The 125866-nt window shown below is 49.7% G+C and overlaps 4 protein-coding genes and 1 long non-coding RNA gene across 8 annotated transcripts; 2 read left to right on the forward strand and 3 right to left on the reverse strand.

Annotated features, from left to right (window-relative positions):
- Window positions 1-3193: 3193 nt before the first annotated feature.
- On the reverse strand, window positions 3194-5013 carry LOC141926036 (uncharacterized). The gene is made up of 2 exons (XR_012624015.1): window positions 4878-5013; window positions 3194-3958 (listed from the first exon to the last, which is right to left on the reverse strand). It is a non-coding gene; the product is annotated as an uncharacterized LOC141926036 (long non-coding RNA).
- On the forward strand, window positions 4661-67315 carry FBXW4 (F-box and WD repeat domain containing 4). The gene is made up of 9 exons (XM_074831131.1): window positions 4661-5011; window positions 15697-15792; window positions 18542-18727; window positions 20027-20159; window positions 22602-22696; window positions 52009-52074; window positions 65867-66007; window positions 66180-66321; window positions 66573-67315. The coding sequence occupies exons 1-9, from the start codon at window positions 4746-4748 to the stop codon at window positions 66687-66689; spliced, it is 1242 nt and encodes a 413-aa protein (XP_074687232.1). The 5' UTR covers window positions 4661-4745; the 3' UTR covers window positions 66690-67315.
- Window positions 67316-69150: 1835 nt separating this feature from the next.
- On the forward strand, window positions 69151-90313 carry POLL (DNA polymerase lambda). Of its 4 annotated transcripts, none has more exons than XM_074831132.1 (10): window positions 69151-69444; window positions 69529-69618; window positions 79028-79171; window positions 79441-79738; window positions 80405-80573; window positions 83654-83989; window positions 84591-84764; window positions 85711-85839; window positions 87870-88038; window positions 88408-90313. In XM_074831132.1, exons 1-10 carry the CDS (start codon window positions 69387-69389, stop codon window positions 88770-88772), a joined length of 1932 nt encoding a protein of 643 aa, XP_074687233.1. In that variant the 5' UTR covers window positions 69151-69386; the 3' UTR covers window positions 88773-90313. The 4 variants fall into 4 exon arrangements, with proteins under 4 accessions (XP_074687233.1, XP_074687234.1, XP_074687236.1 ...); XM_074831133.1 differs by having other exon boundaries at window positions 79444-79738; XM_074831135.1 differs by lacking the exons at window positions 69151-69444; window positions 69529-69618 and adding an exon at window positions 77646-77850.
- DPCD (deleted in primary ciliary dyskinesia homolog (mouse)) lies at window positions 69902-77440 on the reverse strand. The gene is made up of 6 exons (XM_074830069.1): window positions 77365-77440; window positions 77031-77111; window positions 76243-76367; window positions 75281-75414; window positions 71230-71332; window positions 69902-70104 (listed from the first exon to the last, which is right to left on the reverse strand). Exons 1-6 carry the CDS (start codon window positions 77426-77428, stop codon window positions 70000-70002), a joined length of 612 nt encoding a protein of 203 aa, XP_074686170.1. The 5' UTR covers window positions 77429-77440; the 3' UTR covers window positions 69902-69999.
- Window positions 90314-107929: 17616 nt separating the features above from the next.
- On the reverse strand, window positions 107930-115764 carry LOC141926217 (solute carrier family 2, facilitated glucose transporter member 5-like). Its single transcript, XM_074831642.1, has 13 exons — window positions 115734-115764; window positions 115445-115659; window positions 114282-114380; window positions 113637-113797; window positions 113432-113556; window positions 113021-113166; window positions 112808-112940; window positions 112289-112476; window positions 112050-112160; window positions 110719-110820; window positions 110076-110151; window positions 108404-108531; window positions 107930-108169 (listed from the first exon to the last, which is right to left on the reverse strand). Exons 1-13 carry the CDS (start codon window positions 115762-115764, stop codon window positions 107930-107932), a joined length of 1755 nt encoding a protein of 584 aa, XP_074687743.1.
- Window positions 115765-125866: the final 10102 nt, after the last annotated feature.

The raw sequence follows: 125866 nt of genomic DNA on the forward strand, positions 1-125866 counted from the left end.
TACGCTAAAATATTTGAGAATCTATTTTTATTGCTTTTTTTTCCAAACCATTCAAGCAGCTCAGTTGCTGATCAAAATACAAAAGCATTGCATGTGCCCAGCGAGTGGATAATGAAAGCGATCCCCTCAGTTTAGTATCTTTGTCAGCATAGTGAGAAAAGTAAACAAACAGCATCACTGATGACAAACTGATTTACGGAATTGTTTGTTTTAATAATTTTCAGTATAATTATGACTAAAGGTCCCGATCCTGTGGCTGCTGAGAACCTTGCTGGCTGGGTGCCCTTAGTACTCATTAAAAGCTCCTTGTAGATGTGGTTCGGAACCATGCAGAACAGGGTCTGTTGGGATTATTTTTAGGGGAAGTTTTTCCCTTGCCCTTTAACAGAACCCATACCAAATAGCTTCTAATCCTGATTTCTTCTGGCAGACCTTTTATAGGTAACACCAAATCAGTATGTATAATTTGGGATAAAAAGGAGAAAATTTACCCCCAAATTCAGCATAACCTTTTAATTTTATCCTCTTTAATCCTTTGATAATTTTTGTGCTTCTCCTGCAGAAAAGCAATTTTGCTAATCACCTTTGTGCCAATCCCTGCATTCCTGACAATAGCGTGAACAGCTTCCATCAAAGTCTTTGATGTGGGAAAGACACACACACACATATAATCTGAAAACAATTCAGCTCCTTGGTTCTCAATGGTGAGCACTCTGCTTTAATAGAGTGCAAGTTCCGTGGAGGTTTCTAATCCTTTCTGCCAAACAGAAGAGACACAGTCAGGTAGCACACCTTATTCAGAAGTTAAAATAACATGTTACTTGCTCTCAGAGAAAATCAAAACAGCTCAAGATCAAAAACAGATTCCGCCAACCCTAACAGGATAGACTTTCTACTCAGATAACTCTTGATCTAAGTGTGTAACAAGTAACCTGCTTTAATCCCTCAAAGCGATGGTGTTACAGATAAGTACTGTAGTAGCAGAGGAGGTGTCTTAAGTTTCAGAAATACACAAAAGCATTGGTTGGAAGGAAAAACAAAACAAAGAGCTGTCCACATGATTGTGTCTTTAGCTGGAAAGGTGTATTTGAGGGCACTGTAAATAATAAAACCCCTTGAAGACAGCAGAAAAAAAATTGACTGGCAAGTACTGAAATGGTGTTTCTTCCAAGCTGGATTTCATTAACTTATATAGTTAAAGCATAAGCTTTACAGGTGTAAGCCCCAGAATTTTTAGCTTATAAACCCTGCAAGCCATGATGCTGGAACGGTCTGCTACTTCAGCACAGAACCCTACCCCATTTTCTAGAGGTTCAGAGTGGTCATGGGCCATGAAAGGACTGGGAATCTTTGACAGTAAGATTTGGGAAGGGTACATCATTGACTTTATGATTATGCTGCACTGAGCACCTGCACTAAGTCCTTGATTAGAGTATGAACAATGTAATGGGAATAACTGTGCTACACATACAGTTTTAGTAAAGGTTCAGAATCTTCCTACGTTCTTACTCCTGCAGACACCTACTTGGGCGCTGCTGGGAAGACTAGTGCCATTGGGTTCTTAGCTGTGATGCACAGCTTTGACAGCTCCACAGCAGTCACAGTAGCTGAAATCATGCCTGAGAACAAGTGTATGCAGTTGCAGGCCCATTTTTCTTAAAAAAACCCAAAGAAAATAACAGATGATATCTAAGTTTTGGGCAAAGAATAATTATTGTTACTATGTTGTAAGGCAATTATGCATACTAGAAAACAATGCCACATTTAAGAGCAACATAGCGTAACTTTTTCTTCATATCATTCTGTGTCCCCTGTCTGAAGCATATTTGACCCTCTCCATGATTACTGCATACAAATGTATGTTTCATCTTAGCCAAATATTTCATAGTTGTTTATACCTTGGGTCGCAAATTGGAGAGCACTGAGGCCCCGCTTCTACAGATGCACTTGTCCATCCATACCTTGGTGCTGGTATCCCAGAGGGTCACATTGCACATGTTACTTGGCTCCCAGGTTCCTTCTGGACTGCACCAAGTCATTTCCTTGGTCAAGTGGCATGGCCACAGACTGGAGACTACTGTGCACTGGAATAGGGGTGTCACACAGTGCGGGGAGACAGGCTCCATGCAGATGTAGCCTCTGTAGAGTAACACAGTCTAAGACCAGAAGGGACCCCTCTGACTCTCTTAGTCTGATATCCCAAGTTAGGACTCACCAGGTCAATTCCTGGTTTAAGTTTCAGTAGTTGTGGTCTAGCCAGGCTCTCTCTCTAAGGGGAAGAAAACAACTGGTATTGTTTTTTTAGAAAATCCAGTAATGGTGTATCTACCATAAATCTTGCTAAGCTGTTTCAACAGTTAATTTTCTTCACTACAAAAGCATGCTTTATTTATGAATTTGTTTCCTATCACCTTCTGTCAAGAGATCTTATCTCTTTGTCTGCTAAATTGAAGATCCTGGTATTACCAGATTTTTCTTCCTGTTTCAGTGCTCATAAGGTATGATCACCGTGCACCTTAACCTTCTCTTTAGAAAGCTAAATAGACTGAGCACTTTGAGTCTCACTATAAAATGTGTTTGACAGTCCTGTAATCATTCTTACTACTCTTCTTTGAAACCACTCTAGTTTTTCAACATCCTTCTTGAAATGTTGGCTGGACAAATTATTTCCAAAGCAGTCACAACAGAGTCAAAAACAGAGGTAAAAGAACCTCCTGGCTCTTGTTTGTTTCCCAGGCCAGCACTAGCCCTTTGGTCACAGCACTGCAGAAGGAGCTCACGTTCAGCTGATTATTCATCTTAATGAAGTCTTTACGGAATTGCAGCTTTGCAGGATAGAGTTACATCCTTTCAGTGTGACCTACATTCTTTGTTCCTAGATGTGAGACTTTACATTTGGCTTGATTGGAATACATACAATTTGATGATGCCTAAACTTAACATAGGGTTATGCAGCCATAAGCATCCTTTGCCTCTTGCCCCATGCTTTGCACCTTCTACAAAACTTTGCTAATAATGATTTCAGAATTTTTTCAGGTCACTAGTAAAAATATTAAATAGTGTAGGATCCACAAGCTGTGTCTGTGGAATCCTACTAGAGAAAGACCAATTTATTAATAAATCTGTCTTTACAATAACAATTTAAGACGGAGATGTCATTCAGCTTTTAACAAATTTAATGTTTCAGACATGGTCAAAGTCTATTACAAAAGAGCTGTTTAATGTCATCAAAAAGATATTAAGTTGATATAAAACTGCATTCACACCAAGTTTCCATAATCTCATGTTAAGCAAAATTTGTTATATTACCTCCCTTTCAATTGGCTACTTAATTCCTGTACCAGATGTGCTGTTATTTCACCTGAGCTCAAACTTAGGTTGAAAGATTTTTAATTACTTGGGCCATCTGATTCACTCATTATAAATGCTGATAAAATACTTGCTGCCTTCTGGAACTTCCCTGACTTCCAGGGTGTATTGAAACTTGGTGTAAATGGACCAGACAGTTCCTCAGCCAGCAGTTTTGAACTTCTCAAATACAAGGTTTCCAGAGTTGGTGATTTAGTCATATGAATATTTGAGTGCTTGAGATTACACAGACAAGATGACCTTTTGGAACAGGATGCAAGTACTGTCTAAGGGCCCATATGCTATGGTAACCTCATTATATGCTGAAATTTATTTTCCTACTCCTTTGTGCAAAAGGAGATGTTGACTGTGGTGGGTAAGTGATACCTGTTCAAAGCATTCTAGGCAGATGATGAACTTCTTATAATTTATCTATTTTTTAATTTTGAGGGAGAAATTACCCCAAGCATTTCAGGCTTCTGTAGAGTAGAAAATACTATAAGAAAGAATAACACAACACTAGACTCATATTTTCCTTCTCCACTGTCTGCGGAGGGCTACTTTGCCATTTTGGACCAGGATCCTTCTGTGTTGTCAGTACTCCAGGCTCCTGTGGATGGCAACAATGACTCAGTTATTATGAACTGTTCTTTCGTGGCGGTGTGCTTGTATGTATGTACACACACGTGTGAAGTGCGAGCACTTTTCAGCGCCTGCTCTGTGGGAGCCCTGGAAGGGGGAATGGACTGCACCGAAGGGTCCCTGTGAAAAGCCAGCCTTAAATCCACCGTAGCAGGGCCAGCTCTCATGTGGGGAAGACCTTTCTTTTACGTGGCCCAGGAATTTGGGGCTGTTGAAAATTGCTGTGCATCACCAGATGACCCCTGCTGTCACTTCGTGGGTGACAGGCGCTCCTGACCCTGCTCGAGGATAATTAATGAGCATTAATCACCTTGCTGTTCACCTTCCTTTGCAGGGGTGCAGTGCCTAGCTAGGGTTGCTCCAGGTGGTGGAGCAGATGCTCTGGTTACCTGGGATCATCGTCCCCACTATTAATTATTCACGTTATTAATGAATACGTGGATCAGGTGATGTTACTAATCCCAGCTCGGAAGAACATGGAGCCGTGCGCCGAGACGCGGAGGGGAGGGCAGTTGCGCAGGGGGAGTCCCAGCGGCTTCCGTTAATGAATTAATTCGCTAACGAGGGTGGGCTCGGTGGCCCGGTGCCCCCTCCCGCCCCGGTAGCCGCCTCCTCCCCCGGAGAGGGGGGGGGAGTGACAGGCAGCGGCTCCTGCCCCATGTGACTGGGGAGCGGCTGCCCCCGTCCATGGCTTGGCCTCCCCCGGGCAGCAGCAGCTCCGGCTCCCGGGGAGGAGGGGCAGGAGCTGCTGCTCCATGGGGAGGAAGGGCAGCCCCCGATCCCCCCAGGCGGAGGGGGGATCCCGGGCCGCCTCCCCCCCCTCCTCCTCCCCCCCCTCCCCACTCTGGGCCTTACCCGAGGAGCTGCTGCTCCTCATCTGCTCCTACCTGGACGCGCAGGCCTTGGGCCGCCTGGGCCAGGTCTGCCGCCGCCTGCGCTTCCTCAGTAGCCGCGATCTCCTCTGGAGGCGCATAGCCCGTGGCTGCCTCAACTCCGGCTTCACCCAGCTCGGCACCGACCTGTAAGCGCGGCCTTCCCGGCGGAAGGGCGGGGGGGAGGCGGCCGCGGCGGCTGGGAAAGGCCGGGGATGCTGCGGCCTAGCTGGTTGCTAAGGGGCGTTCTGCGCTCCTGGCGTAGTCGCTAAGGGGGGCTCCCCGCTGCCGTGAGGGGGCGGAGGGAAGGGGGGGCTATTCTCGAAGCGCGACTGCGCCGTCTTTAGTCTGTGCCAAGAGGGGTGGCGAGGGCAGGGGAAGGGCCGTATCGCCGGGCCTGCAGTGGGGCCGCCCCTGGGAAGGGAGGGACCGCGTGTGGCGGCCCCGGGGTGGTGGGGCCTGACGCCGGCTCTGCTCGGGAGGGTTGGGGGATTGTGGGGAGGCGCCCACGAGGAAGGGGGCGAGTATGGCGGGGTGTTTCCCGGGCTCACTCAGGTGCCAGGCCCGGCGGGAGCACCCCTCAAGTGTTGGGGCCTGAGGCCCTCTCCAGATCAGATCGGTCTCCCAAACTTCTCCTAACAAAACATGTAGAGTTGGGGGCTTCAGGCTAGGGGAGGTGGGAGCACGAGGAAACGCACAGAGCTGCCATGTGCAGCTGGAGTGGCCCCTGCGTGCCCATGCTCCCTCCCTGCCTCTGAGCAGCAGCCCCTGCCATGGCCTCAAATACGCCCCAGAGAAGAACCTGCAAAGGAGCAAGGCCTGAGCTGGTGTCTTGGGTAAAGTCTGGAGAGTGGGCTTATGTACATTGTTAGGCGCAAGAGCCCTCGTGACAGGGAGCTCCAAGGATACATGTTTCTTAAATTGTCCTGCTCACGGAGCAGCTTGCTGGTATAGCTGGTGATGGCTGTCCCAGAGAAAATGACTCTTGGACTCTGTGGCTTCTGGGGTTTAAAGTTTTGTGGATAGGTTTTGTTTTTTGTTTTTTGTTTTTTTTTTTTTTTTTGGTGTGAGACCATTTGGCTTTGCTGTGTGTGACACCAGCAACTGTCTAGATTAAGTGCTTTTGGGGCTTGGGCCTTGTCAGGGGTTGGTAAGGACCCAAACATTGCCTTTCCTCTCAAATTTGCTAGTGTATGAAATGGCACTCAGAGGCAGCCACACAATGTGGGCTTTCCTTGCTACTCTAAGGATCCCAAGAGGAAGTTTATGTTCTTAGGATCTACGAATCCCTTCCTATGGTTTCCCTTTAGCTGCCAGCCCAGGATCTTGTTTGTCATCCAGTGACTCAGTATTGTTTCTGTAAACACTGTGTTGACTTGAATCACAAGAAGGGATGTCAGGTTTTGAGCCCTCTTTTGCTGTCTCATATAGCTATCTCATCAATAGCACAGACTTTAGAGAAACAATTGTGGCTCCTTCCAGCAGGAGCAGAACTTCAGTGGTGTTGAAAATTCTTGTCTTGGGTTTTCAGGCCAACACTTCAACCCCTTCAGTTTGTAAGTTAAGCAAAGTTCCCTTGGAAGTCAGCAGGAATAAGCACTGCAGAATGGCTGTGTGTTGGACTCTACTGTGATATATGATTCTGTCTCCTGAGGAAATGAAGTTCTGTATTTTTCATTAAGAATAAGGTGATACTATGCTCCTTCAGTTGCAGGAGGGATCAGGTGTACAGCAGAGCAGGTGCAGCATATGTAAGGACCACCACTTCCCCCTGCAGAGGAATGAGGGTCTATAAACAGCTACAGAAGAGGTTTGCTAGGTCAGAGGGTTTAAGTGAAGGGAAGGCTGCTTGAGTATCATAAGCTCCCAGGGATTTCAATGCTGTTAGGTTTGCTATGAACAGATTTTTTTTTTTTTAGTAATTCTAGGATGTGCTTTTGTGCTGAGTCCTATTTTCAAGTTTTCTTTAAACAACTAGTACCGAGTGCTGCTTTTAGCATTGGTCAGCACTGCCCTGGTCCTAGGGAGTTCAATCATGGGTAATACACCCAGTGACATTACAAGTTGGTTATGCAGGAACCTTGAGATATATCTGGAGTATGAATCCTTTAATTACTTTTAACTTCATGGAAGGCTCAGACAACCTTCAGTTCTTTGAAACAGCGCATCAGATCTTATGCAGAATACTTGAAAGTTGAGCACTTGTTTTCCCTGTGTGGAGATTCAACATCTGGGGGCAGTTGCAGAAGTTTTGCTCCAGTGGGGTAGACAGTTCTGGCAACAAGACAAGGGCATATCACAGTACCTAGTGGTCTGGGTACCTGTATGTCTCCAGAAGAACCAGCGTGACTGCATGTGTTGAGTTGTGGTACAGCTGTAAAGCTTGTACTTACCTGAAGAAGAGTTTAATAGTCTCTGTGGCAACTTGAGGGTTTTAAATAGCCATGTTTCTTCTGTACCACTTGCTCCTCATGCATGTCTCCAAGATCAAGAACAATCTCCAAGATCGCTGCTCGTGGAATTGAGGGAGTAAGACTTGCAGAGAGAGGTTATATTTTATTTGACTAATCAATACAAATTGGGGAGGTGGTTGAGGTAAGCTTCTGGGCACGCAGTCTTTCTTCCTGATAATAAATCTAAGTAGGAACCTGGTAGGTTGCTCATTGAAAGTTAAGTTTGAGCTGAGTAGGTATTTAAGCTAAAATGTCACTGGGTAAATAGAATGGTGATGCAGATGATGGATAGCTGGACCTTCTTGATAACTGTGCTTTTCTTAGTGATATGGAGTAAGTCTTGAGTTTGTCAGTGGAGTAAATCTTGAGTTTGTCAGGCTTGACTTTGACTCACTGAAGAGCTGAAGTTTCTGTTGCACATTCTGGATAACATTGCATGAGGTGAACACTTGTTTTTTCTTTTAAGAGGTTTTTGTGCAATACTGTCCACAATTGAGAAAGCAAAGGCTGGAACCGTTTATGGTAAATGTACTTAATGAAATAACGTGCATGGTTCTAACATTAGATCTCAAACTGATGGTCCCTGGGAGGCTGGCATAAGTTAAAAACTAGTCTAGGGAGTATTTACTGTTTAAAACAAAAAACCATCTCAGAATAGTTTGATCATTTCTGCTGTTAAATGGCTTTTGATAAGCCATCTGTTAATGCTTTGTAAATAGAGATAAATTTGAGCCTAGAGTGTAAGATAGCTGTGAAACTTATCCCCCTGCCCCCACTTCCCCATTTTTTAAAAGGGTGATTAACTTGAAAATGACACCATTTCTTTAAAATGTTGTTTCTGTTCGGTATATCTTCAGATAATTGTAACAAGAAGATCAGAGGGAACAGGCTTTAGCTTGTATGTGAAACAACTGTTCGTGCAGTCAGCTTGCTTGTACACCACCTTTATGCTGAAATAGGGAAGAGAGAAAATTTGTAAGAAACTGGTTGCAAAACCCAAGCTGTTAGCAGCACGGAAAAGAGAAATTGTAGTATACCTGAAACAATTTGATTAAATTTTTAAGATTATCGACTTCTCATCCTGACTATCTACCTTTAAAAAGTGCCGGCTATGGTTATCTTAGGACACAGGCTTAAAAAATATTAAATTGATTTGGTAATGATGTCAAAGGAAGATGTGGACTTAATCCCAGACAGTAGCTGTTACACTGAAATGCATATTCACAGCATTGACAATCTCATATTTGCCCTATCTGGTAGATTCAGCTAATCAGGAGCTGCAGGTGTAAGCGAAGTTAAGTATTCAAGGTATTGATTCAATTGTGCATTTGCAGAAGAAAAGTTTGCTTTGAGCGATGTTTCTGTACACTTCATTCCTTAGGAGAAGGGAAAAAATAAATCACTAGGTTTGCATCAGTGTGAATTACTGTATATTAGGGACAGCAGGGCCTGACTTGGAAGGGTTCTTAAAGCACATTCTTAGTATGAAAAATGTGCTGTGTCTTCTTTGAGTCAGCAGTAAGCAAATGCTTAATAGAATATTGTGTCAGTATTATGGAAGTGTAGAGTGGTTTTAGATGGATGTGGTTCTTGGCACCTGTCCTACAAGTCTTTCTATGTCAGGCTGCCACTTGTTCTCTATAGTCATGTTAATTTTATGTATAGACCTGTACTGCAACAAGACCTTGTCATGGGCATGATAAAAAGATAGTCCCTACACTGAGATTTTTGCTTCACTTAGTCATAGGAGCAGCTGAAGCAAGAGTCGAGCCCTGTCTTCATGACGTAAGGTGAATGGAGCATTTTTGTTCCAAAAATGCATGGCAGCATATCACAGAAAAGTTAAGGCTTAAGAATGCTTTCTGCAGCTAAACGGTAACTGAGCAGTAGCACAAAACCTTTGGGGTTTTTGGTGAGTACAGTGATATTACAGTTGTGTCTGGTAGCCTGTGTCTGTTTTGCCAGCTGTTGTACAGGCCCAGCAAGAGCAGTCTCTGCCCTGACGAGCTTGCTGCCTAAATAGCCAGGGTAAACAAGGGCTGGGAGGGGAAGCGGAGGCAGAGAGATGTCAACCAAGCTGCCCTCTGTGCAGCAGGTCAGTGTCAGAGCCAGGAATAGCAGAGGGTGCTTTAAGCCTTCATCCAGTGCCTGCCTGCTGGACCACCTTGGACTGGAGAAATTGGAGAGGGAAAGAGCTCATTGCAAGGTGGTTCTTTATTTAAAGCATGGAAGAAAGGAATAAAGTTGCAGCTGGGCTAAACTTATTTCCTCTTTGTTACAAAGGAATTTTAGAGGGCGAGTTGCAACCTAAATAGCTTGACAATGTGTTCTTTGTAATATATTAATAGCTGTTGTTAAAATATAGAAATGTTCCACTGCATGTTTTCTCTCTATCTCCTGTTTTGCCTTGCCTACTAGGATCATGGTATATTCTCTGGTTCAGAGAAACAGATTCATTAATGGATGAATTTATCACCTTTGAGTATTTAAGAGATTGTGTAAGGATTTCTGTGAGTTAATAAAAGCTGTGTTTTCTCCAGATTTTGGAAAAATATATACACCTGCAGGAGCAGGAAATAGCCAATCTATGCAAGTCAAATACAAATGCAAACTGCAGCAATCATAGGAGATCTCTGCCTTCAGTACTGGAGGGGGAGGGAGTGTGAATGCCTGTAAAGCTGCTTCAGTTTCCTTCATCTTTTAAAACTTGTTTTACCAAAGTTTCATTACTTTAAGTCAGAAATGAAGTAGGCAATGAACTGGCGCAGATGATGCAGAGGGGAATACTCTGGGGAGCATATTGCAATAACAGCAAAAGCCTGGAAGAGGGCACACAGCTATTGCTTTGTGCTGGAGGAGTCAGTGGTTTTTTTGAAATTCCTGTTAGATTCATTCTTATTTTATCTTAAACTGTTAGTTCTGGGTAGGATAGATCTGCCAGGACATTTCCACAATATCAAAACTGCTTCTTGTTCTTGGGATGTGAAATTGTTTGTAAGAGTTCTTTCAGGCCTGCCTACCCTTCTCTTAAAATCCTCACCAGTTCAAAGTGGAAGAGGAATTTTATCTATCTCAGGGCTTAAAAAATGTGTGCTGTACTTGTCGCTATTATCCCTGTAACCTGCATACATGAACTACCTATGGGTTACTTCACACTATCCAAATACTACCCTGACAGCCTACTCTTTCTAATCAGAATATACATGACAACTACTGAGCAGCTGCAGGTTTTCTCAGATCTTCCCAGGGTTATGCATTTTTTGAAGCAGCCCAGATTTCATCTCCAAAAAGCTGACAAAGACGTTGAGAGAGGCCAAACTCTGCCTGGAGTTTCTAGCCATGATCCCATTGCAATCACTCGTAAGGGAGAGGGCATCTGATGGCAGAATGGTCTGGCTCAGATGTTTTTTTGGGAAGCCTATTTGAAGGTGTGTGGTTTTGCTGCATGTACAGAAATTTGCTTGCAGCTGTGGTTCTTATTAAAGTCTCTGGCTTCTTCATGCATGGGAATCATTCATGAGAGCTGTGAAGTGGAGCAGTAAACCTGCATGGCCTGGTAACATCTAACTGAGATAGCATAGACACACCAGAGGAGGCAAGGAACATCGAGAGAACAGTGTGCAGAGCTCTCCTCCATCTTGGAGTTATGTGAACCCATGTCAGATAGGAAGGGGGGGGAGCATAGAAGACAGACTGGACCTGGCGGTAACCAAAATAAGGGTCATATGCTAAAGGAATTCAGGTGGAATTTTTGTCCTGGAAGAGACGTTTTGAAAGACGACCGACTTGTTGAGGACAGCAACAGCAGCTCCTGACATAAATAGCTTTTCCCTCTCGGCTGTCTGTTGGTGGCCCATGACTTGTAACTGCACTGAGACCCTGCCACTCAACAGGTGTCTCCTGATTACACAAATAAGTGCAGTTGGTCCCTGTGTTAGCCATCCCTGCCACAGGGCCAAGGTTGAAAGTGGGGCTTAGCCACTGTGACCTATTTGTTCCTCTGTGACCCTTCCAGTCAGGCCTGAGGCAGGCTGGTGACAGCTTTTATGCAGACAGCAGATTTTGTCCACAGAAGAGATTTGGTCTCAGCAGGTCTCTGCAGACTTGCATTTCCAGATGAGCTCTTCAGCACTTAAAATGTAGCAAAATATGTAAGACTTTGGGTTAGGATGCCCCATGCAGCTGGGAAAATATACTGTATGACATGTTGGTGCTATCTTCTGTAACATGGTATATGTTGTTGCAGGCACCATTGTTTTGGCACATGCTGAAATTGTAGATGGCCAGTAGAAATCTCCCCCGGGATGCAGTAAAGCACAGAAGCTCTTGCTGTTGCAGAAATACCATTTCTGGTAGCAAAGGACTTTGGGGAGGGGTTCACTGAAGGCAAAAACTGTTGGAGGTGAAGCTTTAGAAGGAGACGTGCTTAGTCTCTGGCTGAGTGATTCTTTCATTGCTTTCTTTTGGGGCCCAGGCCAGCAGCTCCCATGGTGGCTGAGGTCACCTGGGTCAGTGGTGCTGGGGGGGGGGATAGTCCTAGTCTCTCACTTCAGCAGCTGGGAAGTGGACTCCAGAAGGAATATTACATTTCTTTCGGTAACTCTGCCAAGAAAGGGAGGAAATCCATAATTTGAGCAAAATACTTTAATTTTTTTCTGTAGGGTGGGGTGAGGTAGGAAGGGGGAAATGAAAATCCTTTATAATCGGTTGCTTGGGATGGCTTTAATCCTGGAACTCTCTCTCAGGCTGTAAGAACTGTTCAGCTCCTCTTACTTAGTTTAACAAAGTCTTTACAAAGAGAGCTTCCATCAGGAGTGCACACAGGTCATATGTTGCACTGTATGGTTTGAGATCCTGATAGAGTGTGTTTTGGATTAATTAGCTAATAACAAAGATAGCCTTGCATGTCCTGGATCATGTAACTTAATCAGCTCTTGATGGTTGTGACGCCCCAGCAGAGGTGGTACAATGATGGACTCTGGGCTTTAAGAGCATTTTGCTTGAATTTCATTGAGTGTTCATATTCAGTGTTCCTTCATCCTGTGTTTCCTGTCATCCTTCTAGGAAGTTGGGCTGTACTTCAGTTACTTTCTGATGCAGGGCTGTATAGGTCCTGGTAAAAATATCAGTCCACCCTCAGTGAGTCAGCCTTCAGCAGTCTTTAAGTTCACTGTTGGGTGGCTTCTCTGAGAATGTGAATGCCAAGATCTTGATTTCACAGAACACTTAAGTATGTGCTGGATTTTAAGCATGTAGCTTAGTATTTTGCTGGACTGCATACTAAGAAAGGTCAGGGTGTTCACTGGCTCGTGGATAGTGGTCCCTCCACAGCATTTTACATGGCATTTGTCTTCATAAGGTTGTTTAGTCTCCTGAATCTTTGGATGTTCAATCCAGTTGCTGGAGTGAGAGGTACTTGGTTAAGTCAACCACTCCGTGCAGATGTGTGATGTAAGTTGATTGTCTTAGGCCATCATGGAACAATTCTTTAAGATTTGCATGTGTAGAGAGTGTGTTGATCATGATTGAAGCAAAATAGTCTGTGGGGGAGAAAAGGATCTTTTTTATCAAATGATTAAGTTTATATGGTGATGCTCTTTTTAACTTTCTAAGATTTGAGAACTGCTCTCCTGAATTGCAGTGATGCTCATCACCTTTTTTGATGTATTCTGGGAGTGGCTCTGGGGGGTGCTGTTGAGGAAGCAAATCAAATTATATGTCAGCACTTGATACCATCACTGGGCTTGATTTAAATCCCCTGGTATAGGGGATCAAATGTCTGACCAACACTTGAAAATCATTGCGGTTCAGTCTCTGCTGCCCTGCTATTGGCAAAGGCGAGGGACCTATCGGTCAAGTTTCCACATCCCCTTTCTCATGGCCTCCATATGTTCTGTGTTCTTTCTTGCCTCTATTTTGAATAAATAAAATCACTGGGAAATAAAAGGTGGATGCTTCTAAGACATGTTTAAATTAGCTGGGTCCAGAATTGCTATATGGAGGAGGCAGGTTGGGTGAATAATGTGTCTATTAACAGTAAAACAAAAAGACAAAACAACCCCCCCCCTCCCCCCATATAGTCCTCCCCACCCAACCCTCACCCCTTCCAGCCAGGAACTGTTGATTTGTGTGAAAGAACGAGGTGTCTGTTACAGGAGCGACTGCAGCAGTGAACTGGTCCTCTAGGCCAAACCAATGTGTGACTCTCTTCTGAAATGCCTCTTTCAGCAGCAGGAGGATCAAGGTCTGCTCCCCAGCTAGAAAAGTGACCAGCAGTGTAAGATGGAGGCTGCTTTTTTGACCTTGGATTCACCTTTTTTTGAGCCTTGGAAATTACATCTAGTCTTAGTAGGGTTTGTGCATTGAGCTCAGGATGTCTGGTTGGGCCAGTATGTGTTGGGAGGGGGTTGTGGTGTGAGTGCGTTTTCCATCACTGTTCAAGCTGGTGACTTAAAATCTGTACGTGGGGAGAACTTAACTGAGGGTTGAGTGTAGGGAGGAGAAGTGTTTTGGAGTAATGAATGGAATTGGATGTAGGCGGAAAGCCTGAATTCTGTCTGGGAGAGTAATAAGCAATGAGGAGGCTGCTGGACCTGACCTGACTTTTCAGTGCTGTGCATTCCTCATCTCAGATGCTATCTGGCCTCACGAGCTCCTGCAAGTGCTCTCTTTTAAAAAAGGAATTCATCTTCTTACAGCCTAGGCTAACTCTATAGTTTTTTCTTATTTTTTATTTTTTTAAATAGTTAGGAGAAATAAAGAGCTCATAGCTTCCTAGATTCAGTTTTATTTGGTGTAGCCCTACTGATCATAAACTTATAGTTGGCTTTCTAGGGGATGAAAAGCTTTTCTGTGTGTGGCTTCTGTTTTTGTTTAAAATGGGTCACATGCACAGGAATGCAGTCAAATTATAATGGTGACTAAGTGCCGGAAAGCATAGAAAAGGGGAGGGAAGGGTGAGCAGAAAAGAAGGAGCCTGAGGCTATGGAAGGAAGGCTGGGAAAATGAGAATCTGGCCAGGCCCCAGGGCCAGGTTAGAGATTCCTACACCCATTAACAACCACAGATGTTTATTTACACGGAGCTAATCTTTGTTTTAAAAATGACAGAGTAACCAAAAATCCCACTTTTGGGAAGTGGGTTGGGGGCATGGTAGGGATGGGAGGAGAGAGCTGGTTCTGATCGGGGAACGGTCCCCATCTCTCAAGGATCTTCCCTTCATCCTATGCATCTGGGAACATTGGCTGTTGAGAAATGCATGAAAGAGGGATAAGCTCTTGTAATCTAGTAAGTGGTTCACAACCCCTAGTTACAAAGGATCACTTCAAGACTTTCTTCTCGTTGGTACTTTTCTGATCTTTTCTACCTAAGCAACTCCACCAAGGATATTGAATAATGAAGTTTATAATACGAGAAAGATGAGAGCTAAAGCTGCCTTTCCCCCCCCTTCTTTAATCAACCCTGGATCATGAAAGCAAAACAGATGTTGAACATCTGCTTGAACTGTATATGTTCATGTAGACTCTAAAGACACCATGGTCCCAGGTCTCTGTGGCACCTACCTTTTGTCACCTCTTGAGCTGTGTTGATCTTGGCTTGTTTCGGCTCATCCCAAGAACTTTGATTTGTATTCCGGCAACTGCTTATGAACTACAATATCTCTTATAGTAACTTTGACTATAGAGAATTTTCCAGCGATGTGGAACTCTCTATCCTTTGGTGAGCTGCTGCAAAAGATAGTCTGTCTTGGGGTGTGTGTGCATTGGATGGTTATACAGGTGAATGAATTTTAGTTTGATCATATCTTGATTTCTAATTATTGTATCTGGTTATGTGATTGTCAGGCAAGTGAGGGTCTGGAGCAGTTTCTTTACTAGTCTTCTGGCTAGACGTGCTCTTCTGGCTTCTAGTTTCAGTGTTCTCCTGACTAGTATTTCCTCCTTCTGTTCTTGTATAGTGTTGTCCTCATCTTAACTGGCTTTCTTTAGTCTCTTTTAGAAGAGTGATGCCCTGTTTCTCTGGTTGTTTCAGTAGTTTATTTCTATGTCATCTTGTTTTGATTACATTTTGTCTGAATCTGTGTTGCATTCAGTATACTAGATCAGGTTGTGATTGGATTTAAGGCTTGTATAGTAGTACATTAGTACAGTTATTGGGGATGGCTTTCTATGCTGATAAGCACCCACTCTGCTCAATGTTCCTTTCTTGTCAGCTCTCATGAGTGTGCTTGCTTTTAATGTGGCTCAAGCACCATCGATGTTTGCCAGTTCATCATTTGTGGAACCAGAGTGAGAGCATACCTGTGACCAGCTTGAGTGTATTTGTTGTCCATGTAGCATCAGTCCTGGCTGCTAATCTCATCTCTCTTCCTCTGTCTGCAGAGCGCCTGGCATTCCAGTGAAGGAAAGGGTGAAAGTATCTCGGAACTGGAGGCACGGACGCTGCCGCAGGGAGACGGTCCTGAAATGGAAATGCAAGCAAGTGGCTCCTTTCTCTTCTACTTTGTTCTGTGTCAGCTGCTGCGGGGCCTTGGTTTTGTGTCTGTGCCCTGAAATGAGATGTTTCCTGCTCCTTGTGATCCATAGGGTCTTACAAGTGATGTCACTGACCTGTTTTGGGTGTTGCTGGCTAGCTGGACATGGGGTGACTGGAGCTGCTGTCTTGCTCTAGGGATTCATGCTGAGAGTCGAGAGTTCCTTTCTTAGTAAGGGCTTTAATTTGTCATTGTTCTGGTCTCTGCAGTTCTAGCTGGATTTAGCAATCTTTACTACAGACTTCAAACTGTTATGTTCCTATCTATTGCTGTATACCATGAGTGATTTTTCTGTCCTGCTCTCACAGTGAGCATACCTTGTCCCAGACATGGACTTATGTGTCCCCTCAAAATGCTTGGTTTGTGTCTCGTGCTTGGCCCCTGATTTGGATGTACAAACTTAAAATGCTAATTGTCATTCTTCTACCTTATGCTTCTTCATTATCCTACCTCATACTTCTCTCCTTCGCTATAAAAAAAAGTATATTTGACATTAATGAGAGGAGATTGTTAAATTCTTGCTTGCAAAGGTGTACTCAGCTTTCAAAGCGAAGCATAAGATAGGTCTTTTGTTTGAATAGCACATCTAAACTTTCTGCCTTCACATCATCAGACAGAAGGAAAAATGAGACTATGGTTTGTTAGCTGCTGAAGAACAGGGACCTGCTACTGAGCTTTCATGCCTTTTTGTGCTGTGTAGATTGAAGTGGTGGATAATGTGCCACTGCTTGTCTAAAGTCCTGGGAACAGCTGTAATGAGCAGTGGTTTTTGGTGCAGGTTGTATACCTGCCTTTGAAGTGCTTGCAACCATCTGTGAAGACAGGCTCTGTGGATATTAGAGATCATTACTAAACCAGCTTCCCAAGTGAAAAGGCAAAGACTGATTTAATGAGGCCACCGTCCAAACTGCATCCTCTGATTTTCATTTATTCTGCTTCAAATTTGTTACTTCTCCTTATGAAAAAGCCATAGAAAAAGGTAAAAAGCTGAACTGCAGCAGGAGGAGAGCCACAGAAACTGGCTGTAGTCTAGGTAAGCTGGATATTCACTTGCTTTTAGAGGACTGCGTAGGAGTGGAGGAAGGAAGGGGAAATCAAAGTCTGCCTAAAACCAAAGCTGCTGCTCCAAAGATGCTTCTTACTTTTTCCATGCATATGATCGAGTCCCAGATGAACATTATAACCTATACTCAACTGCTTTGTCTGTGTGACTAAAAGCCTGTTATTGGAGATGAATGCAGGCAAGCAGGAACCTTCTATCTAATAAGCAGTCTTGTCCTCTTGCTTGTTTCTGGTTCCTCGTCATGATGTTACAAGGTGCAGCTGTGCGTAATGGCTCTGCTGACACAGAAAATCATGACCTCTGAGGATGAATGATCTGCAAAAAAGAGGGAGACAGGTTTTTATGAGAAGCCTCCCTGCTTTCAAAACAGTTTGTTCATTAATAGTTTGAAAACTGAAAAGCTGCTCTATGGGAAGGCTCTGGGTTTGCTCAACATTTGCATGAGTATCGGAGCACTCAGCAACGACTGCGGAGTGGAGACAATTTCACGCATCCATGCTGCACAGGACACGAGCGCTGTATCTGGCCTTGCCATATCCAGAAGGCCTATTTGCTGATTCTTTGGTGGCTACGCAAAAGCAAAGAGCTCACTGCCTAAGTGTGCATTGTAGCCTGTTGCATCTTCTGTATTTTGGTTTTGTTTCAAGAATAAATAAACTTCTTGTCTGAATCAAGTCTGTCATCACATTGCTTGAATGTCTCCTCTTCTTGGTCTCCCTGGAAGTGAAGCATATTTTCCACTTGTACTTCAATCTTCAAAATATTTTGAAACAGCTCCTTTAGCAGTCCACTGCTTTTGGCCTGGAGCCTGTCTGTAGGAACCTGCTGCTGTCCCATAGATAGCAAGGGTCAGAAAGGGTGTATGGGCTCTTCTGAAAGACAGACAACGGAAATCAAGAGGTTGCTCTGCAGTTGCTCTTGGCTCAGCAGTGGAAGAGGTGTGAATGTAGAAAAATACCTCCTCTGTATGATGAACACAAAGTTCTTGGATAGCCTCAGGCTTACCCTGCTGTTTTACATATGAGCATACAGAGAATGCAGGAGGTGGAGGACTTTCTGTCTGTAGGAAGACCTTTGTTATTTGGTGTGACCTGCTCCCCAGCTCAGATGTGTGTGAAACAGTGGCAGCTTTGTGGTCTCTGCTGAACATCAGCAAATAACGTGCGCAATCAAGACTGACTGCACAAAGAGCTTCGTATTGAACGCTCCGTTAGAAGTGCTCAGCATAGCTTGCTGATAGTCTAGTTTCTTAAAAAGTACAGGGCTCATGAAGAGGGGTCAGGGAACCTTAAGTATTTCCTATCTAAACTCACTAGACTGTTGGCCATCTTCTCTTTAAGAGATTCCATGCTTCCTTTTCCTCATCTCTTGGTTAGAAAAATGCCAGCAATGTGATCTGCTTTTTATGTTGCTGGAGAAGCTTCACTTCCTAGCTGTGCTACTATATTATGCCTTGCTTTTGTATGTGACCAGCAGCTCCAACTGCTGCTCCAACAGTTTTCTTGAGTGGGCATTTACTTTTGTTGATATGTTTACATAAGCAATCTTTTTTTCTTTGTGTGTGAGGTTTTTTTATTTTGTTTTCTCCTCCCCACTCCCGCACCCCCCCCAACCTGCTGTCTGTTTGCAGTTTGATGCCCTGGATAGAGCTGGATGGTGAGTATCTCTACCTGTCTCAAGCGGAGAACATCCAGGCCTACCGGCTCTGCCCAGACGGTACAGGTTTGCAGCATCACCCTCAAGCTATCTTCTCTGGCCACCAGGAGGACGTATGTCGCTTTGTTCTTGTCAACTCCCACATCGTCAGTGGAGGGGGGTAAGTTCACAGAAGCACAGAATCACCTAGGTTGGAAAAGACCTTGAAGATCACCTAGTCCAACCATTAACCTAACACTGACCGTTCTCAACTACACCATATCCCTAAGTGCTATGTCAAAGTTGGGTGAATGAAGGAGCCCAAGGAGTGTGGCAGTGAAGTTGGAAATGTTTTGTGTAGCCAGCCCAGAGCAGAGGGCTCAATCTTGCTACACAGGATCCTCATGCTTGGCTGTGTTCAACTGCTGATGCTTCCTCTCTTACGATTTGGCTCTGTCCTGAAAAAGCTTCTACTACAGCAGTGGAGGAGCTGAGGCTTGTGCTGTTGACCTTATAAAGTGTCCTACTCTCTTTTTGAACTTGTGTAGCTGTCCACAGAATTGTTGAATCGGGATTGACTGCTCAAGCAATCCTGACTGATGTGCAGTTTTAACTTCTTTCCCTGTTAGAGTCAGGGTAGCTAGACTGGGTTCTAATATTCAGAACTGCTGGTTAACTGGGGCCACAGTGGTGCGTAAAGCTTTCTAGAGACAAGTATATGTTTATTAGACCTACTGATATAATTGTGGAGAGGGGGAAAACTGCCAAGAATTCCAGCACACAGACACTTCTCCAATTAATTTTGCATTTGACTGGCCTTTTTCAATTACAGCAAATGACAGAACTGTTATTTATAAGTTTTTAGCTATTAATATACACAACACTTAAGCACAGAATTGGGAGATGCAAATGTGGCTGTCTGCCCTGCATATCTTGAGACTCTTCCCTGTGAACTGTAGCCTAAAATTCAGGTGAAAATGAAGGCATGCATTTAAAATTCCAGTAACTGTGTTGGTTGAAGAAAGTCTAAATGTCTTTGTAGTTAATTCAAAGCACAATACCCTTCATGGGTGTTCTGAAATGAATGAAAAGCTGAGGCTTGGACGTGGGTGAGAATGACCTTACGCTTGTTCCCTTACTCCAGCCATTCAGCATCCAGCCAGGATTCTGGCATGCTCAAAGTAGTAGTAGTAGGAATGGCTGCTTTGCTTGTTTCTGCAGCTTAACGCAAAGTGGAGGGTGGAAAGATAGCCGGGAAAACGTTCATGTGTGGCAGATCAGACTTTGAGTGGCCAGATGTGGGATTGCAAGAGAACAGGTGATGGGTGAGGAGTGGAGGGTTAATAACACTGCATGAATTTCAGCTCCCATGAGGGATTAGTCCTGGTCTTTTTGTGGCACTCCTAAGCACTAATGGAAGGTGCGTGTCCAAGGGAGATGCAGCTGATACAGACTCCCTGCCTGGGAATTTGTTTTTCAGAGATGGAAACATTGTCCTTCACAAGATCCACGGCTCGTACAGTGTCAAATTCTCTGCACATGAACAGGAGGTGAACTGTGTGGACTTCCAAGGTGGCCTCATTGTCAGTGGCTCCCGGGACAGAACAGCGAAGGTGAGCCGTGATGTTCCAGCAGCTGCAGGTGTTGCTGCAGAGGTGACCTCAGGGATCTTGTGCCGTGAATGTTTGTCAGCAGAACTGTTGAGCCCTGTCTTGTCTGTCTGCAGGAGGAGTGCTGGGTATCTTGGTGTAGGCTCATGTCTCTGAAAAGACGCTTGCTGTGCCAAGCTTTTAAGACAGACATTTGGCAGTACTGTATGACATCAGCTGCTGGTTTAAACTAGGAAGTGCAGAAGGTGGCAGCTGATGTTTTGGTTCTTTCACTGCACATCTGTCTAATGCTATAGTGGAGATCCATGCCAGTTAGTCTGAAATTTGCCGTATGTATCTCAAGCACACCCTTGCTTAGTGATGAAGTGCTGCTTCACATGTTCTGTTGTAGATTCAGTCTCTTTAAAGGATAGCATGAATTCTTTTCCAAATCTGTGGGGTTGTGGTTTATTTGTGGTGTGGGGTTTTTTTATGGTTCTTGGTTTGTAAGCCAAGAGTGAAGTTAGACTATGAATACTGTTAGCTCACATTTTTCTTTTTCAGTTGGCATCATGAATCCTGTCACATAATCTTTTACTTTTTTTTTTGAGGCAGGACCTTGTTGATTTTTGTCCTTCTGGATCTGGTTGGCGTGTTCTATTCCTATGTGGACCTGGAGACTTGTTCTCCTGAGCTGTAACCAGCTCTGTTTTAGTATTTTAGGAAACTCCATGTAGGTGTTTCACTCTTATCCTGTAGCATCTTCACAACCACTTGTTTTGTTGTTGGAAGTGGTTGCTGCATGTTGAAAGCTTTGGCTGTTGCTCAGGGTAGGCTGACAGATACTTTTGGTCCCTGGTGCATATAGAGCATTAATGGAGGAAAGAGGAAAAACTGCAATTCCTGTTTTGCAAGAGGGGAAGTTGGGGCAAAGACAGACTTGAATGTTTCTTTCAAGGTTTTATAGGAAGTGTGTGGTAATGGGTAGCTGACAGGCTGCTGGGTAGCATTGCCCTATCTATTCTTGTTGGTCCCTCTGTATGGGTGTACTCCTGGGTAAAATCACTCCCAAGCAGAGCAGTGTTCAGATGTGAAGGGCACTGTTGCGGATGCTGCTTGCCTCCTGGGAGCAAGGCCTTGATGCTGCTTTGTCTCATACTTAAGCAGGGCTTCTCCTCTCTGTTCTGTGGATCCCCTTTGCTGGGAGAATGCCTGCTCGCCGCTTCCCTGGCAGCTGAAGGACAGACCTCCCCAACCTTGAAAACAAATTCCTGAAGGCTGGAGGGAATTTCAGGCTGTTTTTCTTGGAGCTAGTGTGAGATCTTGCCCACCCAGTGCTCCCTACAGCATAGGCTCTAGGGATGTTCACCTCTTATTTTTTATCATCTCTTTTGTAGGCTGCCTTGTTTGCCTGAATGAGACCCTTGGAGGGTGGAAGGGAATCCCTACCAGCCTTTTAAAGGGGCTCTAAGTGTCTAAGCTATTGAGGGCTCTGCTGAGTGTTGATTAGGACTAAGCCCTGAAGAGCTGCTAATGTACATTCCTGTGCGATAGGCACCAGATAGTGTGCTCTGAGCAATATTTTTAACCTGTAGGAGATAGGGATGCCTTAAAAGAGTTAAGCTTTTCTGCTGCTTTTGCTGACACTAGGTGCTAAATTCCCCGCTGACAAGAATAGCCTGCAATCCTGGGCATTATCAACAAACAAACAAATAGGGCACTCCCAGCTTTGAAGTCTTGAAGTGAAACATTGGGGGTTGGTTACAGAGAACTGGGGGGCTTGAGTCCTGTGGACCAAGAATGAAGGGAAGGTGGAGAAAATGAGGCCCCAGCAAGAATCTGGGGGACTTTATTAGGACCCAGCAAGAAAGGGGGTGTGTGTGGTGAACTGGTGGAAGGGGATGTGCATGTATGCACTGATGAGGGAGGGAAGAGATTTTCTCACATTGTCAGTGAGCAAGGGGCGCCTGTTTGAAAATAGCTTGGGGTGCACTTAAGAAACTTGGTCAAAAGGGGCAGGTTTATAAAAAACTATTTTATAGGATAGCGAACAATTAATTTTATAGATAATACGAATGGAATTTTTTCAGGGATGGTATGAAGTCCTCCACGCTATTCAAGAGAACAGCGGAGATTTGAACAAATCCTACTTCTTGTTTATTTAACTATAGAAGATGAGAAATCTGTGTTGAGTGCTGCCCTAGAGAGCATGTGGTGATGGGGGTACTTTCTCTCTTACCAGTGGGATGGAAGGTCATACTCATAAGCTGAATCTTTGGCAGAAATAAGCACTTAAAGTTACACAGTGATTGAAGGCTCTGTTCCTCAAAAATAAGTAATGGGAATTCAGGGAGAGAATCTCAGAGAAGGTGAGCATGGCAGTTTTGGCAGCTCTTCCAGCACAACATTAGCAGTGTGCATCCTACCTTCTGGGTGTTGTGGCATAACATGCATCTCTCTCTTCAGGTTTGGTCCCTGTCCACGGGCAGAGTTGGGCAGTGTCTACATACAGTGCAGACAGAGGATCGAGTGTGGTCCATTGCTATCAGCCCATTATTAAGGTAACTGAGATCTCTTTATTCCCAATTTCCACCAGAGAGAAGTAGAAGAGTTGGATAGGCTGTGTGTCTGCTAATCTCTCCGAGACACCGGTGTGGCACTTCAGGGACTTGATTTGGGTGGAGGCTGATGAGGTGCTTGTCCCTGCAGCAGGAGCTCAGGGAAGAGTGTGGTCTTTGTTCCCCATAACAGTGGAGTGATCTGCTCAAAAGGGGCTGTGAAAATGGCCCCTGTGTTCCTGTTACTGTCTCAGGTGGGACCTGTTTGCTCTTACTTACACAGTGAACTCTTTGACTTGCTAATTAGAAGCAATGAGCCAGATCCTCTTGAGGCTTTCTGTACTGAAAAGATGCCAACTTACATTCTCATTTTCTGGCAGAAGAGATGCTAAGCAAAAAGGTCCCTGCTTGGGACCTGTGTGCACTGCTCAGTTAGAGCTCAGTTTTCTTTGAGCATTCTGAACTGGGTAAGGTAGTGGTGGAGTTCAAGGATGAGGTTTTCCAGCCTCTATTGCCTGTAGCCCTGTGATTCTAGTGCGGGCGTAATGCTAGAACTACAGCTTCACCATGGGAGGCAAGAACAGTACCTACGCCAGTGTCTTCCAGGGTGTTTTTCATAGTGCTTCTGTTATTGAGAAAGTCAAAATCTGGGAAACTTAAATTCTCCTGTTAAAATCTTAGAGTGGCCAGCAATGGTCTGTGTCTTTAGCTCACTGTTAAGCTGGTCTTCTGCATGCAGGAGAGATTCTTGCTCAGCCTTTCTCAAGGAAGGAGGGAAGAGCTGTTGTTGCTGCCCATGTGACGTCTGCAACTAGTGAATTTTTCTGCAAAACCGAAATACATCCTACAACTGCTGTCCTCATTAGATTTCCGAGGTTGTTTTGCAAGCAGCAGAAACTTAGTGGAGCTAATGGCGTTATCAGGGAAATGACCCTGAAGGCCTGCTATGATTTTTGACGTTCCCTCATCCCATTGCTCCGAGTGTTTGAGACGGATAGTGTTTTTGAAGAAGTGCCATGTGCGTTAATGCTGCTGCAAGATGTTAGATAGAAGCCCTTTGCTGTCTTCTGTGCTGCAAGAGCCCCTTTTCTAGCAGACAGGCTCTGGCTCTAGCACCATGGCTGGTTAGAGCCCAGTGGCATGCTGCTTCCTACTCCTAAGTGATGACCTACTGAGGTGGCCTCTTGTCAGGACAGTGTTCCTCTCCCTGGTGTGCACGCTTGTGCACGCTCTCTGTCACAATATTTACCCACAGTCTCCCCAACCCCCCTTTCCTCCCTGCAGGGTGATAAATGGGAGGTGGTGGAACTGCTACCCCTTGAACAAGTAGGCTTAAATTGTGAATTCTCATTTTTTTTATGAGACTGTGGACTGTACCAGCCTCCCCCGCCAGCCCACCCTACTGCCCGCCCCTTACCTCTCCATATTTTGGGGAGGGGGGTGTGGAGAATTAGAGCCAATTAGCCACGTCATTAATTCTTCAATTTGACGGCTGATATAGCAGGGCCTGAAACACGCTGCTGACCTCATATAATGGGAACCCTGCTCCTTAACATATTGACGATGGGAGAAGTTAATTAAAATTCCACAGAGAGAAGGTGTCGGCTAACCTATAAACCTGTCGCTTCTCAGAACAAATCGCAGCCATCCTAGAAGAGAGAGCGGATCAGAGCAGGAGGGCATGTGGTGGGGGAGGGCCAGGGCAAGGGGCAGGGGAGATGAATTTTTCACTAATAGGTTTTATTGCTTGCTGTCTAATGAGGGTGAGTATCAAAAAGATAATATCTGGTTTCTGGGAAGGTCTGCTTTGGGAGCTCTGTGGTTTCTGTTTTATTTGCAAGAGCCCATATTTCACCCATATGCATTCCCTATGCACTTGTGTGTGAAGCTTTTCCTCCCTTGCAGTCCCCATCCTTCTTGCCAGAGCTTGGATGCATTTGTTCCTCAGTGAGGCTGAACATGGCCTTATAACCTCCACTTCCTCCTAAACATTTGACATGCCCTCCCAATTCTCCTTTCTCACTCGTGCTGCTGTAAACTGAGAGCTCCTCCATAGGAACAGATAGTTCCGCTGGTGTAGAAATGATGTAGAATCAGGCTCCAGCCACCTAAATATTTTGGCTCATCACCGCTGAGAATGCACCAGCTCTCTCTACAGTGGACACAGAGAGCTCAGGAACAGCTCAAAGCAGTTGTGTGCGGTGGGGTAGGAGCAGGGAGAGCTCCTGTAGCTTTAGCCATTCGAAAGTGCTTTGGGGAGGCTGCAGTTTCCTGACCTGGAGGTTTGCCAGGACTAAGACTCTCTAGAGTAGTCAGGTTTGTATTCTTACTGAACCTCAGCTGTCAGTGGGCAGGACTGAAACTTTTCTTCTCGCTTTTCAGTGATATCTGCCTCTGTGTGAAGCTTCCTTAGAAAGTATCCCATGTGCTTCTGACCCACAGCTGGGTTTTCTGCTGTAGTCCTGCTCTGCTGGACTGCTGCTCTAATGGATGGTGCCTGTACACTCAAACTAAACTTCAGAGACTTGTACTCTTAAAGTGCAGCTCCTCTGGCTTCAGGCGTCTTTCTTGGGTATTCTGCTTTGATTTGTCCACAGTTTCCCTGTGTCACTACAGAAATCCTCCTGCAGATGAGCTGAGCTAGGGAGGAGGCTTTCTTGCTCTTCATGTAGTGATGCTGGACTGGATGCTTGGAGGGTCTGCAAACAGAATGGTGCCCGTAACAGAGATTAAGTAGGGTAAAAGGGTACCAAGAATACTGGATCTTCTTACTGGGCAGGGGAGAACTGTGCTTAGTCCATTGTATAAGCTTTTCAGCCTTGGAAGTGTCTTCACAACCATGTGTGTTACTGGAGCTTCATTGCTTTGGGGATTCCTAACAGTGCCATGTAGAGTAGTGGGAATGGGGAAACCCTCTGGGTTTTCAGCAAGTCTCTGCATAGCTGTGCTGGTTGGTGTGCTTTGGGACTGCAGGGACTAGAGAAGAGTCTGAGAGTATCCTTAAAACAGGATACTTAAAATAAGGGTGCCTCAGCTTGCTCCAGCAACTGGTTTAATTGGTCTCCAAAGCTGTCCTTCTCCATGGATCAGTAAAATGCTGTACTTACAGAGAGGCTGTGTACCCTAAACCGTGTTTCTTAGCCGCTTGTAATCCCCTTCCCCCCCAGGTTCATTTGCCTTTTGAACTCTGCGTCATGCAGATGTTAAACTTTCATTCACTGGTGCTTACTGCAGTGACTTATGTGTGCTCAGGGACCAGGGCTAGCCTGAGTGCAGTGGACCAATTCAAATGTGCAAAGTGAGGCAAAGCCAGGGGTTTCTAGTGGAGTAGTGGCACCTTCATGCTTTGTGATTCCCTGAGGTGGCAGTAGCCAGGGAAGAGAAGTGACCACTGTATGCTGTTTAATTTGAGAGATAAGTTTATAGAGAAAATGAGGTCCAATTGCCTGGCATTTCTGACTGCAGAAACATAAGGCTTATGATATACGTTGTACTACTGAAATGTTCCTTTGTTTAGGGGAAGATTTGTTGCAATTTTTTATTTCCTAATGATACAGAAGTGTATAAACTAGAGGGGAAAGAGAAAAGCGGACCTTGATGTTAAATTCATTATTAACCTTAGATTCAGAAATTCTTTGGTGTTGAATTAAAAAAAAATATTCAAATCTAAGTTGGCTTCTCCTGCTGGGTCTGGCCACTGGTATTTGCTATTTAGATTTTAAAATATTTATCATGAGAGCTGGTCTTCCCATGTTGTACTTGCAGTGTGTCAGATTTTAAACCAAGAAAACAGATGATGGAGGCACAAAAATATTTTTCAATGTGCAACTATAGGTAGAGAGCAAGGAAACCTTTGGTGCAGTTTGAGGTAACATCAGGCAACTGTAATGTGTCCTATTGTGGCAGAGATGTGCTTTGGGTGTGTAAGACCAAAAAATGGTGTCTCCTTTTCCAACTGTCATTGGTCTACTGCAGTACATGACCTCTCCTTGCAAATGTTGCCTTGGTGAAGTGTGGGTTTACTCCAGAGAAGAGGAAAGATTGTACCAAAGACTAGATACCTGCACTGAATGTTTAATTTGAAGGAAAATGAGTAGTTCTGCGAGCTGTTGAATTGAAAAAGCCAGGCTTGCTCTATCTCTTCGATTTATGCAGTGTTGTAGTTGAGACCTGACTCCTCTATTTTAACCTGCTAATCTGAATCTCTGTTAACCTGATTGCCTCTCCCATGGAATATTATAGGGAAGTAATAGATGGGGAGACCTCTGCCACTGTGGACAGCTTCAGACAAATTGTAAAACATACCTAAAACTTGCTGGGGAAAGGAAGGAAGAGAAAGGTTACTGACAGGCACCGTGACTGAATGGGTGTCTTCCATTGGGAACAATCAAAATGATTAATTTTGAGGGTTTCTTTTTAATGGTTATCTATAAACCTTTTGTGAAAGTGAAACAATCTGATCTTGCAAATTGCATTAGAGCAAAACAAGCCACTTGAGTCAGAGCAACGTTGCAGTGGTTTTAACTGTACAATTGAAGCCCTAACATGCAGCAGTTAAAATGCTTGATAATGTTCCCCACACCCTCATTTCTTGCTCTGTTTTTATCAGCAGGTGTCCCCTACTGTGTATCAAGATGAGCTGTTGGCTGTTGTAGTAGTGCTCCGTTTTGACCTAGCTCTCTGAGTCTGCTAGGACTTGGGACAAGTAACTAGGTTTTATTCTGGTTTGTTCATTGGCAGCAATAGCTCTGCTGTCCTTGGGGATCTCTGTAGAACCTGGTTGGTTTGAATAATTGAGGGAGGACTCTGACCTGCAGCTGTTTCTTAAGCAGGGACAGGAAGAACCTGCTCAACTGTGAGATCCCAGGGTGGAGTTGCAGGGTTAGTGGTGGCGTTAACTACCATCTCTTACTGACCTCAGAGAGTGATTGGGATGCGGGTTTCTAGATATATGCAATAGTCATAACTGACTTGGTGCTCTTTCACCCCAAAGCTGAAGAGCAGGAAATGAGTATCGGTTTCTTCCCTCTGGAGCTAAAATGACACCTGTGTCTTATCCATGTGCCCTGACTGTTCCCTTGATGTTGGGAGGAAGAAGACTTTGTTTTGCCTTCTTTAATTGTGTAATAATGACTGTTCGGTGGTCTTCACATGGCTGAACACATGAACATACATGTCCCTTTTCCCTTTCCTCTAGAAACAAATGCAAACACTTCTATAGGTTGAGAAACTGCAACTTACCTTTCTTCACTTCAGTTTCTTTCCTTTGCCCTTTAAAGCTCACATGACTGATGACTTGCTCTCTTTTTGTCACTTTTGGCCAATACTCTACTGTGTATATTTTTTGTGACTGTGAATTGGCTCACTAGGTGTTGTGGGCAGGTGAGCAGTTTTTAGGAGGTAGTAGCTGAGTTAGAACCCAGACATCTGTTTCTAATCCTGTGGAGTTGTGTTGCATATAGAAATTTTTTTCTCCCCCTGCAGTTTTTTCTCATCTTTTCCCTTGCTTGAGGGGAAAGTCTGTCTCTGAAAGCTTGGAGGAAGCATCTTTCTTGTGCTGCTTGGTTTGCATAGGAGAATCCATGTCTGTTTAATCGATGTGACAGAAGAAATTTAGTTGAGGGGGTTGGCAGCCTTATGGTTTGAGGTTTCTATTTCCAGTTTGTGATTGCTTTCTCTTTGCTTTTTAAATTCGCAGGGGGAGAAGGTAACTTCACCAGACCTTGGCTGCTGTTTACCTTTGCTTGGCTGTGCAGTGTGCCTTTGTTTTTCCACCTTTGATCAGTGTCCTGCCAACAGATAATTTAGCAATTGCATCCCAGGGTGGAAGTGTGGAGTTAATGTTAAAATTAGGGTTTTTTTTCCTTTCCTAACTTCTCTGGCTGATGGAGCAGAGAAGGGGAGAGGGGAGGTGAAGGGGGCCATAAATTCTAGACCTGATGATTCTGTTCCTTGTAGAGAAACGAAAGCCTCTGATGTCTCTTCAGCACTTTCATTAACATTTAAATTAAGGGTTTGTTTTTCAGGCGGCTTCAGTCGCAGCCCTTTCATAGCCTGACACATGGAGGCTGTTCTCTCTCTCTTTCTCTCTCTCTTTTGCTAGCTTGCAAATCAGTGTACAATAGTAATCACTGCCATATTTTTTTTTTCTGATCTCTCGGGAGGGCAGCGACCTGACAAGCTGTACCAGAGGTTCAAAGAGAATCAGAAACGGAGTGCAAAGGTAGATGGGCAGGAGGATGCCAGGTTTCACTCCTACAATTAGAGCGGTGTCTGTTCACTCCCCTGCCTTTCAAAGGGCTGCTTTTGGAGGTGGGGAGGGACAGAGAGGGATGGACCTTTCTTGTATGGTGAGAGGTGAGAGCCCCAGGTGCAGATGCCTCTAACCAGGCTCAGCTTCCACTGTTACTCCTCCCAGATGAGGCTGGAGGTGTCACTCAGAGGATGCGAGCTCATGCCCTGAGGTGGGAAGTGGAGCTGTAGTGTTCTAAGATAGCAGCCTAGTCCTTCTAAAGGAGTGTTGATTCACTCTGAGGACAGCGGGAGGCTGGTCCTCAGCCTGCCATTGGCATTTGAAAGGAAGGTGATAGTGGAGGATATTGCCCTGAAGTAAGAAACTCACCTCAGCCTTCTGTGCTGCAGTGCTGAAGTCATGTCTGCTCTGAGCACTGTACCTTATTGTAATGGTAGAGGAGATAGCTGGTTTGAAGAGTCCATTTGGATCTTGGCTTACAATAGCCTAAATCAGGCCATGCCTTGCTGTAGCTAAGTAATTTCTGGTATAGGAGCTAGTTTGTTTAACATCAAGAAGAAAAAAACCTGTCTTCCACCTGCTTCAACAATTGTGTAAGAGCCAAGGAACAAGCGGACAGTTTTAGGAAGGTCAATGACTTGCAGTGGAGAAGCAGTATAGTAGGATTTATGTAATATGAGTCTTTGTCCCAAAGCTCTTTTGGAGTCTTCCACTTTTCATCTCCTACTCAGTTGGTCACCACTGGTGTAGGCTATTATCTTCTGCAGGCTCTCTGATGGGAGTTGGGGATGAGTAGCACTGAACTGAGGTAGCATGGTGTCTTTCATGAGCTAAAAAGGCAGAGGAAGATGAGCCAACACGTAAGCAAAGTGTGCATAATGAAACATGCAGCTTGGTTGCTGTGACTGTTGCACTGTTCATGTCTTCACTCTACCACCACCCCAAATTAGCTTGCCTTTCACGAAGAGCTTGATCCAGTTGGGCTTTGAAGGATGCCAACAGGATGAGAGCAGTAAGCTATCAGTGGGATCAGGAAGGGTATTCCCTGCTTGGTAGTAGATATGGTGCATGAAGAGGGGTGCCAGAAGCTTCTGTTTCTTCAAGGTTGGTCTTACATGTGCCAGTGGTGGCCATGATTTATACCATGTGACTCTTCTGGAGGACCTAATTCAAAATCATGCACTTGCAGAAGCCTCCTATATATGCAGAAAAATGTTTCTGTTCTGGGGTTTGGATTTTTTGCGCTTTTGTGTGAACTACCACAGACTGTAGTCTGTTACTACTTGTGTCACTTTTATCAGGTTGAAGAATTGTGTCTTAACTGTTCTGTTACTGAGTCTGTGGCTGACTTTCAGACAGTGAGTGATATGGAACAACTTTTCAGGGCAGGTGATCTTGTCCATATTCCAAGTGCTCTGGAGCTGTGTGGTGGGATGTGCTTCTTTGATCCCCCCTGACCCATGCTTTAACTGTTTTGTACCACTCATCTGATTGCTCTGTCACTGCAGATGGGTCCTAACTCCTCTGAGAGATCTCTGCAGAACTACCACCATCAACATCATCTTGGTATCTTCATCCTGTATAATGCAAGGGGGATTCAGAATGTCTGCTGTGTGCTACTGGCATCCATCCTCTCTTCCAGATGCTTCAGCTTTTGGAGGTTCATAGGTTCATGCCCATTGAGTTTTTCTCCTTCAGGGCGCAGTGTCGGATGATGCTGAGCATGTTTCGTGGAGCCCACAGTGTGCGCAAACCAAAGCTGTTGGGAAGGGAAAAGAGGATGCTTAGTACTTGTCACACAGGGTCCTTAATTGTGACTTCTGAGCCACCTCCAGTGTTGCTTAGTCTCTAACTTTTTAATGAGGAAAGCTTTTAATTTAAGCTCTCCTGAGGCTGGATGCCAGCATGGAGCCCAGCTTGGCTGCCCCAGCAGTACTCAGGGCAGGTCTGCTGCGGCACTAACTGGGGTAACTCCTACTAAATTCTCTTTGGAAGCTCCACTGTATTTATGGGTGGGGAGGGTGGGGGAATGCCTGCCCTCCCACCTTCCCCCATGTTGTCTCAAAAGGCCCTGGTGCATCTTTGATTAGGTGTAGGTCAAAAGAATTTCCACATCGTGACCTTAATAACTGGGGTTGATTGGCAGGCGGTCTGTGGAGAGGGAGCAGCCTGTCCCTTTCATCTCCCTTGGTGCCGTGCTGGGACAATGGGCCAGCATATTTTCCTTGTTGTTCCTCATTTGAAAAGGGTCTGGTATCTCTACTAGGTACCTGTGACATGGGGGTCTTGATTGGGGTCTCATAAAGGGCCCTGTCAGTGTGTCCAAAGGCCAGGAATACAAAGGCGATCAGTGGGTGGGGGTCTCAGCTGACCACTGAAGAAGGGAGGGGAGGGTCCTGGAAGCAGTGGAGGGAGAAGCAACCCCTGATGGGAGAACTTAAAGGGGGGAGGGGGGGAGGAGGCGGCCCATTTTTGTCCCGAACTCATCAAGCACATCTGCAGAATTGTCCCAGCCGCTGCCTCCCAGTTTCAAAAGAAAATGATCGTTTGATAAACCGTCCTGATTCACCACTTTCTCACAAGGGAGGGAGATCCACCTTTGACCTCTATGATTTCACATTGGGCCCAGCTCCCCCCCATCCAATTGCTGGAGAAACTTTGAAATGCATCTCTTGCTCTCCCTGTCCTTCTCCCTCTTTCCCTTTACTCTCTCTTTACCCCCCGCCTTTTTTTTTTTTTTCCCTCCTCCTCTTCCCACCACCCCCACCTTGCCCGCTCTCCCGCTTTGTAAAAAAGGCAGGCGTACTGCTTTGGAGTTTAGGCAAGTAATTAGTAAAATCTTTTCTGGAGCACAATAAAACCACAGCGCTCAGCCTGCATATTCCCACAATTTACATACTCGCGGGCATTCGAGAAAACAGGTGGCATTCCCAGTGCATCGCTGCCTATGAAAATCATTTGGAAGGCAGGGAGGGGAGACTGCTGGGACCCACTCGCTCCTGTGAGCTATAGGAATGTGCATGAATATATTAAAATGTTTTCACACAATGCTTGTATTTTCCAACGGGAAGAGGCATCTTCTGGATGAAAGGCGGCTGGCCCAGACACAGGCCTCTTCCGAACGTTCTTTCTCACTCGGGGTTTGTTTGCATGGACCAGATAGAGAGGGGGCCTGGGGGGGAGGAAAGGGCAAGGGTGCTATCTGTGAAGAGTAAATCTTTGTGTGCCTCTTACCCACTCCCCGTTTGTGGTCCCAGAAAGTTGAGTTATGAGGGAGTTGTGTCTGTGGAGGGGGGCAGGAGGGGGGATCATGAGGACTTTCTGCAAAAGCTTTTGGAGGCATTGCAAAAGTAGAGAGGAAATAGCTTGTAATGGAGCATATAGTGCTCTGACTGGTGGGATTCAGGGGCTACAGCAGGAAATGGCTGAGGGAGCTAGCTATCTCGGGCAGTATTAGCAAAGCACCTATTAATAACAGAAAACACTCTTGCAGTACTTTTGCAGCTTCATCTTATTGTCCAAGAACAGGCTGTTCAATGCCCAGTCTGGGTAACATATCCAGCTGTTGCTCTCCTTTTCCTGAGAGGGCAGTTGCTCCAGGCTGTGCCACAGGTGGAACCCAGCAGTTCCCACTCCATTTCAGTTGGGGACTACTTAGCTGTGTTGCCTCCAAAGAGGTTCTTTGGGTGCTTTCAACCTGTAGGGTGTTGACAACAAATGTGTGGTGAAACTTGTGTCTAGAGAGTGTAGATAAGAGATTTCCTTTCTAATGGACAAGAATTAAAGGAGAGAGTTGAAGTAGGGGAGAGGCTGAACACAAGTGATGAATGTCTTGGCTTAGGAGCGGGTTGTGCATGTAGGGAAGACCCTGGGTTCAGCTCTAGGGATACTGTTTTGTTTGAGAATACTGGGGCAGGCTGCAAAGGGGCTTCATTGAAGGAAACAGAGGTAGGTTGGTGGCTGGATTTTTTTTTTTTCTTAAAATTACGTTATTTTGGTGAAAATGCCCTTTGAAATTTCTGTGGGAAGCGGTATGGTACCAGCATGGTGATCTGGATGCCTGTCTCATATGTGAACATACAGCCTTTGTAGAAAGCTCTTCTGGGTAGGCATCCTGAGGATTTACAAGCCTGCCTGCAGTCAGCCAGAACCATGGCAGCACAAATCTGTGGGTGCCATGAAGAGCTGTTACAAAGCCCATGCTACCCAGCTCAAGCCTCTGCTCTCCTGAAAGAACTTACTAAAACACAGGCTCCCAGAAGAAGGCATAACCCATTTAGAGAAGAGTGGGAAGAGCTTTACTGATATTTTTCCTCAGCTAAGCCAACTTTCCTTGTCCTTTCAGACTGGACTCTTTCTGCAACAGGTGGGAGAGAATGCGTTCCCCAGCCCTGTAAGGAGCTAAACAATTCAGCATCTCAAAACCTTTTGCAAAGGAATATTCTTGCAGGGCATCGGTTCCTGAAATGGATTTGCAGAAGTAGCAAAGCTCTGTAATGCTGTTTCTCCCAGCTGGCCTGCACTGGTCATACTGGTGTTGGTCATGGTGCAAAGGTCTCTAACCTTTTGTTGGAAACAACCAACAACCCAACTGGCAAGACGGCTTACTTTTTATTTTTAATTATTGTTTTCCCAATTCCCTGCTCCTCCCCTTCATCTTTCTGCATTTCTTAAAGAGGCAGTGGAGGGAAAAAAGCTTTGGTTTTTGTTTGGGAAGGGGGTTAGGAAGGGCGACTTGGCCCCTGCAACCTCTCATAGGGGTGTCTTGTCAGGGCGCGGCATGAAGGGCACAAACAGATCATAACCTTTAAATGAAAATGCAACGGAGGGGAGAGATGAAAGCAGTGAAACAAATTAGATACATCTAGAGGGGGTGCTCAACTGGAGAAAATTAGCATTTCTTCCTAATTGGAGTGCAGGGCATTCCATTACAGGGTTTCATTACAAGGAGGGAAGCACTGGGCCTCTTTGGGGGATTCCCCCCTGCCCTCAGTTCTTCTAAAAGTAAAAAATATATTTGGGAAAGAACTGAGAAAGGACTGAATTTATCAGAGTGGAGGTTTCAGACTGCTGCAGAAGAATAGATAGTAGAGCACCGGTTCCCTGTTTAGGAGAAGAAAGTGATGGTTGTGTGCACATGAAGTCAGGTGCTAGTCCTAGTTTTTCTGAAGGAAACTAAAAGGTTTATAGGAGACTGCAGGTGGTGGTAACTTTCTGATGCTAGTACTTGCTGAATCAAATTTGTAGACTGTATCCAGCATGTGGTAATCTGTTTGAAGCATAGGGATGTATGTTTTATGACTAAGATCAGGGGACTTAATTCATGCCTGCTTTACACTACGTATGAAGTCCATGCTGTGCAACGCACTTGTTCAAGGCATGTCTGTCTGATTCTGCCTTTAACTAGAGTTGTTGTATCCAACAGGAACTTGGATATTTGCTTGGGAAGGCAATAGCTGATTTCCAGCACGGAACGTCTGGTGGCTGCACTGGGGCTTGTGCATAGCTTTGTGGTCCAAATAGCTTGTGCCAACTTAAGAAATAGGCATGCATGGATGTTCTTTATATGTGCATTTTTACGTATAAATGGATGCTAAAAATAACTTAGAGGGAATTCAAGGGACAAGGTTTTGCATTGCATCTCTGCATTAGGAGTAGGGGTTTCTTTTTTCCAAGCAGGGATTGGATTATTTATCAGTTAGCACTCTCAAGAAAGGGGGGAGTGAAAGAAGAAAAAAAGAAAAGCAGATTTGCTTCAGGTGTGTGGTAGGCAATGTATGTTGCTCTGCCAATCTACAGTTACAAAATTTCCTGTTCCAGCTCAGGAGAGGGAATATATAAGCACGGGAATGTAGATTGTAGGGAACGACTGAAGGAAGGGTCCTGTCTGCACAGAATATGGTTCCTAGCGGAGTGGGAGGATGTTTACAGCAGCAGTGCCTTCATCCTGGGCAGGGTCCATCATCCATGTTCCCAGAATGAGGTTGCAGATGACTCTACATTTATGAATTCTTTAAATTCATATCTCTGACTTAACCCTTGTTGCTGAATTCTAGCATTTTGACACAGAGTGTAGCACTGCCCACATGAATATCTTCAGGCCTAGAAAAAAATACTGTTAAAAATGAAAGCATGGCTGAGATGGGCTTCTTCCATATTAGGTTTGACGCATATCAGGATGATGTCTCCCATCCCAGCCTTCTCCAGTCACTTCAGTTCTCTCAAAAGATGTTTGGAAAACTGTTTAAAATAAGAAAATGGATCAGTCTGCCTCTAGATTAGTAAAGCAAACTACTTTTGAAACACTGGAGGAGGTAGAGAGGAGATGGGAGCAGGACCATAGAGGCTGGAGTTTGGAAAGGAGCAAATGATTAGGAGGAGATAGGCTTGCGGAGAAACTGGTTCCTCTGAAGAATGGGAATTTCTTCTCAGTGTGTGCATCTGGCTTGTATGCTGATATGCTTTAAAATACAGCATGCCAGAGTGCCTCTTGCCTGTAGCTAAGCGTCAGCTTCCCTGAGTAGCTGGCATCCCGCTTCTCTGTTGCGAGTGGAATCAGATGCTGGAAATGTGTGGACAGAATTGTGTGGCTATGACTCTCCTTGGCTCTGTTGCCTCTGGTTTATTTTCAGAGCAGTGTGAGACTGCTCCAGACTAGAAGACAGATTGGAAAGTCTGTTCTCTGTGTAGTCTTGCCTATAGTGTGTTCTCTGTTTTTTTTACCTAGGATTTGTCAGGTCTTCTCTCTCTTCCCTCCCACCTGCACAAAGCACAACCGCTGCAACCACTTTCTTGCTCTAAAGACCCACTTTCTTGTGGGTTCATGATGCTCCATTCAGTGTCTTTGCACATGCCTGCGTGGGGGATGTACTCTTACTGCTTTGTAGGCATCCTGACACTTTACAGATGCAGGACTAATTTGGGGCCAGGTATTAAAGCCAGCTTTCAATGTGCATTGCCCTAATTAGTAAATCCTTGTTCTCTCTCCTCTGAGATTGAGGTACATATTCCTCTAAGTCTAGCTGTCCATCAAAGAGGACTTGAAATGAGGCCCTGCTATGGTTGGTAGACACAGGCAGCTAATGAAGAGAGAGAGACCATTTCCTTTGAGAAGAGAGACCTGTACCAAGGTGATTGATAGTCACAGAGATTTATTAGTGTGGGGGCTGGATAGAGGCTTGCACACTGGAACCCAACAGCTTGGTTTTTTCAGTGGAAGAAATCTGGTGGTCACCTCTGTGTGTACCTGTTTCCCCCTCAAAAAAAAAAAAACCCCAAACCTAAAGAAGTGAATTGATCAGTGGCAGCAATTACAGACTAAGCTGGGCCAAGCAGCAACTGCTACTATTGCTGTGCTTGGTCTCTGCCTCCTGGTGCAGCTATCTTGAGCTTTGCACCTGCACTTTGTTCACTGATCTGCTTCGCCTGTCCAGGCTGACTTAATGAGGAACGGGGATGGAGCGGGACTGTCTGGAACAGGTTTTCTCTTCTTATTTTCTGTCTTGCATGTGATTAGTGCATGTGTCCTAGAGCATGTTTTCCTTTTTCATATGTACCCCCTGGATTTCTTCCTCTTTGACAGTGAAGCAGCAAGGGAGCCTGCTCTAGAAATTAGAAAAGCAATAATGTTTCTCTAGCATCTGTCTTCTGATGGTCTGAGAGCAATCTAGGAACACAGATTATGTGGAGACCACTTCAGATAAGTTTGTAGCCTGGCAGAGCAAGGACTTCGTGGTCCTGGTATGTGGTGGAAAATATCAGGTACTTTAGTAGTATCAAGTGCAGGTGAACAGTACTGTTCCCACTGTGCAGTGGCTCTGTCCTCTGCTTCCCAAACTATGGGTTGTGAGACCCTGCTGGTCCTCAGACCCATACTGGCTCTCTAGCTCTCGCAGTGAAGCCAGTGATACGGGTCCCTGCTACTCTAGGAGTGACTGAGACTGATTGAAGCCTCAAAACCTGTAGCAACCAATTAACTCTAACCTGCCTCAGAAGGGGCAATGAACCAACAGGATCTGAAGAGGAGATACAGCAGAGAAACACTCCTCTGGACCAAAGAAATAGCTGCATTACTAGTTTTTATCTTGTTTTTGTCCTCATATTTGGTCCCCAGTGGAATATGGTGCAGAAGTTATTGATGTGCTGATATTTGGTTGCCTCCATTAGGCTGTTCTGGTAAAACCTCCCTGTGAAGAAATACGGAGAGTAAGATGGTGGTGGGTAAGCACGAGTGTGGAAGTGTTATTCACTAAATTCCACAATAGAGACATTGGAAATTACTAGGAGATTGCTTTAAAATGGGTGAAAGATAGTATTTCTTCACACAGTGTGTAGTGAACTTTCTGCTCCAGAAGGTTATGGAGGTGAATGATGCCATCAGTTTTGAAAGGGATTTGGCAAATTCATGGATAGCAAGTTCATAACGGAGGACTAGGTGGGGATATGCTCTCTCAAATCCTTAATATGGCAATTGTGGATGCTGGGGCAGTACAAAGAGGATGACCACCAGAAAGTTGCCAAGCTTACATGTTCTTACTAAACAGCATCTGCTAGTACAACTGCTGGAGACAAAATGGTGAGCTAGATGGGCAGTGGCTTGACCAATATGGGCATTTCTCCTGTTCTTCTGGCCATGGTGACTCAGTCTGCCATCCATCTACCACAGTGTTTGGTGTCCAGCAGTGGTTGGTAGTAGATATCTAGAGAGAAGGGTAAGAAACCAGACAAGTGCAAAAAGATCCTTTCCTGCATGTTCCTTCCCAGCTTCCTGTAATCAGGAGATCAGGGTTTCCCTGGCTAGCATTTGCATCTGGACCAGAGACTCGCTCTGTGAGCAGCTCATCCCTTCTTTCTGAACCTGTTAATGTTCTGGTCTTCATAGGCTCCTTTCCAATTCAGTGCTATGTCCTGAGGAAGAAACACTTTGTTCTATTTTTAAACCTTTTGCTTGACCATCTTACAGGGATATACGGTGAATGATTCCTCCGTCTGGACACCCTCTGCTCTGTTTACGATTGTAGTATTTTTCCCAAGCCACCCCAACTCTAGTATTGATGGCCTTGTGTGAAGCCATAGCAAACCATGATTGTTGTGAGTACTTGCTGGACAGTTATTATTTAGAGTGGACTTCACATGTAGGCGTCCCTGAGATGTGGTAAGCTCATAACTGCTTTGCAATGAAGCCTCTTGAGTGGAGTCCATAGAGATGCAGCCTAACCTGAATTGATGGTCATGTAATTGGCTCTTGTGTATCCACGTGATAAAGATCTGTGACAACTCCAACTGGGACATTCCTAACTTGCTGCAGAATCAAATACTGACGCTTCAGTAATGTGCTCATTTCAGTGGAGGACGTGAGCGTGAGCTTGGTTCTGGGATTTCTTCATGTGGGTGTTTGACTTGCCAAGTAAAAAAGGTTCTTTTAATAACCGTGGCTTTGGATGAGACTTCCTAAACTCACAGAGTGCATGGGAATAGAGCAGGCCATGGAATGGAAAGGAGGAAACTGTGGTTTCACACTCCTGCCCACAAACCTGCCTGTGCATCTAAAGCTTCCAGACTTCTGTTCCTTGAAGTGTTGGAGGACTGACTGCCAGCAGGTTGTCCTGCTTCACCTAGACAGCAACTTACTGAGGGGTAGGAGGAAGGGTGGTACTTCATTTATCACCTATTTCTTGGTATCAAAGGACAAGGTGTTTTAGGGAAACCTGTCTTCCATTGCAGACTTAAGCGATGTGTGGCTAGAGGGGCTTTTCCCAGTCCTTTCCAGTGCAATCCTTTCCTTCCTACTCCATTTTCTGTGTCATATTTTTTCCAATATACTGATATTAAGCATTATAATAAATTATTCCTTGACTTCTTGCCTTGTCCTTTCCCTGTCTCTGCAGCATCTGTTTTGCCTGATCCCTTTCCTATCTTCATCTGGCTAATCTCAGTTATTACTGAAATTCAATAGTTCTTGTCCTGCCTGGCAGCCCAGCCTGATTACAGATATTGAAGATGATAACTTGTGCTGTGAACTTGTGTTTTATTGTATATTGATGTCAGGATGGTTTGAGCTCTAGCTACTGCAAAACCTTTTCAGTGGGTTTTGGGGTAGTTCAGGATCTGTGTGGGAGGTGGTCATTAAACATCTTTATGCCTTAGACATGTGTTGCCTGTTTGGTGGTTTAATGAAATCTTGTGTGCCTTTCTCTGCATACAGGACTGGAGCTTTCTGGCCTGACTGGCGGGTTTTCTTTCTCACTCTGGTGCTTGCTCACAACCAAGCATGCTCTGAACCTGCAGATGGGGAGCAGGGGCTTCATTCAGGATCTTGGTCGCTTAGGGGCGAACAGTTGACATGCTCCAGACACTTAGCATGAAAACCCTGAAGCAAATCATATTGCATAGAGTGGAGAGCTGAGGAGGGGAAACCTGCCCAGAGCTTTAAGGGCAAGTGAATTGAGGTTGTTGCAAGCATGTCTGTGTCAGGGCTGGAATGATCAGAGCAGGAAAGCTCTAGGAGTCATTTCATGGCTGAGTTAAACGCAGATGAGGCTTTGCTCGCCTCCTCCACAGAGCACCTGTGTCTCCATGCCTCAGTGTCCTGGACCTCTCTGTGTGCAGCATGTGCTACATATACACGCTTCTCCCCTTTCACCTTTCCTGGTCTTCAGCTTCTTAAAACCCTCTGAGCATTATTCACTACTCCCTGGCTGAACAACTCATTTAGACTTCATTTGGAAATTCTCTGAATATCATAGAGCAGAGAAGGAAGATCAAGCACTCTGTTTTTAAGTGATTTGGCTTCTTTCCTTTATAAGCGTGAACAAGTACAGCTCCTGCTTCTGCATGATGTGGAGAAAGAACTGCTGCCCTTTGTGGGAAGATGATGAAAGTATATGTTTGAGAAGTCCTCTTCATCCTCACCACCCTGATCACTTTTTTCAAAATTCTCCTAAATTGAGCAGTTTGAATTGGGGTGGTGGTGGGGGGGTGATATGGCAAAAGGAATAAGACAAAAATAATTTGTGGCTTGTGGCACCAGGAAAACAGATTCTTTCCCACCCCTACTTTTAAACTGAAACATTCTTGGGTTTTAGTTGTTCTGGCAAACCTGAAAGGATTCTCCCCTCCCCCTAACCTCACTGGTATGCACGGACTGCTGGCTTATTGAAAAGTCATTTTCTGTCATATGTTCTAATGGAAAAGTTTAGATAAGCTGTCATTATATATGTGCATTTTTAAAAGAATGCTTGTTAACTGAAAACTCTGCCAGTCACGTCTGAAAATATATTGGGATTGGCCTTGGCAGTCCTGAAGCCTAAAAAATAGAAAGGAGATATTTTTAAAATCGGAAAGATTTTCTTCTTTTGCATCATGATTCTTTAAGCATTTTTCTATACATAGACCTGTATTTAGACTTTTGTCCGAAGCAGTGACAGCTGCAATATTTACTTAAACGAATTCTACATGTCCCCTTGTAGGGTGTGGGATTATGAGAAGAAAAAGCCCTGGACACTGTAAGGTTTGTGGTAAGGTATGAGCATAGGCAGCATTACATATCTCTTCTCACTGGTGCTGGGAATGTTCACTGTATTTCTCTATGTAGCCTTGAAACTGGCCTGGTCAACTTGAGTCTGCTTATATTTATTCTTGGTGTCTGCTTCTCAGATGCTGGCACTGATTTCATGGCAAGCATGTTTTGTTCAGAAGTGTCGAAGGTTGCCTTTAAGGAAAAAGTCTTGAGCATTGATGAGCCGGAGGCACACAGTATCTAGCTGAACTCATCTCCATGGCAAATACTTAGAGCAGCTTGGGTGAGGCTTCAAAAAATTGGATTGAAATTGAAAAATGGGCCTTTCTGTGGGAGTGTTAAGTAAAATGTGAAAGATACATATGATCTGAAGAGAAAGCAGAGTATTGTGGGGTGGGATCAGGCAACATCTTCAGTTTGCAACCTGCTGCAGTGTTGGGTCACAGTTGTGTATTTTAAGTGGCTCAGAAATTACAAGTCTGTGCCCTGGGGGTTGTGCTGCCTGCCTCCTTGCTACATATGGAGTCTCTGGGGATCCCCTTTCCTTGTTGTCAGGATTGCTGTGATTGCATCATCTCCTAGGCTTGTTCAGCACTCCTATGTAACTTGTGCTCTGATTAACGTAGTGGGCATCTTTTCACTTGCCTGCTTACCATCTGGTCTTCATTGCAGAATAAGGACCAAGCTTTTAGATTGTGACAATTCTTGCTTTCCTACAGGGTACTGCAATCATAAGGGACACAAGACGAGTTTTTTCAAAATATAATTTAACATTTAAAAAAAAAAAAAACCCATCTCATCGCACTGGAGCTCTGATCATCAAGTCAGCTGAGCAGGTTTAACTTGTCTACTGCCCTGAAGCTGACCAGCCAGGACAAGGATTTCTATCCTGAAGGTAATGGTGATAATCCAAAGAAAGCATAGATGCTAACAAGTCCTGAGAACCAATGGAGGCACTGTGCTACAGGATGCCAGTTTCTGGCTTCTGGGACAACTGATGCCAGTCTGGTGCGACACAGGAACCAAGAGGTTTGGTCAGCCCACATGCAGCAGGTTTCCTAGTAGGTTTTGCAGATCCAAAGGCTTGTACCAGAAAGGGAGATGGAATAAGTGAGGTCCCACTATGAAAAGAAGTTTTGCTTTGCAAATGGGAAATGGCTCAACAAAAAGAAAACCTGGAGCCTTCATTGCTGTTCTCCTGGTTCTGCTTGTTGCCTGACTTTTAGGGCAGATGCTGGAGGAGGTGAATGATTCTTCCGTGATTTTTCTCGGCAATAAGAGTTCTCACTTTGTCCTTGGCACAGTTCTTGCTACCCTGTCTGGGACCTGCACTGTCCAGTTTCCTCTCCCCAAGTCTGTTGCCTTTCTTAATCTCAGTGTAAAGGTACTAGACTAGAAATCCTGCCCTGAGAGCATAGGCTACACCAGGCCTTCAAGAATCTGTCATGCATTGCAACTCTTCACAGGCTCCTATTGTGCATCACTGGATCTCTTTTCTCATTTACCCATTTTTTGGCATCCTGCACTGTCCTGTTCCACAGGCTGGGGGAAAAGATGCTTGTCATGAGCTGACCTCGTGTCCCACTGCTGACCGTGCCTCCACTCTGCCAGGCAGGCTGTCCTGTTCCAACCCCCTCCTCCTGCTCGCCCCAGATCGGAGTCCCTGAGAGGTCTTTGTCTGCCTGTTGAGAGCAGCTCCTGTCCCGCCATTCCCACATGGCGCACCCTCCCTAGCAACCCCCCTCCCATTCAGTAGTTTGGGCTGAAAGAACCTTGGCTAATTACGCCAGGCTGAAAATTACCACTTTGCTGCGTTCTCCTGCTGCTGGGCCCATTTTTGTGGGGCCTGTAGTTAGAGGGAACAAAGTACCCCCTGTGGAGCCAGGCAGGCCCCAAGTGTGAAGCTACAGGTACAAGCAAGAGGGGAATGAAGGGAATAATTACCAGCTTCTCCAGGTGAAAGCCCTGTTAAAACTTCAATAAGCCAATTAGGGGCCAGGGTGTGTGTGTGGGGGGAGAGTCTCCCCCACCTATAAGTGATTCCCACCAGGCAATTAACAGAAATCATTTCACGGAGGGGAGGATAAGAAATGGTTCTTAGAAATTGTCTTGAGTTGGGGGGGCCTGAAACAGCACGACTGCTGCAGTGGTCCTCGTGTACTCCAACCTCCCAGCTCACTGTGTGGCCTGAAAGTGTTGGTGGGGCTAGGGGGAGAGGGAGGAGGGAGGGAAAATAGCAAAGAAAAAGGAATCGCTGGAGCTTTACACCTGGGCAGGCTTTGAGAAACTGAGGGCTGGAGTTCAGAGCTTCTTGTAAGGCTGTGTGTGGGCCCAGGGCACTGAGCTTGAGGGGGCTGCTGGATCTGGGGAAGTGGGTGAGGGTCAGGCTCAGTGTGTCTTCCTCATCAGGGTAAGGGGAAGGCTATTGGTGTTGAGCCCAGTAGGGAGGGGATAGGTGCTGAGTGTGAAGGCTCAAAGTGGGTGTGCAGGTGGGTGAGAAGTGAGTGCCAGGCCTTCAGAGATCTGCCTGAGATGTGTGATGGTCTGCAGGTGCCCTGCCTTACCCCAGGAGCAGATGGTGTCTGGTGCCTAATACCTTCGCATGTATCTCATCCAGGGGCCATGTTTTTCTGCTGCTCATCCAGCAGCTTCATTTGCTTCTTCCTTTCAATTGGTTCAGAAAAGCCAGTGGATTTGCTCAAGGTGGAGGTTTTATGAAGTCACCCTGCAGTTCCCTTGCAGTGTATTGCAGATGGCATGTGCAGCAGTTGGAGGTAGAGCATGCTGTCTGGTGGGTACCTGGCAGGAGTCTTGCCCATCTGTATTTGAATAGCTGCTCTGGGGAGTAGAGCATGCGATGAAGTTGCTGCACATGGCTGAGATTGCCCTGGTCATGTTGGAAGGGAGAATGCATAGTGTAACTAAAGAAGTCCAGATACCAACTGTGGTTATTTGACCTGCACTTGCAAAAGAAGATGGAACAAACAAACAAAAATTCTAAACATCAAAACAAATCAACCAAATGTAACCTTAGTAGAGACTTTCTTTGCCTTTCTAATGTTACAGCTTCTGAGAATTCAAAATGTCCTGTGACGTTTTGTTCTGGTTACTGATAAGCTGAAGCTGAAATAACCCTACTGTAGTAGGGTGTTTAACCACCTAGTCTTAGACTGACCTAGAAGTCCCTAGACTTCCTCCTTTTTTTTTTCCCCCTTTTTTTTTCTCTCCAGAAAACTTTCTATGGCAGGAATAGAGAACTGTCTCTTGTACAGTCCAGCTTTTAGACTCAGAAGTGGTTTCTCAGCAGAGTCATCTTTCTTCATGATTTGGCTTCCAAGACGTAACACCAGTGGATGCCTGTAAAGAGAGCTCTGTGCATGGAAAGGCCTGGTAAGCATGCACAGGCTTTCTGCCCCCTTGACGTTTGGTACACATTGTTTAGACCAGTACCCAAGTTAACATACTGGATTATGTTTTTTTCCTATGATTAAGGAGTCTTTTTTTTTTTTTTTTCCCCTGTAGTAACTTGAGCATCAGTTAGGGATTAAATTGAGTCTGGAAAGAGCTAGGGATGCAGGAATTCTTGTACAGAGATCTCTCTCCTGAACAACTACTCCATGCCTGGCAAGCCCAGAGTGAGGAAGGATGATGAAGAGTGTTGGATATACTGTGCAAGTAAGTATTTTACACTGCTAAACACGTTATCAAGCCTTTCCCTTTTAATAAAGGAGTAGGGCTGATATCTATCCAGTAGAAATACTTGTGCAGCCACAAAGGAAATTTTGTTTGAGGTTCTGAAAAATGACAGCAGCACTCTGAAAGCACTGTTTGAATATCCCACTTGTATGGGAACACCCAGAACCCGATATCAACTTTTATAGAGCTAATCTGAGTGTGGTCCTTGTCCTGTACGTTTGCTTCTCCCTAAAAGTATGTGTCATGTGGAGTATTGGGGAAAGGAGGGTGATATTTAGATGCAGACAGCTCTAGGAACATCAGGACTGTTCTGTGGATAGGCTCACTAGTTTCTAATAAATGGTATTTTCCTGTTCAGTGCTGCAGTGTGGAAAAGGTCTATGTGCATGTGTCCTGTCTGGAATCTCTGTCTTGATGTCATTGAGCCAGTTTTTCTCCAGAAATGGCAATTACGTTCTATATCTGGCTGTCTGTTTTCAAAAAACTTACCTGCTGCAGGGCTGGTGAAGGGGCAGTGAACAAGACTGTGGGATGACTTGGGCAGACAATATGGGGTGAAACTGCAAAGCAACAAAGGCAAGATGGACATGTCTGGGTTGGGTACCTGCTAAGCAACTTGCTAGAGTAGGGGTGATCCACGTACCATGCTGGAATTTGGGCCTTTAGAGATACTAAAGGCTTATTCTGTTCTCCAGCCTGTGGGTCTCTGGAGGAAGACGTAAAGTTAGAGGTCAAGGCAGAGGGTTGGAGAGATGAAGCCAACATTCCCTCTACCCTGAGGTATGCAGTAAATGACATGGGAGACAATGATGTGATCATTTCTTCTATCGAATGCACTGGAGTTCTCCGTCAAATGTGAGACTTCACTGTTTCAACCCAGCATCTATACAGTACAAAATGCAGATGCCTTCTTTCTGGGAACCACTTTCTAGTGATCCTCTTGAGGCTTAAGGAAGCATGTGAATGAGTTATTAGTCTGTCTGTCTGTGCCTGTGTCACTAGTGGTCCTTGTCAGAGCATAGCATTTCCTCTTGGAGCAGCAGTAGTTGTAAATGTTGCAGCATTCATGGAGTTGTCTTTACACATTTTGTTTTCTCTCTGCACTGAGTCCCTAGTGGGGAGTGGCAGAGCTCTTCTGTAGTTTCTCTGTGTGCAGTATATGATGCCTATCAGGACCACAGTTCAACCCTGAGCTGACTGATGCCTTGAGGGATGCTGCGGCGTGCCTGTGAGGCTCAAGGAAGCGGCAGCAAATGTGCTAGTGCTTTCCAGTCTGTGGAACAAGCCTGGTCACTTGCCTCCAGCTGCTGCTTCTCTTCAGCAGTGTTACTCACTGCTGAACAAAGATGAGGCTGTGCTGCAGTGGATCACTGCTTGCTCAGGTGAGGTCAGTCCTGTTATTGAGTGCAAATACAAGACTATTTTATATGCATGCAAGCAGTTGGACCCAAATATAAACCTGGCTCCTGAGCACCCTAGAAGCTCTCCTTTGTGCTAGCCTGGAGTAGTACAGGGACCTGAGGAGACTGCCAGCACACTCCTGAAACCAGGCTTTAACAAAGTGCAGTGTGGAGCCTAGAACTCTTGAGCTTAGAAAACAGCCAGCAACACAGAATGAAAATGTTTAAGTCAGTTTGGACTGTGTCTTCTTTTCTTTGCACTGAAGGTCTGGAGCTGAAGCATTGCAGGGCAAGGATGGAGGAGGAGCATGTTACGTGGGACTGGAAGGATGGGAAGGCTCTTGAGGGCTGAGGAATATGGAAAGACTTAGTCTGGAGCCAAAAGCCAGGGGGATATTGCAGAGCTGTACTAAATTGGATACAACCTGCACTTGTTATTTCAGGTTTTGGACAGTTATATCATGTGTTACTGGCTTCTTCAGCTTTTCTAATCCTGTCGTCTTCTAGATAGCCTTCCACTCCCACATTCCTTGTTCTGGAAAGCTGTAATTTTGGCCCATTAACAGTGGCTGGACTTTTGGTGCAACTGCTTTACCTGCTGATTTTTGTTCAGTTTGTAGTTACTGAGTTGTGAGCGTATAACCCAGCTGTTCTGACTTGCTTCTGAGATACTGAAGGTGGTTGGTTCAGTTCTCTGGTCATCCTGCAAGAGGCACAAAGCAGGGCTAAAGCAATTGGTCTGGGGCAGCAAGGTTGCAACACCAGCCCTGCATGACTGCCGAATCCTGGCTTTGTCCAGCATTGCCTGAATCAAAGGCAGGTGGGACTTCTTGCATGTTTGTGGTGCCTGCTTTCTCATGGAGAAGAAAATGCTAAACCAATGCTGTGCTGCTTTTTTTCTTCTTCCTGCAAATTAAACGCCTCTGGGGAAGGAGCACCTGCTTCCCTGCTCTGTCTCCCTCCCTTTGTGTGTATCTGGTCTGTTGAAGCCTCATGCTGGAGGTGCCGAAACTCCCTGTGCTGAGTTTCTGACCCCCTCCTCTCCCCTTCACAATGTTGTTACTGTTGCATCCGCTCCCCAGCCTCCTGGGCTCTTCAGCGGGGGCTCCATCAAGTTTGTGTGACCTTAGCACTGTATTCATGCTGGAGGAGTTACCTTCCATAATGATGTCAACTGATGAGGTTAGCAGGATGGTGGCGGCCGCGATAAGACATGACATGTTCTAATGATTCGCCTTAGCGAGCTGCGTGTGTTGGGGGGGCACAGAGGGGCTTAGAGAGGGGAGGTGGGGGCCCCACAGGTGCCGACAAAGACTTTGACCTTTGCTGCTATAATATCAGTGTTTCACAGGCAGGGCGGTTCGGTAACCCACTTTCAGCCCATCAAAAATTGATTTAATTGCAATTTTTTCCCCCAATTAGGAGCACTGGAGCTTAACTAATTGGAGTAATAGAGAGTAATAAGGCTCTGATAAAAAGCCTTCCTCTGCCTCCTTTGTATCTTGTGTCATTGCCTGTCAGAGGTCAGAGAGCTTGCATATTCTATTAGGCAGAGTTGCCTTCATTTGTACAAATTAGTTTACCCAACAGTAATTAAAATGCCAGTGCGGGTCGGGGAGAGCTGAATACAATTGATGGGCACGTTGGTGAAGGATTTGACAGCTCCGGTGGCCTCCCTTGCCAAAGCGTGTCAGTGCTGAATCAAAGGCTACACAAACCCACAGACCCGTGTGTTTAACCCGCGGCACCGTCGGCACCAACTGCTTTCTCTCTTTTCCTCTCTCTGTCTTGAACTTGCTTTCTCTTCTCCTTCTTTTCTCATCCCACTTGAGACTTTTTAAAAAAGATGTTTCCCATCTTTGAGCTGTCCTTTCTGTTGATCGCTTTCATAATGCTGCTACCAGCCCCCCCCCCCCCCCCCCCCGTCCTGTCTCCCTCAGTGCTCCCCCTTCTCTCCCCCCGCCCTCCACATTCCCAGCTGCAGGGCTCTGTCAAGTAATAACTTCTTTGTTTCCCAGACCGATGAGTCTCTGTATGTAATAGTCTCCAAAATGGAACAACGACATCCAATTCTAGGGGGTGGGGGAGCGCGCGAGGAGGAAGGAACAGGCTCTTGCACGCGTCAAGCAGATTCTGGATTTGGAATCCCCCAAAGAGCAGAACGGTACTTGAGAAGCAATCTGTTTACAGTACAGGGGAAGGGCACAAGCCTGGGGCATGGGGGAAGTTTAGAGAGAAGAGGTTGAAAAGGGCCTGTTTCACTCAGGTTCCTTCGGTGACTTTGCATTGCAGGATTCCCAGCTCAGGCGGTGCCTGCTCTGAAGGCTGGGTGTGCATTGAGGAAGGTATGTATTGTACAGTGGGATTTGTATCTCTGGAGCTGAGTCTGTTTCCAAGCCTCATGACAAACAGCATCTTTCCATAAGGACTGTGGACAGCTGCCCCTTTCCCCCTGGTTCATCCACATCTGGCAATGTTCTGTCCAGGATGGGGTAAAAAGGGGTGCTACAGGTGGAATGAGACTGTGTAGTTGGCACCTTGGGGGCAGGTATGGGATCACTGCAGCGGGGCTGTAGCCAAGACACTACTGCTGTTGCCAGAAATACCATAGGATCTTCAACAACCACAAGTCAGAGGGAGAGAAGTTCTTGTGTTTCTTTCAACCACTGCTGCCAGGATGTGTGTTCTCTCTTATCCCCTGGCCCAGCTTCTATTGTGGGGGGATGCTCTCTAATGAAATGTCTCTTCTGTAGCATAGAGAAGGTCTGGCTTCAGGAGAAGCAGTTTTCTTTTTTCTTTTTCTTTTCTTTTCTCTCCTCCTTCTCAGTAGAGTGTTTCAAATGGGAAACAGAACATCAAAATATCAGATGAGTTGCAAAATGTCCTGCTTTGGACAACAAAAACATGCTGTGTATGAAGCATGTGTCTTAATACTCTGCAGAATCCTTGCCTTCCTGGTCCAGCAGAGGTGGAAATGCTATGTTGGTTTGCTTGTTTTTTACCTCCTGGGGGATCCCTGTGAAGGCAACATGCCCTGTTACGGAAGCCCTGCAATGGTGTTCATTTTCCCATTAGAGGAGCCTTTTGGGGTCATGGTACCCAGCAGCTTTCACAGGGCAGAGGAAAGCGTAGTGGGGAAGGGAGTTTACATCTCCGAGGCCATCTGAAACTTAAACATAGCAGTAGATGCATCTGGTCAGGGTCTGTGTATGTCACTAGTATCATATACACTTCATAGAGATGGGTCATCCCTGCAGTAATATATACAGGGTATCCTGCGCGCTCCTCTTCCCAGTCTCGTCTCTCCTCAGTCTCTGACTCCTGAAAGCATCGTAGGCAAAATAAATTACACTCACTAAGCTAGTAACTCAGCTTGAGTTGTTTCTCTTGGGCAGCTGGCAAGAACAGTAGTGAAGAGGTTGCACTTCTCCAGGTCAGAAGTTTTTGGTGCGTGCTCTGTGCTTCCCAAAACAAAAAGCCTTGTTGAAGGTGAACTGGAAGAAGCCTGGTAGAAGGCTTCAGTTCTGCTGAACAACGTTTCAGAAGTTTTGGAGCCAAACTTTACGTGCTTAGCTCAAATTTGCATGTTGTTTTAGACCTACCAAAGCTGATTTGTGTTGCCCTTTTGCTTGGAGTGAAACTGCCACCTCTGAGTTTCCCGTTTATGAGAAGCCTGAGGGTTGAAGGTGTATGCCTGCAGACTGAACTCAAGGTGAGGGGCCCTGTGTCATCCCCTGGGAATCCAGACTTCCAGATCAGTTTGCTCCCAGGCTTTGACAATTTCTCATAGGCATCACTTCTTGTGCATGTCTTGTGAATGCTGCTTTCTAATCCTGGCAGTGAAGGTGCCTCACTCTTCTGGGAGAAGTCTTATCTTTGCTTGCTAATGGGCTCCAGCCTGTTAAAAGATAAGGCCTGCAAACCTGATCCTGCTGAAGGATGAGACAAAATTCCTGTTGACTGAACGGAGTCAGCTTTACCCAGAAGAAACTTGTTTGTGGCCCTGAGGCCTCTGCAATGCTGGAGAGAAATCTCTTCATCTAATGCTATTTTTCTTTTTTCTTTTTTTTTTTTTGAGGGGTGGGGGGTAAAAACTGAGGAGGGAAAGCTGAAGTCCAGAACTGACAGCATGAGCAGGGATTAGACTTTGCTGTTCCTCCCACCTTTTTCTCCCTGTTGGTGTGCCTCCATGCTAATTTAGACCTGTGGCAACCATCAAAGCCTTGTGCATACCTTCTGCACAAAGGGGCCTGTCTCCCACGTGAGGGCGTTCTCTGCTGGGACAGAGTCAGTTTGTCCCCCAAAAGAAAAATCTTAAGCGCCCAATTGCCTGCTTGACTGACTCCCTGACTGCTATTATGTTTCTAACCACGGTAATTGGCTTTAGTAGTTATTAATGGATTATGTTTGGGAAGGGAGGGACAGAACCCAACACCTAGGTTTGTAGCTGAGGGACTCCCTGACCGAAGTGCTGCTTTTGAGACATGGGGTTTGACCAGTGAGCTGTCAGAGTGGGTGTCTTTTGCTTGTTTTCCTCTGAGATGGGATACATTGGCAAAAGGGAGAAGTTACCTCTTGTCCTGCACTATGGTGGAGAGAAGGCAGGTATTGAGCAGAAACCCTGTTTCCAAATATGAAATGCTGCATGCTTTCTTAATTGGTCCTCATGGCTGCTGCACAGCAACAGGAATTGGCTTTTCCTTAAACTCTCAGACTTTGGTCGGGGACTTCCATGGAGAAGAATGACATGTGCACCCTGCAGCACCTGTGCAGAGAGCCCTGTGCTACAGGTGCATTGGGCCAATTGCACATGCACTGCCAGTGAACCTGGGTTTTTGCATGTAAAGACAGCCTGGTTGGAGAGGCTTTGAAATAGCTCTGGTGCTGCAGGCCTTGTCTAGTGCTAAGGGTCTCAGGACTTGGGGACACCTCCAGATATGTAAGTTTGCATAGGAGGGATAAAGCCAGCAAAAAAAGAGAACCTTGGTAGCTGTAGCTCTTTCTTGGTTCCTGTAGCTCTTTGAGATCTGCTTGCCTCTTTCACAGAGTGTATTGGCAGTGCTGCTTTGACCTTATGATTTGGAGAAACCAATTGCTCAGCTAAACCACGGAGCTTGGAATAGGAGTCCTGAGTTCTGGCCCTGCTTCCACATGGCTCTTCACTGGCTTTGACTGAATTAAGTGCATGTTGACCACTTTGCTGCTGGGTGCCTTGTAACACCAGCAGTAGTGCTTCTCTCGGAAGTCAAGGACACTGCAAGGATCCCTTCCTGGTAGAGTAGAGGCTTGGAGACACCTTCTGACTTCCAAAGGCAGAATGTTGTAGAGGACCAAAGAAATGTTTGAAAACTGCTATTTTTACAGACGTGACATTGTTTCCTTATTTTGCTTTCCTCTTTCAGCTGCCAGCCCTGTGTCATGCTGCAAAAGATGTTTAGGCAAAGCATAGCACCGGCTTTTATTTAAAGCAGGCTCCGTTTCCTGCATTCATGCTATCCTTGTTGCAATGACTTAAACATAGTTTTGGCATTTTATTCTTGGTAACTGCAATAAATGTGGCTTTGTGAGAGGTCATTTATAGCTTACTTTGTATGAGCTGCTTTCTCTTATTTGGACTGAGGATAGGAAGTTGGCACAAAACAAGCAGTGTGGTGTGGAGAGCCACAGCACCCGTGTTCCTGCTGCTTGATTTTTAAGGATTTGTTCCTGTCTTATCAACCAGTTTGAGGCCAGGGGCTGTCAGGCGACCTCTGGAGCCAGCATGTGCAGCAGGGACATAGCATTGCCAAAGAGGACTTTGGAGTGGACCCTGCTGGAGACTGTGAACTGAGCCAAATATTGCTGCAGGAGAGCTGTGCTGCCTCCTAATAGAGAGTGCTTGAACACGGGGGAGAGCAACCTGATCCAGCTTTGAAATTGGCCCTGCTTTGAGCCGGCTGGACTGGAGACCTCTATTCTGTGATTCGTTAGGCCTGTGATGCTGCAGCCAATTCATGATTGTGCTTAGAAGTTGCCAGCAAACAGAAGCGAGACATGAAGTAGGAAGTAACAGGGAATTTTTCCATGGGGTCTTTCTGCAGCATAGTGCTGACTGTGTATGAAATGTGCAGAGTACTGCACTAACTGTTTTGAAAATGTCACTGCAATTTACAGTCGCTCCTGTTTTAGGTTTTTCCTTTGTATATGCAAATACATCTTTATGTCCTGCCAAATCTTTGCAGTTGTGACCTGCTGCATCTGGGAAGCTCAGCTACTGAGAGCTCTGGAGCACCTCTTCCTTTGCTGCTGCCTGCCCCTTGTGAAATGCAGTGGAACATGCTGAAATAGTCTTGAACCAGAAATCAAAGTCTGCCTTGTACCCTGTTTTCTCTGTTTTGTTCATGCACTATTTCTTTGGAACATGAGGATTAGTAAGTGGTTTTTCGTTTGCTTGTTTCTTTTTAAACAGCTCATTTGTGACCGGGACAGCCTGCTGTGGACACACCTCACCTCTGAGAATCTGGGATCTTGAGAGGTGAGTGAGCTTCCAGGTTGCAGGGAGGGACTTGACAAGGAAAGTGGATAACAGTGAGAAATGCAATATTGGAGATGCCATAAAATCATTCCTTTAGTCCATGTAGGCAAGGGGTGTTTAAACATGAGATGTCGGATGGTGTGAGGGGTGGAACAAACTCGTGTGGAAATGTGGAGGGTGGTTTCTGGTTCGGTAGGGAACAGCTTGACCTTTCTTCCCAGCTTTTCTAGTTGATGACCAGCCATCTTGGTTTCTTCCCATTACCCATGTACAGACAGGATATGCCCATTACACCTTCCTTTTCATCTGTCTTAATTGATGCTTCAGCCTGAGCCAGAGGGGTGAAGAAGGTGATTTGCAGGCTCTACAGTTGTCTTGTCCTGGCTGGTGTTTCTGGTAGCTCAGGTTGGTGAGGGGTGGTGACAGGTTATCTACAGAAGTGACTTAGGCATGTTGTCTTCTCTCTGTCTTATTAACCAGTGAGGAGGTTAATTGCTGTGGCCTCTGATTTGGGGCCATTGAGTAGTTCCTGTTCAGTGAAGGTGCTGACCTTAGCAACTGGGGAAATGTTGGGCTCAAATCCTGACGTGAGACTCGACTGCTGACAAATTCGAAACTCTCAGCCTGGGGGTCTTTGTGTAGTGATGGACAGATAGCAAATATTTGGCAGGATTATTGAACAGCAGCTCAGCTTTCCAGGACTGGTATGCTCTGGGTGGGAGTGGCACAGCACAGATTATCAAGGGAGTGCCGTCAGGATTGAGGTGAGCTACTGGGCTCTGGGAGAGAAGAAAGGGGGGGCAATGGCAGAAGGGGCCTGAGGGGTGTCAGCATGCTGAGCTGCATTTGGGGAAAGGAGGTAGAGGAGGATTGGTGTGGATGCAGGGCTGGGCTGAGGCCAATTGCCTTCTAATCTATAGTTTAGATTGAGTCAACTGCATCAAATACAAATATAAACCAGTTTGTTTTTCTCTGAAGTAAAGCCTTTTGAAAGGCTTTACAAGGGATGCATCCCACAAAGGACAAACCAGAGCAGGAAAGACAGCACCAGTGCATTCAGCTATGGTGCATGTTTCTTGGTGACCTAGTCCAGTGGTGCCTTTGGAGTACCCCAGAAGGTTGTGGGCTGTGCTGTGATACCCCTGCCCATCAAGAAGGCTGTTCCTGAATAGAGGCATCTGACAGGGGTGAGGAGATAGGCAACCCTCTCCCCACTGCCCCAGCTTCTGACAGCCTTTCCCAAGGAAGCCTGAAGAGATAATAAAGCTGTGTAGAAAATAGGATTAAGGTAATGAACAGGCACAACGGAGTTTGATCTTTCAATAACGTCAAAGCCTGAGTGACAGGCAAATAAAAAAGCCAAGGCAACCTAGGCCACTGGGTCTCTGTTGCAGTGGCTGGAGTGTCAAAGTTATTCTTCCCTCTTCACCTGTCACAGCTGGAATGCACCATGCCACTGGGTCTTTTCCTCTCCCGGGACCTGTGTGTGAGCTGGGAGTCTTGTCAGCACGTGCAGAGCAGGAGACTGAGTAGGGAGCACAGCCGGGAAACTAGAATGTGAAGCTTGATGTGGTCATTCATAGTGAGGGAGTACAGAGCTGTCCTTCGAGGTCTTGACTTCTCCATAAACTGTTCTTTTTCTCAGCAGAGATTTGGATTCATTTTCAAAGGCTCCAGTGGTTGTCAGAAGTGATCTTGTAGGGAAATGCTATTTCTTCCTTTGAGGCTTGAGCATGTTGCCTCCTTGGTCAGACTCCAGAAGTGGGAGCGTGACATGGAAACTCAGAATCCTAGAGCTACCTGGGACTGAAAAGCTCCTGTGCCCAATGTGTCCTGATAACATCTGGCAGACAGAGCCAGTCCCCCCCAGGTTTGCCGCTTACCCCTTCCTTGTGGCCACAAAGGGCCAGTCTGACCTGCAGAGGTTGAATGTAACAAGGACATTATTTTTAAGAGCAGAATCCAGGCAACTTCTCTGTCAAAAAAATGAGGCTGGGTAGAGCGATGCTTAAGACCTGTTCTTTAAAACTACAGGATCCTTAGCACCACTTAAATGTTTAGTGCTGTCCAAGACCAGTTAGTTCAGTTAGCAGGGTTTCTTCTGTGTGTGGGGGTGTGTAAGTAACATTGCAGCAGTTTGTGGCATTCTCTTCCCTTGGGGTAGGTGGTCTTTTTCCCCAACAGCTGAGAGCTGGAACATGCTACAAAAGGATTTAAAGCTTAAATAACCTTTTGTGTACTGATCTTCTTAGTTCCAGGCCAGATAAGTCCTTGGCTGGTGCTTGTAGCTGTTGGTCATGGTGTGTTTTCGTATTTATGACCTTCGCTGTTCCCTGACCCTGGGGCAGCCATTCTCATCCCTCTGAGAGGAAGGGGATAATGTCTTCACCTGGAAATATGTTCTGGGCTTTGAAAAGGGCTTGGTGTTTGGTGGCAGGGAAATTTTTAGTGGGGAAAGGAAACACCTCTTGCTGCATCCCACACCCACAACCGTCCTTCATTTCTGACTCTGCTGAGATGATGGCGTTGGATCAAAGCCTCAACAGGCAGCAACAAGCAATTGTCAAGGGGAGTCTAAAGCAGGGGAATGACCGCGTAATGCCAAGACACTGTCTCTGATGGCTGAAATTCCAGCTGCTGTTACACCTGGCTCTTTCTTCTGTAATGAAGGAGGATTTTTTTTTTCTTATGCTTTTGAAGCTGGCTAGCTGCATTTCTGGAGGATGTATCTCATCCCAACAGATGCTACATTGTGCCATCTGATTGCTTTTTAGGTGTTGGGAAGTTGCTGGGCACTTACTGCCACTCAGATTCAAGGTGTGTGTGGAGTGGGGCTGTGAATAACAGGTGATTAGAGGTCTGCACAGGAAAGGAGAATGATCAGCAGTATGCGCCACTGGATGCTAACTTGTGTCCTCACATAAAGTATCAGGCCTTGCTGGCTCCTTGGCCTCTTGCAAGTCCCCTTGCCCCTCTGTGCCAGTGAAGGATATGATGGCAGCTGCCCCTCTTGCAGGTCAGGTACCTCTGCTCCCTTTTGCCTGTCTCTGCTCAGACCTTCCTGTCTCATCGATCAGTGCTAGTGTGTGGCTCAGCAGAACAGCCAGTTAATGGCAAGCAAGAGAAAAGGAAACTTTCTTCAGATCCTGTTCCTCTTTCTTTCTTTCTTTCTCTTCCCACCTCCTATCTCCTTTGGGAATTTAAACTCCTTCGGAGATGAGGGTGACACACCACTGGGAACAGGTCCAAGGCCAGCATTTGTTGTTTGTCTGTGAAGAACTGTTGCTCCCCAGCCTGTCGTGGTGGTCTGCATGTCTTTAGGTGACAAATGCCCTGGCTTCAAGGGTGCTTCTCCATAAGGTAGGATACTCCAGAGGTCACTTTGCAGCAACTCTTGGAGTTACTCTGCCAAGCCCAGTGTTTGAAATGGACCAGTGATTGGTCTGGTGTGGTAGTCAAAATGCTGTAAACACTTTGAATGCATAAGTCCTACATTGTCCTTTCCTGTGACACAGCATGACAGACGAGGGGCACAAGACCTGTTGTGAAAACTGGGCCAAAGTTAGCTGTGCCCTGCAAGCCACCCCAGATCCTCTACCTTTTAAATATCCAGTCTTTGTCCATCTCCTCCCCTCTTTTGAAAGCATTTTTGGCAGAGTGGTTTTTTGTTTTTTTAAGAACCCTCTAATTTCTTGTTCGGTTTTTCTCCTGCTCCTGAGCCCTTTGAAAGTGGCTTTACGCCGTCACTGACACCAAACTGACACTTTGCGTTTCCCCACTTCTTCTCCCTTTATGGCAACAGATGTTGAAATTTTGTATCCCTTTTATCTGTCCCTCTTTGCCCTCTTCCTGTAATTAGGTTTCCCTTGTTAGCAGTACAAAGTGGCCCGGTTTGCTGCCTGGCCTTTTGAGCCATTGTGTCTGAGCACATTTTTTTTCCTCCTCTTTCGGAAGAGTTCCTTCCCCCTTAAGTAATAGGCAGGGTGTGGGCCAAAGCTGTGGCTTTTTCTTGTTTCTTTGTTCTCCATTTATCTCTGCCACCTTTTTCAAAGAGATGGGGGAAAAAAAAATAGAGAGTGCATGGAAGGGGAAGATACAGAGTTGCATTTCTTGACCGTCAGGCCCCCCTGCTCTTCAGGTGTTCAAGGCAGGTGCCTTTGATGTCTGCAGGTTTTGGGGAGGTGGGAGGTAGAGGATTCATGAGTGGCTTGGGAGTGGAGGAGAAGGGAGATTCAGGTGTGTGGCTGGTGCCTTCAGCAGAGGGGTGGGGAGGAGTCTTTCAGGGTAGCCAAGCAGCTGCTGAGCAGGTTAGTAATCTGTATTTGCCTCTAGTGCTATTGCATTGTGCTCTTTCTCTCTGAGAGACAGCATGAGTGTTACAATCATAAGCAGCTGGCTGAAGTTTGCTAACTTGCTGCTGCTTGATCTCTGGTATGTGCTTCTATGGGACCCTTGCTAGGTTACATCTGTTTGTGCAGTGGTGTGGGCAAGAATTAGTTGCTATCTTTCAAATTTTGGTGTGTGTTGATCTGCACCCACTTTGGTGGCTCTTTAGAGCCATTGAGTGAGTGGACATGAGCAATTGTCAACAAGGAGGGAGAGCTTTAAAATTTGAGCTCCCTGTGCTGTTCTTAAACAGCAAGTGTAATTTGACAGTTGCCGTATAAAGCACTGAACACCCAGGTTAGCTGGTCGCTACTGATGCTTTCTTGTTTAAATCTTGTCCTTCTTGGCTTTGCGTCATGTCGCGCTCAGATCTTTTTATGTGTGGAAGTAGATAAATGAAATTAGAATCTCCAGGTCTAGTTCTTGGTTATAAAGCCTGCTAAATGTTTTCAACAAAAGCTTTTAATGTAGAAGCTTGGCCCAAGATGTACAAGCAGACTTCCTAACATTGTGTTCTAAAACAAGTTCTGTAGAAGATCATTCTCTCTACAGCTTTGAACTCCAAGGTTCAAACAAGTTTGAGACCCTCTAATTTAATAACAAAAGGAGTTTGGTGTGTGAAGGGAGCAAATGGATTCAGAACTGGAGTTGCTAAATCGAAAGGAAAGGTAACTGACTCCAAGAAGTGTGGGGAGTCTGTTACACTGAGGCATTTAAACTGGATTTATCCAGTCACAGAGAAGTTGGTGAATATCTCTGGTAACAGGAGAAGCAAGTGATAGCAAATGTTATCCTGGCACTGATAACAGTTTCACAGGATTTGGGGGGCAGAAGAGTCATAATACCATGCTGTAGATGCAGAATTCCCTTTTCTGCCCTGCTTTTCTGTAGATTCATCATGCCAAGTATCTTTTTTTGCCAAGGAAACTCTTGCCAAGCCTTGAGGGAAAGAGACTCCCTACTCCTTTCAGGCTTGGGTTTCTTTCTCAGCATCTCTGTCTTGGCTGAACACAGTTTTAAATCACAATAACCAATCCAAAACTCGTCCAGCAGTGAGCTAAACAGCTTTCTAGGCTGTGCTTACATCAGACAAGTGAATGCAAATGTGTGCCTTTTACTGCCTCCACTCACTACAGTGGGATGATGCCCTTCCTCAGATGGCTGCTCATTCTCTTTTCCTGAGGCTGTCCTGCTTGTTTTTTGCTGTGCTGTTTCCCCATCCCATCCACAGATGGCTTCAGTTACTCTTTTTATAATATCAGTTCTGGGTATTCCCATTTATATGTCCTTTGGTTAGTCAGGAACATAAATGCCATACCTTCTTCCTGAAATTCAAAGGAAAAAGGGTTGGTGAAGTGACAGACTGGGTCTGTCATAGGGGAGTTTGTGTCTTCAGGCAAACCCTTTCTTGGCCTGTTCATCTTAAATCAGTTTGGCACAACAGCTATCTTTGAATTTCTAATTTGGTCCTTGGGAACCATTCCTTCTGCAGTAAGGTAGGTAGGATGGAGAGTTTGGATGTAGATCTAGGCAAAGGAAAAAGCAGATCCTTCTTCATGGGGCTGGCAATCTCACTTGTGACTTGAGCAGCAAGACTAGATATAAACAGGTCTCCTGTCTTCAGGCATGAATTAATCACTTGAGAAGGCCAGAAAAAAATTCTTACCCCAGTTCTGCAGCTCTGAACTGTAGGATTTGATTCCCTTGCTCTGATATCTTGAGCATTGTTGAAGACAGGACACCAGGCCTATGGCCAACTACTTGAGCCAGTGCTGAAGAAAGCTTGCTGCTGTAGGGAGCCTGTTAAGTGGTGGTCTCTTGGATGACTGTTCCTTTTAGCAGACTTTGTTGTGTTCAGAGCTCTGTCTCTTAGCTATAAAGGATAGTTTCAGTCTTGTCTGAGCAATGTATTTCCTATGGTATGCACATGTGCTCAAAACCATCTGGGACCTTGTGGTTATTTACTGATTTGTGGGTGGTTTTCTGACATTGTCTCTCTGAACCCTCTCACGTAAGCTGGGCATCTTCTGCCTTCCTTTTGTTCAGAGGGCTCTGGTGCATCTTAACCTAATTGTGAAACCATTGTAAGAGGAAGAACATGCAGGTGTTTATCCTAAATCCTTTCCTCCCCACGGCAGTCCTGGCCCTGTCTCACTACAGATGAACATGAGGCCAGCTCCTGCCCTTTGGATGTGTGCATGTCCAGGGCATGCTGTGGCCTTTGCACTCCTGTTCAGGCGTATTTATGACAATTTTACAAGGCCCTGAACAATCAGAGAGTGTGGGTGGGGGCTGGACACTCCAAGCGCATCAATCAGTTTCATCCCTCTGAGCCAAAGCAAAAGCAATCTTTATTTTTCCCTGGGTTGAGAGAGAATCAACAGAGGCAAGAGAGAAGAATGGGAAGGAGTGAATGAGGAACCCCCTCTGCCACTGGCTAGCGGTAGCTCATTTAAACAGATGGCTTTGTTTTGATTTGGACTCTCCATTTTTTGTCTCCTCACTAAAGGAGACCTGCAGAGCTCTGTCCAGAAAGGGAGCAATACAGCCGTCTGTTCCCACACAAGTGGGGCGAAAGGCGAGAGGCTTTGAGAATTCCCTGCTTCTTTTCCTTGCCTCCCTTTTTTTCTCTTCCCCCAAGAAATCACAGTTTGAGAGAATTCCCCCCTACTCCTCCTGTTGGAAAGAAAGACAGAGAAGACATTCTTGACATTCTTTGCAGAGAAAAGGGGTTAAATGTCTGAATTTGGGGGTCACCATGTTATACAAATTGCAATCTAATCGTTTTTACAAGAACACACGTGTGCTAAGAAAAGGAGCCATGGGCAAGAAAGAAAAGGGGACAGACAACCTTTTTTGTCCTATCTTCTTTTTTTTTTCTTTCCCCCCAAGGTTTTGGACTATTGTCATGTCCTGTCTCTCTCCCCTCCTCACCCCCGAGAGGGAGAACATTGGTTTTATAGTTAAATTGGTTCATAAAGCAGAAGGGCTTGGTGCCATTTCTGTTTGTTTTCCCAAATAAAAGCCCCAGCAGGGTCTCTTTTGCACCGTTGTGGCTTTATTTGAAGAAACTGGCTTTTTCCCATAGCCCAGCATGTCAGTTTATCCTCTGAACTTAACCTTACAGGAACCCGAACAACAAAAACTCACAGGGTCCCAGAGCTGGAAAGGTAAAGAAATTGTATCTTTTTATTGGACCATTTAAAGCGTGTGTGGGCCAATTCAGAGAAAGCAGAAGAAAAGAAGGCAAAACTCCCTCTTCTGTCTCTCCCCCCGACACAATCTCAAACCATCGTTGGTGTCATTACCCCCTACTGCCTTGAGTCCCTTCAGTGCTGAGGAAGCAGAGAGAGGCATTTCTCCTGAAAATCACTTATAACAGCATCTCTGAGACATTTCATATGGAGTTGCTCCCTCAAAATTCCCCAAGCCAATCGTACATCTCCCTGCAGGAATTAGTAGCCTTGGCTAAACACAAGGGTAACCTTGGGGGAGGATAACTGTATGAAGAATAACTTTGCCAGGGGTCTGTGCTTCTCCATATGTACATTATAGATGATGTTTGACCAAGCCTTTCCCTTCTTAGCGTAAGCTGCTGCGTCCCCTGGGTGCCTCAGCTGCTCTTGGAAAGCACCTGGAAGAGATGACAGCTCAGCTCTTCCCTTTGGTTTTGGTGCGCTCTCGAAATGGGATCACAGAAGTTGTGCAAATGCTGCACTATGGATAATTGTTTCTAAATTGATTTTGTTTCCTTTCTCTGTTTGATACTCAGCTCAAATATCCCAGTGTTTTGAACTGAATGGTGCTCTTTCCTCTCTTTTATAAAAAAAGTATATGCTTTCCACCTGTCTCATTGCAAGTAGTTATTGGGGCTAAAATATTGGTTTAGAGCTCTGCTCAGTTTCTGAATAGTCACCTGCTTATGTGCAATGGCTTCTCCTCTTTGATGGATGATCACAGTTCACAGATGAGGTTTCCAGAGCAAATGAGTATGCCTTTAATTTCGCACATCTCAGTTTTCAGCAGATGTTCTGAATTCAGCAGTTTCCTAGAATTTACATATTTATGTGATATCAATTCTAGTGAATCAGGGTCACCAAAAATTGAGGGTGGGGAGAAAAGTGTTTATTGATTCATCCCGGCTTTTGGAGGTTAGTTCATGTGTGTTGGAGACAGCTGGCCAAGACTTGCAGCAAATGGGCAGGGTACAGGAAGGGAGATGCAGGCTTCTTTTGGACTCCAGCTATCAGCAAGGTCTCAAGGAAATCCTGAGCTTTTAAGGTCACACAAATAATCGCTGTGGCTTAGGAGGATGTATATGGCTTTAACTTGGTGACAGCAGCATCCCATGGATTATCTGGAAGCTAACCATCTGGGCTCTGCCATGACTGATCTTATCTTCATATTGCTGGGGTGAGAAGGAATAGAGCCTTAAGCTGTTTTTAAAAAGAAAAAACCAACTTAAACCAGCTTGTTTCTGCCATTCCTTCATAGTTCACTTTGCTTCCAGGCTAGAAGGCTCCTGTCTTCTGGAGGTATCACAATAGCAATGCTCATGGCTAGATTTCCAGCATGGAAACAAGAGTGAAATGTGGAAATCCCAAATAGCTTAATTTTTAAAAATTACTTTTAAGTCTTGTTTTCTGAAGAACATGGGAATTGATGGAGGTGAATCAAAGGATTCTTTATAGTGCCTGAACTAAATGCCTTCCATTTTTGGACTTGACAGTTTGATACATTTCCCAGGCACAGGGACTTTGCTTAAACATCTTGTTCTATCAGCAAGGAGTCCAGAGCCTGGTGCAAACTCAGCTTTCCTGTGCTAGGGATGAAACGGGCCGCTGGATTTGCTCTGGCTCTGTTCCTTGGGCTGGTACGAGATTACTGCCACTATGATTTCAGTCTCTCTAGATGCTTAAGAGAAAGTAGGAGAAACTAGAAATATCTGTGAGTTTCCTGCTCAGCACTGGAGGCCTACCTGTGTGTCTGTAGGTGCTATGTTGGCCCAGGTGGTTTGTAGTTAAGGTGCTGAAGCAGAGAGCTCTGGCTTCTAGACTGGTCTTTCCAGGAAACCTGGACTGTCACGTTCCTGATTCTGCTCCACAAAGCTCCACTGGTGCAGAGTTGTTTGTCAGTGACACCCAGCACTGGGACTGAACCCTGGCACTATCTGGCCCAGGCTGTTTGGTACAGAAAACATAGCAAAACTCCCACCATCTGCACAGCTAAGTACCTGGCTTGCCCAAAAAAGGCCTGGGAGTGAAACAGCTTCTACTTGCTACTGCGGGAGAGCCAGGGCATGCTGGAGAGATGGTGTGGACCTTCTATGCTTGGTCTTGCTTGGGCTTCAGTCACTTGCTGACTAACCTTCATGGCTTATAACAAGGACAGGGCATGCTGGCCTCTGAAGTGCTGAGGATCAGCTACCAGCTGGTACCAGCTACCTGGTTTTTGTAAGGTGTTTGGGTGCAGAGGGTGAAGAAAGACCCACAAAGGAAAGAAAGCTGTTGCCTGCTGCATTTAGCTGGTGCTGGTGATCTCTGCAAGCTGGTAGGAGACAAGGTTCAAGATAGCTATCACATCTCTTTCCATCCCTCATTGAGTAGATATCTTCTGCCCATGTAGGTTGTTAGGAAACGATCGGTGATGTGCTAGTGTATCTGCTTTTCTGTTGCCCCTTGATGGGTTATCTTGATCCTTTATGGGTTATTAAGGATTAGCTGTGGGTTTTGTTCCCTAGGAAGTGGAAGCTGTGGGGGACTGGGGTTTGAGGGCAGGGAGTATTTGGGATAATGAAGACTGGACAATTTGTGGGCAGTAACTCCTGAACCCAAGGCTGGGAGAGTTGGGGTAACAGTGAGTTCCCTTTCCAGCATGGGCTTAGCATGGCTGTGTATGCATGGAACTAGCCTGGCATGGTGGTCACAGGTCCAGAGACATCTTAGTCTGCTGAAAAATGGGGGAAATAATATTGTGTTCTGCATCTTTATCATTTTAAGTATGCCCATGCCAGAACACTTAGGTCTCTGGGTTTGTGTGCCCAGTGTACAGCACAGTGATTCCATGCCCCCCCCCCTCCCGGTATCAGATTATAAGTGCTTCACTGTAGCAACCAATGCGTTGTTTCTGTAGACTGCTAAAGGACTGCTGCTGTATGCAGGGGCTGGATGTCCCAGCTGAAAGCTGCTTTGGCTGACCTGTTCTTGGGGCAGGAGAACTGAACTGATTAACAAACCAGAAGAGCAAGTATCTGCTTTGCTGCAGTAACTTGCAAGTATCTGTGCTCCTTTCCTGCCTACAGAGAAAAGCTAATAATTTCCCCCCCCCCTTTTTTTTTTCTTTCTTTTTTTGTTGCCTAGGCTGGAAAGGGAAGTGGAAGGAGGAAATCAGGTGTGACTGCTGGGATGCTTGGGTACCACTGCAGTAAGGTGTGAAGGCATGGAGAAACACTGGGAGCAAGGCACCTGGGTGGTGCTCAGTGCTGCATAGGAAGCTCTGAAAGCAGGAATCCAGACTCTCTGGTTTCTCCTGTCCCTTTGATGCTGAAATTTTTCACTTGGAGACATCACCAGGCTGCCATTAAACATTGCTGCCATCTTGCAGCACTGCAGACTGAGGTCTGGTCTGGGAGATGAAGATAAGCTTTAGTGGGGCCACGCTCACTCTGGGTGTGACAGGTGCTTGTTTAGAGGTGGGATGTTGTGAGGAGATCCGCTGTGACCCATTTCAAGCACCTCAGAGGAGGAAGAGGGCTGGATCCAGTGAGTAAAATATCCCTGGATGTGCTTCTACATCCTGCTACCTTTCCTCAGCACAGTGCTCCTCTCTCCCTGAGCAAACTTAGTCCTTTACATATTAAAGGTGTATTAGCAGGGAAAATGGTGGAGGGGAAATAACACAAACAGGCTTCAGCTAGCTAGCAGGAGATATTCACCAGATGTGTTGCTGGGCTGTGGGGCCCATGTATAGCTGCCCATCCTGATTTCCTCTCCTGAAGTGCCATGTGCTCAGAGCACTGGTCCAGGGGCTACGCTGTGGAACCAAAAAAAAAAAGCAGTAGCATGAAGAAGTGGGGACAGAGGGGTCCAAGCTGCTTGTGCTGTCTAGGGCTTGCTAATATAGCTCATCTCCTGTGAGTAACTCCCTGTTCCTGCCTGAGCAACTGGCAGAGGACTCTGCAGGTTGAGTAGTCTGGCCCCTTATGCATCTCACAGGTAGTCCAAGGGTTCTTGTTTGGGAGAGCAGCTGATAACTCCTCGTACCTCTGTTGTATGTGTTACAACTCTGGGCCATGCATACAACTCGTAGGATGAAGAAGGTTGTGGAAGCCTTGAGAAGGCTTGTGTGCATGTCTGTCAATCCTGCTGGCTTTGTAGAATGGCAGATGGAGGTTATCTGTGTGCTTGGAGGAGCAGGGGAGTGCCAGAGCTCAGAGATGCCCATTCATGTCTCACTCCGTGGTGGAGCTGTGGAACCATCTGCCCCAGCCAAACCCCACAGGCTCTTGCTCCCAGCACTCAGACTGCAAATGCTTCAACCTCTCGACTTGCACACAGGTGCAGAGATGCTGCTGAGTTGGTTTGCAAGTAACCTTCCAAGGGTTAAAGTATTGTGAGAAGGTTGCAAAGGGCTGAAGCCTGGAATCCCCTCGATCCCTTGCCTGAAGAAACACAAAGTCCAATAAGCCAGCACCCCTGGATTCGTGTTGGGGGGGATTAATTCATGCACTTGATGTTAAAGCTTGTCCGAGAGGTTTGCACGGGGGGGCCATTGCTAGGGCTGGTTGGCCTCTCTAAATGGTTGCTAGGGCCCTGGCATCAAGGGCCAATGTAGCTGCCCACAGCCACGGTCACGGAGGGAATTACACAGCCACAAAGAAATTGTTATTCTACATAATCTGCTCTTTGGAGAGTGACTGTGGGGAAACAGGCTGGCCCCAGCATGCCGCCAGCTCTGTGATCATAGAAGCGTGCTGGCTGCAAAGATCGGCCAGGGCTCGCCTTCTGATCTGGGGACACCAGGGCTCGAGGCGCTAATCTGCTTTATCAGCGATTTCTCTCTCCTGACACAAAGGTGTTTACTTGTTTTAACATCTCCTGGGACTCTATTTCTCCTTTTGTGTGGTCTTTATCCCCCGACGAGGGCTTTAGCCCAGATTACAGACAGAATTAAGGCATTTGGCGATGTGCCTCAGAACTGTGTGATGCTGGATCAAGGAGCAGAAAGTAACAAAATAATGGGGGGAGATGCTGGGAGTGACCCCACTGCGGGATCCATGCTGTCGGCTTTCAGGACCGCTTCATTGTCCTGAGAACCAAGAGCCTGTTGGAGAGGGGTGGCCGTGCGGCAGGGTTTGAAAAGCAGGTGCTTCAACGTTTATTGTGTCCAGCATTTTTGATTCAGAGGGTGCGAGGAGGAGGAGGAAGAACAGGAGGGTTTGCAATAGGTGGCCATTTCAAGCAGCTGGGCAGATTGTCCCCTCCATTCCCAAGAGGCTGCCACAGCTGGGTGTTGCTGGCTGCTGGGGCAGGTGGAGTGAGACTGAGGTTGGGCTGTGCCATGTGCCTGATGTAGTTTCATATGGCCCAGGGAAGGGGCTCAAGCTCCTTCTTGCGGTCTGGCAGGATGGGCCCTCACCAGGCACCATCCACCTGGTGAGCTGTTGGTTCTGCACATGAACAGGCAGCAGAGTGATACGGCCACAAAGCATCTGACTTAGAGCTGCATGGAGATCTTGCTTTTTGCTCTTTCACAGCAAGCAAGGAATGAATAAGGAGGAGGAGGTCCGAAAAAACCACGTAGCCTTTGGAAAGTCATCTCTAGAGCTGCCCTGGGATGGTTGCTCTTGACCTGTCATGTTCAGTCACAGATATGGTGTTTGCAGTATACAGGGTAACTGGAGGGGGTTGGGGAGAGCAGACTGCGTCAGGAGAGTCTGATCTCCCTGTGGATCTGAGCTGTGTGTCAAAGGTAAGGGGAAATACCCCAGTGGGTAGTATTTTGGAGGATGGAGTCTGGGATGGGATGAGATTGACCAAGAAAGTGGCTGTTGCAGATTATCTGGGGTTTGACTAAGTTGAGAATTGTCTCCCATGGAAATGGAGCCCCATCATTCAGAGTACTGGTTGCTTCTCCCAAGCAGAATATCCCGTTCTACTGAGGGTCAAGCTGTGCCTGTTCTTTGGCTCTTAACAGCTGTGACTCCTGCTGGTCACCCTCTGTGACAGTTAGTGGCCCAACCAGTAGCAGAAGCTGGGGGATGGAGAAGAAAACTGTTCAGCCTTTTGCATTCTGTTAAATCACAGAAATGAGATCTAGGAGACATCTGTGACACCATCTCTGCTTTGGCGAGCTGAGTCGGAAGGGTGCTTTGCTCTGACTCTTCTCCTACTGTGTTTCATTGCAGCGGTCAGCTGTTGACCTGTTTAGGGACTGACTTCCACCGTGGAGCCGGAGTCCTTGATGTCTTCTACGAAACGCCCTCCCTTCTCCTTTCTTGTGGGTATGACACCTACATCCGCTACTGGGACATACGGACCAGCACGAGGTGAGCCTACCCTGCTGGCATCTGGGTCCTGTGTGAGGCTCCTGGGCTCTCTTTGTGCAGCATCGGGGGACTTGCCTGCAGCTGAATTAGCTCCTTCAGGCAAATTGTGCCTCAGTTCCAGTGGTGGAGGAGTGGAGGCTCAGCCCCGCTCCCTTTCATGTTGCCCTTGCAGGAAATGCGTCCAGGAGTGGGAAGAGCCCCATGACAGTGCCCTGTACTGCATCAGGAGTGATAAGAACCACATGATTGCCAGCGGCTCTTCTTACTACGGCGTGGTGCGTCTCTGGGATAAGCGGCAGACTCGGTGCCTGCAGGTGAGGGCTGGCTGGAGGCTGGGCAGCAGCAGAGTTTCTGAGTTGTTCTCTGTCAGCCCGGTGCCCGTGTCTCTTTGGAAGAGAGAGGGGCTGCTGGGCTGTCTTTGGGGTGAGCCCACCATGGGGAACCTAACCTAAAAACATGTAAAAGCTGCTATGGTCAGCCATCTCGGCCTTTGGGTCTGTAACACCGGCTGGGTTCTTTGAACTGGCCTCTTCTTCGAAAGGTTGATTCTCTTGTTTTCTTGCAGAGCTTTCACCTGTCTTCACCCACCAGCAGCCCAGTGTACTGCCTCCGTTTCAGTACCACCCATCTGTACGCTGCCCTGGCATCAGCCCTGCACGTCCTAGACTTCACGGCCCCATGAAGGGCACCACAGCTGCTTCGGGTCACCCCAGCTCAGCAGAGTTGACACTTGGCTCAGGGAATCGCAGGGCAGGAGAGGTGAGAATGGCCCTCAAGGCTTCTGAAGGGATTTTTTTGCCTGACAGATAGCTACAATGAAGAGTGCACAAAGGGCCAGACTCTCTCAATCTCACCTACCTGTTAGTGGAAATAAAGGCTGATTGTCCTTTACCCTTTTTATTTTGTGCAAGTCAGGGTTTGTTTTATTAACTGTGTTCTTTTTTTTTTCCTGTGGATGCAGCATTTGAGGGGCAACTTGAGCCAGGATGCCCTATCAGCCATGTGTGCTGATCAGGTTGAGATCAGCCAAGCTTGAGCCATGGGAAGCAAGTCTAGGCTGTGTGTGGGGTGGACTGATTTGGTGGAAGGGAAAGGTGCCGGGAGCAGGGCCCAGCTTTCATCTGCGCTTGCTCTCCTGACAGCTGCTCGTGTTGTCCTTCGCAGCCAAGAGCAAGAATTGAGCTAAAAGGCAGAGCCAGCCCTGCTTTCAGTGTATGCCTCCCCAAGCTGGCCGTCAGGTCAGGCTGTGCACTTGGCAGGGCTGAAACAGTTGCATTTTGCTAAATAAAACTCTGAAGGGAAACAAAAGAGACTCTATGTTTTGTTTCAAGTTCCAAAGGGGCTGCGATGTTACCCGCTGATCACAGAGGCCTGGCTGGGCAGAGGAGGTTGGGCCTATTTTCAGATGCTGTCTACGTGTCTAATAGATCTCTCTCCCTGGCTAGACCCTGTGACACTGCTGCGTTGAAGGCAGTTCCTGGGATCTTGGATCTCATGTCACTTGTTCAAACAAGAATTCAAAAAGTAGGTTCTGCAGCTCACTTGCTGCCTGTGTAATGAAGCAGCATACTGGGCCAGAGCAAACACTAAGTCCTTGGTGTGATTTGCTGGGGTCCTGTAGGCACATCTAAGGTGGCTCTGCTCCTTTTTGTGTCAGCGTTTGGAACCCCAGCTGGCGCTCAGAACAACCCTAGCTTTTAGCGTGCTCTGTGCTGTCTGGATGGATGTGGATGAATGTGCAGTGGGTGACTGCAGTGGGGTCTGGCTCTCCATGGGGGAGGAGGTGTGTGACCCAAACTCACAGCCAAGGAGAGGTTTTGTATCACAAACTGGGAACGCTTCTAGGGCGAAGCACCCAGCATAGTGCTTTGTTAGAACTTCATAGGTAATTCCCACTGTCAAGAGGCTGCTCTTCCCTTGTGATGCACAAAAACTGGAAGAGGATCTTTGCTGGAGCCCCTGCCTGAAGGGTGTGAAACCAACCAGCTCCTCACCTTGAAGGGAGCTCTCCCTTCCCAGTGGCTGAGACACAGCAGCTCAGGGTGCGAAGTAATTTAAAAGGCATGGCTTTGCTGCAGGATCACATTCTCACAGCGATCTTTCCAGGACAGCTCCCTGCCTGTTCCTCTGCTGCCACTCATGCCTGCTTGCTGCCAGCTCCCTTGTGGCTACCATTGTGCTACATATTGTGCTTGTGTAAGTGGCAGAGTTGATGTCTGAGAGCCCCAAGCAATGATCTACTGCTGTAAAAAGATGCCATGCTGGAATGATCTTCCATCAGCTCAAAGCTGTAGATCCCAAAGACTGCTCAGGATAATGATTCTGGGGGGACCTCTGGGTTATTGATAACACTGAGCTGTTGCTGAAGTCGTGCTTTGCATCGGGAGTTGCTAAATCCTGCTGCTGTATTGCATGGGGCACTTTGGGCTCTGCGTGTGAGGAGAGCTTTAGGTACAAGATAGAAGAGCAGAGAGAGCTAGCTGGCAGACCTTGGGAGTGGGGGCGGTCTATTTTTTCTCAGGTCCTGTGTGTTACAGGTCCTTTAATGAAATGGGGAGGGAGGGAAATATTAAATGTCTGGCAGTCTCCCCAGGGAGAGGCTGGGAAGGAACCAGAGTAGCTGTGGGATGGGAGGAGGTTCTTTATTGCACTGGGACTTGGGTAAGGCCCAGAGTAGGAAAGAGCATGTGAGCTGAACAGGCAAAGAAGTATCACTGGTGTAGGAGACTCCTCCCATGACAGGCCTGCCTGCAATGCTGCTGCCAGTCCTACCATTTCTTTTCTGCAGCATGTGTTGGCAGGTCCTGCACACTTGTAGCAGCTTTTCGGTTCTTCCTGGCTGAAGCCTGGAGCAGAGCTGCAGCCCCATGGTGGGTAGAAGGGTGCACTCTCATCTCGGGGGACATCAGGGAACGGGAAAGCTGCAAGTGGGGTGGGTGCACGGGCTCTGGTGAGCTCTGCCAGTCGATGGTGCCCCCGTTGTTTTGGGAGGACTGTGCAGGTGGGTCCTGGGGCTGCCCAGCAGCGAGGCTCTAACTGGGGAATGCTGCCCAGGCTCTAAGGAGTTTCATGGTTTGAAAGCAGCCCTCGTCAGGGGAGCTGTGCTGCGGCCGGCTCACTTAAAAGTAGGGTTGGTTTGAGTAGGAGCTGTTCAAATATGAACTGGAATGGAAGTAAGTGCAGAAATCCAAGCACAGAGATAGCTGCTGCAGGGTAGAGACAATAACTGGTTGGAGGGCAAGTTGCTAAATCAGCGCTGCTAGGGTTGTCCCTGTGTGCGGGTGCTGTCTGCGCAGCGAGGTTTGTGACAGGCCACCTCTGTGCCCTCGCGGAAGGGGTGTGCTGCTGCTCCTCCTGAGCTGTCTTTCTCCTCCGTGCCATGCAAATGAAGGCAGCTGCATTTCGGTTCCTGCACGTCACGTTGCGCACGGCTGGCGGTAAGGAAGCAGTTGGGTGTCCTCCTCTTCACCCTGTTTCATAGGCTGTGCCCGTGCACATCTAAGCACTGATGCTGTTTGCAGAGATACCGGCGTCACCAGAGCATCCTAACTGTATGGAGGACCTTGCACAACAGCACAGGAGGGAGTTGCTTCCAAGCACCTCCCAGGCAGGTAAGGGGTGTGAGGAGGGGGTTCTTGTTTTCCACGTTTCTGCCTTCAGCGATGGTGGCAGACAGAGGGAATTCAACTACCCAGCTTTCATGTTGTTTCCGCTCATGGAGGATGGGGAGAGGGCGGCTGGCTGTGGATGCAGCGCGCTTCCTTTGCGTGCTGCAGCTTCCCACAACTCATAGAAGGATCATAAATGTCTGTGTAAATCAGCAGACTGGGCAGTAAAGAGATCGACCGCCCCTCTGTCTCCCTGGGCCTGCAAAGATTCCTCCAAACGGCTCTATTAACAACAGGACTAACTTTTATTAGAAAAGGCAAAATAAATACCATGAAGCCATGCCAGAGAGCTGCCCCCCACCTCAGCCTCTGAGCAGCCTCTGCCTACTGGGTCTTACAGTCGCCCTCCTCATTGTTAGCTGCCTTTATCTTCTTCAGCTCCTTCTGCAACTGCTCTTCTGCAGCCAGGATCTCCTTCGGCTTCTGGTACTGTAGGACAGAGAGAGATGCCCTTAGCCCTCCTGTTCAGCCTCTGCTCCGAGCTGACCCAGTGGGGCCAGGTGCTCCTGGCACAGCTGGGGCCCTCCTGCCAAGGGAGGGCTTTCTGTTACTGGCCCCCTCAGAAGCCCCTTTGGAGAGGTGGTGCCATGGCGCTAGGGACATTTGCCAAGATCTAGAGTGTCTTTTACAGTGCAAGTAAAACTTTCCAGTTGGATATGGAGTCCTGGCCCCCACCAACCCCTCTGGAATATCCTGGCAAGCTGTGTCATGCAGATCCCTGGCGTGCTCACTGGTTGTATGCTCACACATGTTATATATAAATATAACACGCATTTTTTATAAGGCAAAGAAGTAAGAGTTGCAGTTCCTCCATCTTCCCCTCAGAGCCCCCTTGCCCAGCTGCAGTTTAGTGGTGGATGCAGGTGTGTTTTGGCAGGGGTTTGACCTTCAGCAAACAGAAGCTCAGGACTCAAGGTGCTCCTCTTGGCCTATTTCCTCTGCACGTGCAGCCCCAGCTCTGCTGCGAGGTTTCCCTTGGAGGGGATGCTCTCTGGGTAGCTGACTTCCACTTTTAAGAAGAGGAGCACCTGCTGCTCTAAAGCATCTGTCTGCCTCTGTCTGCTCCTTGCAACAACAAGGAAGTGCCCATTCTGCTAGTCTCTCACTTCCACCATGTGCTTGGAAGTGTGTCCTCTCCAACACAAAGCAGCAGGTGACTTCTTTAAAATTTTTTTTGTTAAAGACTGTGAGACCTCTAAGTGCAGCAGGTCCTTGGACTCAACACAAGAGAAACTTGCTGTCATGAGAGTGGAGGCTTACTCAGGCCTGGGGGAGGGGATACATGGAAAACAGGGCATGACAGACACTCTTCCACCTGTAAGTCACCTTGAGCAGCAAGCAGGGCCCCTCCTGCGGCCTGGGCTGTCCTGGCTAGTGTCAGCATGCCCAGTGTAATCTGAAACTCCCACTGACTGTGTGACAGAGAAGGGGGCTCATCAGTGACCCTCAGCAGATCTCCCTGCTTTGCCTCATTTCCCCACGTGTAAGAATTTTAACTTCTCTGTGGACATAAAGAGAAGGGCAAAGTGCTGTTCTGCGTGGCTAAAACCTCACCGTGATTATCAGGGTGTTGTTGGCATGGGTGAAGCTCAGGGCAGCTGCATCCAAGGGGAGCTGGTATCGGTCCAGGTCAGGAATAGAGAACTTCTTGTAGTACCTACAAATGAGAGAGGAGACAAAAATGAGGAAGGTGGGGTTCCTATTCCCCTGCTAGCAGTGCTGAGCTATGGAGTGCTGTTCTACAAGGTGTAGATGCAGACAGTAGACCTCTCAAGGTTGGCAGGAGGGCCCTGTAACATGCTGTGTGCATGCTGGTGCATCCAGGCTGACAGGAGCACTAGAAACAAAGTCCTGAAGGGCTTTGGTGTGTGAGAGCAGTCTTGGTCCCTCCAGCTTGCCCTTGAGTAGTGCCAGACATGGTTAGGGACAGACTACTCAGTCCTAACAAGAGGTGTGCCTTGTCTTTGTCCCTACTCATGGCCTCTCCTTCCCACTAAGTACCAGCAGCTCCCATTAGCTCTTGGCAAAACAGCTGTCAAAGCCCTGGTGCCCTGTTACTTAACTTTCCTGAGTGATGCACCATTTTGTGTTGCAATCCTTCCTAAACCCATCTTTCTGGCCTCTTGCTGTGCTTCCTAGATAACTTCCTGCTTCGGTGGCACAGGGGTGCTCAGGCGTACCCCTGGGCACAGAGCTCCGGGTGTAGGTGCCCACCGTCACCTGAGCCTCTGCTCTGCAGTGTCTCCACACAGCCCCAGGGTGGCTGTGGTTCTCCTCTGCACTCCCAGCTCCCCTAGTTCTTTCCCTGGTCTCTATCCCAGTCTCCTGATCACTTCTCACACCCAAGCAGAGGACAGAGAGGTTTTTGCCAGCTCCCTATCCAGCCTGTGTCTCTCCACCGACCAAACCTTGGGCTCTGCTCAGTAGGAAGAAAAGGGGATATGTCTCAGAACTGGAGGGGTTATAAGCTGTCTAGGCAGCTAAGAGATTTCCTAAGACGTTGGGACCAGAACCTTGTAGGTCTGTGTCTGTGTTTGCCTGAGACCTTTCTTGCTTGGCATGGCTTGCCCTGCATCTGCTGCTTCTCTCTGGGGCTGCACCAAATAGACTAGTTGGTGGTCCCGCGCCCATGTACAGGCATGGCTGAGGCATGGTTGGGTTCTTAATCTCTTCCAGCACTCTCGTGGGCAACCCTCTCCAAGGAATTGGCCTGTAGCTGGTACTGAGGTGCCCAGAGCAGGAATAGGCAGTGGCTGCTGTCATGCCATGAGAGGTTCTTCTCCATTCATCTGGCTGCGTGAGACTTGGCCTCTCTAGCTACCTCTGCCCAAATTGCAGTTTATTTTCCAAGTCACGGTGAAAACAGCTACAAAGGGCAAATGGCTCTCCTGGTGCAGTGGGAGGAATGTACGCAGCTTGTTACCGCAGGGCTCAAACCGTTCTGTGTTGTCACTGCTGTCGGTATTTGGAAAAGGTGGCAGACATGGATAATAAGGGAGATGTCAAAGGTTAAACAGCAGAGATTAGATGAACACAAAGACATGTTAAGGAAGTGTTAACTTCTTACCGATTAGACAAAAAAAAAAAAAAAAAGCAGTACACAGAAAAAACCCACTGTTTCAAAGGGCCTTGGGAGCCATCAATGAAACAGCAGCATTCTGCTGCCCCAGGACTAAGGAGAAGGGGAGAAGAATGGCTTTGGCTGGCCTCAAACTAAAATCTGTGACAAGATCAAAGGAAACCAGATCTGCCTGGCCACCCCCTCCTCCTCCTAACATTACCGCTGCCTCTCGCTACAATAATTGAATCAGGTTTGGCGTTTGGGGAGGTGACTTTCTGGGTTTGTTTTTAGAGTTTAGTTTAATGGGTTTATTTTACAGCAAGAGTTTTTAAGCAAATCCCACTTGAGCAGCCCTTGCTGTGGCCAGAGGGAACGGGAGTAACTGGTGGAAGTGAAGAGCTCCTGTCTGGGCTGGGAGGTAGCTGATGGGCGGTCACCCCTGCTGAGGCAGCCAGATTCTCTGCCCTCGCCTCTCACCCCATGGCCAAGGGCAGTATTGCACTCTGAGCCTGGGTCCTGGCCTGAGATCCACAGTGCGTATGTGGTCACCTCTTATTATTTTCCTACTGGAAACCCACTTTTTGTCAGCCTGTAGGGAAAACTGCTACTGGTATGCTGAGAATTTAGAGCTGAGCTACTCAGTAGTGACTTGGCAACCCATTCCGTTGCTTGTGCCTCTGGCTGGCGGTCAGCACAGCTCTGTTGCTCAGAAGCAGCGTGGCTGACTTCCAAGGGCTGGAGAGGCTCCGAGGCTTCCTTTCCCTCCCGTAGTGATGTGCACGCTCTCTGTGGACTCCATGCGTTTGTAGCTATCTTGGAATTAGTTGCTGAGTGGTGCCTTGCCCTGGCCGAGACCCAGAAGAAATGATGTAAGATATCCTGGAGCCTGTACTAAGTGTTCTGGTGCTGGTGTCTGTCCCTGTTCCCTACTGACAGCAAAGTCGTTCTTGTCCCCAATGAGACGACTTTCACTTTAATTCCAGAAGTCCTTAACTTTCATGTGCAGGCCATGAGCTGCTGTCAGGTCCTTTAACTCTCTCTGACACTAGCCTACGAGTGTGTAGGTGCCAACGGCTTGTGGGGACTCTACCGTTTTCCTGAGAGTGGTACAAAAAACCTCGAAGTCAGGCAGGGCATGGGTGAAGCCTCAATGGTACGTTATAACCTTACAGCACCTACACAGGCAAGAAAGTTCCCACATACACACTATTAGTAGGACTGGGAGTAGATAAGCCTGTCTGTGATAGTATGTGGTTGGACTTAGGCTCACATACTCCATTCCTGTCCTAGCTCCATGTGTATCCACGTGTGGCTGATGGGAATCTCATTCATCTTTGCTACACAGGGCTCCCTACTAAAGTGCCACTCTTCTGTGAATCCCTCTGCATGCATTTAGGCCAGCATTTTTCTGTATTAGAGCTGTAATTGCTGTTTTCATGGGGTAGACTCCGACTTCCTCCTGTCTAGCCTCCTCCTGAGAGTCCAGGTGTGCTCATGTGCAGAGCTCAAATCCCCTCGCCACGGCCTCTGGTGTAGTAAACCCCTGCCTGAAGATTTGCGGATTCTGCGATCTGAAAGGCGTTGAACAGCCAGAGGAGCAGTTCTTTGCCAACAGCACCACCTACAGCCAGCTACAAAGAGCAGTTTAAAGAGGGCAGGGGGCAGATTGGGAAGCACTGGGCTTGATTTTACCCATGAATCTGATCTTTCTGTGTTCTGTAGCAATGTTGGCGAGGGGAGGCAAGCAGACAGCAGCCTGCCCAGCTTTCCATACTGGTGTATTATCCCAGTTTGTAAATAGCTTTCACTTATCTTCCAATATCCTCCCTTGTTCTCCTAATACTTGCTATTTCTTCCCAATACTACTGTTCATCCTGGCTTATCTCACAAAGCTGTAAATGCTTTGGGGCACAGTGTGTGTCTCAGTGAGAGATGCCACATACTGACACAGTATAAGATGATGGTTTTTTCCTCCCATCTCAAATTTCTTTTGGCAGAATATTGCGGTGCTTCCTTTCCAGATTCAGTCTGCCTTTTTTTCTTGCTACCTCCAGATCATGTCACTGGCGTTGTGTCTACAGACAGGTTTACGCAGGGAGATCTGACTGCCTGGGTGCCCACGATTTTGCTGTACCTGTTGCATCCTGCACCTCCATGCATGCTGATACAATGACTAGATCAAAGTATCGTGTCAGAGGGAGAAGATGGGATGCTCTAGCTTCAAAAGGTCTGCAACGCTCTTTATTTTTCTAAGGGAGCAACATTTCACAGGGGAAGAGAGCAAACACCATGCTACCGGAACTGTGAGGTAACTTTTCAAAGGCCAGCTCGACCTTGAGGTTTCTACTGTAAACGTGTCTGCGGCAGTTGGGAGTGGAAATCGGACAGCAGGAGACACGCAGCTGCGAGGTGGGGCCCCTCAACCCTTGCACACCAGGGACAGAAGGCAAGAGAGGGCAACCCCCCTTGTGCAATCACTAGCCTGCCCTCTGTGCCAGCCCACCCCGAGGGACTGTCAGCACTGGCAGTGTTGTCCTTACTGACTTCTTGTTGGTGGTCCGGATGACACAGCAGCGCTGCTCCTTCTCCACAGAGACGCTGTAGACCTCCTTGGGGTAGGGCAGGTTACGGATCCGCCACTGGAAGTGGCTCAGGGTATCCTTCCTCATGAAGACAGGCTACAGCAAACAAGCACCTTTAGCAAGACCCCTCCGGCTGTCTCCTCCCCTCCCTGTCCCCTTCTTGTACTATCTTGAGAGGCTCCACGTGGGAGTAGCTCTTCTTTCTCACTGGACCATTAGGGAGCAACTCAAACTGGCTGAGCAGCACTTTCCTAGAGCTAGTACTGCTCTGCCTTTACCCAGGGCACTGCCTGCCCTGCTTGTAGGAGGCTGAAAGTGTTCAGCGAGGGAATCTTGCAGCACAGGGTTACAAGGAAACTGGGCCTCTTCTTCACAGGCCACTGAATACTGAGCTCTGCCTACCCTAGGGACCTGCTGGACTCAGTCCTGGCTCTGCCCCAGTTTGCTGTGCAGGGCTGTGCTGTGTTTCAGGTCTGTAGAAAAGATGGTGAGAGACTAAAACCTCTGCCCCCTAAGCTAGAGGGATGTGAAGATGAAACAGGCTGTGCTAGGTTAATGAGCAGCCTGCTATGCACTGCCTGTGTCGGTCTTCCATTGTCATCACCTCTGCTTTCCATCCACTGACTCGTCATGGCACTGGCCTTCCTTTCAGCCTACTCTTTTGGAAGCCAGAATAGTAGTTGGCCAACACAGCAGAAGTTTCTCTACTTAAAGGAAACTACAAATCTCTTGAAGACCCCAAAAGAACCCAAACTGTTCCATCTTTCTAGCCAGCCCTGCACCTCTGGGATGATTTATAGTAGAGTGGTGGGAAGGTTAAGGCTGTCTTTTGGGGCTGTGAGTGATCTGCTGTCTACCAACTACTGCTGTAAGCACAAAACTAGGTAGTTTTAGGTGCAGTCATGCCTGCAGACTCTTACATACATTGGAGCTGCTTTCCTTTATGAGCTCTGATTCCAGTGCTCCCAGCAGCGGCGAGGTTGGCTCTCCCACTTCAACCTGCCACTTCCCGGAGCCCCCAAGGGTGTTCTTCTCTCGCCATTTTCTACCTGTGGAAGGGAGAAGAAGGGTTTTCATTATTCTGGTCTATTAGAAGAACTCCAGCAAACGACTGCCAAAGCTGCCCAGCACACTGAGATGATATGAAGATATATATCTTAATTCCAGTCATTTCCACTTTGGTGTGAGTGGATCTGTTAGCTGGCCTGTTTCTGAACTCAGAAATTCTGCACTGAATGCCTCTTTTTTACTACTTCGTGCTGAAGCCATGGTGGGGTTGCAACAGGTGCCATGCCGCCAGTGATGTGGTTTTGGACGAGAGCCATAACCAACACCTTGCTTATTTGTGGTTGCAGAAACCACCAAAAAGCATATTTTACCCCAGCACATACTACAGATTCAGTTCCTGGCTATGCAAGATGTCAATTCCATTTAGTCTGTCCAAGCCTGTTGTGACAGATGAGCTGTTGGGGAGAGATCCTGGACTAAAGCAAGGTCTGCTATGCCACAGAAGTCAGAGCGCCCTGGGCCCAAGCCGAACCATACAAAATTCAGCTACAGGCATGCTTATCTCCCAGAATATTTAGGGGCGATTTGTTCCTCACCAGGAGCTCCCTCTCAACACCCCGGCCCTGCAAGTGCAGACCCACCATGCGCGCCCCAGTTGTGCCCTGACCCACGTCTGCCAGGGGCCAGCTGAGAACTTCACTTACTCACTAACTGACCACTCTTCACGTCGTATTCTTCGGCCATCTCCTTCCCATCCTCGAACAGGTAGTGGACCTTCCGCTTCCCTAGAGGCAAGGCAAGGGGTGAGGGGAAAGGGGAAGACACCTATACCTAGGTGCAGGGCTCTGTCCCGCTGCCCAGGGCCGCGTCCCCGCGCTGGTGGCCTTGTGTCCTTTGCTGGGGCCCTGCCCCGGGTGCAGGGCCGTCCCCGACACCGCTCCGTCCCCCCGCCCGCTCGCTGCAGGGTCACCCCAAAACACGTCGCGGGGCGGTGTGGGGGGGAAGGAGGGGGCTATCCCGTCTCGCCGCCGCCGTTACCGTCCTGCACCAGCGCTGTCTTGCTGGCAGCCCGCAGCCTCTCCAGCCAGCTCGGCACCGCCATGGCGGCCGGGCCCCGTCGCCACGGCAACGCGGACACTTCCGGCCGCCGCCCGGAAGCACTTCCCGGCCCGGAGGTGAGGGCGGCCGCGGGGCTCGTCCTCCCGCCTCGCTCCCCCGGCTGCGGGGAAGCCTCTGTGCCCTGTCCGGTTTGGGGGGCCCTTCCCCTCCTCGGGGCGGGGGTTGCGGGGCGCCCCGGCCGCTGCCCCGCTGGCGCGGAGGGTCTCGGCCCTCTCGGTGCTGCTCCTCAGGCCGGGGCGTAGGGGGGGCTCCCGTTCTCTCCCAGGCTGGTCTCCGGCCCAGCCCCGAGGGTTTGGGGGGAATTGTTTCCTGCCCCCGGGGTTTTGGGTGCCGCTGGGCTCGGGGCGAGCCGGGTTGGTGGCGCTGAAGCCTTCGTGGCCTGAGGATGCTGGCAAGGCAAGCTTGGTACCTGGCGTGCGTGTTTAGATTACTTAAAAATACTACCTAGAAAAACACTCTTCCAAGTCCCGAAGAGGGTTTAGGCTCTTAGGAGCTTGGGGGTTTTTTGGTGTGCTTTTTTTTCTTTGTATAATAGAAAGTGTTACTGTTTTCAGAGGGTTTGTTTTTTTGGTCAGAATGTCCTGAAATCAGAAACATTTCTGTGAAGCTGAGCTTTAGAAATGTAGCAGGGTTTCTTCTCCCCTGAAGCTGAACTCTTCCTTGTAGAAAGAAGCAAGGACTTGAGTCTAGCTCTAGGTTGGTCTTCCAGAGGATTGTGTTTAGCACTTGGATGAGAAGGTGACCACAGGGAGAAGACATGGCCAGGTTGGACCATTTTGCTCTTCCAAGCTTAATGCAATAGGTTTTTGCTGGCATGTGTGTGAGAAATCTCTAAGCAAAATAAAAAGTGTTGCACAAAGAGGAAACCTTCAAATTGGCATTGGCTTAACACTGCAGGTGGGTGGAAGGAGCTATTGGGATATACGGTGATTCAGGGTTTTGGTTGGGCTATGGAAAAACAAACTTCCTGGTAGCCTGGGCTAGTAGTTAAAGCTCCAAAGTTTGTCTTTGCAAGGTTAGTGATGGTAAAGCTACAGCTGTAGCTGTAGTGGACTTGACTAGTTAATATTTACTAATTTGCTATTTCCAGCTGAAGCTGGGTTGGGGCTTTTCCTCCTGTGACTGTATGAAATGCTTGGTATTGATCAGCTGCTTTATCTCTTCTTGTTGGTGACTGGGTTTCAGCCCTGTCAGGAGAGGCATTCCCTCTCCCTCTTCATGGGAATGTGCTTAAGAAATGTCTGGGAAATAAAGTTGCTTCTGTTGGCTGGGCAGGAAGGAGCTCCAAAATTTTAAAGTAGTTGAAGACTTTCTATTGTAAGAACCCAGGGTTACTGGTTTCTGAGATATTCAGCCAGTGTCTTCTTAAGTCGCTTTTTGATGATTTCTAACTTTTAATTTTTCTGAGGTTGTGTACTGAAGTTCTTGTCTCCAGGTGCCTTCCTCAGGGCAAGCATTTTTGGAAGGCAACAACAAAAAAACCCAAACCAACAAAGTCAGTGAAACAAATGAGTGAATCTAAAGTTGTTGTGATTGTGTAACACTGTTCTAAACAACCTCCCTCTTTCTTACTGTTATTTAGCAGTTGCAGCTAAACTTCCCACCAGGCCTATGGAGCCACGAGGGATTGTCAAAGCCTTTCCCAAGAGGAAGAAGGTGAGGGATGACTCGCAGAAAAGCATCCCTCCGAAGATTTCAAAAGAGGAAGGAACAGAAATACCTGAGGGTAAGTCCTGCATGCCCGTGACGTGGAATGTAATACTTCTACCCCAGCTTGTTAACTGCAGGTTCCCATTCCCCCAAAGGCTGGAAAGTCTGGCCCCCAAGTGTGTTTTCTGTAGAGGCTGTGTCCAGGTTGCTTTGATGTGTCCAGATGGTGCCCCTAAAGACTGCCTGCCACTGCGGGTGCCATCAAGTCCTACGTGAGCTACGTAGCCCAGTTGGTTTGGGACACTGTTGCTCTTGCCACTGAGCTCCTGCCTCTCTTTTCCTCAGCAGAGTGGCTGAAACCAGTCACTGCCTACGTGTTGCAAGCTGGCATCGGCCAAGCCAGGGCGGAGATCTTCCACAAGCAGATTATCCACAATGGGGGTGTTGTACACAAGCAGCTCTCCTCGGAAGTGACACACATCATTGTGGCCGAAGACATGAACTGTGATCGGGCCTTGCGGCTCCTTAAATTAACCAAGCTACCATCAGGATTGCAGCTAGTGAAGGCATCCTGGCTAAGTGCTTGCATTAGAGACCAAAAGCTGCTGAGTACTGCTGGCTATGGTGTCTTTATGCCTCACAGGTATGCAAATGCTATGCTGTCATTCTTCCCTACAGTGCTTCTATCCTAAACTGAACAGCACTAAAATCTGGCCTCAGCTCAAAATCTCAAACTGCAACTCCTTGCAGCTCCTGTGGGCATGACTCAAAGTCACTTTTCCACATACAGACTGTAAAATTTAGTGACTTTGTGACCAGTTGTCATTCTGTGGGGTAGCAAAACGTGTAATAGGGCCCAGAAGTGCTAACAGGAGTCCTGTCACTTGCTACAGATGCTAAAGGCACCTCTTCCTAATCCATCAGTGATAACAAGATTTCTTTTAAAAATGCTGAGGATTAAATGCTGTTTCTTACTTGCAGATGAAAAGTAGAGAGAGAATTGACAGGCGTAAGAGGAAATAAGGAATGGAGCAGCAGGCAGCCACAGTTTAGGATCAAAATGTTTTGGCAAAGTTTTAGAGAAAGAGTCTAAGAGTGAGGTAGGTAGGAGTGGAAGTTGTAGGTCAGCGAGGTGGTTGAAAATTGGGGAACTGAGCCAAAACCAGAGTAATTAATCTGTGATCTGAGAGAGTACAAGTCATATGGGTTGTTTGCTCCATCCCAAAACATGCAGAAGAATTTCTCAGTCAAACTTCTGGGGGCTGAGAAGTCTTCCTTCTCTTATACTAAGGCATCTGATCCATGGCAGGTACCTGGAGGAGGGAGAACTGCAGAAAGAGCAGCAGCAGCAGATTCTGGGCAGTGAAGAGATCCAGCCTCCAGCAGAGGAGGGAACAGTGAGACCAAATACTGAAGCACAGGTGGGGGATTCCTCGAAGCGAGGCCTGGGCACCCTTGGACAGCAGCAGCTGCCTGAGGTGAGGCTTCCCACACAGGCCCTTATCCTTGTGAACAGATCCTGCATGCTGGTTTTCCTGGCTAAGAGCATCCCTGCAGGGATACAATGCCAGATTTTCTCACAAAGGGAAGGTGTTTGGATGTTTCAGTGGGTTGGTGCTGGCAGGCTCAGGCTGTGGACGTGGTTACTGCTGCTCTTTGTCCCCTTTAGGTGATAAAAGTAGAAACAACGCCCCTTAAATTCTCGTCCCCATCAGAACATTTCCAGCTGAAGCAGTCCTGGTGCTCTGATCAGGCCGAGGCTCACTCTGGTGATCATGTTTCCCCTGCATCCTTTTGAGGAATATTCCCTGGCTGAGAGTATCCCCCTTTCAGGAAGGCTGTCTCTGGTATTTCATCCCGTGTTCTTCCCTGAGCCATAGTGACCCATTCTCCACTCCTTGGCAAGCACCCTGTTCAGACACATGTGCAATGGATCAGATTGCCACTTGAACGATTGTGGTGATGTGCTTAAAATATCTGCATTGGGTTATTAGTGCCTCTGCTGTGAGTCAGCTTCTCTGACCTGCTGTTAGCTTGCTTTCTTTTCTCTGTATTTTTGCTCAAGTTTGCTGAATTCTTTTGGGGCAGTTGCATCATTCAAATCTATCTGTAGCAAAGTTACCCCTGACCTCTTAGAGCAGCAGCTGCCTTGTAATGCTGGCATCTGTTTTCTAACAGAGTTCCAAATTTTGTTTCACAAAACCCTGTGGTTACTCCCTAACTGGCAGCCCATTGAGGACTCTTTTGTTTTAGGCTTTCTCTTGAATGTGTGTAGAGGGAGATCTTTTCTCCCCAGACTTACTATCCAGTGTGCTGTAGGCAGAGATGACTCCTCCTTAACTGCATCACCTTTGCAGTTACCCAATTTTTGCTGTTTCATGTAACTCTGATTTAGTGGTAATTGTAATTAACAAATCTCACACTTAACAGGCGAAAGGATCTTTTGTACTGTTACAGATCCTGTGGTATCTGCCCTGCTTCCTGCTCACCTTTACTCTGGGTGGTCAGGCAGCTGCTAGAGTCTGAAGCCTTATTGCCTTTTTCTCTTTTAAATCCCCTCAAGCAATGATATTTCCTGTTAGTCTGTGCACAAAAGCAATATTTGTAAATGCTTCAGTAAAATCCCTTGTTCCAAGCTTTGGACTATGTGAGTTTGGGGAGGAGAAGAGAACACAGGAGATATACTTTAAAGACAGTACCAACCACTTTTAAGACCCAGCTACAACAGCAAAGCTGAAGCTGAAATCTCAGCTTAGAAGTAGCCTCTGTTTAAGCACAGAATCTTTTCTAGCTTGCGTGGATGTTTTTTCTCTAGGAGATGATGAGTGTGCCAGTGTTTCATACTGAACAGGGGCTGCTCTGGGAGTTCTGTGTTTGGATGTAAACTCCTTTGAGGAAACCCTGTTACCAGTCAGACTAGCAATGACTTTGTGACTGGCATCTGGATGCAGTAGTTTTCTGCAAGGCAGCCTTTGCAAGTGGTGCCAGTTACTCACTGGCTGAACCCTGGGGCTGTGACCCCAGGCTGCCTGTGTCCCTCTCAAGTGGTGTATTGCCTCAGCTACTGGGCTTCAGCTGCTATCCTGGCTCCTGTGCTGTGCTCTAGACAAACCATGCCTGTCCCAGTCTCACCCAGCTCTAGCAAATCAGCTGCTCTAGGATCCTGGAGTATCTTAGAAGCTAATGGGACTAGTTGGTTTTACACATATGGTTGTAAAGAGTCCATCAGCTTTGTTGGCAAAGAGTAGAGCGCCAGGGGTTTATGTGCTGTTTCACCTGTGTGACACTGCCGGCCAAGAGGGTGGGAATTGCATGCCCCAGCTGCAGAGTTCTTTGCATTGTGGTTGGGCAACGTGGTCCTTAAACGCTTTTTAGGGACTTACTAACTGCTCTGAACGCTCTGAGGCTTTTCTGCCCTTAGAGGGATCAGTGTCTTAAGGGAGCTGCGTTTCAAGGCGAATAAAACTGCTTTAGTCTATCAAATCCTCAGTCTGACCCAGTTTTCAGAGTTATAAAACAAGATTACAAAAGGGAAACATCCTGCCTCTTCTGCCTAAGTACTTCAGCTTCATGCAGGAATTGTGTGTCCAGACCTCCTTAGCCAGCAGAACCAGAGGTTGTAAGATATGGTTTTGACTTAGGCTGACACTCTGGAGAAACTCGTAACAGGACTTGTGTCCTGCATGTAACTGCTGGACTGATCCCAAACAGCCCTGTGCCATTCAGGGTTACTTCCAAAGCAGAGAAGCTCTTGGATCTTTGCGGACTCCTGTGTTTATACATCAGGAGAGAGGGGGACCCCAGTGAGCAAAGCAATCTACAAAGCCTCTGTGCAACTTCCCGCTTCTATCCCCTTTTGTTCGTTACCTGAAGCCAAGGCTCATTGTTTCTTAAGTCTACACAGAGGCATCCTAATGCTGAGGGTATCAGCAAATGTATACATTGGTTCTTTCTTCTGTCACTGAGGAATGTGGAGTCCTTTGTGTCATTCCTTCCTCCCCCTTTTCTCTTGCAGATAGCCATGGGGAAAATGGGGGGTTGTAATTTACTACCCTGTTAAGATTTTGTTCAGTGCCTATCTCCTGTCATCTGTATCATGGGGTGGAAGGTGCAGAGTCTGAATGTGAGAGCTCTGGCTATGCAGTCACCAGACCAGGGAAAGGTTTCCCAGTGGGAGGAGGGAGTCAGGATCTCCCCCAGCCAGGGATTTCAGCATTGTCATACCATGCTGCTGGCAGCAGTTGCTCAGTGTCTTACCTCAGTTAGGTCTCGGGGGCTTGGTGTGTGCTAGGATGGATACAGGTGGACAGCAGTCTCTAGTCTCCTGTGCTTTGTGAGATGTGCACGTAGCTTCAAGGGGTGCGTGTGTAGCTTGAGATGTGAAGAGCTATGGTGTGCATATAACTAGCTGCTTCTAGAGATGGCAATTTGAGCACTGCATGCCCTGGAGTTTGGTTAGTGCTCTGAATTCCTACTCTCAGGAGCAGCCTGTGCCAAGGGGACATATGTGAGGCATGCACTTATTCTCACATGGCTGCTTTTCTACCTCTCCCTAAAGAAAGACTCTGAGAAATACTGTGATGATGAAGACAGCGAAGGAGAAGATGCTAGTGTCACCCAGGGAGATCTGGAAGCATTGATTTCAGGCCGCTACCCTGTGAAATCATCAGAGGAGACCAGTGACAGCTCTTCCACAGTGGCCCAGCCTGCCAGCAAGTGGGTTTGTGCCCAGTCCTCCAACAGCAAGAAGGAGAATCACAACCAGTGCATCACAGAGAAGCTGGAAGTGCTCGCAAAGGCCTATTCTGTCCAGGGGGACAAGTGGAGAGCTCTGGGATACTCCAAAGCCATCAATGCACTCAAGAGCTACCACAAACCAGTCACCTCCTACCAGGTAAAACACATGCCCAGGGTGGTGGAGCAGGGAGATAGATGCAGCATCCTAGCTCTGTTATGAGCCAGATCCCGTCTTCTTTCTGTACATGCTTATCTTCAGGCCTTGGGAATTCCTTCCTGTGTGGTGACTTCCCTGATGGAAGTTGTGTAGCAAGTGCCAGTTGGGATTCACTGACCACCTGCAGTGTTTTCAGAACAGCAGAAAAGTGGAGTCCGAGCCTTTGAAGGCCAGGTCTGAGCACTCATGAGATAAATGCCTTCCCCAGGCACCATGCAGGGACGTTTTCACCTTCCTCTTAAGCATCAGCACTGGCCACCATCCCGGATAATATATAAAACTAACTGGATAGATAAAATTGACTGTGACAGTCCAGCCATTCAGTGTGTTAGTGTTTCAGTCCTGTTCTGCATGCTTGGCCTTTTCCACTTGGCGCTGAATCGATGTAGCCTATGTAAGCCTGGGCTAGAGAGGAGACCATCAGGCAGAACTAGTCCTGCCACTTACTGATCAAATGACTGACCAGGCTCTGAGTGAGTAGCAGCTCCCCAGCTTGTCCGTGATCTTCACTTTTCCAGTAGTGGCTCTGGTTTCTTGCTAGGAAGCCTGTAAAATCCCTGGGATTGGGAAGCGGATGGCAGAGAAGATTCTGGAGATCTTGGAGAGTGGGCACCTGCGCAAGCTGGATCATATCAGTGAGAGTGTGCCTGTGCTGGAGTTGTTTTCCAACATCTGGGGAGCAGGGGTCAAGACAGCTCAGATGTGGTACCGGCAGGTGAGTTTAGTGCCTTACACAAGAGGTTCTCAGACTACAGTTTGAAGACTGCTGCTGAGTGTAGGAGAGTTAATTTCACAAATAGCTTCCAGTTGCCAATATCCATGGATGGGATTTGAATCTGGTTTTATAGGAGGAGCTACAAGACTGGGTCCCGTTGTGGGTGTGTTTGGGAAGAATGGAGTGCACCTGGCTGAGACTTGCATTTGGGTGGGTGCAGAGGGCAAAGATGGGGAGTGGGGGACATGCTGCCTCTTCTGTTGGCATTGTTGCTTGGAGCTCATCTCAGACTGCTCATAGCAACAACACTGCTAAGAGCCAGGCTTGAACCAGGACATCCTGGACATGAAAGCTCCTGATGCAGTTGCTGGCCTGTTGGCCCGGCTGGCTCCGATAGCTGTCAGAGCAGCCGTCCACCTTGTCTGGAAGTTGTAAAAATGAGATTGAAGTAACTGTGCCAACTGGAGCAACCCAGCCCACTGGGTGGGGTTCCTTCTTTAAAAACAGTTTGTCTCCTGAGCACAGAGTGAATGAAGCCTGTTTTCCTATAGTGTTTGGTTTGTGACTGTATTCTTTGCTGTCTTAAAAATATGGTTGTGTTCATGCTGTAGGCTTTACCTCACTGGGATATTCTAGGTGTTCCTTTACTTGCATTACTTGTTTTCCTTCAGTTGTAGGAACACAGTGCCTTAAGAACAGTAGCCTTCTGTCAGGTTTAGTTAAGATTCACAGTCATTGTGGGGTGGAGATTAGAGGTGTGTGTGGGTAGTGGGATTGCCTAAATCCCTTCTTTTAGGAACCAGGCCTTAAGTGAGCTCTATATGTGATCTCAGAAGCTGTCACTGGCCTGGACTTGAGACAGGTTAAATACAATCTCCCCAAATCTTGGTATTTGAAGAGGAAAGTCTCAGTAGATGTTTGCATATCATCACATGGTCTGCACTAGGGTTTCCGGACATTGGATGATATCCGCACCAAGGCGACTCTCACCAGCCAGCAAGCTGTGGGGCTGAAGCACTACACGGATTTCCTGGAGCGCATGCCTCGGGAGGAAGCCGCGGAAATAGAACAGACCGTGAGTAGCTCAGCCTCAGGCCCTCAGAGTGGAGTACCTGCTGGGACCTGATGGGAGGGTGCATGCTCTGGAAATGTCCCTCGCTGTTATAGCTGAGCTCTTCAGCCTCTCCTCTGAGCAGGGTCAGTGCTCGGGGAACCCTTTTTGGGCATGGGCACACAAGGCACCCACTTTGCCCCGTAGGGAGTTTCAGTTTGAGTGACTGGCGAGGAGGAGGAGGATACTTCACAGGTATCAGTTCTACGCACTGCTTTGAAAAAGGCTGCGTGTGGCATGGTGGGACGAGTAGGTTCCTGCCTCTCATCTTTCCTGAGATGTCTGCTTTCAGCCGAGGCCCCTGAGCTGTCTCCCTGGTGCTGCTTCTCCAAAGGAAGCTGTGAGCACCCTGTGGGCTGGTTGTCGGGGGGAGGACAGAGCACGGATATCCTTGCTGAAAGTAAAGGGGGTCCAGGCTGCACATGGGTGCTGCTTGCTCTGGTACGCCATGGCACTCCAGGATTATGGGGTGCTAAGGCAGTGTACCCTAATGTGAGCAGAGAGCTTGGGGGACACACTGTCATTGCTACCCCTGTGCTCTCTGATCACCATGGAAGCAGCAGCCAGCGTGACCCTGTCACTCGGCCACAGGGCCTGGCCATGAAGAATACACTCCTGCCAGGCTCCTGCTGGGGTGTCAGTCCCGTGTGCCGGATTAGCCATTTCGGTGGTGAGTGGTCCCTTTCCCAGGCAGGCTGGGTTGAGGAGCTGGCTCTTGGGGGTGGGTCTATTGTTATCTTGATGGGATTACTGTGCTCCCCTCCATACACACGCACACACCTCTGATCCAGGCCCAGGAGAGAGAATGAGGGATTAGTCACTGTCTGTGCTGCCTGTCACAGTGAGATCTGAGGAGCTTTTAGGCTCTCGGGTGGGGCTGGGAGTTTTCTAGAAATCTTCATTTAAAGCCAGAAGGGGGGCAAGGACACCAGAGGAGGGCTTGCTCCGCATGAGAAAGGCTTGTGGCTTCTTGGAGCACCTCTGGGGCAAAGGTTAATGGGTTTATCTCTTGCTAATGAAGGATGATCCCCAAGAGTGACAAGGGGCTGTGGGCATGGACACTGCCTTCCTGAACCCCAGCCTCTGTGATGGCCTCGTCACTGGGAATTGCTGAGCCCCTAATTATTTGCTGCCAGCAGGGTGATTGGCACAATCAGACCCAGAATACTCCTGTCCAAGGACTTGGGAGCCTTTCTTAAGCATTTAATGAATGAAGCCATCAGAATTAGCACTGTCTGCACAAAACAGGAGCTGGGGTCCAGCCTGGAGGTGGCTGCTTTAGGGGATGTTCTGATTGTATGTGTCTGATTGCTGGCAGCAGCATGTTGGCATCCATTCGGTCTAAATGCTGGGGCATTTGTGTTTTTCCCGGGTCAGGAAGCCTGGCTCTTCTGCAAAGGCAGAGCTGGCAGGAGTGGACTCCAAGGGACACTTGCAGATTTTCTGCTGTCTTGGGTCTTGTTGGAGAGGCTCCCCATGGGCCCATCTCTGCTTCTGAAACAGGACCTGTGACCATCTCGTGTTGAACTGATTCTCTTTGTGGGCAGGGCTGGCGAGCTTTGCCCTCCTGGCCCACGGGAGAGCTGAAAATCCTCTTCTCTCCTGCTGTCTTAGAAACCAAAGGCTGTGACAGGTTATGCCATACTTTGACTCCTGAGCATTGCTGCAGCTTCCTGCTTGTCCCAACCCAACCCAGCCCAGTGCCCCCCAAGAGCTGATGACTGATGGTAGTGCCGTGATAGATCACTATTGTGTGGCAGTGTGCTGCGCACCTGCAAGGCTGGGTGGAGGCCGCCCTGACTGACATGGCTACTGACAGCAGGCCAGCCTCCTTGGTGGGGCAGATTGCCATGCCTGCCAAGTGTCTGCTCTATATGGAGACCCTGGAGATGCAGGACAGGCCACAGGGCAGGCACAGGATCCTTTGCTGCCTTGATGGAAGGGGCATGAAGAGACTGGTCTCTGACTCCTCATCCCTCTTTCTCTTCTTGGAGGTCAGACAAGCTGCCCTGGCCCTGAAGCCTGGCCTTGTGTGTGTGGCATGTGGCTCCTACCGTCGGGGGAAACCCACCTGTGGAGACGTGGATGTACTGGTCACTCACCCAGACGGGCAGTCTCACCGCGGGGTGTTCAGCAAGCTGCTTGACAGCCTCCACAGGAGTGGTAAGAGGGCTGGGGGCTGGCACATGGTGCTCAAAGCTGTTCTTAGGATGGCCAAGCTGAGGGGGCAGTGAGGTGAATGACATTCGTTGAAGGGCAGGTGATCACTTTTCCCAAGGACAGGACATCTTGTAAGCCCTTAAGAGTACTGCCCTCGATCCCGGCCCTGCTCCAGTGGCAGCTCCGCAGCTAGTGCTAAGGAGTATTGATGCAGCTCAGCATGGCTTCTGCTGTCTGCATGAGCCTGGGTTGTCTTTGGGGTCCCACAGCACATTATGAGACACTTCAGCTGCTGTCTGGACAGTGGGGAGTTTGGGGTGGGGGTGTCAGTCTCTACCATTCAGCTCCTCTCTGCCTCATCTCTTTCCCCAGGTTTCCTTACAGATGACCTGGTGAGTCAGGAGGACAACGGTGATCAGAAGAAGTACCTGGGGGTGTGCCGCCTCCCCGGGCCAGCCCAGCGTCATCGCCGGCTTGACATCATCGTGGTGCCTTACAGTGAGTTTGCCTGCGCCCTGCTCTACTTCACCGGCTCAGCTCACTTCAACCGTTCCATGCGGGCCCTGGCCAAGACCAAGGGCATGAGCCTATCGGAGCATGCCCTCAGCTCGGCTGTGGTGCGAGGCCCTGGAGGCGTCAAGGTGGCATCTGGTCATACTCTGCCCACTCCCACTGAGAGAGATGTCTTCATTCAGCTGGGGCTGCCTTACCGAGAGCCCTCGGAACGGGACTGGTGATGCCTGGTTGTCACCTAGCACCCTGGGCCCACTGCTGTGCTGCTGTTTTGAAGGGTGCTGGTTTCCCCTGTGCTGCTCTGTGGTAACTGCAGACTGAGAAACATCCCAGAAAACTGGGGCTCCTTGCAAGTACAGGGCCCTGCTGCTGGTAGAACTGTGTGGCTTCACTCAGCAGAGGCTGTGGGCTGAAACCACGCTGGAAGCACTGTCTGATGGCACAGGCAGCCTCTGGCTACCAAAAGGGCTCGCTGCCCATCAGCTACCCCGGCCCTGCTCTCCCCGGGGAAGCTTCAGAAGGCTGGGCTGTGGAGCTTTGAGATCCAGCCCCTCCCAGTGCTTGGAAACAGGGGAAGTGGGATGCATCTTCCTCTGTGTCTGAGCACAGACACCCCAAAATCTCTGTCCTGAGCTATGCATGAAGGCAACAGGAGTCTGGCTTGGCCCTGGAACAGGCCTTCCCCCTTTTCACTACTGCTGGCAGCTGCTACTCTGGGAATCATGAAGGATCCCGCTGTGCTGCTGCTGTGTCCTTTCTCCATCTGAGCTGACTTGTGTCCTCTGGTGGGTCTCACTGCACAGGGCCGAGCTGCTGCGACAGCCGCCAGCTTCCCCTGGTGCCAGGGAAGCCTTGGAGGAGGCGCAGGGACCTGATGTGCTGTGCCAGCTTGCTCTCAGCCTGTTGTGTGCCAAGGATCCTCTGGTGCAGAGAGCTGTGATGGCCCTGGCCTGGCCCCAAGGGCTCCTTTCCTCAGTGCAGGAGAGGAGTGGACCTCACGGCTCGGGGAGCTGTGCTCATGAAGGGTTTGAATGTAATGGCACTGAATGTAACCCAGCAGGGCTGTGTGCTTGTGCATAGGAGGCACAGAGGCAGAGAGAAACATGAGGAGATAGTTCTAATCTGGGAGAAGCAAAGCTTTCCCATTTTGTCCTTGTGGAAGCCAATGGAGTCACCTGGTCCTTGATCAGAGAAAGTGTTTGTGTATGTGTGTACATGTGGCTGGCCCTGCCAGTTCCATGGGAGTGAATTTTATTTCTCAGGAAACCTGAACTATTTTATATTCTAGAGATGAATTTCCCAGAGACTATCAGTGCTCTGTCTCTGTTATGGGTATTGCAGTGGTTCCTCCTGGCAGAGGTGCCGCTCTGCGGCATCTGCTGCCAGCAATGCCATGGTGGGGGTTTCTGTGCCAGGACCCCAGGGCTGCCTCTGGCTGCTCTCTGAGCCTGGCCTGGCCTCCTGCTCCCTTCTCTTGTGGGGGACCCGGCCACCCCCTCTCTGCACTCTGCCGTGTCTTTGTCACACGTGACAAGCTGTGTGTTTGCTGCTAGGGCAGGCATTAAACCTGGTGGGTTTGCACAGTTTCTTGCTGCGCTGTCAGCTGTGGCTGCTGGGCACCAGCAGTGGGGCTGGGGAGGCCTTGACCCCAGCAGTGTCATTTGTCAGCCCAGCCTTTCTACTGAACGCTCGATGGAAATGAATGTCTTCTGCCATGTCTTGGTGCTTTGAAATTTGAAGTATAATAAATCCTCCTCTTCTTTTTTTTTTTTTTTCTTGGCATCTCTGTCTTTTTGCTCTCTGGCCTGCAACTGTTGGGACTCTTCCCTCTGGCTGACCAGGAGCCCCTCCTGTGCTGGCTCATTTCCCTGTTTCCAGTACAAGCAGGGAGAAGGCAGTGGAGACCTTCACGCTGTTGGATCGCCACTTCTGGCTCTCGGGGCAGGGAGTTGCTGGCCACCATCCTCCCATGGCAGAGTGGGACCTGGCTCTGTCCAACTGGCCACGTGGCTGAGCTGGGGCTGGCCATGCCCAGAGAAAGGAGCAATTCTGAGCTCTGAGCCTTGGGCTGAGCTCTCACTTCAGGTGTGGAGTCAGGAAGGGATTGCTGTCAGCTTTTCCATATTTATCACGCAGGAGGGTGTATGGGAGCTGGCTGCTGCTCTGTCTCCTGTTCTGTGCCTGGAACACAGCTCAGTCTCCTGAGCATGGAAACGCTTTAGTTGTCCAAGGGGAATCCGAACAGTCTGGAAGCCAAGGGAGCACGTGGAGATGAGCAGCAAGAAACACTGGCTCTAAAGGGAGATGGAGAAGCTGAAGAGGGCCAGGAGCTGCTGAGGTGGGTAGAGTCTGGGGCAGAGCCAGCAAGGACTGGGCTGGTTTCTCCAGGGCCAAAGGGGAGTCAGCCCCAGAGCAGGGCCTGGGGGGTGCAGGGGGAGCACTCTTTCCCCAGGAGGGCTCTGCAGCCCAGGGACCAACCCCAGAGAGGGTGGAGTCCTCATCCTTGGGGTCATCTAGGATTGGTCGGGCAGGGCCACAGCTGGGGATAGTCTTGCCCCAAAGGGAGGTTGGATAGGGGCTCCCCCTCCCTCCAGCACTGCAGGGATGTTCCTGGAGGATTTTTTGTAGAGCTTTATGGCTGGCAGCCCTGGGAATGGACCTATTTCTGCCTGGACTGGGGCGGGGAGTGGGGTATGGGGCTGCTCACCCTGGCTCCTTGGTGAATGGAAGTTTGCCTCCAGCTCTGGGTGCCGGGGCGAGCTGCTCTTGGAGGGCTGGGGCTGTCCTCACCAAGGCCATGTGCTGGGGACATCACTGGAGCTGGGGGAGATGTGGCACTGCTGGCCCCCAGCTCCTTCCACTTTGTCACCTCCCTTCTCCAGGGCCACAATTCACACCCTGGAGCTGCAGCAGCATATCAAAGCCCTGGCCCTGCTGTTTCTGCTGCTTTTACTCGGGGGGAGGCCAGACACGGGGATGTGTGGGGCCAGGGCTGCTCAGGAGCAGGACTACTTATCCAGCCCCCTGGGAAATGGCAGGGAGGGTGGCCCTATAGCATCCATGTCCTGCAGAAGCTGCTGGGGGAAATGTTCTGCTCTCAGAGGGAAGGGGCCTGATGTCTGTCCCTTCACACTCCACAAATCCCTGCTCAGGACCTTTGGAGGGGGCAGAGGGCCCTCCTGTGGCCAACTGCAGCCAGGTGGGCCAGGGATGGATGGGGGCTATCTACCCTGGGTGCAGCCACAGCAGATGCAAAGGGACAGGAGGTGGAGGAGCACAAGAAGCTCATCCAGAGCAGCTGGGGGTGTGTGTGACATTTCTGGATGCTGAAGGCATCTGCTTCTCCTTCATCCTGGTGCAAGGGGAGAAACACGAGGGGCTGGGCTGTGCTGCCCACTGTGATTCAGCCCTGAGCTGGGCAGTCCCTCTTGCCCTGGATGGAGGGAACAGAGCTGCCTCACGCAGTCTCCTCTTTGTACCCCTAATCCTGCTCTCCATCCTCCCAGTCACTTGCAGACCCCAAGCCAGGGGCTAACTCCAGCCTGGCATGCCCTGATGCCATGTGCTCCTCTGAGACCCCTCTTCTGCCCTTGCAGCAGGGTGGGACCTGGCCACCCCCTTACCCCAGCAGACCTTCTGCTTCCTCTAAACCCTGGGAAGCCACACTTGCAAAGAAGGTACAAGAGATGGGGCTTCTGGGGTGCCTGGGAGGAGGTAGGTGCTGAGCCCCCAGGTGAGCAAAGATGGTTTTAGTCATCTCTAATGAGGTGTCACCTGGTTCCTGCTTCCCAGGAAGGGGCTTTGGCTATTCCCCCTCACCAGCGCATCCCCTTCCCACCCTCCCTGACTGAGAGTTTGATCATCCTGAAAATTAAAAATAAACTCAAACACAGCGGCACTTAGAGACTGAGCGGAAAGTCAAGGAGCTGGGACAGGTACTCAGCTCCTGCCGCAGAGCCCCTTGCTCCCACCCCACCATCCCTGCACCCCCAAGGTGGGTCCAGACTTGGGGCTCAGGCAATTCTTGTCTCCCCATCAAGTGTCTCTCTGTCCCCCCGGGGTGGGAGGAAGAAAAAGCCTCTGCCAAGTCACTGCAGCTCTGAGTGTTAGGCAGCTATTACTACCCTGCAGGGAGGACACCCATCCTTAGCCATCATGTTTGTCCTTGTGCTGGGTTGGGGGAAAAGGGGTGCAGATGGGGTGGTTTGGCTCCTAACCCTGGCGTTTTGTATTCATGAGTAAATATTTGCTCATGGCAGCAGAGCTGGGCGAATGTAAGGGAGCTGCTCCCCCCGCCGGAGCAGGCAGGGAAATGAATATGAATTTATCATGATTAGGTGAACCCAGCAGGGAGAGCAGGAGAGAGAGGGCTAGGCAGGGAGGGGGTGGGTGAAGATGGATCTGTGCAATAAAATTAAATAAGGACACCAAATAGAGTCACTTCTCACGCGCCTGCCTGCCCTCCCGCGTGTGGGGCCTCTCCTGCCTCCCGTGCTCCTCTGGCTTTGCTGATTTCTCTCTTTCCTTAAATTTATGAGGCCAATTATGAAGATGAGGTTGGAAGTTCTAAGAACTTCACTAAATGCAAAGTGCGGTCCCTGCTGTTCCCATCAAATTAATTAACCAAGTGCTATTGATGGCCAGGGCGACATCGGCATGGCATGGAGCGCAAGGGAAGAGCTGCTGGGGTGCAGCTGAGGGGGACCTGGTTGAAGGCAGAGCACCCTGCAGGGCCTCCTCAGGGCCAGTGGATGCAGAGCGAGAGTCCTGCCTGGGCAGCTGGTGGGCAGCAGGAGCGAGGGATGCAGCAGGAGATGCACCAGGTCCCGGCGTCAGTCCTTGGTATCGCAGACTCTGTTTCCAGCACTGATGGTCTCTGGCTGAAGGAAGATCCACCCAGGTGATGGCAGGGCTGCCCTGATGGGAATGTGGCATGACTGTGTGGCAGGATGCTGTGCCATGTCCCATGGTGGAGGCCACAGCAAGGGCTGGTGGTCAGCAAGAGCCTGAGCGGATGCTCACAAGGAGCAAAGCCTGGAGCTGGTGCCCTCTCAGGCACCCCAGGATCATCCCCCCAGCCAGGTGGGGGGATGCTGACCCTGATCCATGGGGGTGGTCATGCCTGGTAGGCAAGTGACTTTCTGTATAGCTTAGCAGTGATGGTGCAGCCAGGACAGGCCTACTGCCACCTTGCCCGGCTCCCCAAGCCCCAGCAGCCCTTCCTGCCTCAGTTTCCCTACTTGCACGATGGGAAACAACCTGCCTGTGACTTGTAGGTAAGATCTCATGAGTGGAGTGCCCCAATTCAACACAGGCCCTTGGCCATCCCTAACCTTCTCGTGAAGCAACCCAGCTCTGCACAGGGCTCAGGGAGAGAGTGAGCAGCTTCATAGTGGGGGCAGTGACCACCTGCTTTAAGCACACCAGCTCTTATGGGGCAGATCCTGTGCCTGGAGTAGCCGTGTCATGTGTGTCTCCCTCTCCCAGGTAATGGCTTTTGGGGGTGGTGTCCAACATGACCCCAAGTCTGCCCTGTTCCACAGAGCTGAGATGCCTCCTCCGTGCTCACTGTGTGTGCGAGCAGCTGGGCTGCTGCTGCAGCGTGGGGGATGCGAGTCCCCAGGCTGCTCAGGTTCATGTCAGACACTGGGCAAACAGATCTTCCTTCACCTGTCTCCGGGGGCAGATTCACTCAAAGCAGTTTATACATTGCTCAGATAAGTCTCTCAACACTGGCTGTGCTACAGCAAGTGCTTGAGGTTGTAAAAGGGTCCAGTACTGAGGCCCTGGCTCAAACCCAGAATATCTCCGCTTGCTACACAGCCACTCCCTACCTCAGTTTCCCTCCTTCTTGCATTTCCTGAAGCTGTTTGCTTTTTTGGGCTGGGTGCAAACAGTATCCCAGTTCCTGAGGAGCCTTAGTAGCATCTAGTGGCTGTGAGACGTAGTCAAATAAAGGCTCAGCCCTCATCCCAAGCCAGCCTTGTTTCACACCAAATATGTGTGCCATAAGGCTCCCTGCTTGTGTCACCCTGGCCTGGATGGAGGGAACAGGGACCTTCCCCTGTCGTGCCATTGGGTCCTGACTTAAATCCTTCTGCAATTGCCGCCTGGGTCCAAGAAAACCAGCATGTTTGAGGGGTGAAAGATGCAGTCTGTGTCCTTGGACCAGGGATCTCGCAGAGGGGAAAGGACACAGAGGTCTCAGGGAAGGCCAGATCTGAGCATCCCTGTATGTGCCCAGCTCCTGGCACGGCTCTGGCCGCGTGCCTCCACCTTTCCTTCTCCCGCTTCTCTTCACTGGCTTTACTCTTGCCCCGGTGATCAATGGACTCTGGTCGGGCTGGAAAACAGCACAGAGGCATTTACAAACCCGCTGTCTCTCCAACAGGGCCATAACTCAGGCTCCCCGTCACCGCGGGGAATGGGAAGCAGGGGCTCCCGCTCCAGCGGCAGCAGTGCCGACGTTTCCCCTCTCATGGTAAATGCATTACTTGGGGATAATTTACCTGCTTATGTCAAGTTTTAAAAAGAAATAGACTGGCTGCTCTGCAGCTCCTGACACTTGCAGCGTGCGTGGACACACGTGTCTATCCAGAGGAAAAAAATTACCTAAGCTGAAAGGAGCGGTTTACAAATGCCTGGACTTCACAGCTGCAGTCCCTGCGTGGAGTCTCTGGTGTCTAGTACTGAGGCTGAGCTCTCGCCATGGTCTGTCCCTCCCTGAGGTCTGCAGCCACCCACCTGCTCGGAGCAGGGTGCCCCATGCTCCCCGCAGTGCGCCGGCACCATCCCCTGCCCGCACCTCTTCTCCAGGGCAGAGGACCGGTGTGGTGGTGGTGGGGATGGATGCTGGTGCAGCCGCCCTGTCTCCCTTGGGTGAGGACCTTCCTGGGGACCCTGGGTGGCTGAGAAGGTGCTCCCGGCCGTGCAGCCCCAGTGCGGTGGGCTCTGGCAGCCGCCATCCTCGCAGGCAGCAGAGGGAGCTGGAGGACTGGGTATCGGCAGCTACGGGCAGGCTGCAGGCAGCCCGGGCCTGTGTTGGGGCGCTGCGGACGCCTCCAGAGCTGGTCCTCCATCCCCTCTCTGGGCTTTGAGGGGGTCAGCCCTCCTGCTTCATTCTGGGCAGCCATGCAGCCATGCATCTTCTCTCTGGCTGGACCCCACCATGTCCCTTGTCCCCTCCGTAACCAGCTGGGAATGGTGGCCCAGTGCTTCCTATCACCCTGAGGACCTGCTGGGGGGGGACAGCAAGGTCTCTGGGGAGCCTGGCTGGATGTGATGGGGAGGGGTAAGGCCTCCATCCCTGGGCAGCATCCCAGGGCCAAGGGGGAGACTTGCAGCACGTGGTGGGCGCCTGTCGCTGCCATCCCCCAGTCTCTTGCCCATAGGGAACTGATTTATGTCTGGGCCAGCCTGCACTGACCTCCTACTTTGGCTCAGGCACTATAACTAATGGCAGGTCAGCAGAGCTACAGCGAAAGTGAAGTGGCTGGTAGGGGGCTGGGGAGGGGTGATGCAGGGCAGGGGGGAGGGCTGCCGAGGCTCCCGGTTTCAATGGCACAGCTACCCAGAGCCAGGGACAGCAGTGCTGGAGCAGACGGAGCTCCCAGCCTGTCCCACTCCACCCTGTCCCCCACTCCTGAGGGCTCCTCCTGACCATGCTTTCCTCCTGTTTTAACCACAGGAGCTCCTGGATCAGCAGCATCAAGCAGAGGGGTGGCTCTTTGTTGGGGGAAACTGAGGCACTCGTGGCTTCATGAATTTACCAGCAGAGCCAGGGAGGGCACCAAGTATCTAAGCCCAGCCCCTGCGCGGGACTCACTGGGATGAGGGACCAGCAGGACCTGACACAAGTACAGCAGAATGTGATGCCACAGTTGGTGGCCTGAAGCATCCTGCTTGGTCTGTTGCTCCCACCTCCCGCTTGATCCATGAGCCCTGGTGTGCAGAAATCTCCTGTGGGCATTTACAGTCCTCCCTGTGGGACATGTGTCCCTCCATAGCAGTACACATGGGCCCTGTGTCACTCAGCCCCATCACAGCATACTCTCCATGTGTTTTGGCAACAAGCCCTGTTTGTTTTCCCAGCTGGACTGGAAAACAGGTGGATAACCAGCCCAGAAACACAGCCAGGCTATGGGAGCTGAGCTTTGAGGACAGCTATATCAGCTGCCACCCCAATCCCTGCCTGCAGCAACTGCTGAGGTGGAAACTCAGCATGGCTGTAAACCTTGATATTCGTGTACCCAGCAAGAAGCTGTTCCCCATCCTGGGATGATGTCAGTCTGACCTGGCTGTCTAGGTGGTCTGAGTGGGTTGAGGGGAGCCCTTCAGGATGCTATAAAAAACACCTGCCCTGCTCCTGGTTGCACACCGAGAGCTTCCCACTGTTGGGCGATAAGGGAGAACATTTTAAGAAGTGACAAGAGCACAGGAAGAACGTTTCCAACTCCTGAAGCTCTGCGAGAGCATTTGCACAACACAGTGATTTCCTCACTGTTCTGTGCTTGGGACCCAAGTGTCCCCCCGGGGGTTGCACTGCCATGGTGCCATCAGCATGCCCTGGGCTGGGGTTTCCCTGCCCCAGCAGGAGCCCAGCTTTGCTCTGGCAGTGGAGGGGAAACCAAAACAAACCTGACCACAGTCCCATTGCTTTGAAGGGCTCCCACCCCTTGGCTGCACTGCAGGAGTTCCCTGCTTCCCCAGGATCCTGACTGTCCCGATCTGGCTTGATTTTGCCAAGAGGAGCTCTCTCTACAATGCATTTTCCATGCAGTGGGTGCTCGTTTGGCTGGGGACTCACCCACAGGGTGGCACATGTGATCCCAGGGGCAGAACAGGATTCTGAGGTTAACAGACAGTCCCTGGGGTGAAACCCCACGAGGTGTCTGCACAAACCTCTCCCTCAAGATCACCTCTGAGACAGGGCCGGGGCCAGGCTTTTGGCAAATGTTTGTACTGCTGTTGACTGGAGTTAAACACTGGTCTTGCCCAGATTTCAAGTTGATGCTGCATATGTGATGCGGCCTTGCTGAAACCCTGCCTTTGCTCTCTGCTGGGGAAGGATAAGAAGGTAGCAAACCATATCCATGTAAGACATTTGAACTTTCCCAGAGATCAGCAATATCTGTCTGTCTGTGGTAGGAAGGGCTCTTTTTGGGTGGGCTATATCGCCAAGGGCTGGGCGTGCTGGTTGCCCCTGCCTCGGCCAGACACACAGGGCTCTGCAAGCTTCTGCTGGCACTGCCTGGCCATCCCACAGATTCAATGGGTCTGTCATGGTCCCACCAGGCTTTCTGCTGCTGTTTGCAAACTGTGGCATCTGCTGATGTCCAGACTGACACTTGCTGTGCTTTCCAACTGGTAACACACATTCCTGCTCCCCATTTCTCAACCAATGAATATTAACTTTGCAAGGCTGCAGTGAAAGCTGGCATCCTTGCAAGCAACCCCCTCCAACAAATTTATCAAGTCCTTCCCATGACCCCATTGCAGGTCAGTTTGCAACATTATGGGGGTGATTTTTTTTTTTTTTTTTTTAGGGTCCTTCTTAGGTCTAAGCCAGGTTCAGGCAACAGCAGCTTGTGGCTTGCATCACCTTTGAGCATTGACCACTGACAAATCTGGATGCAGCATCCAAAGATCAGCCCAGCTGGGGAAGCATGTCCTCTAGTCTGAACCTGCTGCAGAAGTGGGAGATCGGTGTATTCCCAACCAGTTCTCAGCAAAGGTGATTTGTTTGAAATCATTTCCACGGCCTCTGCACTTAGTTTGGCCACTGGCTTTGGGAAAGCAGGTTAAATCTATGCTGCTAGACAGTACCAGAGGCTGAGCTTCTTCATTCTGAAGAAGCTGTTAGAGGATATTTCTGTTTTCACTCTGAACAGGCCTAAAATTAGATCTGGGATGTAAAAGTTGGTGAGTACAGATAGGTGAGTCCGACTCCAGATTAGCAGCTTTTACTACAGAGCTGAGATGCTCCCACTGAAAATGAGTGCCATTTGGGATCAGTTTTGCTCCAGCAATATTTCAAGTTTGTCAAACCCCCTTTGAAAGCCTGGGGATGTAGAAGGGGCATGGGGAGCTGTAAATAAGTGGGAGCTTTAAAAAACTCCCTGAAATGACCAGTAAATCCCCCAGGACATGACAGGAATCACTCATGGATCCTTCCTGAAGAAACCCAGCTCTTCACTGAAAAGAAAAGCTACTTTCAAAAGCACAGTCAGAGCAGCATAACGCAGTGCCTGGGCAGGGAGCAGCCTGCATCTGAGCCTCCTTCTCCATCGCCCAAGGACAGTGACATCCCCTGGCAGGTCCCTGTGCCACCCGCTCCCTGTGCCTTGCTGTGTCCTACCTGGAGTTGTGGGGATGCACATCACAAAGTAGAAGAGATGGAGCCTCTACGGACTGGCATAAGGTAAATAACACACACTGGATCCAGCTGTAACCTGCAGCACGGGATGGCTGCTCCATGCTGTGCTCTGGGGTGCAGAGGATGTGCGGGGGCTGCATCCCCTTGGCATCACCCACGGGGACTGGCGAGGGCTGGGGGCTGCTCAGACCTTCCCCACACACAGAGAAGATGGAAGAACCCCCCCAATGAGGCCTCTCAGCATGTCTGTAGGGCACCAGCAGGGCTGGATCCAGCCATGTGGTGCAAGCGCTCCTCTCTTGGGACCTGGACTGAAGGCACTGGTGGGGTTATCTATAGCCCACTGAGACACCCCACAAGTCTGACCACATCTGTGGGTGCTCTTCAGGTCTCTGGGCAGAGGACAGGAAATGAGTTGTTGCCTGCACATCTCCTTTTCCTGTACCCTGGTGAAAACACAAAAGGGGGCTGAGAAAGTGGGGTGGGCAGAGGTGGAGGGTAGACCAGACTTACCTCCACGCTGGGAAGAGGTGAGGGGTGTGCAGGCAGCTGGATGGGTGTGGGGACACTCAGCTGCCTCAGGTGGGTGGCAGTGGGGAGATCCAGGCACCCCATCCTGGGGCTGTGGGGTGCTCATCCTCACTGTGCACCCCACAGTGGGTGGCTCACAGCCCCTCTTCCCCAAGAGGTGCTGGATGCAGCCCTCTCCCACCCTCACTGACAGCTGTGGCTGTCTCTTTGCCACCAAGGGCACAGCCATCAGTGTGCTCAGTGAGTAGGGATGTCTGTGTCCCCCGAGGGGGGGTCTGATCCCTCCCAGCTGCCTTCCCCCAACCTCATCCCAAAACAAGTCACTGCTTCCCACGAGCACCCCAGGGACCCCTCACGTGCTTGTTCAGCCCCACCCCGATGGCCACCCCATCTCTGTGTTGGCCAGTGTTGGTGTCCCCACTCTGCAGCGGCTGAGCCTCCACGCCAGTGACACTGTCCCAGCCCCTCTCCACCACGCAGAGCTCCCCCCGCACGTCACATACTGCAGCAGATGGTGGAGGTGACATTTGTCTGAGAATGACGCGCCTGACGGTGGCCGTGTTGCCCCCTCCTCCCTACACCCTGGATGGAGGAGCCTTGAGCCCACCTGGCAGAGGCAGGATGGTCAGGCACAGGCTGGGGTGTCCCCCCCAAGCCCCCACCTCTGCCACAAGCCCCCCAGACATCTGCACCTCTTGTCTGTCTGCATCCCCACCAAAACCCCTCTCCCTAGGGGCTGGGGCACTGGCGCAACTGGGGGGCATTGTCCCTGAGGGCAAGCGCCCATCACTGTGGGGTGTTTGGGGGGGCCGGGCGCTAGGGAGTCCTGTTCGTTCTCCGTTTTCTGCCTTAATTAGAACCCAGAGAGACCAGGCGAAATCGCATTAGCGCGGGGCCCCGGTGCGCTGAGCCATCCATCTTTTTTTATTACAGCGTAATGGGGCTGCTCGCGAGGCGCCGTGCGATTTGTCACAGGCCTCGTTCCCTGATAACGGGCATTTGTCATCACTTTCTTCCCGTGTTAATGTCATCATCGGCGAGCTGACAGGCAGACCCGTTGAGGGAGCACTGGCGACAGACCACATCCGTCAACCTAATATTTCCATGGCTGTGGGGATCAGCCGGGCTGCAAACACACATTAAAGTGCTTATGAGGGGAGAAAAAAAAAAAAAAAAAAGCCGTTGTCATTAATTAAAATGTTAGTGCGAGCGTGTGCGCGGGTGGTACTGCGTGGGGATTGGGGGGGGCTGCAGCGTGGTGGGATGCGGGGCGGTGCGGGTGCTATGCGGTGGCCTTTTAACGGAGCGCGCATCAGCTCCTGAAACCCATTTAAAAGATATTTGGGACTGGGGAATCGGCGGCGAGCGCGGTGGAAAGGTCATTGTTAATAAGGGAGAGCACGCGGGAACGCGCAGGGAGGGCGCAGGCACTGACGGCGGAGGATGGTGAAGACAGTCAACCCCCCGTGGGGGGTGTCCCACAGGGTACACTCATGTCATGAAGCGAGCGGCCTCAGCCCTATGTGGCAACAGGGTTGGGGGGGAAAGGTGACCCTACAGTGGGGTTGCTCCACAGCTGAGCAAGGACAGGAGTGGGGCGTGAGGTGGGTTGGGGTCAAGGCAGAGGGGGCTGAGCACCACACAGACAGGACTTTGGGACACGCTCTGCAGCTGCAAGCTGGGCACGTGGGCAGGAGAAGTCTGGAGGGCCAAATCTGTGACAAGCCCCCCCCTACAGAAGAAGCCAGCAAGGAGACCTGCCCCAGACACTGAGGCCAACACAGCAAGGGGGCTCAGGTTCTCACCCCATAATATTTGGCTGTTGCCATGGAAACAGGTGGTAGTGATGAGGAGGAGTGTGGGAAGCAGAGGGTGTGTGGTACCCTGGGTTTTCGTGGTGGGGGAGTCTGTTTTCTGTGCTTTTCTGAGTTTCCTGTGATCATACAGAACAAGAAGGTATGGGTGGCCTTTTTTTTTTTTTTTTAATTAGTTTTTGGGGTGTTTGGGAGGGTTTTGGGGTGGGTGTCTCATCCAGCTCTACCCACTGCCCTCCCAGCTTCCACAATGTCCTGGTACAACCCTGATTTGCACAGCAAAATGTGACTCCAGGAGCTCTGATGAAGCCCAGGGTGATCCAGAAACGGGGAACAAAATGCTTCCTCTGCCCAAATCCAATCCGCAGGTCCCCTGGGAGAAGTCCCTGATGTTCCCAACCTGTGGCTGGACATGGTGCCAGAAGATCGGGCACTGGTAGGGAGCAGTCAGCCATGGGCAGTGCTCAGGCAGCTGTGGGCAGTGTTTAAACCCTGCCTACCGCAGAAGAGGAGCACAAGGTTTCAAAATGTGGCTGTGCACAGAGCCTTCACCCCCACGTCCCCCATCCCAGGGGACGGGCAGGGGCAGGCTGTGAAGAGGGCCACATGTGTCCCATGGAAGGCTCCCGGCACTTTCATTAATTGCTCTCCTTTTTTTTTTCCTTCTTTTTTTCTGTCCTTCCTTGTTTTAGACACAGGCTCTGTGCACGGGAGAGTCAGGTCTGGGGGGGGAGGTACATGGCTTTTTTAGAGACCTGAAGCCTTTATGTGTGTGCACACAGACACACACTCATGCACCCCCCCACCCTCTCCCATCCCCACCCCGAGTCATTTCTATTAGCGCACCCAAAAGTTTGGCTCCCCGGCCAGCGCCTGGGGCTGTCACCCAGCTTGGGGGTTTCTGGGATGGGGAGAGCTGGGAGGGGGGTAATTATCTCCAGGTGCTGTTGGGGAAACTGAGACATGGAGTAGGGACATGCAGTCCTCACCCACGTTGTGGTTACGGGTCATCTCATCACCAACAGCATCCGACAAGTCTGCAGATGTCAGGGAAAAGGTGTCTGGGAAATTTTCTCAGGCCTGCCTGGAGGTGGCTGGGCTCCCAGCCCCGTGACATCCCCGGCCAGGTCGCCAGCACCCTGCGGCAGCAAACCCTGCCACCAAACCCTCCCTTCGCCCCAGCTCCCCACCATAAATCACTGCCCTCCATTGGCCGAGGACCTTTTAAAAAGGATTTATTAGGGGGGATTTAAGCACAGGCAGCGATACGGTTTCATAAATCGAAAGGCAATAGTGCTCATCATTACCGGTTCATTCGGGGGGTGGCATGCCTGCTCCCCCCATTCCCACGGCCGTGCTAACAGCCCCCTCCCCAGCGCCGCTGCCTTCACCGCTCCCCTTCGCCTCCCAGTCTGTGGAGACCGAGAGCGTGGAAAATCCCCAGACAGGGAGTGTAAATGCTTGTTCTTTGTAAATGAAGAACATAATTAACATTAAATTAAGGTAATACAAATGAAGACAACACAGAGCCTGACAGGATGAGTGTTTGGGGAGGCAGTAGAGAGAAGTGATTCATATTTTTAATTTACTGTACAAATAGACTAGCAGGGCTGGGGGGAAAAGGGCCATCCAAGTGGAGTGGGGATTTTTTTTTTTTCCCACTGTTGTTTTGCTGTGCTTTAAGCACACAATGACTATTAAAGTCAACTGCCCATATAATAGGACATCTCCTACATGACTGCTCTCCGAGAGGCAGCTTGCTGTAACAATAAATTCTGGGAGTGCCATCTGCTGGTGCGCACCCTCCGCCGGGCACCCTTGCCTCGGCCACCCCGATGCCGGGCACCCACACCCAGACCAGCCCCAGCACCTCGCACCCGCTGCAGAGACCTGCTCCTGTAGAGCACTGGCCACGGACCTGCCAGCATTAATACAGAATTATTATTTTTCTATAGGGTAAAAAACACTTTTTTTTTTGTCCTAAATACACCCTTAAATTTTTCATCATCTTTTTTTTTTTTTTTAAGAGGTTGAGGGGGTCTGGTAGATGCTGAGGAAATATTTTCGGCTTTTAAAAGAAAAAAATCACTGTTCTGCACCCCTCTGAAGTGCTGGGTTTCAGCTGAGTGCCCGTACAGAACACAGTAAAAAGTCACCCATTTTAGGTTTTTCCCTGTAAAAAGACTCTTGACCAGCACCCGTGTTAACCACAGGAGCTGGCTCTGCACTTTAAGGAGATGAGAGCTCTGGGCTCAGCCTGGGGACATCCTGCTGCAGGACGACTCAGCCAGGAGTGAGCCAGGTTTACCATAGCGGGAGGGTGTGCATGGGGCTGTGGCGTCTGGAAGGGGCACACAGCCACCTCCACCACCACGTCCTTGTCCCCTTCCCTGAGGAACTCCTGCCACCACTGTGCAAAGCAGAAACCAAAGGCACCAAGAGTGCCCATTCCTGGCTGAAACCACCCTTCCCAGGCAGAAGACGCCCTGAAACTGTGCCAAGAGACTCCCACTCTATGCCAAAACTGGAGAAGGTGTTTCACCATTTGGGGGGGGGGGGGGGTGTGTGTTTCTTAATTTTGGGGGTGCAACCTGTGCTCGCTGGGTCACTTGTGTCCTGGCAGTTATTACTGTGAGCGGTGCCTGTGGGTCTGGGGCTGGCTGGGCTGGCAGTGGAGAGGGGCTGGTCCTGGCTCCTTGCTCCATCATTTGCTGTGTCTTACTCCTTTTCTGCCTTTTCCTCTCCCCTTCTATGGTCACCTCCTGATCTGCCCCCAGGGTGCCTGGGACAGCTCCAGCCCATCACCTGAAGCTTTGCCAACCCCAAAGTGCAGCCAGGGCCTCTTTAACCTCTGCCCTGTGGCACTGGGGAGGGCAGAGGGTCTGGTGCAGGACAAATCCTGTAACCAAAAGGAAGAGGTTCCTCCCGCTTTTGCCTCCTCCACGCTCTTGCTGAAGGCAGGTTTGCACACCAGGCTGTGACTGGGAGGATGTGGAGTGCCCCAGTGTGGGCACTGGGAGATGTGGGGAGGCCTATCCTGCAGTCTCAGACCCCCCATGAGCACTGATGTTGAGCTTTGGCCGGGGCTCCTCTGCCCGTCAGCCTGGGCTGCTCCCCATGATGTGCCGTGACAGATGCACCACATCCTCGCTGCCATGCAGCCCCGCAGCCAGGTCTCCTTGCTCCTGAGGAGAAACCAGAGAGGGCTGATGATGGAGCCCCACGCCACACTGGCTCCTCTGTCAGCTTTGAACAGCCTTGACCAGCTGCGGCCTGCAGGGGGGTAAATCACCCCCAAACAGCTCAAATGTGTCCTGGGCCCAGGCTGCAGCCACAGGGGCTGTTTGCAAACTGACCTCCCCTTGGGGAATACCCCCCCTGTGTCCAGCATCCTCCTCCTGTGGCTGCTGCACTGGAGACATGGACGTGGAAAGCCTGCATGAACCCACCTGGGCCGAAGGGGACAATTGTGCCAGCCCAGGAGGAGTTGTGCTGGGGGCTCAGCCCTCCACTGTGGCACTGTAAGTTGCTTTGGGGACCCCAGGGCTGGGGCATGATGCTGTGGTGCAGTTTTGGGTACCCTACAGTGACAAGCTGCCTTGTGGGACTGCTCAGCTCCAGAGCTTCTCCTCTGTTGATAAGACAAGAGGCAGGGACCAATCCTGCACCCACCTCCATGGGGCAGCGGGATGCTGCTCCAGCTCCTCTTTCTCCATACAGAAGGAGGCAGGAGCCTTGCTGAGGTGACAGGGACAGTTTGCTGTTAGGACACCTCGTGAAACTACTGCAAGAAGGTTTCAGCCTTATGGGCTTAGTGGGTCCCCATCATTAGCAGCATCCATCCCCCAGGAGCCCATCCCTGCTGGAGCCACAGGGACTGTGAGCACTGGCAGGGTGTGAATGCTCCTTGGCTTGTCTGGCCACAGCCTGGGGACACTTGCTGGCTCACCAGCCACCAGTGCTGGTGCAGGGACACCAGGGTGTGTCCAGCAAGACTTCGTCAACTTCCAGGCAGGATGTGACCATGTACCTTGAGCCAGGCACCCTCTAGGAGAGTTTCCCTGCAAGAACTGGAGATATCCAGTGGTGGGCCATGACTATTTCCCTGAGGAGTCCATTTCAAAGTATCTGGAGAGTTCAAACTGGGGCCTTCTTTCCCATTCCAGTTTGGCTGGAGTGAGCTCCAGCCCTCCATGTGTATACCTCAATGCTTAAACTCACCCACCCTTTAACAGTGGTGACACCATGAGAAGAAAATTGCGCATTTGGAGAAAGCCACCTTCATCTTCATTTCTGCAAACCTTAAGAGGATCAGAAGCATTTCCAAGCATGAGAGTAATTTCTCGGACTCTTCTTTGCACCTTCTCCAATCTTTCAAGGTCTGTTTGGACACTGCTAGAGGTTACAACCTTACCCTCCCCAAGCAGAACCAGTGCTTTTGGAGGCCTGAATCCAGAATACTGCTTTGGACATGGCGAAGCAGCTCAGAGCTCATCCAGCCATATTCTTCACAAGAAGCCTGCAGTGGAGTGGCTGGGAATGTCTCCCTGAACAGGGCAAGCAGAGGGGAAGCCCAAATCCTGCTTTTACAAGAGTAACTTGCAGCTTAGACTGACAGCCCCAGAGATCTTGCCCCAATATCCTAAAAAAAAGCTGATGAGAAGTTAGTGTCCCATGAGCATGGGGTTTTCTCGTTCCCACCCTTCCAGGTCCTGATTGAATGAGGATGGACATTGGCACGGGACCCTCAAAAGGGTCCCCGGGAGAAAATACACCCAAAAGGCATGGTAGGATTTTGCCAGTCTGTGGAAAGGGGGACTTCTGGCTCTGGTGGTGTCTGAATCCCTGCCAGAAATGGGTCCTGACCCATGTTTCCCAGGTCTGCCCCATCTCACCAGCCAGCACAGAGCAGTCCTTGGCCATAAGGCAACACCCTGGCTCCTTAGCTGTGCCAGGACCTCAGAATGGGGGGCTGCTCCCGGGGGGGGGCATTGCCTCCCACATGGAGGGCAGGGGGCATCTTCCAAGCCACCCCACATGCTGGGTGGGAGAGATAAATAAATACCAGAATAAATAAATACAAGTGGCAAAGAGGCCTGAAATGATGCTGTCGTTTGCTGGGAATGAGAGACACAAGTGTAATTTAGGTTTTGATATTATGAAAGTCTCGCTGCTCTAAAACAGCAGGGCACTCAGTGCCTCATTAATAAAGGATAAACTTGGAGTCTATTTACAATGCACTTTTTGGGGTTATTTACACTCCATTATACATATGTAATGCTGCACATATTTACCGCTCTGTTCTGCTGCCGAGAGCAGCCAAGTCGGGAGGGAGACAGAGTGGGAAGTGGCTGATGCTGTGGAGCCGTGACCCCTGCTTTGACTGATGGCCTTTAAATGGCTCGAGATGCAGGATTGCCCCGAGCCAGAGGCTGAGGATGGTGGGGCTGGGACCAAGTACTGGGGACCCAGTACAGCCCAGTCCCTGTCCCCACAGGCCCAGTGCCCACCCATCCCAGAGGCATCCCAAAGCTTTGCCAAGTGATTCAGAAAGGCTGATGTCCTCACCAAGTGACCACAAGCACCAAACACACAAGCTGTGGGCCCATCACAGAGTTGGCAACTAGAAAAAAGAGGGCTAAATTATCTGCAACAAAATAAATCATGCTTGAATTGGCACTAGAGGGTTTTGGCCATGCAGCCCTCCCCACTGCCTGGCTTTTACCTCTTACCAGAGCAAAATACTGTAGTTTCCCTGCAAACCATAGCTCCCCAAGGGTCTGCCAGCCTGGGAGCCCCTAACCCCATGGTGTTTGTAGGAGCTGCTGTGAGGGTCCTGGGTGATGCAACTGCCATGCCCACAGCAGTCCCAGGAAACAGGGCAGCCCCCAATGCAGCCCCCAGGATTCAGGGAAAAGATATGAGAGAGGTTGTGCTTGGAGAGCACCTCAGGGTGCATCAAAGGGATGTGGGTGCACCCAGGACCCCTTTGCCCTCAGCAGACTTTGGAAGGGTGCAGAGGTCCCATGGGAGCACTCTCTGCAGGGCCAGCACATGAGGTCAGGCAGCGAGGGGCTTTCAGCAGGCTGTGGAGGGACATGGTGGCTGGGTAGTCACCCCAGCTCTGAGCTGCTCCATAATCTCTTCTGTGACAGTCTCTGGGTTTGCATGATCAACATGGGTGAGACGCAAGAGCCCGGGAGCCACCCTGACCACCCTTCCTAGGAAATGTGGGGTGACTTTGACCTTTCCAGACAGGCACAGCGTGGGGAAGGACAAGCCCCCCGGCACTGGAGGAGCACCCACCCATGCCAGCACACTCCAGCTTGCTGCCGTTGCAGGCTGTCTTTGCCAAATGATGGCTCTGGAGGCAACGCTCTTTATTAAACACCTCGTGCAGGGCAGCTCTTGGCAAGTCTACATAGCCAGGAGTGACGTGAGCCCCCTGCCCCCAGGAGGTCCCCTCGTCTCTGGGAGGGCATCTCTTCCAGCATGGGGTGATGCCCAGCAGTCGGTGCAACCCTGGCACATCATTGGGGCTCATTCTGGCTGCAGGTTGCAGCCTGGTGAGATGTCCTGGGAGATCCAGAGCTGATCGAGTCTGAGCAAATTTGGCCTTGCTTGCCTCCCCACCCCCCCACCCGCCCCCAGCCCACCCAGATCAGGGCAGGCTGGAGACTGAGCCCTCCAGGGCGCTGCTCTCCAAGGCCCCATAATCATCAAGCTTCACCATCCCAATGAGGTGACCTGGGATGGAGAGGAAGGAGCGGTGAGTGGCAAAGATGTGGCTGATCTCCATGAAGGTTTTGTTCTTGGTCTCAGGGATGACGAGGTAGACGTACAGGGCCACCAGCAGGCAGATGCTGCAGAAAACCAAGTAGCAAAAGGCACCAGCTGACATCTGGGGACAACAAGAGAGCAGGGATGGGGCAGAGAGCCAGACATCCTCAAGCTGAGCATGGCATGAGGCAGTGTCCCCTCTCATTACCCCTCCCTGGGCTGGCTCTGGCCAGCACTGAGCTGAGCCAGGAGCGTGGACATCCCTTGGGTTAAGTCTGGCTTGGCACCCTGTCCTGGGGAAGCAACAGGGTCATGTCCAATCCCTTCTCTTCCCACGGCCCCTGTGGACCAGTACCTGCAAGAAGGGGAAGATGAAGCCAATGGTGAAGTTGCAGAGCCAGTTGAGGGACCCCCCCATGATGTAGGCGGCCGGGCGGTGTGACTGCGTGAAGAGCTCGGCTGTCATCAGGAAGGGGATGCCAGCTGTGGAGGGAGGGGACAGATCTAGGGTACAGGGGACAAGCTGCCTCAGGCACCCCTGGGGTCGACAGGTCCTGCCCATCTCAGTCCTGTGGGCAAAGGGCTGGAGCCCAGCAAGACCCATGGGTCAAAGGGGTGGTGCTGGGAGGGCTGGAAGAGATGAGGAGTGTGGGGATGGGTGGACCAGTGTCCTGCCCTTGGTCTCCATTTGGGATCCATCTTGGTGGGGGGGTGATTTCCCCCCCGACATATCACAGTTGCATCTTGCTGGGTGCTGAGGCTGATTTCACAAGTTACTTGACTGGAAAGTTTCAGACCAAGTCAAAATCAAGGTGGAACATTTAATCTGGATCCTCATTTTGCAATAATTTGCCTAAATGCTGATATATTAAATCTCATAGATCACAGACTAGAGAAATGTGTTCTTGGTGCTCTCCATAACACCCTTTCCAGCCTCCCTTGATCAAAACATTTTAGACAATTTCCTTCTATCGATTAGCTTCTATCGACATTGTGGCTGATTTAGGCAGGAAAGAAGCAACCACATTTCCAAGCATCAGGGCTTCCTGCAGGACACAGAAACGCCGTTTTTCAACCAGCTTTTCCCATGTACAGTTTAAAAAACCAGAATGACTGGAAATGATTGCCCAAGCCAACTTGGCCACTAAAAACTGGACACAGGTTGTGGATACTTCTACTAGAAGGACTCGGCCCCTCTTTGTCACGTGTCACTGAGCCAGCAGCCCTGGGTCCCAGGACTGTCCCTGTGCTGGAGGGCAGGATCCAAGGTCCAGCGCAATCCCAGGGCACACGGGGATCTGGCAGGGGACTGTATGTGACATGGTGACATGCCCAGGGTCCCACTGCCTGGGACAGGGCTGACCGGGACTTCATTATAAAAGATGCTCCAAGGGAAACTATAAACCAAAAAAAAGTGCTAAGAAGTGAGGGAGGAGTGGAGCCCCTGATGGACTCTTACTCACAGCTCGCCCAGAATAGAGATATATATTTTTTTGTTTTAAAACCCCTATTCATCATTGTTTGTGAACAATGAGCCATTAAAATCCTAATTAAAGATGTAATTACAGTGAATAAAGTCTGGGATAAGGATGAGTTATAGATCTGTTAACAGTTCTGCTAATACATCAACTGGGTAAACCAGTCCAGGTTTCACTCCTCGCTGTTTGAGCCCACTCTCATGCCCGTGCTTGGTTAGGGGCAGGATAATGCTCACCAGCTGTACTGTGATGGGAGTGGGTGACACCTCCAGAGAGGTCTGGAGAAAGCTGCAAGGGCTTTCTCCCCGCTTGGCCTGGGAGCAGGGATGAGGAGGAGGTGGAGCATGCCTGGGGTGATGTATGGGGCTGGAGGGGCTTGGGGCTGGGTCTCGCTTGTAGGGTGCAGCATGATAAACCAGGGCCTGGCCATGGGGAAGGGGCCAAGGCACCAGTCCTGCCACCTGCTTGCAGACCCCACTGCTCCCTGCTCCCCCAGAAACCCCATTCCTGCCCCACCCCCCCCTTCACTCCTTCCAGCCCCAGACCCACCTGGTCCCATGCAGAAGCCGGCGATGATGCCGATCACGCAGACGACGCTGACGTAGCGCATCCAGGGCAGGGAGGTCTGTGAGGGGACACGGGGCTGCGGGATGCTGCTGGGGCGGTGGCCCTGAGCTTCGCACCCAGTGTCCCTGGGATGTGGCTTCACCCCGCCACTTGGCTCGGCGGCGGGGACGGTGCCCATGCAGGACACACGGGAGAGATGCAGACAAGCAATGGGTGGTTTGGGGCAAAGCTGGTGAGGGTCAGCCTAGCAAAGCTCAGCAGCTCGTGATGCTGAGATGTCCCCAGAGCTGCAGGCAGCAGAGGAAGGACACTGCAGACTTCTCCACCTCCCCTGGCATTTCACAGCCCCCTCCCTGGGGACAACTATTTCTGCAGAAAAGCTACCAGAAGCGGCAGGATTTTTCTCACGTGGATTTGGGTTTTCTCTTTTGTTGGTCTTTGCTCTGAATTTTGCTTCCCTTTAACTTTGAAGGGAAAACCTTCCTTGGAAGAGCCAACTCAACTCTCATTTCAATGTACCCCTGGGGTGATAACGATCCCTTCATCACTCAGCCCTCATTAAGGTACCCAGGGCTCCAGCCCTGGCCATGTCAGTGGCCCAGGGAGGTGGCTGGGGTGACCCTACCTGCAGCAGCAAAGAGACAGTGATGCCAGCCAAGCAGATGCCCATGGCGCAGAAGCCGGTGATGATGAGGGGCCGCCGGCCCAGCTTCTCAATGGTGAAGCACTGCCAAGGGAGAACAGAGACTGATGGGGTGGTGGGGATCTCCCCACCAGGACGGGAGCAGCCCCTGAAACCCAGATCCAGCTGAAGGTGGGAGGATGCTCCTTGTGGCATCTGGGGGTTGGAGGCAGCCGCAGCTCAGAGCTCCAGGGTTGGGGCCAGGGCATGGGAAGACTCAGGACTCTGTGGTCCTGGCGGGGAGCATGCACCAGGCAGCAGCGGGGTCCTGCAGAGCCCCATTAGGGTGCAGGGTTGGGTCTGGCTGGGGTGGCCCCATGGCCATATTCCCACTGGCACCGACCGGAGGTGTTGGGCTGGGCATGGGGTGTTTGCAGAGCAGCGGGTAGAGGAGGCAGGGTGTGGGCAGGCGGCACGGCAGTGGCTGGAGAAGGCAGGGTATTGACAGGAGAACAAATGCCTGTAATTTTATAACCAATCTCGGCATGTCCATCGGGGGCCATTTGCGGGGCTGCTCCCGAGCAGTCCGGCTGCATGCTGGGCAGCTGCTGGGGGGCTGGGGCAGCCCCACAGCCAGGGCAGGGGAGAAGGGGGCACCCTTTAGAGGGCCAGGGGTTTGATCAGGGAGCTCCACTCTGCCATGGGTTGAGCTATGGGGAGAGGGGAGCATCCCCCCACTCAGCCCCAGTTTTCTGGGAGCAGCCAACTCCATTCATCTCTCTAATTGTCAGGGAGCGGATTTAGTGCCGGGTGGCTTGGGCTGGCCCCGGGTGACACTCACAGATGGGACGAGGGCCATAAATCTGCCTGGCCCAGTGCTAACTCTCCAGCTAAATGAGGCCTGGCTGGAGGTGGGGGGGGGCCAGGGCCGCTAGCCCCGGGCCAGGCCGGTGCTTGGCTGGGAGGGGCAGATGGGGACATGTGGCTCTGCTAACAGAGTGACAATGAAATCAGGAGCCAGAAGGAACCACATAGCCCCCTCCATCACCTCTAACCTGCTCCTTATCTGGCATCTCCCCCAAACCTCCCTGCCAGCCACTTACCCTAAAATTCTCCCACTCCTCCTAGATGTGACCCCACAAATTGAACCCCTCTTATCTCCCCACTCCATTTCCCTGTCAAACGCTCTGTACGCCAGCAAAGAGGCTGTGCTGTGGCATGGATGGCATTTGGGGTCCATTCAGCCCTCCCCCCCCCCATTTGATGGTGCTGGGCAGTGGCAACAAGGCTCTGGCACTGAGGGGCTTGTGTCCATCTGTCTGTCCATCACTCACCCCGATCAGACCAGCAACAACTTCAATGGCGCCAGTGCCCACGGTGGTGTAGGGGATCTGGGACACAGGGATCCCAGCATTCTGGAAGATGGTGTTGGTGTAAAACCAGATCTGCCGAGGAGGGGACTTAGCATGAGCTGGGGGGACGAAGTCACGGGGCACTTGATGAAATGAGCTGACAGGTCTCAGCTCAGCCTCTCCAGAGCCAGGTCCCAGGGTGAAGACCCTGCAGGGCTTACGGCATCGATCCCCGAGAGCTGCATGCCAGCATTCACCACCACCACCGAGAGGGTTTGCCAGCGGACGGAGCGGTCCCGCAGCAGCTGCCAGACAGAGATCATCTCCACAGAGGAGAGCAACCGTTGCTCCTCCTTCATCTCCTCGATCACACCCTGCACGTCAGGTGTCCCCAGGAACCGGCACAGAGCTGTGGGGACAGCGGGGTCACAGGCATGTGTCTCCCCATCACAGGGTGGATGCTCATAGGTATGTCACAGGGCAGGAGCAGGGGCTTGGCTCTGCCCTGCCTCAGCCTCCCCAGAGGATCTCCCTGACCCATGAGGCTGAGCATCCATAGGAAATGAGATGCCTCAAACCATGGTGATGGGCACTGTGGAAATGTTATGGTGCAACTGAGTGGGACAGAAGGGCTGAATCATAAGGTGTCAGGTTTGGGTGTAGAAGGATGCTATGAGGATGTACCTTGGACCAATGCCCAGTACCTCCTGAAGCCAGTCTCCCCCAGGACACTCCCTCACCCTTGGTGGCCCCGCAGACATCGTTCCTCTCTATCAGCAGGTACCGTGGGCTCTCAGGGAAGCAGCGCAGCAGCAGGAGCTGGAGGGAGGCAGGAACGGCCACCACCGACAGGAAAAGGGGCCAGAGCCTGTCCTGAGAGGAGTCAAAATAGGATGTGTCACGGGGAGGGCAGAGTAGGGTCCAGCGTGTGTGGGCTGGGGTATTGTGCTCACCTCACCCAGCAGCTCTGGGAGACCCAGGACCTGCGCGAAGAAAACCCCCAGGCAGATGAAGATGCTGGGCATGAGGCCCAGGAAACCCCGCAGGTTCTTGGGGGCAATTTCTCCCAGGTAGAGGGGCACCACGCTAAGACAGATGCCTGGGGGGACAGGAGGGACCGGGATAGGAGAGGCAGTGAGAAGGGTGCCCAGCCAGATCCTCAGTGCATCTCCTCCCATACCCAGCACCACCCACAGTGGGGACCGGCCAAGGAGGTGGCCCTGTCTGCCCTATGGAGACCCCCACCACAGAGTCGGTGGCCATGGGGAATATAAAGTCTTCTCCAGCCCCCTGACAATGGGCTGTAGGGCACAGAGCCATGAGGAAGGGGCCACGCACAGCCCCGCAGTCCAGGCAGCACCTACCTGAGTGGAGCCCTGTGATGGAGCGGCCAATGATCACCATCTCAGGGGACCTCAGCTCCTGGCTGAAGCCCATGAAACCGCTGGCCAGGAGGACGAGGAGAGCACTGCGGCTCAGCGCACCATTCCTAGTAGGGCACAAGCAGCAGGGCAGGCCCTCCAGACCCATCCCATCCCTTGACCACCCTATCCCATGCCAGCCCCTTACCTGCCGTACCGCTCCACCAGCACCCCCACCAGCAAGGAGCCCACCAGCCCACCCAGGGCAAAGATGGAGACAGTCAGGGAGTAGAGGAGGGTCAGAGGGCCGGGGTCCAGCCCATACCCATACCGCTGGGACCACGTGGTGTTGTAGAAAGCCTTTATGTGCTGTGGGGCAGAGAGACACACAAGGGCACCAAATGTGTTGGGAGAAAAGGGAAGATGAGGGAAGACAGGCCCCGTAGGTAAAATGTCATGGGCTTAACAGAGTTGCAGGGGATGCAGGGCAGGACGTGACTGGGGATGATTGGGATATGCTGGTCTGGCTGATCAGCCAGCCTCAGCACCAGAAGGGTTTAAGGACAACATAGAGATGCCACAGGCAGAGCCGGAGCTGGAGCAAGGAGGTTGGTTGTGGGCAGCTTTCCCCAGCCCCTGCCTTCCAGGGGGGATCAGTCTGGGGCAAGTACATAAACAGAGGCTCCCATGTCCCTCCTATTCCGTCCCTCTCCCCCGACTGCTCTCCATGGGTGACTGCCCAAGGAAAATGCCAGCATTTTGATGTGGGGCCGCTGGGTAGCGGTACCTCCACCCTCCCAGGGAGGGATGCAGAGCCCTTCCCCTGCTCCTGGAGAGGCTGCCTGTCCCTTACCTCAGCCGGCGAGTTCACCACGGCCAGGTTGTAGCCATAGAGCATGGAGGAGCCAAAGGACACCAGGAGGGTGACCGACAGCAGGGGGAAGGTGAGGTGCTGGGAGAGAGGAGGAGAGATCAGCACAGCCCCAGCCGAGCCAGGAGCCAAGGTCACATGTGGCATGAGCTGCGTTGGGTCACTGCCCCTTTTCTGGTAGGGATGTCTCTGGTCCAGAGCAAAGACCCCAGCATGATGGAGCCCTGTGCTGAGCACTGCTTCATGCCACCACCCAGCACACAGACCCGCCGATCCAGCTTCCCTGTGGCTGGTCTCGTGGCTGTGGCATGAGGCTTTACCTGGCAGTGGCCCAGCTCAGGCTGCTAGTCCTGGCTGCCTGTCCCAGGCACCCCTGTCCCGGGGCTGGGAGAGAGCAGCAGGCAGAAAGGGGCAGGGGAAGGAGAGAGAGACACCCATCTGCTCCCGTAGATGGGGGCACCTGGATGGCACTTCTGCGAGCTGCCCCGCGCATACCTCCCAGTCTGGGAGGCCCGGCGCCACTGAAAGGTGCAGTTCCCCGCAGCAGCTCCCAGGCCCCCCAAATACCACATGCACCCACCTCTTAAACCCCCACCAGCACCTCTGTCACCTGCTCCGGCTGCATGGGGGCCTTGCTGCAGGGAGCTGGTGGCTGCAGAAGGACACCCTGCAGCCCCGACCCACCCAGGGAGGGAGTTGAGACCAGCCCACCTCGGGACTGGAGTGCCCAGCAGGACCCAAGAGGCATTCAGGGCACCCCCCAGCCGCAGGGCACCCCGGGGTGCTGCACCCGACTGTCTCCCCTGGAGCAAGAAGCATCCCATGGCCCCACAGCGACAGGGCTGTGGCGGGGTGCGGGGCGAGCCTGTGTCCCCCGGGAGCAGCCCCGGGTCCCAGCACCCGGAGCCCGGCCCTCCCCGCACCCCCCCCAGCACGGTAGCCGGACCCGTAACTCCCAGCAGCTCCCGGCTCACGCACAGCAAATCCCACTAATCCCATCAGGAATCCTGACCGGGAAAAGGTTGGGGGGGTGATGTCAGGCCAGGGGCTGGGGGCTGGGGGGGGCACGACACCGTGGGGCAGACGGGGAGCGGGGATGGGGCACACCACACCCCACACCCCCCACCAGCCCACAGGGAGCTCACCCCAGTGATGTCCCCGCCGGGCTGCGGGGTCCCTTTCCCGACGGTCGGGGCGAGGCTGCAGCTGGAGCGGGGGGAGGGAGGAGGAGGCCGGGAGAAAGGCAGCCCAGGTCCGGCGGCCTGACTCGTCTCTCCCATTTTGAGATGGAAAAAGGAGGAGGAGAGGGAAAGGAAGGAGGGCAGGCAGCCTGGGTGCCCCCGGGGCTCATTGGAGGCGCCTGAGCAGCCGGAGGAGGAGGAGTCCGGGGGCCTCCCCCCCTCGCCGAGGGTAGGAGCAGAGGCAGGGCGGCACCTCCGGGCTGCCCAGCCCGCTGAGGGGCCATGGCCAGGCCTGGGGACAGCGGGACCACCGATGTGATGCTCTGCCACCGTTGAGAGCCCCCGCGTGTCCTCTCCAAATGGGGGTGGCCCTGGGGACCATAAGCAGGGCGGCACCCCTGCATCACCCCCAAGACTGGGGGCAAAGGGGCAGCCCCACATCACCCAACACCCCCATCATGCCTTGGCACCTCTCCCACCCTGTCAGACGTGGGGGGCAGATGTGCCCCATCCTCTGCGACTCGGGTTGGGGGGCTGGTAACCCACAGGGCCACAGCTCAGGGCAGCTGCCTTCCCCGGACACGGAGGGGCACAGCTCCCCGCCCCAGAGAGCAGAGACTCGGCTGATGGCAGCTCAGAGGAATCCAATTTTGCTGCGGCCAGGAGCTGCCTCCCCTGCTGCTAATGAAGTGCCTTTAATTAGCAGCCTAATAGCAAGCTCTTAATTTGCCGAACAGCCAGTTGAAAGGATGGGGACCCCACTAAGCCACGGCTGGCAACAGCTCCAAGGGCTTAAAAGGGACAGGGCCCAACTGGCTGGCCCCACCTCGGGAGGGGTCCCACGGGGACAGGGGCAGAGCAGCAGGGCTGGGAGAGCCCCCCGGGCACAGGCACCTCTGGGCCTGCCGTGCCCAACCCCAGTCGGGCTGTGTCGGGTGAGGGAGAGCCCAGGCGCCGCGTCCTCCCACACAGGGGTGCTCCAGCTCCTGGCTCTTCCCTCCACATGAGCCTCCAGCTCTCCCTGAAAGCACCGTGCCCTCTCCCCCAGCCACAAGCCCTTCCCAGCCTGCCAGCGTTCCGCTTTTCCCAGGGCAGACACCTGCTCAAGACCTCCTACGCCTTGCTCAGACTCAGTTTCTCCCTGTCTCTATCAGGGCAGTGCCTTTACCTTCGTGCAGGTGTGCTGGGCAGCTGCAGAGGCCTCGGTGACAAGACCACAGTGGGGGGTGACCTGCAGGGAGCCACAGTCCTTCAGGGGACGGTCCTGTTTTGTTCCCAGAGCAGTAGGATGAGATCCATTTATTGGATGTGCCCATGGGTGAGATGACCCCGCAGGAGGAGGACATGCAGCCTGGGGGTATCAGCCATGCCCAAAGCACTTGCAGTGCTGCGGGGCAGCCCTAAACACCCCCAGGACTCACCCCAAGCCCTGTGCTAAGACAGGGCAAAGCAGCAAACCCAGGACAGGATGATAAGCCAGGTCACGCTGTGTCCCACAGCTATGCTCCCACTCTGGTCATCCAGGTACATGGCTCATCTCTGCAACCAGTGCCTGGAGGGTTAAATGTGTCCAGTCCAGTGGTCTCTGCCACAGGGAGAGGAGGAAACAGCAGCAGCCATCTATCCCCCATCCTGGGCCATCCCAGCACGTACCCACCTAAAAACACTCCTGAAGCTTCCTAGCCCCTCTGCACTGAAGCCCTTACCCAAGACCAGTGCTCGGCCCTGCAGCCATAGGCCTCCTCCCACCACACTGCCTGGTGTCTGGGACCAAGCAAGGACACCCTCAGGATGCTGCTCCAAGCCACAGAGTTGGCTGCTGCGTTGATTTAGGGGGTAAATCTGGGTTACTGCCACTGGTTCCCAGCAGCGGCTGGGATGCCGGGAGCAGAGGCTTAGCAGCAGATGTACAGGTGAGAAACACATGTGGGGGAGGAGGAGAGAGAAGGAGGAGCAGGAAAGCCTGGAGTGCCAATTAAGGGTCACCAGGGAGCTGGGTTAATTGGAGACACTCCTGTGACCTGACCTGGTGATGGCGGCACATGGTAACATGGAGACGAGTACCAGCAAGGAACGCCCGCTGCTCTGCGCTGTGAGGGAGCTCGTCTCTGCAATTTGCAGGCGTTCCCGTTCCTCCCCTGCCACGGTGCAAGGACTCCCTGACTAAGACTCCTCCCTTGACTGGGAAAGTGGCTGTGAGCCAACAAACCACCCTCGTCCCCTCCCACTGTCTCTCCCAGGAGGTCCTGTCCCACTCTTGCCTCGCTGCTGCCCTGGTCCCCAGAGGCAGCACCGGGGCTCTCCCTGTCTCAGTGCTCCATGCCGTGGGATGCTCACACACCTCCTCTCCTGAAGGCATCGAACACACAGTGCCTGGGGCACGAGAAGAAACCCAGGAGGACCAGGAGAGGCAGAGCAGCAAGAAAAGCCAGTCCCAGCACACATCCTGCACAGAGAAATGGCATTTGCCAAGGCCAGAATGACGGAGATGCTGTTGGGAGCCCCATGCTCTCCTGAGGCCTTTCCCTGAGCTGACAGCGCGGTGCTGTGCAGGGTCCCAGCAGAGCCCAGCTGACCACAGTGTGAGCAAGGAGCTTGTGTGGAGGGGAAGGACAGAGCCAGCCCTGCTCAGTGGCCGAGCACCCGGTGCTTTCTGCCTCCCTGTCCTGCTCCCCAGGGCCAGGCACTGGCAGCCACAAGCCAGCCACGCAGGACCCCACACTAGAGACGTAAAACACTCGCCAAAAAATGGTATGAGGATTCCTGCAGGACTGGGGAATGCAGCAGTGGAGAAGACCCACGGGGAGAGTACATCCCCTTTCCCAAGATGAGATGGAAATCTATCTGAGAGAACACGGTCTTCAGTGCTGCCTCTTGGTGTTTGCCCAGCACCATGTAGTCTAAACTAGAACAAAGTCCACAAGGAAACAATATGTGGCTCAAACAAACATAGGCAAAAAGATGCATTGCTTAGCAGCCACCGATCCCTTTCCCTGCACTGGTGAAGGAACTCCAGGCAGAGCCGCTCGCAGACATCTCCACACCTTGAAAGGTCAGAGCAGTTTGCTGATGCTGCCTTTTCGGAGTTAAAACTGCAGAAATGGAGACGGTCTGGCATCCTCCTTGTCTCACTGTCCCCTCAGAGGAGAGGCCTTCCTTGATCTACCTTTGTAAATGCCAGCAGGGTGCTTTAGGCACCAGACAGGGAGTTTTGGACACATCAGCTGTGTGATGTTAGCCAGGGGCTTGAGTTTTCTGCAAACTGCAGTAGCCTCCAGAAGAAACTCAGCGGTGTTCCTAGTGAAAGCACTGCTCAGGCTGCTGTCTTTGCCTTGTTGCACTGGGAAGCCCATCCGACTCCATTCTCCAGATGCGGGAAGGCTATTTACCTGTACAGGTAAGGCCTTTTCAAGCCCAGGTTTTCCTGATCATATTCTTTATTCAACTTCAGTGGTTCCCCAGCAGATCAGCCTCACCACTCAGCAACCTTGGTGCTGGTTTGGAGATTTCTAGCTGCTCCCACCAGCCAGGTGCATGTCAGCAAAGCACTTAAGAAACAAAGTTCAGAATGGGAAGATAACACTGGTGAGAAACAAAGAGTATGCCTTCGGGACATAATGAATGCGTGTTCAAGCTCTCTTATGGCAAAGCAAAGTGGCTGGTACTCACACGTACGCAGTGCCAGAAGGGTTATCACATCCCTGTCCATCAGACGTCCTCAGCTGTTCTCGCCAAGGATCAGCCAGCAAAGGGCACAGGCTGAGACCTCAGATGGTTTCAGCACGTTACGTTAGATTTGCACGGGATAGTTAGCACAAGCAGGATCTTATTTTACTCTGCTAGTCTTCTCCTCCAGCAGCGCAGGTGCTTTCCTCCTGGGACCGTGTCCTGGGCAGTGTGTGCTTTGGCTGTGAACCAACTTGAGCACTTGGAAAAGAGAAATCTTCTGCAGGCGCAGCTATACAGACAGAGTACCAGGCTCTCAAGCCCAGGAGCGGCATCTTATTTCCACAAAACATTGAATCATTTCCACACCCTCCCAGCCACTGACAGGTCTGCCATTGGACGGGGGGAGCTCCGCTCTACACGGCCTTTGAACAAACAAGGCCAGGACAACAAACGGAGGCAGAAGGCTGCCGGAGCCAGGCACAGCCCACACCCAGGTGGCTGCCAGGACAGCGGGACAGCTCACCCAAAGAAATCAATGGCAGCACTAGAGCGTGTCTATCTGCTCAGGTTCCACCACCACGCTGCCTCCTCTGCCGAGAGCTCACCATCCTAACCCTCTTCAAACCAACACAGCACCACCCAACCTCTGAATTCATCCTAAACGCTTTTTGTAAGAATTACATTAATTCTAGCCCAGCAGGTCTAAACTGACCAATTTCCCCTTTCCAAAACCTAGCTTGCTATACTCTTGTAAGCATGTATATAATACAATAAAAAAAGCCCCAACAGAAGATTTCATTTTAAAGCCGTAGGTTGATCAAATGCTGTTAATTTGAAGCTATGGTAAACATTACTTTCCTCCTTCATTTGAAGTGGAAATAAGGCACACATTTTTAAACAGAAAGGGTAATTAACCACTGAATCTATTTAAGATAAGCTGTCTGGTGTTCATTCTTTTCCAGTGGAAATTTACAATTGAGATTGCTTTTCTTTCTCAAAGACTCTCTTTAGTACTTGAGTTTTCAGATGTGATGGCAGAATTCCTGAGAGAAGTTTTCCAGCCCACACCCTGCAGCACAGCGCTGTCCCAGTCCTAGAAATCTCAAATACTCTGATCCTCATCTTTAAACATCAAGAAGAAGAAGGGGAAGGACTAGCTAAGGAACAGCTAGAAATAACCCACAAGTAGAATCTGTTTCATGTAGGACAGGATAGTACGTGTGTTGTTTGGGTACACATGGAGGCCTGGGACTGTGAGTACAAAGGGTGAGGGGTCTCATTTGTGTGTGCTAGCAGTCAGAGGTTGTTTAAGTCAAGCTGCATCCTGTGCTACAGACTGATCCGAAACGATGGATGAAGCCTGTCACTGCGATTCCTCTTCCAAATCCATTATCCGATGGGAGGAAAGAGCAGGGAGGCAACAGAAAAGGTTAAAGTGGTGTAAATACATATATATACATAAAAAACCCAAACCCTTGCCAAACAAAGCACGAGGCTGCTGGGAACCTTGTCACAAGGAGAGATGGGGATTGGAAGTGACTGGAATCCTGCTCCCAGCGCTTCAGAAAAGCGGGAGCCTTCGCAATCTCCAGTCCCCCGCTGGCTCCCAAGAATGGAGCCAGCAGGGAGAGAGACGGCGGGAGCGCAGGGTTTGTTTGTTTTCTGACCACCCCAGGAGTCAGGATCTTAAAACTGCGGTGGCCTTTGTTTTAAAAGGGGCTGTTAAGTAAAATAGAAAGATCCAAGGCTGCTATCCGAGGAGCGTTTTTAAGAGAAAGGTATTCTGAGGGCAAGGGTGCTTGCGTTAAAATTCGGGCGAGCCGTAAGCATGACAGCATCCCCAGCCATGGAGCTGCGTGGTGGTGCTGCGATATGTCAATTACTCACTCATTATTGAACAGCAGGATTCTGATTAGCTTATAAAACAAATTTGTGCTTCTCCTACCAGGATCTTGCAACAGTACCCAGAAAAACACAAAGTCTTTATAGCTTCTCCCCCCCACTTTTTTAATGGGCAGGATGTCTCCAGCTCTTCTGTGTCAGTCACATCCATTCTCTGGCTTATAGGGCGGACTCATTTGCCCCAGCCAGAGGCCACCAGCTATGAATGGAGAGTTTGTTAATTAAAAAGTATGCTGTGGTTTTAGGAATAAGTGTTTTTTCCAACTGCCAGAGCAGTCTTTTATGCTGCATTCATCAATGCGCGGCAGCTCTGAGGTGGGACTCCGTGTGTCCTCTGAAGCTGCATCTACCCAGCCCTTGGGGCAAAGCTCTCCACTTTACGGCCACAGCACTTCCAGGTGTTCACGCTGCAAAAGTCGTGTACAGTGCACGTGTAGGAGAAGTGTGACTCGCATATGTGGGGCTCAAGGAAGATACAGGCTTGATATTTTGACAGTGTCCTTCACCCCAAAAGGAAAACAGGAGATTCACAGCTTAATCTTTGTATTTGTATTTAAGTTATTTTCTGAACAGTTAAAAAAAGAAAAACCACACTGTTACCATGATCCTAGCTCAAGTGAACATTAGTACATTAACTACACATCACCGTAACATAATCACAAAATTCAAAGCACTCATTACTTAAGAATCCAGATAACAAATATAGCAGAGTAACAAACAGAAAACTCTGGAGAAACCATGTTCTTTCTCACCTCTCCCACTTCCACACCCACCTCAGCCTGAGCAGGCAGGAGTGATGCAGCATAGGCTGGCCTGGCAGGCATGCAGCTCTCCTAAACGTAGTGATGTAAAATGACTGGGAGAAACAGGATCTGTTACATTTTGCTGAGGTCCACATTATTTTTCTGCCATGCTAAAACTGTGGCTAGGCTGAGCTCTACAATGCCTCACATGATAAAGACAAAGTAGCTGAAAGCAAAGTTTTACGCTCAAAAGCAGCTCCAGATTTTCACACTGAATTCCCCAAATTCTCACAGCTAACTCCTTGTAAAAGCCACTGCAAAGAGCCTGGGCCTGGCTGGCCTGCCTTCCTCCTGCACGGGAGCTTTGCTCAGACGTAAACCAGTGCTTGAGTACCAGCAGATTAAAACACTTTGCCTGTAAAGGCAACGAATTGTTATTCATCATACAGGTATGAGCAGAGCTGCTCTGTGATGAAGACTGGTATTTCATGCTGATTTTCTGGCCACAGCTGCACCTGGTTCCTGCTTGAGCAGAAATCAGGGTATCTTTTAGGGTGGTAGGCTATAAAAAAAATAGGACCTATTCAGGAGTTGGCTACAATATATAAAGGTTGTACATCCATGTACATCAGCATTCTTCTGATTTTGAGAATATCAGCTTAGCATTACTAATGATTAACCAGTCTTGCCAACTCCCATGGGATATCTGCTGGACAACAAATGTGGAAGCCCACCAGTCTTTGGGAGCAAGCACAAAGTCATGGGAAGAGTCTTCCGACAAGACAAAGGACAATTTATTCTGGCAGTGTGTCATGGCTCACCTTGGGAGAGACGCTTTGGGAATTTGCCAGTTGTTTGGCTACACCTTATTTAAAAAAAAAAAAAAATGGGGTGAGAGGGAAAGGAGAGGAAGCCAAATGCAGAGCCTCAGCAGGCAGCTGTTCCTGTCAACCCGCTGCTGGGGTTGTGGAGAAGGAACATGCCCAGGGGACCTGCTGCTTCTGTGAGTCTGAATTAAAAGTGAGGACAGAAAGACCGTGGCTCCCTCATTGCCAATCAATCCGGTAGGGACTTGACAGCAGGAGGATGAAGGGATTTCATATGGAGACCTCCTCTGGGGACAGCTGGGTCACTTGCTGTTTCCCCCTCCTTCTGGGAAGCTGCTGCTTATTGCTTCAGGGGGAACAACAGTAGGGCAAGGCTCAGCATGTCAGATGCATCATGCATGCCACTTGGAGACCCTGGCAAAGTTCATTCTTCTCTTGGCAAGTGCAGTTTAGACCATTCCTTTCTCCTCATGCTCCCAGTGCAACCTAAAAGGGGCATCAACACATTCAACAGTTGGAGGCCTTACTTGATTACCTCCTGATGACTTTTGACGTTCTCATAGAAAACCTCTATTCTTCTGAGTCAACTACACAAGCCAAGAGATTTATTTTCAGCATCGTCCCCACTTCTGTAGAGGTCCATCTCCACCCCCACACCCCCTCCTAGCTTTCAATCACTTGCGTGGTCTCCTCCTTTTCCTCCCACAATTAAGAGCAAGCCTGCAGTAGGAAGACTGGCTGCTCCTTCTTGCCCGCTTCTCTAGCTAGGAAGATCTCCTAGTATTTGTGATTTATCAAACACAAATATTCCCCACCCCTCTCAGCAAATTTAGGAATCATCAGCCACAAAAGGCAGCTCTAAAATGGTGTTAAAGGAAGCTAACAAAGTTAGGCAAAGAGCCCAACCTGAAAATGTGCTTCCCGTTGGAGCTGGGATGCCAAAAACCTCAGAACCAAGCCTGGAGCTCTGCTCAGACTGAGAAAGGAACATGTGGCAGGAAACACATACCTGGGAGTGGAGAAATGCACATGATACTCTCCAGCTTTTTCAGTGTTCAAAAAAAAATTAAGAAAAAGAAAAAAGGATCCTTTGGAGCAGGAGCAGGTGGCGGGTAGGTAGAGCATGGTGGTCCAAGTCAGCTTCCAGTTTAGAAACAAGTGTAAAGCATTTCAATGTTTCCCATGATCATAGACTTCTCAACTTGTCACCTGAATCCTTCTGTTCCAACAGCAGATGTGTCTGTCCCTGAACGTTAACGGGGAGCAGAGGGAGCTGCTCCAGAGGAGACAGCTGCAGAAGTTTTCTTGCTGCAAATTCCTTCATGTAATTTTCTACCTGCATATTTTAAAGCAAGCTGTATTCCTCTGAGGATGAGAAATATTTGCAGCAAAACTGTGCCCTATTGCAAAGGAGTCCAAGCAGGAGATGGTGTGGCCATAACAGATTGTCCTGCTCTGAATGTCCCACACCTCCAGTACTTTCCATCCCATAGTCCAAGGGGGAAGGCTAGTGTGAGCTTCCTACTTGCGGGAGAAGTGCCGATCTCTACGCAGCCGAGGTATTTCATTTCATTTCAAAGCGATGTGCAACACTTAAAGCCTACAGACACTTCCAGCCCTTTTTTATCTCCTTTCAGCAGGCACGTTCTAGTTCTTTTCATTATAAACTCTGCAATTACTCCAACCTGGCTGAGGGATTATCCATCCAGTTCATGCTGAAACCTCTCTCTCACATGCACTCTTGCACACTCACACACACACGCACACATATCCGGGGGTGGGGTGTGGAGTTTGAAAAAGCCACTTTCTTCTGACACTGGGAGATCTACTTACCAGATTGCTCCTCCCTGGGTGCACAAATAAACACCACCAAATGTCAGGCTGTGGCAGTTTCAAGTTCAAGTTAGATCAGTTAACTTCAGTCTCCTTCTTAGCTATCAGAAAATTTGTACAACTCAGGGAGTGGGGTAGGAATCCTCGCCTTTCTGCAGTTCTGTATGAAGTACCCAGACACAGTCCCTTCTTGAGGGTAAGACACCATTCTTACCATGTGCCGAAAATGGATTTCAGCTGTTGCTCACTAACTGTACCTTAAACAGCCCTATACAGCAGAGTTCAAACTATGGTACCACTTGAAGACCCAACAGTGCTTAGAAGTTACAGAATAGCAGCATGGAGCAGCAGGGCTATGACAACCAAGGACAGTCTGCAATAGTGTTGTCTCTGTGTTTGGCCAGCCAGTCTTCCGGTTCTCCCAAATTCTCTCAACTAGCAAAATAAAATGCATCCTTGTAGGTGTTGGCCACAAAGATGCAATTAAAATATTAGGAAATTCTGCAGCCTTCAGAGGCTGGAGTAACAGGTGATTGTTTTCTACAATAACCTAAATGTAAAAGACAGAGGATGACCAAACCGAGGAAAATAACTATTAAATCTGCAGCCAAGGTCATATAAACCCCTGTTGATATGCAACCATGCTGCAAACCTTGTAACAACTGATCTTAAAGGAAGTGTTCAAATAAAATTAAGAATAAGACTCAGAACTTCAACTCAGCAAAGTTTGGGATGTAAACTTTGATCCTCTCTGCTCCCTTGCCACCTTGGCTTTGGGACTGCAGTATGCCTGATAGTAGAGCTGCCTGAAATCCCAAACAGTGTTCCTAGACTTAAAAGTAGTGCCAAAATTGGTTGTGGATGAACTTATTGTTCTGACTCAGAACTTTTATGACTCTGCAAAGGTAAGTCACACTGTCAGTGTTACCTGAGCAGAGTTGAGTTGTTAACCTGCTTGACTCTCTTACAGTAATAGTTCAAACAGAAAACAGGAGTGTCGCCACATGCTTTGAGACGCTCTTTAGAACTGATTTAGTCTTTAGGCTCAATGAAAATACAGGGAGCTGAGTGCTCAAACTGCTGCCCATGTGCTTCAGGAACTGCACTAGGTACTCCCCAAGCACCAGCTTTCCTTTCCTCCGTAACTCCATCGCCTTCTTGTCTGTCTTAACTGTCACCAAAATGATTTAAATCCTCTGGACTGCTCTTTGGGGACTCTTAGCCCAGCTCCTTGCAAAATTTAATTGGTGGAAAAAGCGCATCCCAAGCAATTAGAAACAATGCAACTGTTTCCCCAGCAAAGTGAAGTTGATGAGAATAGCTTTAAAAAATTTCCCATCTGCCAAGTTCCAAGTTTAGTGGGTGTTAACAAAGCCTGTTTAAAACCCCTCCAGCCCAGAGACGAAGGGCCC

This window comes from Strix aluco, chromosome 7 (genome assembly GCF_031877795.1).
Source record: "Strix aluco isolate bStrAlu1 chromosome 7, bStrAlu1.hap1, whole genome shotgun sequence".
Lineage (NCBI taxonomy): Eukaryota > Metazoa > Chordata > Aves > Strigiformes > Strigidae > Strix > Strix aluco.

What these genes read in the sequence shown, in the direction of transcription:
- FBXW4 (XM_074831131.1), top strand. Translation starts at nt 4,746, where the DNA reads ATGGGGAGGAAGGGCAGCCCCCGATCCCCCCAGGCGGAGGGGGGATCC. An exon ending in GTCCTGAAATGGAAATGCAA is followed by an intron (nt 15,793 to 18,541) that starts GCAAGTGGCTCC and finishes GTCTGTTTGCAG; the next exon opens with TTTGATGCCCTGGATAGAGC. An exon ending in GACATACGGACCAGCACGAG is followed by an intron (nt 66,008 to 66,179) that starts GTGAGCCTACCC and finishes TTGCCCTTGCAG; the next exon opens with GAAATGCGTCCAGGAGTGGG.
- POLL (XM_074831132.1), top strand. Translation starts at nt 69,387, where the DNA reads ATGCAAATGAAGGCAGCTGCATTTCGGTTCCTGCACGTCACGTTGCGC. An exon ending in AACCAGTCACCTCCTACCAG is followed by an intron (nt 83,990 to 84,590) that starts GTAAAACACATG and finishes GTTTCTTGCTAG; the next exon opens with GAAGCCTGTAAAATCCCTGG. An exon ending in CTCAGATGTGGTACCGGCAG is followed by an intron (nt 84,765 to 85,710) that starts GTGAGTTTAGTG and finishes GGTCTGCACTAG; the next exon opens with GGTTTCCGGACATTGGATGA.
- DPCD (XM_074830069.1), bottom strand. Translation starts at nt 77,428, where the DNA reads ATGGCGGTGCCGAGCTGGCTGGAGAGGCTGCGGGCTGCCAGCAAGACA. An exon ending in TAAAGGAAAGCAGCTCCAAT is followed by an intron (nt 75,415 to 76,242) that starts GTATGTAAGAGT and finishes TGTTTGCTGTAG; the next exon opens with CCTGTCTTCATGAGGAAGGA. An exon ending in ATCCGGACCACCAACAAGAA is followed by an intron (nt 71,333 to 75,280) that starts GTCAGTAAGGAC and finishes TCTCATTTGTAG; the next exon opens with GTACTACAAGAAGTTCTCTA.
- LOC141926217 (XM_074831642.1), bottom strand. Translation starts at nt 115,764, where the DNA reads ATGGCCCCTCAGCGGGCTGGGCAGCCCGGAG. An exon ending in TCCCAGAGCTGCTGGGTGAG is followed by an intron (nt 112,941 to 113,020) that starts GTGAGCACAATA and finishes GACTCCTCTCAG; the next exon opens with GACAGGCTCTGGCCCCTTTT. An exon ending in TGTCTGCGGGGCCACCAAGG is followed by an intron (nt 112,477 to 112,807) that starts GTGAGGGAGTGT and finishes CTGTCCCCACAG; the next exon opens with CTCTGTGCCGGTTCCTGGGG.